Genomic DNA, 107,738 nt, shown 5'->3' on the forward strand with positions numbered 1-107,738 from the left:
GTTTTTTTAAAAAGAAGTAGGTAAAAACCTTGTTCTAGCACCTATGGAGAGTGATATAGTCTTCAAGCTCTCAATAGAGGTAGTTCTCAACTTATCATCACTTGCTTAGTGACCATTGAAAGATTTAATGGACCTATTTGGGGTGGGGCGAACTTATCCAGATTCAAAGTTCTGAAGATGTTCCCATGGTTATGACTACATTTTGAGAACTTGGCAACCAGGCCAGATTTATGGCCAAGCAGCATCCCATAGTCACATGACTGCATTTTTACAAAGTCTTTCCCCAAAAACAGCATTTATTTCTGAATTTTGGCAAAACCAAACCTATGGCAAACCATTGGCTCATTTAATGACCATGACATACACTGAATGACTGCTGCTACAAAAAAGATCCTCCTGAAATAGACAAGGGTTATTTAACACTTTATTGAAGAAGTTTTATTTAACACTCAGAAAGTAGTTTTAAAAAGTGTTTTACAAGTGTTTAAAATAAAAGAATTCTTCTAAGCGGGAGCTTCAACCCAATTTTACAGACAGGTTTCTGAAGAGAAAGAGGGAATGGCTTCTCCAGAGCTTTCCAGAGATGTTGCGGATTTCAAGAACAGATCCACTGGACCATGGCAGAGTGGTGCGGAGGCCTAGAGATGGAGTTCTCGCCTCAGAATCAGGACGTGGTGAGTTTGATCCTAGGTAGAAGTAGAAATTTCTCTCTCCGGGCACAATGAGGATATATCTGCAGAATATAACTGCATTGGTGACAGGAAAGGCATCCGGCCAATAAACACTCAGCTTCATTCAGTTGCCCAGATTCCACCCCGCAAGGGATTATTAAGATCATTAAAAGGAGATGATTGACTGGACCATGGCAATTGGAAAATATTCTGATTTCATAAGCTTATGTGGAACAATAAGGGTGAAACGCTGACAATTCTCCCTAAGGTCTTCTTCCTCAAATCTGGATCTCCAATTACCCTACTTTTGGAAGTGGCTTTTTGCCCAGGTGATCTTTGAAGTATGTGGGGGGGAAATGGCCATCAGCTTTAGCACCACTTTGATTTCAGATTTACTCTCCAGTTCCTCAACAAATCTGCCACAGTGCTTTAATCCCTCAGACAGAAATATGTGAGCCACAAAAGGGGAAAGTAGAAACTGTTTATTTCCATCATAAAGATGCCTTTTAATATTTCAACATAAATTAAGCTGTGGTTTATGATTATAATAAATTTACCAGGAAGAAAACCAACACTTCATTTGTTGCCCAAGACTGTGGAATGATTTGATTTGCTCCGTTTTTCAGTTTGAGAAAATGTAATTGAGATGGGTGAGGTACAGCTGTTTTAATTGAGTTTCCAGAGTACCTACTGCTGCTAGAAGCAGGAGGTTAATACAGAATAAGAAGGCACACATGCGTGCGTACACACACACACACACACACACACACACACACACACACACACACAAAACTCTCTATGAGCTGCTGCCATGAGGCTGCCCTTCTTTGCTTCTGGCAAGAGAAACCAATTCTAGATTTCCCCTGACCCCTGGAGGAAAAGGCCAGACATCACAGATGCATAACGTTTTGGGAAAATAATCACCCCCTAGGGACAAATCAAGGACACAGAAGAGCAAAGAGCCATAGGAGAGAACTTTTGCATTAGAACAATCAATTAAAAATATATCCCATGTTAAAAACAAGTGGAGATCTCAGCTGTTCATACTCATCCAAGGTATGCTCTGGATTTCCCTATCCTGTTCCCTGCAGTTCTTGATTATGGGGTCAATGAAGAATCAGCAAGAACAGAAATAATCCTATTTCACATTTCTACCTCTTCTTTTGAAACTTTTTAAATGCAACTTACAACTATTACTGGAACTGGGTCACTTGCTTATTGATGGCATTGGGACAGTGACTCCAGCCCTGAGAAGGAACTCTCCAAACTTAGGGACTAATGGAAGGCACTGTTATTAGATCCATGGAAAAATCTGGTTCCTATTCATGCAGAAAGCAAGCCACATTTATCTAGAGCAGGGATGGCTAGGAAATTCTGGGAATTGACACCCAAAGATCTTAAAGTTGCCAAGGTTGTATACCCCCCTGATCTAGAGACTTGTTCTGAAATCAGGAAACAACTACTACAATGTTGTGTTTTACAACTTTCTGAGCAGCTTTTGGGGTAGCTAATGTTGGTTGAAAATAACAGTTAATACAACATGGAATTGGGAAGGAGCTGCCTGGGGAAGTTCTGCAAAGCCTCCCAGGAGCTTTGAAGTTACCACTGACAGTGCATTTAAGTAAATGATAGGAAATGAGTGCACTTGAAGCCTGTGGTTTCCTCTTTTCAGGAAGGAAAAATGAGCTTCTGTTTAACAGAAGACAGTTGCAGGAATTCTGCTTTTCCTGAAATCCATCCCTTCTTGCCTGTGATGGCAAACCCTATTTTCAGAAGGTTCTTCTGAGCTGAATGTCAAGGATGAAGGTCAAAACAAATGGAGAAGAGAAGAAAACCCTGTGAAGATTTGAGAGGGATAGATGTATGAAATGAGTAACCCTTCTATCCAGAAGAAAAAAGAAATAAAATATATGGTGAATTTTTTTAGGTGAAATAAGGCACATTTTATCTTTCAAATCATGCAAGGCCTTAAGTAGTAATAGCCACAATGTGCATTGTGTATGGGTGATTCCTAAGGCACAAGAGATTTTGTTCTTAAAATATTAGCAGTCATCCCATCTTTGCTGGTATTTTGTTATGCCAAGGATAGATTGGAGCAGCATCTGACAGCTCTTAACATGACTCTCCGTGATCTCTCTTCTGCCGCTTAGGAAGGTTTATGGCAATTGCAGGCAAGAATGACAGAAATGAACAATGCTAAATCTATGTGCTTGTTGGGATAGTAGATTTCCTATTTCAACGGAGGGTGGATATGTTTTTTTTTTTAAACCAAACTATTTTCGTTGTCCCTGAATCAGGACACAAATCTGACTCTTTTGGGTTCAGTCATTAAGAGCTCCCCGCAATCTGGTGTCTGAAATCCAGCCTTATCCATTTGCAAGCTTTGCAGGTTGTGTACGTGACTCTCTGATGCACCAAAAGGGCTGCCAAGAACAGCCTGACATCGAGAGGGTGCTGTCATCAGGTCTTGATGTGCCTGCAGCAAATGTCCCTGGCTGCCAAGCCTAACCTTATGCAATCTAGCAAAGACACGGCCTTCTTCTGAAGAAAGCGGCGTTTCACTGAAGAAAACATTCTCTCTCTGTGTGTGTATGTATGTATGTATGTATGTATGTATATTTTCTTATATATATTTTCTTAAGTTTTCGCGGGTACTTACATGTATGGCATTCGGCTTTGTTCGGGTATTTTCCCACGTCATTATAGTTGTGCTTTTAAAGTTGTAGCAACGTTTTGGCAGAATCTCATCTGCCATCATCAGGCTTCTGTATTGGGTTCATCTGTGAGTCAAACTTTCAGTCGTTTCTGTTTTAAATTTGGTGCTAGCCTATGCTGTGCCAGAATGGTTTTTCCTTAATCCTGATTGGTTGGGAGTCTTGGTCTGTGTTTATTGGTCTTGGAGTTTGCTGTGTTCTGCTTGATTGGTGTTTCAAGTATCTTCTGTTTTGTGGCTTTTTTTGTCTTGATTGGCTGGCAACATTGCGTTTCCTGTATTGGAGGCTTTTAGTGCAGCTTGGCTCAGAGTAAACAGATGGCTATCATTTATTAGGAAGCTAGGCTTCATCTGGGTGCCTGGTTGGGGTGTGTTTGAGCTGGAGGTATCAGGGGGGATCTGTTTGTGCCCAGGTGTTTGCCTGGCTTGTGGTGTGGAGATTTTTTTGTTTGTGAGTGCAGGCTTCCAAATAATGGACAATCTGGTGGAATCATCTCTTCTATTCATGCTTTCAGGTCTTTTTTCAATCTCTATGGCTTCTCTAATAATTCTGTAGCTGGGGTTTTCTATAGTGGCTAGGGTTTTGGTGCCATTGAAATCGATGCTATGACCTGTGGTTTTCATGTGTTGGACTAGTGAGGAAGTGTGTTCCAGCTTTTTTACTGCATTTTTGTGTTCATCTAGGTGGGTACTTATTCCTCTATTGGTCTGTCCAATATATGTGGCAGGGCATGATTCACAGGGGACTTCATATATGCCTTGGTTTTCCAGGTCAATTTTATCTTTGGGGTTTCTTAGGATGGCTGCTATTTTTCTGTCTGTTTTGAAGGCAGTCTTGATGTGATGCCTGTGTAGTATCTTACTGATTTTTGTCTGTAGTACCTCTTATGTAGGGCAGGACAGCTGTTCCATAGGTCTGTTCATCTTCTAGGTCTCCATTATGTCTCAGTGTGTTTTTGTGGATCAAGCCAGTGATTTGGCTTTTGTGGAAGCCGTTAGCTGTCACTACTTTAGTCAGGGTGTATAGTTCAGTCTTTATGTGTGTCTTGTCTGCCAGGCGTTAAATAAACACAGACCAAGACTCCCAACCAATCAGGATGAAGAAAAAACCATTCTGGCACAGCAGTAGGCTAGCCCCAAATTTAAAACAGAAACGGCTGTGAAAGTCTGACTTACAGATGAATACAATACAGAAGCCTGATGATGGCAGATGATATTCTGCCGAAACGTTGCTACAACTTTAAAAGAACAACTATAATGACGTGGGAAAAGCTGAATACCATACACATAAATACCCGCGAAAACTTAACGTGTGTCTATGTGTGTGTGTATTTTAAAGCACAGCCGCTGCCAATCTCTGCAACAAAAGCAATTTGGGCTTTTAAAAAAATCATTCTACTTAATAATTCTTTTTAAAAAAAACCAAACACCGCCAAATTTATCGACTAACCTTGGTGAATATCAAATTTTATATAATGGGTGCAACCAGCCTGGAGAAGAGCATCATCACCCACCTGCTTGGAAGATGAAATTTAATAACAGAAAAAAGCACTTTCAACACCTCTATAGCCAAAGGAAAGAAAAAATAATACTTTCTTTATGCGGATAACTTTGTGATTTGTGACCCAAATGCCTCTTGTGACTTTGTATCAACAGCAGTTGGAGAAATATTGCTTCTCAGCAAAGCTTTATGGGCCCAACTAGAAGCAACTGAAATCCTGTATTTTGTCCATCATGTATTCAGTTGGATGTAGATATCAGATTTAAGATCCAAATATTGTAATAGGTGATGGAGGTTGGGAATTCTCTTTCAAACTCCCCTGTCCCATTTTTTCCCCAGAAGGCATAGTTATCATATAACAGCCTGATTCAAGAGAAAAAGAGAACAGCACTACACCTAGAATACTGCATCCAGTTCTGGGCATTGCATTTTAGTGATGACTTTGACAAACTGCTATTTACTCATTTAGTTTGGTTTACATAGCATCCCAAAACAGCAGCTAGGATGACAAGGAACCTGGAAGGAAAACGTTATGAGGAGATAGATAACCTGGAGAAGAGAAGACTGCAGGGAATTGTCTTTAAGTAGCGGAATGACTGTCGTGTAGAGAGGGAATTGTTTTTATTTATTTATGTATTTATTAATCAAATGTATATGGCCACCCACCTCACAGGAAGTGACTCTGGGTGGTATACAGCATTGTTCAAAGTTATTTCAGAAGACAGAATGGCAAACGATGGAAGGAATTAGTAATGGATCATCTGAATTTCCTTATAATAGGAACTGCTAAACAGATTCCTTCAGATGATGACCGACTTCACAAGAGGTGTTTGCACAGAGTGTGGATAGCTATAAGCTCTGAGGCTATATAGCTGAACCATACCCTGGGATGTCATTGGACTCAACAATCTCTAAAGTCTTTGACGTTTACATTTTATGATGTGATCATCAGTTTAAGGAGAGAGAGAAATGAGATTTCACTGCCTGGAGTTCATGATTTAGCAAGAGTTAGGAGGCATCGTTTGTAGTATTCTGACATTAAGTGGAATGGCTTTCAGAACAAGTCTCTTTCCACTTTCTATAGTTCCCCTCTCTCCCAATTTATAAAATTCTGTAGATAAATTTAATCATAACATATTGCATCAAGACAATATCAGCTGCTCTCCACATTTATCAAAGTAGTCCTTTAGTAAGTAATCAACATTTTCACACCCATAGAGAAAGCACAGGGCCTGCCCTGCTGCTGTGACACTAGCATGATTCTGTTAGCAGTATAGAGAGAAAATAAAGCATTATACTGGGAAACATTCCTTATTACTTATCAAGAGGTGGCTTTGTATCAACCAAGTGTATAGTTCATGATAGGACCTCCTGCTCAGACCCATGTTGTACATAGACAAATTGAGGAGGGAAATCTCTGAGCTAAAATAACCACAAAGCTTAAAGCTTGGCAAGTTTCAGTCACAGGACTGCTTTATATGAAAGAAGGCAACCTGGAAAAGTGTTGGGAAGGCTGAGAAACAAATGGGGGAAACAATCAAAGCAGGACTAGGGGAGAAGGGGAAGTGGTGGGGCTCCTCTACCCATTCCAGAGTGCTTAGGTTGCCACATACAGCATGCAATATTAACTGTTATGAAACCAAGTTCCATCAGTTGCTTTCATTTTGCTCCTAATATTCAATGAGTTGGTAGGAGAGAAAGTCACTTCAGAAAGAATATGAATGATTAGGGAAGCAGCTCTGAGTAAGTAATTTGCTTGAGTCATTGGCTATTGGCTTGACTACTAAAAGCAAAACTTTTAGTAAAACTGGTCTTTTCCATCATGTGAGGGATTAGATGCACATCCAACAGTCTCTGACATCTTCTAATAAGAGAGGAAAATACCCTGCTTAAAAAGTGGTCGTAGCAGCCTGATGTCCAATTGTTTTGTGCATGAAATGGAAAATCAGAATCTGAAAGGGAGCTGAACAAGTAGCAAGGTGCCTCAAATGAGCATCAAGCTCAATATTGTATTAGTAGTTTAAAAGTGTAATCTTAAATTAGCTTAAAAATATCCTTATGAGGTGCAATACCTGGAACTGAAGTCTTAGAGATCATCTTAACCAGCAATATTGCTCCATCAGTTTTTTGTTTCACTTAAAATGATATTTGCAGTCACAAACAAAAAACAAAAAAGTCCCCAGAGCAGCACAAACCCAATCCAGAAGGTGTGCCGGAAAGGGGACAAATGTTTATTGAGTGTGCTATTTCTAAAGGTCATTTGTGTTTCCTTCCGACTATAGTACGCTAAAAAAGCAGGAATGATGTACTGGATCCCATTTCCAGCATAGGCACCAGTGATTCCCACCAAGGATTCCAGATCATGAGTACAGAAAGCCACAATAATTGGAGGAATTAGTGTGATGACTGGGAAAAAAATCCTGTCCACTACCCATGGGTAGGTTCCCCCTTCTCGGTGGAAGAGAGTTTTCCAATTATTTCTTAAAGTCACAGCAATTATAGGAAAGTTTGTACTGATGGTGAAGACTGGGAAGAGTCCCAGGAAGTAGCGGATAAAAGCAATGCTGATGATGTCACAGTTTGTGAAGTTGAGTGTGTACATGTCCATTAGAGTCCCATTGCGGAAACAATAGATAGCAGTGAAAGACAGAAGGCTGTAGAAACCCAGGATCAAGGTGTAATCCAGCAGGACTAGCTTGTTAACATGCTTCTTCTTGGAGATGGGAGTGATGAGGGATGGCAGGGAGTGCTGACACATGAAGGAATAAACGCAGACTCCAAAGAGATTCCGTACTCCTGAGAGCTGAGCCAGAGGGGGGTGACCTTCCCCTTGACCCTTGGTGATTCGGAGGAGGGCCACAATGATCATGATGATGAATGCTGAAACAAAAAGAGGGAGGGGGAAGGGAAGAAGAGAGAAGGAACAGAGTTAAGTCAGAGAAGTAGACAGGATCCTAACTTTTGTAACTTTCCCCCCTCTAATCTTGGAGGTCTTCTAGTCCAACCCCCTACTCAGGCAGGAAACCCTATACTATTTCTCACAAATGGTTGTCCAATCTCTTCTTGAATACTTCCAATATTGGAGCATTCACAACTTCTGGAAGTAAGTCGTTCCACCGATGAATTGTCCCAACTGTCAGGAAATTTCTCCTTAGTTCTACGTTGCTTCTCTCCTTGACTAGTTTCCACCCATTGCTTCTCGTCCTACCCTCAGGTGCTTTGGAGAATAGCTTGACTCCCTCTTCTTTGTGGCAGCCCCTGAGACACTGAAACACTTAACGTGCCACCTCTAGTCCTTCCTTTCATCAAACTAGACATACCCAGTTCCTGCAACCGTTCTTTATATGTTTTAGCCTCCAGTCCCCTAATCATCTTTGTTGTTCTTCTATGCACTCTTTCTAGAGTCTCAATCTTTTTTATGAGTTACGAGTCATGAAGGTTTATCAGTACATGAACAATCCACCTGATTGTACTGAAGATTGAAAAGGGGTTATATAAGGCTCTGCTTAGGCTCTTCTAAATACCACTGTTTGTCCTCCGGAGCACCTATTTCACATTTGAATTGTACAAGAATGTACACACGGTCCCTTCATTTGAGGGTTCTTGTCTCGTTTGTGCTAATAAAGTTGCATGAAAAAAAACTTCTTAGCATAAACATATACCACTTCAGATGAAAAGTCATTTAAAAAATTGCCTCTGGCAGCGCAAGAGCACATGCCCTGTGGTTCAGGGCAGCATTTGTTAAATTTTTAAAAAACTGACAGGACAGGAAATCTTGCAAATGGTATAAAGAAATCACCAACATTGTTCTGAATCAACAACAATCAAATTTGCTGCCTGTGGCTAACTGCAATCACAACAAACTTAGGTAAGTTATCATTTATTGTGCTTTTTATTTTCTATTATTTTCCTCTTTCTTTTTTGCATAAAAATACATACACCTTAGAAGATGTACCATTGTAGTTTATTGTTTCATAATAAAATCTTTCGCTCTAAGGAACTAGCTCCCCTCAGCTCCCACCTGGATTCTTTCAGTACTGATTTTCATCATGTATGCCCAATGTGAGCAGACTTCTGTCTTACAGAATTTACTCTTTTTCTTCATGAGAATTTCAAGACCTACCAATTGTAGGGACAAGGTGGCTCAGCTCAAAATACCCCAAATGGAATTAAGGAGCAGTGAGTTACTGAACATAGACGTTAGGCTCTGGATTTGATTTCAATAATGTGTGAGCTTTCACAAAAATCCATTTCAGATTACTGCCTCCTCAAACTGGTCTACCTTCTGTTGGTCACCTGGTTTAGTTAATGTAGCAAATCTAAAGATCAAATAAGACTACAGTATTTTTAGTTTGCTCTCAATCATCTATACTTTGGAGGCAAGGTATTTACTCCACACTTCAAAGGGGCTCACTGTTTCAAGATCACAAAAGCATCCCACATAACCTAGGACAAATCCACCTGTATAAAAATGTTAACTGTAAACAAAACTTAAAGCTAATTTTCTTGGGATTCATAATGACATGTTTCCAATAACTGATAATAGTATTTACAGCCACTTTTAACCCCAAAGACTCATTTTCTTAAAAAACAAACAATCAAACTGTTGTAATATAAATAGGGCTGCTGCTGTGTTGTATCTGTTTTTAATCTTCAGATGCAATGTACTACAGGTCATAAATTACTTCAAAACATCAGAGAACCCAGTAAATAGCTAAAAACATGAAGGCTGAAATTAAAGATTGAATTCTATAACTTGTGCAAAAAAATTAATGAGACTCAACAACACAGAACACAGAAACAAAAAGACTAGCCGGCACAAATTCCTAGCTATACTTATCTACCTGTTTCTAAAAACAAAAACAACAAACAACAAAAGCTTCCTAAAGTAAATATTCTGCCACTTCAATTACTGCTTCAACTTCTGCAGCTTCTTGGAGAGGTTCCTGGGAGCATAAAAACTCTGTTAGTTATCCAACAACTTTGTTATTTAAAAAAAACAAAACTAAACATGTCTTTTTAAAAAAAAACCAAGTTTTATTAATTTTAAAAAACAATACACAAACAAACAAAATGTAGAATAACATAGAACATCTTTTCTAAAAAAACAACAACAAATAAAACATCTTATTTAAAGACAGGATAATTCCAAATTATCACATTTCCATACCAATACAGTTTAATATGTATATTCATCTTATCTGTTCAACTTCATATCTTTTCCCAACTTCTCTTTATTTCTCCCTTTCCTTCTATTCAATTATATTTCTTTTACTTAAAATTGTACATATTCATTATATCCATCTGTCTTATTTAAAATTTCATTGTTCTCTTCTAACGTCTCTTCTTCTAACGTTTTGGTAAACAAACAAAACACAAAACATAAATATATAAAACTTCTTTTTGGAAAGCGGCTTACCCCAGGTAACATCTTTTTGTACAGACATAAATCAAATTCATGCTCAGTAATATACTATTTCATATCTTATTTAATATTCTATATTTTCTATATATTTTCTCTCTTCATTCACTCTCTTAATTCTTTATTTATTTATTTCATCTCAGTTTAAATAATTATACTTGCATCTTTTGTCCGTTCTCTTTCAATTATCTATTTTTCTTTTCTTTCTAATACAATATTTCTCCTGTAATGACTGGTTGAAGTATGACAACTTTTTATCTTTCCCCTAAATTTAACACTTAAAATAATACATACTTTCCATACTGATTCTTCTTAGTACATTCTAAGTATCACATTTTAGAATAATAAAACAAAAAGAAAAAAAAGAGGATTAAGTTTATGAAATAGTAAAGACAATATTCCATAGGAAGTTAAACTCTATTGTTAAATCTTAAACATTTTTATACATTCCCTTTAATACATTATTAACTCATATTATATTTCAGTTTTCTAACTCAATTTCAAATACTAATATCTATAATACAATCTTATGTACTTTTGCAGAATCATTTTTTAAAGTTATAGTTTACCCTTTATCTCTGAAAAAACCTGTTTTTTAACATCTTGTTTTAAACCTTTATGACTTCTCTTTCCTTTTCCCCTTCCTTTCTTATCAATTCTAGCCTTTTTACCCCCACATCTCTCAAACTCCATTCTCTTAAATCTTTCCTCTCTGTTGTATTTCTCTTTTCTGTTGCTTTCTGACATTGTATTGATTTTTCATCTTATTTTTCCCTTCTTTGGTTGCTTTTTTAGGTTCTAAATTCTCCATTTTATTTCCCTCCTTCCTCTCTTCTTCCTTAACTAAGATTATCTGTCCATTAAAGATGGCTTCTTCTTCTCCATCCCAGCTTCCTTGTTGTTGTATTTCTTGGTAGGTAGAAATTGCCACTTCTAAAAAATGAAAAATAGATACAGAAGAGCCCTTGCCTTCTTGTTCCTCTTCTTTTAGCTTTTGAAATTCCATTTGTAATTCTTCCACTGATAATGACATTTTTTTTTCCTTAAAAACAACCTAAATGTTTTTAGTCTTTCAAGAAATAGTTCCCAAAAATCCCAAAGTCACAAAGCAATCCAAATCAGAACAAATTGTTTCATTTAGCACTTTCTTCTTTTTATATTTTTTCTTCTTGGGGTAGAATTCAGTTACACAGTTCCAAAGTAAATTTCTAGAAGTCTAATTGCCACTTATTTCTGATCTTATAAATTCCAAGCAGTCTCCTTCAATACAATCTTTAAAAAGTTCTTTACCTCTTCCCTCCCACTTATAGCAAAATTCCAATATTCAGAAATCTTTTATCCCCTTGGCTTTAAATTTCAGGTTTAGTTACCTTCTGTGCCCAAGCAGATTTTTCCAATTTCCATCAACTATTTCCATGGGGAGGGAGAGTGAGAAAAAATAACTTTCCCTTTTAAATCTTCTTCCGCCGCTTTCACACTCCTTGGGAAACAATGTGTCATTCAAACAATTAAATTTCCAGGGTGTGTCAAGGTTCCTTGCTGTCCTGGGTTCACCCAAAAAACTTTCACTTTCTCCAACTTCCTCCTGCACAATCTTACCCCGTTGCAGGCTTCTTTGTGGTGGCCATTACTGACCGCCACTCCACCGCCTTGGGAAAAAGGAGTTTTGCCAGCTGAGGAGGGGGTTTGCGATACTCCCAAGCCCCTGTCCAGATCTCCTCTCTCTTCAGCTGCCTCTCTGGGGCAACCATATCCTCCAGATCCAAATGGATCGGAGGCACTTCGGCGGCGAGCGCAGCAGGGACCGCACACAATCGCAGATTCCTGCCGCCACCGAAGCCTTGCAAACCGGAAGTCCGAAAACTAAACATGTCTTTATCCAACAGAGAAAGCAGTTGGGTATCTGGCACTGAATATTGTATTTGACAAAGGGCTATTTCACAGTTGTAGACTGTGAATCTTTAAGTCTGCATTCTGGCATGCAGACTATATTCACAATATTCTATTTTATTTTACTTCTACTACTTTTTTACTTTTGTTCTACAAGGAACAAAAAAGATGTCTGTTCCTGCAAGGGGAAAATGTCCAAATACCAGCTTCTGGATGCTGGTGCCTCATTAGGAACCACAGAATTGTGTCCTTAATTTGAAAATCATTCTGCAATATTTGTACAACCCTTTCTGAATTTCTGAATAGAAAAATCTGCCTGTCCAACCAGATCTGATAGGGTGCGCCCATTTCACATCTGTTCTTTTAAATGCTGTCACTTCATGGGATTTAAGTTGTGTACCTTCTCCACAGCAGCCCCTGTCCTGTGGAATACCCTTCCCATTCAAATCCAGCAGGCTCCTACACTCCTCACATTCTGGAAGTCTAAAAAGTTGGTTCTTCCCATGAGTATTAGGGTACTAGAGTCCATTGCATCTTTGATGGTCTGCTGCCTTTGGAGAGCCAGGATTCCTTCTCTTTTCTTAAAATGAGTTAGTATCTACTGTCTATTTCTTCCTTTGTTTTTTTAATTCACAAATTGTACTTTTTTTTTTTTTGCTGTTACTTCCACAAGGATCCCATGTTACACCACAGTCAGGTAGTTTTCCCAATGGTTCAGTAAAATAAAAAATAAAAAATAAATTAGAATTCTTTGAAAAATATGCAGCTAATTTTTAGGGTTAAAGGAATAGGTTTGTTAAGAAAGGAAAGGATTAGGTTGTGTAATCCTGATTAAGTTGCTTGTGCAAACAAGCTCAGAGAGCACCAAGGATCCCTCATGTCAACCCTGAGCTACAAATATCCTCCTTTCTTAGTTCTTAGAAACTGTTATGGCATCATTTCAATACAAAAGGAAGATTGAATCCTGGTTTTCATTTTCCAAATCCAACTGTCTATCCATGGGACCATAACATTTTTTTGGACTATATTATGTTAAGTTATTCTACATGGAGAAAAGCAGCTTTCTGTTTTGAAGATTTTTTTTTCCCTTCGTGGAAGAAAGCAACCTTAAAGCTCAACCTGTAACAGTTACAGGTCTTTTATTGCTTCTAAAAACAATTATGTACAAAAGCGCTAAATCACCACAGGAAAGGTACAAAGATCTTCAAATTATCTAGAACTCTCACAAAGACATAAAATATTATCAGCAAGGCAGCAAGAATTGCAAGCTCACATATCCTGACAGGAGTAGGACAACAGACGCAATACCAAATGGTAACTTCAAAGAAAGGTATATCAAGCAAGACAAGTTAGTCTTTTCAGAAAATGCAAGTGGAAAATATCTAACTCTCTATTTGGAGAAAAGAGTTCGATTTATGGTACATAGTCCCATAAACACTGCTGGAGCTTAATTATGTTTAACCATATGACCTCTGTACTTCTTCTCCTGCTGGAGAGTGAAACAATATATCTCTACTCTTTCTGTTCATTCAAGGGTGAAGATCTGACCCATATCCTCCCAAAGTTCCCTTTATCAGGTAGAGACTGCTCATTATTTCCCATAATAGTAGCATGGGAGTACCAGTGGTATGCCCCAGCAAACACAATCTTTCCGAACCCTTTGGTTTAATGTCACCTAGCAACTTTATACATAGCATTCTCAAGCTCACTTCCAGGAGGCAAGTCACCAATCACTCAGTTTGGGAATAATTCTGATGTTCACTTCGTAACATTTGAATTTCTTTTAAAAAAGAGTACGAATTATTTCTGTGCTGGAAGGTCAGGTCCAAACTTAGAGACCACAGGCAACAGTGAATTGATATTTTACAGAATCTATAGTGTTGGAAGAGGCAATTTACGCCATTAAGTCCAAATCTTTTCTATACGTGGAAAGCAATATAACGATATCTGTGGCTGTAGTTGTCCCATCTGGCCTCTACTGAACAAATTGATGGGGAAACCCACCAATTTCCTAAATTGGTTCCACTACTATCTAAATGCTTTTTCTGTTAAAAAAAAGTTCATACCATTTACAATACCTGGAATAATTTGTCTTCATATAATTAGACCCATTATTCTGCATTTGTCCCCTAGGATGAAAGAGAATATGTATTTTCTACTGCCATAAGAATAGAGCTGCTCTACTCAGAGAATATTTTACTCTTCTGTGAGCTATAAGGAATTTAAACTAGGCATTTTATATGAAGTAATCCAACTCTTAAAAAAAAAAAAAGCAAACCATTATGAAAGATTATAAAGTTTGTTGTTTGAATGATATGAATATATGCATAACTTTGCGTCTGTGCAGTTAAATGGTTTGTATCTGGTAACTGGTTTCCGACATTACCATACATTCAGATTTTTTTTAAAAAAATGAATTCATCAACTATTATGGAGCAGAAAACTCATGAATGAATGGACATACACAATTATTTTTATGTTAGAATTATTTGTAACATCTGACTCCATTTTTGTATAGCACATATGAACAAAATGCAAGCTACTTATAATGAACCTTGAAACTTTTCAAAACAAGTTATGACTGGTGCTCTCTGAGCTTGGTTATTTTCTTGCAGACATTTCATTATCCAAAGTAGGTAACATCATCAATGCTAGTTATTTTTAAAATACTCAGAAACATCATTAAAATGTTAGCTCTTTTTTTCCTCTCGGAGTGATCTGGTTTACCTTATATTTTATAAGCTGTAAACCAAAGGTTTTCCTGGAAATGTTTGGTTCCCCCGATCTACAATTCACAAAAGTCTGATGCAATTCAAGATATTTAGCAATTATCTTAGCAATTTCTTTCCTAGTGATAATGGGAACATTTTCTTGCTTGAGGTGCAGGCACTGCAAAGCTGAATATTCATACGATAAATGTATCTTTCTGTCCCTGAAAGGCAGCAAGATGAAGACAATGTTCTAAAACCCAGTTATGTCCAACAATAAATCAAAACAAAGAGGTTAATAACTCTTGATAACAAGTATTAAAGCTAGGACTTGGTGGCATATGGGACATGCCCTGTTCATCTAACTTCAGGATCCTCAAGTAATGAGAAAAAATACAAACATCCACTTTTATGAAAGTTAACTATGAAGTCAATGGGTATTATACTAGCTATTCCTCTTCAAATAAAAAATGTTAAAATATTTACCTGCATATATCTTTATTACAAAATTGATATAACTTTCAGTTTGTCAAAACGTAAGTTGTATCTGTTACTTAAATGCAGACCTGAATACATGCAATTTAAGAAAATAAATAGAATGATAGATATTTTGGGTGGTACAACACTGTACTTCTATCATTCTACTTCTAGAGTGTTACAACTGGATACAAATTTTATATGGGAGCCCTTAATTGTTGGACATAGGGCAACAAAAAACAATTACATGCATGCAGAAAGAAATAAACTTCTAAGAAATCCAGAGAAAATAAAAGAAATAAAGGTGAAAAATGAAAACAAAGAAAACAAGCAGGTTAAAAAGTAGCTCTACAAAGTATCATCAAGTAAAAAAAAAGTACACATATTTTCAAAAACAGGAAAAACAAATTTAGACAACTTCACTGTCCTGCCGCCCAGGTGGATGCTCCTTTTGATGCTTCTCCAAATGTACCTTTTTTCAATGTTCACTTAGTTTTCTTTCTCACTTTACTTTCACATGCCCCCTCAATATTATAATTAAAAATAAAATGGAGATGTGGCATCTGTGAAGCAAACATCTGCCTATAGCATCCCATTTATTTGCAGGGGTTGTTTTTGTCCTTTCTGGGATACCACAGAGCATTTTGGGAGAGAGGAATTGAGCAACATGTCTAACCTTCTCAAAAATGCCAATTAAGAATCCAGCAGGTGTTGTATTCTTCCTCAAGCACTAGACACAATATTTTCGCAATTCTAGAAACAACTCTAGAAGCTTATAGAACAACTGAGCCAATGTCAAAAGGACTGTTCTTAAACAGACTGAAAGGATGCTCCTGAGGTGATCTTATGTTATAACAAAGTAACAAACATGTAGAGGAGTAGATGAAAATTAAGATTTCCGTTTTCAAACCTTTTAGCAATTCTACCTTATTTTGTGTCACAAATTTCACAGCCTTAATATTAATCAACAGAATATATCTTATTCTAGTTGTCACTGCTTCAATCTACATTAGATAAGAGCATAAAATCATACCGTATCATCATGATATAAAGGGAGGGGCCTAAACCACATTGCTCTCTTGATCCAATTTAAAACCATTTGTTTAAGCAAACAACTATTAAACATTTTGACACATTTATGACAGAGCTATCTATCAGCAATAGCTCCTGGCATGACACATATTCCCTTCAAAGCTGAGAGTCAATATTCTAGAGCATAATGATAATGAATCACTCTCTTTAAATATGTGTTTCTTGCTTCATTCTTCATGAAAAAAAAGTAGCAGGATTTTAGTGGGAAGAAGAATCTTGAGGGAAAGAGAAGGCAAAGGAGACAAAATCATGATATCCCTGGGAAAATTCTCTTTCGAACATATTTTATGGAAAGAAAGGTTCTTTGGCTCACAACAGGCTCTCTCCTATAATAAAAGTCTTCAATATTGTAGTCGGACTTTAGAAACTACATCTTAAAATATGAAAAGAGGCCTGTTTGAAATTTGATAAGTTTAATTTTTTAAGCCTGATTATGCTATGTAGTACTGTACTTAACTAATCAAGTTAAAGATTGTAACACTGGAATTAAAAGTGATTTTTGAAATTATTTACAAATTTTCTCTTCAAAGTTTACAACATCTGAGAAAAAAGGATCTTAACCAAATTAATATTTCTGCTGCATTTTATTGGCACACTCATGGATGATATGCAACTTTACCACCAACAGATATAAAATTTTCATCTTTCTTTCATCTGGAATTGGATTCTGGATACTTTGTTTGTCAAAAACCTCCTTACACAAGCAAAGTCCAGTAGAATATCTTCTCCACTGTACAGAAAAATCACAGAGGTGTAAAGTACTTACTAGCTGACAGATCCCCTGTGGCTTTTGAAAAAAAACCTTAAAAGGCCTTTTTGGAATGCCCATTAGGTTCCTTCCAGGAAACAGCAGAGGTTGATTTTAAAAGCAGGCTAGGCTTTTTCATTTTTTAAGCTGCAAAATTTTTATACCTATCAGGAAAAAACCCTACTACATTTCCAGTCTTCAGGAAAATCCTACAGGTAGTCTTCGACTTACAACCACAACTGAGTCCAAAATGTCTGATATTCCACATGCTAAGCGGAGAGTTAAGTAAGTTTTGCCCCATCGTATAAAGGTCGTTATATGACCTTCCTTGTCACATTTGTTAAGGGAATCACTGCAGTTGTTAACGTAGTCACACAATTGTTAAGTGATTCTGGCTTCCCCACTGACTTTGCTTGCCAGAACACAAGCTCACAAAGGGGGATCACATGACCCTGGGGCAGATCAACCATCAAAATTCTGAGTCGGTTGCCAAATGTCTGAGTTTTGATCATGTGACCATGAAAACGCTGCAACGTTTGTGTGAAAAATGATCACAAGTCGCATTTTTAGTGCCATTGTAACTTTGAATGGTTCCTAAACAAACAGTTGTAAATCTATCTGTAAGAACAAGTACCCCAGACAAAACCTCCCTTGATGAACTTGTGCTGTCCCAGCCAGTCTATGGGAATTGGATAGTTACTTAGGAATTATGAGCTGTCCCCTTAAGGGAAGGCATCATGGCTCCCCACCATCCTTCCAGAACATCCTCCCATTGTAGCGGTGCATCTCAGGCCTCCAAAGCAGCAAGTTACGCCAAACAAGTTGTAGAAGCCCAAGTTGAAGCTGCAGCAGCAGAGGCAGATGTACGTGTTACGACAGAGGTGAAATGGCAGAAGGCTAAACTGTCCAAACAACAAGCCGAAATAGCCAAAGCTCAGGCCAATCAACAAGCTGAAATAGCCAAAGCTCAGGCCCAAGTGGAGTTACTCGAATGACAAAGAGAGACGGCAGGGAAAACAACATGGGCCGCAGCATGGCAGAAGGTGGCCAACGCTACCTCCCTCAACTTCGACCTCGACGAGTTGGGAGAAGAGAGCCCAGATACACGGGTCAAGGCCTATGTGGATGAGCAGCACTCGCTTCAAAACGAGCAGCTGGAACCACCTCAGTTGCCTAACAGTCTCCCACAACCAGAGAAGCACAGGGATGAACCTAACTACAGACTCTACACATTATTTACATAACTGATGTTGTATGACCTAAAGTACGAGATTCACTTTCCTCCAACAGCAAACCTTTCCCAACTGATGTTGTACATAATAAGGTCCGAGATTCTCTTTCCAACACTAGCATCCCTACTCCAACATCTCATGGCTTGCCAGATGAGCAAATTAGCCTTACAGTGCTCACAATGACTTCTCGACAAGTCGACATGCCATCAATGACAACTGCCACCCTCAATCCACAGGCAGCAGCATTCCTGCCACAATCTCAATACCAATCCGGCTCCCAGGCACCACAAGATAACTATGCCCAACCGACACAGCAGCATGACACTCGACCATCGTCCCCAGTATGGGAGGATGACATCCTCTGTAAGTACTGGGAAGAAGACTGCAACCCGTCATTGACTTACAACCCAAACCCACCCTATGAGAATCCAGGGGGAGAACCCTCTACGTCAATATCTCCCCCCAACTCAGCAAATGCTGAAGATTACTGGAGAAACTTGGCTGTACAGAGTGGAAAGCTAAATTTGCATGCCAACAGAGTTTGTAGATTCTCTGACAAGCCAGGCAGTGAATATCTAGTATGGAAGAAACTTTTCCTGCGCCCCGTTCAGATGGCACGCCTGAACCCTGATGAAATAATCAGACACTTGATAGCATGGCTAGGGCCACAGTCTACTGACATATCGAGGGCACTTTTGAAATCCCACTTAAGACGACCCGGCTGCTGCCCTATGGTTATCATGGAAAAGGTTGACAAACTGTATGGCACTTCCAAGGATGTAGAAGCAACACTCCTGGATAGCCTCAACAGTTTTCCTAAAATTCCTATCGACAAGCCTCGCCAAATCATAGATCTCGCTAACATACTTGTCCAGCTGAGAAAAGCACAACAGGATCCCAACTTACTGGGACTCGCCTGTCTCGAACACATTGACACACAGAACAAAATTGTTCGAAAACTTCCACAGGTGCTAATTGAAAAGTGGCTCCAGTTGACTGACACCTTCATGGCCAAGGGTCGCCACCATTTTATACCTTTCACACTTCTTGAAGAATTCGTGTCCCACCAGGCGACAGTGTGCAACACACACTGAGCCTGTGGACTCAGAGCTGTTAGTCCTCCTAATAACAGAAGATACAAGAGCAACCATATATCACCCTCAGGCCTTATACATACTACCAGAGAAAGACCCTTCATGGTTGTCCATGACACCAAGATCAACTCCTCATCCACACACAGTTGGGGAGAGAACTCCTCAGATACAACCCAATTTAGATCTCCGAACACAAGGAGAATACAGTTTTGTCCTATGTCCACAACACTCTTCACTTGCTGAACATCTGCACTGCAGCGAAATCACTGACCCAACGAAAAGAATTGCTAAGAGAGTACCCATACTGCTACAAGTGCTGCGAATCCAAACATTTGCCCAAATACTGCACAACCAAAGTGCAATGTCATGTCTGCAAAAGTGACCAGCACCCGACCGTGCTGCATCCAGACTCCAGGCCGCCACTGCAGATACCTCGTAACCTTCCTTCAGAAAAGGAGCCGCAACGTAACACAGAAGCATGCAGGGCTTCTCGGCAGACTGAGAAACTGCAACCAAAACCAAGCATGAGCATCAACTGCATAGCACTGTGCACCAACTCACCACACCCTCGTTCATGTCTTCCCATCTGCTTAGCCAAAGTGTATCCTGAAGGACGCCCTGAAGATGCCATGAAAATGTACGTGCGGAGAGACACTCAAAGAACCTGAACCCTGGCCAGATCTGCATTCTTCGACCTCTTTAAATTGCAACCAGAAAAACTTCCCTTCACTGTATCAACGTGCCATGGACCAAGAAGCATGGCGCAGAGGAGAGCTACTGGACTCTGCATAGAGTCATTGGATGGAAGTTCCCAGTTCCCACTACTGCTTGTATTTGAATGCGATGGGATACCGAACGTACCATGCCTCACCTACAGCACCTAGCTCATCACTTTCCTGCTCTAGATCCAGAGGCTGATATCCTACTCTTGCTGGGAAATAATGCCCCACACGCCTTTCTCTTCTCTGAGTCAGTCAGCGGCCCTGTAGACAGCCTAGTGGCCATCAAATCTCCACTGGGATGGGGGATAGTAGGAACTGTCAGTGACGCCCAGATGCAGGCTTCAACTCAGGCACATGCCTTAGCACCATCCATTCCAACCGCCGTCTGATGCCCTTTAGCACCATTGAAAACAAAAATGCCGTTCCAACGTAAAAGGCCGCTGGCGATCAGTACACTTTTGCTAGGACACCCTAAATGGTCGCCAACAACCACCAGACGTCCACTAAGACGCTCTACATGGGCATATGCCTCCGCAACACCCTTTCCAGCAGCTTCCCGATGTCCTTTGACACTGTGGAAGCAAGAGTACCGTTCCAACCCTAAAAGGCTGCCAAAAACGACCAGCAGACTTTCACCTTTGCCACCAAGAGTACCTGTACAACCTAAAAGGCCACCAGAGGTGACCAGCAGACTTTCACCTTTGCTATCGAGAGTACCTGTACACCCTAAAAGGCCACCAGAGGTGACCAGCAGACTTGCACCAAGAGGACGAACTTGAAGATTGAACCTCAAGCTTTGCATGCTTTGCTTTGTTTGATGTTTTATTAATAATGTTTACTGTTTTTCTTAGTTACATAGCTAACTGTTGATCTTAGCTATATAGTTATCTGCTATTCAGTTAGTATTACTGTTTACTGCTTATCTTAGTTTATAGTTAATTTTTTACTCTTCCTTTAATAGTGGAATTTACAATTCCAGGCGGTGAGTGTGCTGTCCCAGCCAGTCTATGGGAAATGGATAGTTACTTAGGAATTATGAGCTGTCCCCTTAAGGGAATGCAACATGGTAAATGTAGTTAAAGCTATCCTGGGAAATGTAGTTCATGTCACATGACCACATCTGTAATCCTGATTGGTCACTGGATTGACCCTTGGTGGATTGGGGGAGGTTTCCCTCATTCTTTGTCTGAACTCTCTATCTCATAGCACCTTCTTTCTATCGCTATGAGATAGGTTAGGAGATAACCATCTTTTACCTGCAAGGCTGATATACAAAGGATTGGTCATTAAAGAAGAACTTCGTCACAAATGTGAGTTATGAAATACTTGATGTACCAATAAATGTACTTTGTTATGGATGTTTTGTGGAATCTATCTATCTGCATCTGCACAGCTACAAATCCACCTCTGTGCAAGAGACAGAAAAGAACTTGAAGCTGACACTAGAAAAAAACAGAATTATTTTAGGTTTCACATCTCTATTATAGAATGGAAACCATTGATAAAACAATATCTCATTCCCTCAAATCCCCCATTTTCCTTTTGAAAGTTGAAAGGCCTGGGGTAAAGGAAGACTAGTACCTACCAATCATATTTATACTATAAAATGGAAAATATTTCAATTCTATATCTGTGAAAATATGTTCTTCTCTCATATTATTTATGAGAGCCACTCTTATCCTCTCTGAGAGAATCCAGAAAAATGGTTTTATGTGGGCACATATATAAACTTTATGAGCTACAGATACTAGTTAAATAAAATCCTAAACATACGTAAGATGGTTCAGGCTTCTCAAAAACCAACCCTGGCACATGTAAATTAAAATCTAAGGAGGAATAAATTATACAAGCTTTTCATGAGGACTCAGCTTTTTTTTTTCACTTCACCTGGATAAAATCTAATGATATAGACAGATTAATGTCATTAACTTAGTAACAGATTTTATATATTATTATATTAGCCACGGCTCTAAATATTGAGAACAGTTCTCCCCAGTCACAATTTGCATAATAGCAAAACTGATTTTGCTAGGTGGGTCTGCTAGATACTTTTTAATTTCAAAATACATGGCCACAGCTAAGAATTCAAAGTCTATACAACAACAACAACAAAAACAACAACAACAGTGATGCAAAAGTAATAATTTTTAACTGTCACCATGCGCAAAGTAAGCTTTTCAGAGGCAACGACAACTGTGAATCTCAATTACACCAAAACCAGATGTGATTACTAATAACAATAGGTTTACAAAACTCATTTCATTTTAATGAAATCCCAATTCAGATTCTTGCTGAAAGTGTCTGGAATATGTTGCATCCTCATGCCTGTCACTTAATCTGATGTGAATGTTTATTTATTGTGCACTTGGTTCTGAAACAGCTGCAATTCCCAAAGCTATTTCTAAAATGGTCAGTTTGCTGGAGAAACCAACCGGTCATTTGGATAAGTGTCAAAGTCTGGAGTCTTTTAAAAACATAAGAATAATGTATAGGTACGTCTTAAGTTTTTGACTTTGAAATTGTTTTCTGAACTTAAGTTTATTCTTACTTAAATCAAGAATGAGTTCACTCACTATGCTAAACCATGATTTATTGAAAACACCATAATGGTTAGGAATCTTAGGATCATATGGAATGTTAAAACATAAATTGTGATTCCTTAAATGAGTTCACACAACACAGTATGGCAAAATTAAGCAAATCTCTTTGTGCTCAACATGATGTGTGAAGCCAGCTTTCCCTCTTAATAATAAAATGAACTTTTTTCCTTAGGGCTCAGATTTATTTCTTCACTGCTTTTACATTCAATTATTTAAATGTACATTCTTCTGTTTAGAAAAAAGTAATAAAACTCTAATTTACCTTCTTACTTTCATGCTGTATAAAAAAAGTCAGAAGTAGACTGGTTTAATTTTGTAACATAAAAGACTTGTTGGAGTCTGAAATATAATTGACACAAAGGAGAGAAGTATGGGGAAGCTTTATTAATTAACTGGATCAAACACAATCAACTATTTTAGTTAATACATCTTTAGGACTGATTCTGTATAAGGATAACTTTTAGTTTATACTGTATGTATTAAACTACTGTCCACTGTATTTCTTCTGATGTAATCATAGAGAACTTTACACCATATCAGCTTATATCATTTCAGCAGTCCTTAAAATGCGGATTATTAAATCCTTCATGTTTTCTTGCATAAAACACTGAATTTTAGCTAATTCCTGCATCTACAACACAATGCATCTTTTTATATTGTTAAAAGATATCAGAGCAATTCTAATAAATCACTCCCATTGTTTTTGGAGACTTTCTATTTAAAAAACTTCTGCTGCCTGGAAGAGGAGATACTGATAGTGTGGCAACCATTTTGCTGCCAAACAGAATATCTAACACAAGGTACACAAACTCAAGTTAAGTTCTTGAGAGTCTTAGAGCAATCCCATTCTTCTTGAGCATATGGTTTATGTAACTTATACAGTCCAAATTGAGGAATCTTGTCTCTACACATCCAAGATTCATAATATGTAACTGTTTAACTTGCTTATCTACAAGTAAACTACAGATAAATATCACATTATGGATTAATTGCAGTTAAAACAGCAACACTGAGTGACAAGTAGAGTCACTGCATGATCCAGGAGGAGAGTAACCAAGGGCAGAATGGCTGAATAGAGAAGATGCCATTGGTGACAGCTAAGAGGTGGCACAGACTGTGGGAGCAGGCAACTCCAACACGTGTGGAGTAAGCTAATTGATCCATAAGAGTGTTTGGTTATATTAAAAAGAAATTACCACCCCAGGTTTATACGACAGTACTGAGAAATGGCAGGAATTTGGGGAGAAATTTAACCCTTAAGATAAAAAAAGTCTAACTTATGTTCCTTTCATATTCTTTCTGCCCATATTTGCTACTCCTCAGATATCTTTCTATTATTTTTTTTTCCATACAAGGTACCAGAGTTCATTAGGAAGTTCTGTTCATTGTTCAGTTTGATTATAAACACTGAAAGATAGTGGCAACCTGAGAACAATTTGAAGCATATTTGAGACTGGCATTTCTTATACGGTATTATGGCACTGAAATAAAGTCTCGGGCTGAGTTTAGCCACACTTTGCCTACTCATATCTCAGCAGCTCTGAGGAAGGGCATCCTTTTTTTCTATTCCAAGCATCTCCACTAAAAGGAATGAAAGAGCCATTTCCTTGAGACCCTAAATAACTTCGAGTTACAGGAACACACAATGTAGCATCCCTGGATGGGAATCACCAGGGGAATTTTTTTATTTTAAACTAGCAAGTTCTGCAGCCTGAAAAAAAAAAAAGATTCAAAACCCTGATCTAGAAAAATCAATATATAGAGAGAAACAGATTTATGGAAATCAAAGATATGTTATTAGCATGCTCTTTGCGAGTTAACACAAAGTAAGTCTGGCAAAGAACAGATTCTTTATGATCAGTCACACCCAACAAATGTCAATTTTGTAATACAAAAGCAATTACCTAAGATATTTTTTCAATTATATCAAATTTAATATAACATTTGGTTTAATTGCAAACAGCTGTTGATCTTTCTATAGTGCTCCATTAAAGAGTTACATATGTGTTCAGATGAAACATTCAGACTGCATTTATGTATTTCATGACAAATTTTAAGAAGCATACAAAAAATAAACCCCAAAAGTGATGAACACACTAGCACAGTCTCTTTTATTATGATGGTAATATATTCAAATAATGAGTTAACCATAGATAATTGGGATATTATTAGCACCTTGATCTCTTTGATTCTGGGTTTAATAATGCCCATTAAAATCTCTCTTTGGGGTGGGGTGGGGGGTGGAAGTAACTATTTAAAATTTGATTATATCCCAAGGGAGAGAAGGAGGGCATGCCTGACTGAATAAGTGGTTTTTGCACTACATCGTTGCTTAAAAGTCTCAGTCGGAAAGTCCATTGTGCATGCATACATATACAGGCGGGAGTGGGGGAGTAAAAAAGGACACAAAATATCTGTGACTTGTAGACTTACCTAACCACCTCATTAGCGATGTCATGATCTGAAGATATTTAGTTTTCTGCACATTAAAAAAGGTGAAAGGACCCAAAAGAAGAGTAAATACTGCCTGAAAGAAAAACAATTGAGAAAAATAATTAAGATTAAGAAAAACAATTGAGAAAACAATGCAGATTAAGGAAACTGGTAGAAGTATAAAGAATTCATTGAAATAGTGTTTTACCAATTATTATTCACTTAAAAAAGAATAAATTTGCTTATTAAACAATTTACTTATTATTTTGATTAAGGTACGAGGCATAATACTAATAGGCTTCATCACATTCAGCTGGTAGACAGTGCTATACAAGTTTCTCTACCTCAGATTATACCTACCATCCATTATTAATGTTTTTTGCAAATTTCTCCAAAGAAGAAACAAATTTTGATATTTTTAGTAAGACTCAAATTTGTTCCAAACTGGCTTATTAAACGTATATCATTAATACTAAAATATGTCATATAGAATGCATCATCAGAGAAAGTGAAAAATAGCAAACAAAAATTCAGAATACACATTTATGTAGGTGCAAAAGCAGCCAATATTTCTTGCACGTTTCACTACTGACTTGATTAATCATCCATTATGTCTTTTTTTTAATTGACAGAAAGGTGGACAAATCCAGTTGGGACTGAAGTCTAAAACAGACTTTCTTTTCACTCTGCTTGACTCGATGAAAATCACCCTTAACTTGTTATTTGTCCTACTGAATATTCATGTTTTGTCACGTAAGATAGAAGAAAGTGAATGTGTTCATGAGCATGCATTTCATTTTTATTTGGACATATATCCCAGGTGCAATCATGTCTCTCCTTGTTAACCAAGGTGTTGAAAAAAATGATGGGAGATTCAAAGTTAACTTTTTTAAAATATTTGGTTCAGGAACTCATCTCACGGCCATATTTTCAAAAACCAACAGTAGTGGTGCATAAACCATATTGTCAGAATTAATCCAGTTTTATGGGATTATCAATAACCTGTTTCCACATTTCCTTTCAAGGGATTTCCAAAATGTTCAGAAGTATCTCTTAAAGCATATCATAAACATTTTACAAGTTCTCTAGATTATTATTATTATATACACAATATGAAATTACAGCTACCAGTTCTTTAACATGTGTTAGCCTTCATAAGCATGGAGTTATTTCCAAGAACCTAGCATATTGTAATGTATCAGAGTGGTAGATATGCAGATCCAAGTCATGTGGCCTTTGTAATTAATAGATGGAAATTTTGTCAATGTGCAGTTTATCAAGTGTCATCCGAGGCTTTTTCATATACCACCCAATGTACCAATAACCACTGTGACCACAGTCAGTTTATGCCATAATCTTTCAACTTTGTGATATTTGTGATGCTTGGTGATCTCCAATTCTTTGTCTTCTATTCTACTACCCCTGAAATTGTCACATCAATTATCCACATAATAATTATCCATTCTTCTTTTCAACCACACTTAAATCTGTTGTATTATGCAAGACTTTATCAGGTTGTATTTGGAAATCCCACAATATTTTAACCTGCTCATTTTTCAATTATTTTTTCCCAACTATATTCTCCCACTAATTTACATTACTGGGTCATGATAATTTATCATAATCGGTTTGTGAATCTTCTTGCACGAGCTGTAAAATCTACTATTTCTTCTTCTTTGCACAATCTGCACCTTGAATCATTTGATTATTTTTTTTTCCAGTTCTGGCCTTGATTGTATTAGTTTAAATAGTTTGCTCTTAAGCAGCCAAAATCAAGCCTCCAGTTTCTTTCTTTTTTTAATTCTTCCAATTGTAAGCTATTGCCAAATTTTATCTTTTCCACTTTCCCTGCCGTCTGTCATCCCCCTGTTAGAATCTGACTCTGAGGGAAAGGAGGAACAACCGACAGGGAGAGGGAATGTGGCTCCGGAGATTGTGGAAGAAACTGGGGAAGGGTACAGGCCAGCTGGGCATTCAGAGGAAGACCCAGGCCCATCCCCCCTGTTAGGAATATAAGTCACCTAACAGGTATTTGGGTTAGAAATATATAAACCAGGACAAACATTTTAGTACTATGTCTTTAAGAGATTGCAAAAACTGCAATTGGATGTTTAAGATGGATAACAATAAGATGGAGTCAGAAACCGGGATTGTTTTAGTCTTAGTCTTAGTCTCAGAAGAGAGTGTGTCTGAGTGAGTATCTCTGTTTCCTTCTGTTGGAAAGTATTGCCGTTCCATTTTTCCTAATTGACTGATATTACTGGATTTGATGTAAGTCTGATACTGAACTGTTTTTGACACTGGAATTTGATATTTCTATTATCCCTGGATTGAAAAACTGACTGATTTTACCTGTGAATGACTTTGGACTGCTTATTTTGGACTTTGCTTAAACCTTTCTTGAAGTAAAAACCTACATTTACTGTACAGTGTATCTGTGTACTGTGTGTGTATTATTCAAACACTTCTCTCAAATACGTCTCCCTGTATGTGCTCATTCTCCTAACGGGGAATTACCTCAACACCCACCTTCATCCTAAGGGACGCAGGGAGGAGCAGATAAGGGAGAAAAGTGAATGGCGTGGTCTATGGGGAGGAAAGGGCCTTGATCCCCTTCAGGGGCTGCAGCTGTGAGGACTGTTTAAAAGGACAAACTGCGCATGGGCCAGTGCTGGAAGCAAAGTGTGAAAATATTTCTAGTCTGTCAGTTCTTATCTGAGTTCTGGCGTCTTTCCCAGTGTGTGTATTTCAATATCTGTGGACGTCTTCAAGCCCTTATCCTGCCTTGTTTCATTAATCCTTCAGTGTGTTTTGTGTTGTTTTTTTTCTATTTATATATGTTTTGAGTTTGAATGGAAGTTCTTCCTTTTCGCAACTGTTTGTGGGGAGTTTTTTCTCCAGTCAATGATAATTGGACCTTTAAAGCCAAGTTGAAGGAATTAAAGGGACTTCACCTGTTTTTGTGACATTGTTGCTTTTGTATCCCACCCTGGGTCATCACACCATCTTTTAAAGAAATTGACCATGTAATGCTTTTCTTGCCGGTATTTTGTTCATGTATTATTTTAATATTCAAATTTTTTTTTTCTGTACATTGAGTAAGTTCCAATTTTTATCTTGCATCAGTCCCCCTTTTTACTGACTTTTACATAACCGAATGCATGCTTCACAGTTTATTTGACCTAAAGTAAACCTCTGCTTCTATTTTTGCAGAGCAGGTATAATCTATCATTATCACTTCAGGGACATAATGTATAACAAATAGTCATCAATTTTCTTGTTTTCAGTCCAAACTGTCCTGTTCAGCTTGTGTCCAGTTAATAATTCCAAGTGTGTATCATGTCACAGGTTTGGCCCAGGTATTTATAGCTTTGATGGTGTTTCCATCATTCAGTTTTGTCTTTAGTGTTTTCCTCATTCTTTGGATGTATTCTTTATTAATCACTTTCTTAATTTATCCATGCTTGATGTTAAACATGTGCAAAATGTTCAAACAGGTACAATTCATTTTAAAACTAAACTTGAAAATTTCTGAAGTACCAATAAAATATTGAGTACTGATTAATTCTGTATCTATTTTCTATTTAATTAATACAGTCAAATAGTTGGGAAAAGAATATTCTGCTGCATATAGTCTATTCTATTGCAAGCCTGTTCAGCAAATAAAAAATACGATGCAATTTATATTCCGTATAGGGAATAAGACAAGTGAATTATCCTGGCAGTTTAGTATATTTATCCATAAATGTGAACGCACCGGTTGTGGTATGCTCATTGATTACATGTATGAGTACTTCTGTATCCAGAGTATACTATGCTGCTGGCTGAAAAGGAATAGTCTGGTGTATGGGTACATTTTATTCAGCAAATAATAATAAAAGACCCCTAATATTGTTTAATATCACACATTGGGTTGCTATTATTCATAATTCAAAAGGTGAATTCTCCAGAAATATTGAACCACTTTTCCTGGATTTAAGATTATAAGAGTCCTTGTGCAACTCTGACAAAACCATTTAAATCAATTCTGCTTGGAATGAAGGGGAAAAGGTGAATTCCGATTCCCTAAGGTAAGGCAACAGAGGAAAACAATATTTAGTGTTGGCAGGATACGCCTGAAGTTTAGTAAGGTGAACAACAGCTTCTTAGTCTCCAGCAACCCTAGAGCATCCTATGAGCAATAATGCAGTCTACATTCTGAGTGACAGGATGTGTGCTTAGTGAATCAGTGGCTGCAAGAATCATGTATGTACTTCACATAAATCATCTTTGCTACCTTTCTTCAAAAATTTCAGGATATGGTTTAAGATTAAAAACAAATGTAATATTACGAACTCATTTCTGAACTCATTATAAAGAAATGTAGGAATTAAAAAGTACAGAATATTAAGCAAAGGTTACAATAGCATTTTATTGTGTTTTTCACTGATCTTTGTCTTTCAGCTGGACCCTCAACAAACCATAATAAACATTTCAACATAACAAATCTATAAACAACACAGGTAGCTAATGTGACAGGCATTTCCCAAATACAAAGAAATATAAAATTCATGAATTCTGATATCCTTTTGCTGCATATAAGATCTGCTCTCCTGCTTTACCAAATCTGAAGATGCATCCAATGTCTTAAAACTCTTAAACATACAGAAAAAGGCCTCCTATGATCTTCTTTCTTACCCAACCTATTCCTTTCCTTTCTTAAACCTATTCCTTTAACCCTCAAAATTAGCTGCATATTTTTCAAGGGATTGCATTACTGATCTCACAGACCACAAAGTAATCTAATCTTACGTCTGATAGGAAAATTCTCCTTTTGTTGCCAGAGAAACATTCTTTTCCTTCTATGTCATTCCTATTTCTGCAGAACCAAGAATGAAGTTACAATGCAATTGTTAAAAACACTTGTCCAATGGCTATATAGAAACTTAGTGACTAAGTTTCACTAAGTTTCACTTAGTGATTAACCCAGGGGTGTCAAACTGGCAGCCCATGGGCCGGATGTGTCACACACAGGCCAGGCCCACCCCAGCTCCATGAAGGGAAAAAATGTCACTATACATCACCTGAGAGCAACGTGACACCGTGAGTTTGACGCCCATGGCTTAAGAACCGAAGTGAAAATGCTGTCATATGTTGAACATGGTCATTTGATATTTTTCTTAAGGACCATGCTGTTTAGCAACAGAGTTGCCAGTCCCAACTGAAGTATCAACCTCTCAGGTAACTTCTAGACAGGACACATAATCAGAAGGACTAATTCTACTTCATTGTAAGGCTACATTAAATGAATTGGCAAGTGTGAAACTACACATTTCCCACCACCACTTTTAACTGTTTGATCCATTTGGACAAGTCTGCATCAGGGTTGTGTTTGACCTTGGGAGGCTGGAGTGGGCGTGGCCAGCTCCATGTTGGGGGTGTCTGCGGTGGCCCGAGTGTTCTGCCAGCGAAAACAGGCTCCAGAGCTCCATTTTCGGCTGTGACGGCTTCCTCCAACCCTCTGCCAGTGAAAACAGAGCTTGGGAGAGCTGCATGCAGCCCTCCTAAGCTCCATTTTTGCTGGCAGAGACACCGCAGGCTGGTCCTTCGCTGTTTCCAGCACAGCCCTAGAGGCCAGATCTAAACACACCACAGGCTGGATCCGGGCTCCAGGCCTTGAGTTTGACACCCCTGTTTTAAGCCATAATATGAGCAGCTATGCAGCCTGTAAAATTTTAGAATGTTTTAAATGATTGATCTACAAAAATTATCTGAAGGGTCCAGGAACTTCATATTACAATGAAGATAAAAAAGGATCATGATTCATAGTCACACTAAGTAAGTATAAAGCTTGTATCAGTGCCAAAAGGAGAATAGCTATCTTCTGTGTCTAGAAATTATAATTCAGATCCCTATTCAATTTTCTTAGGAAAACATGATTGGATTGCTAATACAATCCCCACTGGAGGAAAAAAGATTAGCCCATAGATCAAAAAGAGGTGAAACAAAGAGACAGACAAGGGATGTGGATAATTAAAGAACAGGTGTTCTCAGCAAATTGGAACACACCAAAATCAACCAGCAAAATCTGCAACTTGCTTCGGCTCCTGAAAGGACAGAAAATTTGAAAAAGTTGAAGTACTGGAAACCTACCATTGACCTCATGAACTGTTATTTAAAGGCACAATGGTCTTCCTCACTGGAGGAAAAAAAGTGCTGTTTGATTTATTGCTATAAGATTTTTTTTGAAGTAAACCTTTTCTCAGATTGGAAATCTAGCTTACTTTTTTCATGGTTATTAATTCTGAAGCAAACTTCACCATTAATTTCCATAAGATCGTGTCTTCACATACTTCTTTCTCCTAAAGGGTTCCACCATTAAGTTCATTTCCCGAATGAATAGTCACAAATCATTGCACCTGAATTATGAATTTTGTTTTCCAATCTCCTGTATTCAGAAAGAATATTTTGTTCTTCATGCATTTTAAAGGAACAAAATTTTTGATGAATGCAAGTACAAATAACAAATGCTTACTGGCAGGGGTGGGATTCTACCAGTTCGCACCTATTTGCTAGAACAGGTTGTTAAGGCAGGAAGGAAACATTCTGCTGTTGCTTATAGAAACTGCCTCTCTTATTACATGCTTGACAGGACTAGACTTCCTGACTCAGGAACTTCTCTGGAGTTTTTTTCCCCTCCTTTGTTGGTACTTTGCTTGTGTGGAGTGACCATTCAAAGTTACAATGGCACTGAAAAAAGTGACATGACCATTTTTCACTTACGACTGTTGCAGCATCCCCACAGTCATGAGAGGCCAGGCGAGGAGATGCGTGCCTTGATGTGAGTGATATTGAGTTGGCCACGCCCAGCCAATAACATGACCACCAAGCCACGTCCACCCAGTCACGACCACCAAGCCACGCCCACCAACTAAGCCATGCCCACAGAACTGGTTGTTAAAAAATTTGAATCCCACCCCTGCTTATTGGTGTATCACTTCGGTAAGCATGAATGAATAAGCCTTATCTGAGAGAAGAAAGAGAATGTACTTGATGCTGGAAAAATAATGCCTAACCTTTTTATTCAGAAGGGCTTCATATAGGCACTATTAAAAAGCCCGAAGGGGTTTATGTCTAATAGTCAGCAGCCAACAAAACAAAACAAAACAAAACAACCCATGCAAGGAAGTAAACAACATACCACACTCTTCAACCCCTGGCATTTAAGAATAAATCCTTAGTAATTAATCAAAATATTTCTAGCGGATATAACTATTAATTGTGCAATAAGTATACTATCTCCCAAACAGAAAAATCAGTATAAAGGAATTAGAAATAGATTTGTAACATATTTTGTATCATATTTCATTTCTATTCTGTGTTCTCTCTCTCCCCCCCTTCCTTTTCCTCTCATTCCCTCCCTCCCTGCCTCTTTAAAACAGACCCACTGCCCAACTTCCCTTTACAATTAATCTAAAGCTGTCAACACCAGCAGAAACCAATCCAGGATATTCCCACCTTCTCTAAAAATGTGTGACATATGATACTTGTACGTGCATGTACACTGTATATTTGCAAGGAACTATAGTCCAAAAAAGAACAGAGTAGTGAGCAAACCCACCCCAATCACTAATAATTAAAGTTAATTGCCTGTAAAATAAGAGTACCCCATTTAGAAAATTAATTCCTTCCTCTCCCACTCTCTCACATACATAAGCCAGCCTCTAAGGAACAAACATACAGATAATCCTCAACTCACAAACCACAATTGGGACCAGAATTACCATCACTAAGCAATGCGGTTATAAAGTGTGACTGCTTTGTTAGAGACAGCAATTCAGATATTCCTGTTTGCCATCATTAAGCGAATGGCCTGGTTGTTAGGCGAGGAAACTGACAGGAAGTTGCAATTCCCAGGCAGGGCAGATGAAGGAGGGGGTGAGATTTTCAGCCCTAGGAATAGAGAAGCATCTGAAGCCTCCCCACTCTGGGGCTGAAAATTCTCGATATTGAAATCCAAGCAGGATTATCTAGGCTTGTGTTTGGTAGATTCCTGGCTCAAGAGACCATCATCCGATTTATTCTGTGCCTGGATCGTATGCAGAAAATGCAGCCTGATTTTCAGTACTATCGCAAATCTTAATTTCACAGAAACAGTTAACTCTTGGTGGTATTATGCATAAATATATTCTTAGATTTCTTTGTCATACATAATCAAAGATGAAAGACACACAGGCAACATATATTTGGAGCCCTTCTTCTAATGAGGACCTCCCCACCCCAGAACAAAAGTGACAAACCTTCTGAAAATGCGAGTTTGGGCTTTCATCTCTTTCACCCTAAGAGTAACAAGCTTACGACCAGGACTCTTTAAAATTTATAGCATTCTGTAGATAAAAAAATAAGATTTTGTGGTATTCAAAGGAATACTTAAAAGAGCAATATCAGCAAGAAGAGGACAATAAATATATGTGTCAGAAGTATGAACATCTGATGCATGACATCAAGCCAATTATCTACACCCTATTACAAGGGTCCCGAACCCCTGGCCCACCACCAGGCCTTAAGCCTTTCGGAACCGGGCAACAGAAGTGGTGGGAGAGAGCAGGCATGTATGTGTGCATACCCACTTGTGTGAGCACGGGCACCACACGTGTGCAACCATCCCCTCTCCCCTGCCCCGCTGCTCTGAAAAACTGAAAATACTGGGGAACTCTGCCCTATTGGATGAGCCACGGGTCAAGTGCACAAAGGAACTGGAAAAATAATGTAAGCAACTAAATAAAAATAGAAATACAAACTAAATGAATAAAAATACAATCTTAAAACATGACTCTCATATGGGACAGAATATAGGAAATAAAAATGCAAATCAGGAGCCAGAGCACCTGAACTAAAGCGAGGAAATTAAAAATGGATTCTTTAGAAATTGTATCAATAGGCTGGATGCACAGCCAATGTCTGTTTCATAACCTCATAAGCTGAATCAATAAAAATGAAAGTGATTACCATGCTGAAAAGAAGCAATTAAATCTAACATTGCTAGATAAGATAGATACATAGACCAACAGGCAGACGAAGATGCAGCCATATAATGAGCCAGAACAGACAAATTTTCATAATTGGAATGCATTAATTTACTGATGGTTTACAACAACTGATTCAAAAGAGACATTCACATCAGACTAAACAAGACAAGCAACAACAAGGAATGAATTTTATTGTCCCCTAAGGAAAATATTTTAAAAGCAGATCAAGCCAGGCAGTTATTCTCATTTACTGCTAAGCTCCTCTGGTCAGTATAAACTGTTCTATTTCCTCTGTTATTTATTGATACTTTTAATCTTTTCCACCATCTATCTATCTATCTACCTTTTATTCTTTTATGCGGCTATTTATTCTGCTACTTTAAATATTTTAGGAAATTATAACTACCAAAAAATGAGGCGGGGGGGACTTTTCAGATGATGTTGAACTTCATCCCGCAAACCAACAAACAAACAGCCGTTTGAGTCAGTGTGGCCAATAATGAGGGATTCTAGGAGATATAATCCTGCAGCATAAGGAAGGCAGATTCCTGCGCCAGAAAGGCAGACCCTACTCAAAAGCTTCTGTAAGAATCAGCAAGATGATGGACACTCATTTGGGAAATCAGTTTGATCCAAAGTTCCTGACCTGTGCATTTCTGGACACAGATTTGTAAGCAGCTTGGTAAGGAGACTGTGAGTTATAGTTTTGGTTTAGGCCCCAAATCAGCTGGGTGACCTTGGGCCAAACTCTTTCTCTCACCAGTAGGAAGGAGATAATGGTAAACCACTTCTGACAAACCTTGCTAAGAAAAGTGCAGGGTCTTTTTCCAGGCAATCTCCAAGAATTGGACTTGACTGAAGGGAGAAAAAAAGAGAAGGGAAAGGAAAGGAAAGGGGAAAGGGAAAGATCCTGTCAGGCTTCTTATAAGCCTATTTTATAGCAGCCTGGTTGTTTTACAACCAATAAGAACTGCTTTCCTTGCTCAAAGTTAAGGGACAGGCATGCCAATACACAATAAAAGAAGGCATGAATTACTAATATATGTGAATCTATTCCTTAGGTTGAAAAAAGCGGGTTTCAAATAGGTGTTCCTGTTCCTAGTAAACAGAAAAGATGCTATTTTTCAGAAAGTTAATGCAAGGACACAGGATCCTACCACATATAGGACAAAAAATGGTAATGAACAGCAAGCTTGCAGTTTGGAACGTTGTATATGTTTCCACTGTTAACTTTCCACAATCAAATTAGGGGAGGGGGAAGAGACTGCCAATTTCCTAAGATGACCGCTACTTAATTTTTTATTACCAGACTGTTTATGGTGCTGTATCAGGAATCACTCTAGCATCATTTTGCTTATATTTTTACTATTCTAAATGTAAATATATCATGATAGAGAAGGGAAAAAATCAAGCAAAAGTAAGAACAGGATAAGAATGTGGCAATAATACAGGTAGATCTTGACTTACAACATGTCACCTAGGACACCTGACCTAACTTAGGAATACTTATGATCTGGATTCAAGGTTCTAATAGTTGCACACACACTCACTCAGTTACATTACCACACTTCAGATGCTCAGCAGTGGAGACACATTTACTGTTTGCAACTGTTTGCAGTGTCCTGTGGTCACTTGATTGAGTTTTGTGATGATTTTGACAAAAACCAGTGTTTATTCCTGGTTTTCAGCAAAACTGCACCCAGAGCAAGCCACTGGTTTGCTTAATAACTACAACTTTCACTTAATTACAGTGGCATTTGCTTTACAACTGCCACAAAAAAAGATAATAAAATCAGGTTAGCTACATAACCGACCCATATTATGTCTGCCACAAGTTAGAACATGATGGGCAGGCTTCATTAGGATCATACTCTGATGTCTATTTGTATTATATACGATGGAATTGCTCTGGAATAAAGCGGCCAAAATAATGAACAAAAGTATGTAACAATTAATTAAATGTAGAAATTCAATAATTTGTTTCTATCAGTTATATAATTACCTAGGAACATTTTGGGGTAGGTTTTGAAGCATAAACAATTCAATGAAGGAGTATAATAAAATATTACTATTAAATAATACAACAACAAAAAATATCCCTGAGAAATGGAGACTACAATCAATTAGCAAAAAGTTCAAGCACATTTAAAAGGAGCAACATAGACAGATGGAAATCATATCCAAAATTAGCCATATCCAAAATTAGCTCATGTAATTACTAGATCTAAGTATTCTTTCTTGAAACAAAATATATGGTTTTAGCCTTTTACATTCCAATTGCTAAAATGATTTCAGTTGCTTGGGAATGAAAATAAATACTTTCATTATAGTTTATTAAGTGAACTGAAAATGATAAAAATTTATCAGCAACTAAGGTAAATTTGAATAAGATAGAAAGAATTTTGATAGATCCTTTCTCCATGGATACATACTTGCACTTTTGTTGTTCTTAAGATATTATTCAACTGTGAATTTTCTTCTTACATACAATTGCAGTACCTCTACTATAGCTCTATTCCCCCTAGTCCTAAATTACCAAAAAAGGTACACAAAAATGCCTTTAGTTGAAGCTTTAACAGTATCCATACAGAAATCTGCTACCAAGCATGCAGAATATATACAGCCCCAATCAAGACTTTTATATTTCTTCCAAAGGACATGCTCTAGAAAACTTAATACTAATATAAAAAAACGATAGTTTCTTCTGACAAATCCTAAAATATTCTTAAACTGCCAAATTCTAAAAAGAATAAATCTCTCAATCTAATACACTATGGTTTTGCATCAGTAAGCTTTCAATTGATATGTTGCCATAGTTTGGCTGTATTCCTACAGATTTCATGGCCCATAAGAAATCAAACTATGTAGTTTTGAACTGCTATGCATAATATTTTTTCCCTTGCATAAATGTTCTGGCTATGGGATTGGAAAGGGGAAACCTATAAAAATTTCCTTATAAGACTATTCCAAAACAGTCTGATCTATAATGACATGCTTTAAATGAAAATAAGCCACAAACCAAAATCCTACCCATGCAGAGCAATATAAATTGAGCAAGCAACCAAGAAAACAAACTAATAATTACAATCGGGCCTCTTGTGAAGTGCAAAGACAACTCTGCAAAGAATATTCTCAAGCCCTCTTTGTTACTATTTATCTGTAAATTGAGACAAACCAATAAGCCAGTTTTTGTCCTAAAGCCTTCCTCCCAACCATCTCAAGTTTTACAGTACATAGCAAGATCAGTATCCACTTCAGAGCCGTATCACCAAAGTCTATTTTTCTCATTCTAATCCAACCAAATTCCACCTGAAGCAGCAGGAAAGAAAATATGCTTTGGCTGTATCAAATGAATAGAATACAGAATACAGAGTACAAAAGAGTAGAATAGAGTTGAATTTAGAAATGGAACAGTGAAGGAGAAGGAGAGAGAAAAATGAAGCGGAGAGGAGAATGCAGTTGGGTGGGGTGGGGTCGGGTAGGGTAGGGTAGGGTAGAGAATAGGATAGGATTAGGATTACATATACTGTACAAAAAGTCTTTAAGAGAATATATATTTGTATTTGTAAAACAGGATATCGTCAGAATAAATTTACTAAGATAATGAAAAAGTAATAGTCATGACAAGAACAAAATCAAATACTTTATCTAAAATCTTTAAAAGGCTTCAGGTAAATCAGCTTGGACTATTTTTATGTCTTGAATCTATTTTGATGTTTCATCAAAAAGTTAAAAACAAAATAATTCATAAATGATATCACATCCTTTAAAAAGTACATTAATCAAGCTTTTTCTAGATCATGTTGGAATCAGTTGATATATAGTACCATAACCTCTGGTAATTAATCCCAAAATAGTACAATGTAAGAACGGGTGGTTGGTTTTTTTTTGGTTTTTTGGCTTGTTGTGCCAATACATTTTAAAGTATGAGAAGCTAAAAGCTAACTTGCTAAATGCTAATATAGCAAAAGTGCTTGAATATTCCTTAAGATAAGAACTGTTTGTGTATAAGAACTTATTTATGTGTTTCCATTTTTTAGATATATTAACAAAATTCTCCCAAAACATATTACCTCTGCCAATATAAATGTTTTTGGACAAAAATATTGAAAATGTATATATAAATGTAATATCTCTCCATAGTATTGTGCATATTCTACAAAATGCTGTTTCTTAGTATGCTTTTTTGACTTTTCATTTTTATTGTGTTGTTTAAATAAGAAGTCAAAAAGACCCTAATACCAGCAGGAAGGGTGCAAGAATAAGTCCAGAAATAGCATATTCCAAAGCATGGGAGTTGCTATGGAGAAGAACTGTATTTGGACTCACATAGCTCGGGTGGGAGTATAAACAAGACTTCCTTCCATACAAGCAGGCCCACACCAAACTGATTCTACTTGAAGGAATTTGGAGCCAAATCATTTAGTATAATTATATGTGGTTGTGATGCTTATGTGCTCTGAGGAAGATGAGACTTATGCCACAGATTCAAACATACTGGACAGGTCCCACTAGAGGAGTCAAACAAAGACTGTCTCTCCCATTAAAAATATGGTGAGACATAAATTGCAGAAAGCCATACAGACTCGGACATCGCCTGGGTTAACAAGGTCTGTGCTGGATGTCAGAGTTCCTGGGTATCTGTTGAAAAATGTATTCAGGACTATTGGCTAAGCAACCAGAGCCAGCAGCTGCAGAACTACTGGAAGAAAAGGTGTTTACCCATTGCAAATATACAGTGATATCTTGCAACAATATCTGTAGCACCATCAAACATCCAGATCTACCTATCTCAGGTCCTTGGAAAGGACTTGATAGTTAGACAAAAGTGCCAAACCCAGTCTGAATATCTGGCTGACTATGCAACAAACAACAAAACAACAACATGATGTGAAAATAGGTGTCATACAGTAAGCACAGTGCCAACATTTAGGATCATGTATTTTTATCAGTTTTTTTAAAAAGAACTTTCATGTAGATATCCTAATCCAAAGTTATTTAGGATCTAAATTTTGAATGCAATCCAGTAGCAAATTAATAGACACTAGAATTCTTTTAATGCCAATATTAGACAGCAAGCTCTGATATCTTGTTTTCCATTACCTGCAGTTTATGAATTCTTTATAAGGACAATAGCAAAGCTCACTTTCGCTACAGTTTCCCAAGTCCAGGAATGGGTAAACATGACACACCAACCATAAGCGCTAAAGGGGGTTGCTTCTTAATATTATCTTTGGGCTTCCAATGAATAGGATGGTTCTATGAATACTTTAAGCTACATAACCATTCTTTATCTCTCTCTTAATTCATAAATAACAGAGAAATACAGCTACCAATAATTAGCCTGCTAACATGTTCCTACCATCTACTGTCAAGCTTCATAACAATATTAAACTGCCACCTAAATCTTGAAGGCAATATAATAAAAGTACTGCATTAAAAATGTATTCCTGTCTCTCTGACAAAAACATTCCATCAGGACAACAAAACTAATTTGATCGCAAAATCAGATGATAACCTAGACAGAAGTATTTCAACAACTGCAAATCCTATAAAAATATATGGAGCTAGACCATGACCATTCTGTTAACTATTTCCTTTCCAAATCCCAAAAGATATGGCAAGGAAGCAGTATTTTAGACAGTAAGGATCTTTTATTACTTTATCCCAATCCACACAATTGTTCAACCACAATTGTTCTACTGTTAAACTATCTCATTCAATTGTCACAAGCTTATAGTTGAGTGCAGGAACAATATACACCCAGAACATGAAAAAGTTGCTTGGTTAGGAATTAATTTTTAAAGTATTCAGGAAATGTTAGCCTACAAAAAAAATCAGACCATTTATTTGTTATTGGATCAAATGTAAAAAAACATCCTTTGCATTCTTTAATCATAATTTTTCAGTGCATAATGCCAGACCATACTAAGAAAATTGAAATGGTGTGTACTCATGTGGGGAAAATTCCATAACAAGTCTGTTTAGAGCCAGTATCTAAATACTGGAAATTATTTTTGGAGCTTGAACAACAACATCTAAGTAAAATAACTATGATTAGGCAAAATTTTCCAGATATTTTGCAAAGACTAAGATGGGAACTTTTTCCAGAAACAAGAGACCTGATAAAATTTTCATGGATGTTACTTAATTCATAATATATGCTAAATTAGGTGAGCTTTCCACTGCAAAGCACCTAGATTTTTTTAGGCTTGTTCTGCATGTGACAAATATCAAGTGTTATTCACAATCCATGGACAGGAGAGGAGACATCTCCAGTGACTGGAATGGGAAGTGAAAAAAACAGAGAAAATAATAAGAATACATTATAGTACATGGGTTCATTTCTCTTAAGTAAGGTTCTGGAAGTAACATCAACATGAAGGAAAATAAGAAGTGAAGCTTTAGTATTTCTTTATCTGGCGTATCTCAAACCAGAATCACCATTCTATCAAACCAGAAGAGGTATACCTGTTTGTGATTCTAATCAGTGTCAGGCTGGGGTGGCATTGCCTCTTCCTAAAGAAAATTTAAGTACTCGCAACCCTAATTTTACTCACTGCACTAGTATGCTTCCAACTGGGATAATGTCCATCAAACCATCTGCATGTCTCTCTTTGCTCAGCCTGCACCTGCTGGGCTCCATATAACACTGCAGCATCTCTGAAACTTTATGCTTGAATACAGCCCTCATCCTAATTAACTCAAAAATTCCATCCCAAGCTCTGACAGAACAGATGTAATAAAATGTCTCAAACAGACCAAACCAGATTGGTGATAACATATTCTGCAACACTCTATATCAAACCAATTATTTTGTTCTCCTTTCAGGAAAGGATTAAATATTTCCCTGTGCTTGAAAAACAATTGAACAGTAGAGTGAAAACTTAAAGCAATTTGGACAGACAGATATCAAAAGAATTGTTTGCAATTCTTCTGTTGTATCCTGTTGCTAATTGTTTCAGTTTAAATTCTAACATAACAGCCAAGAAAAAGATCTATGCCACAAAGATAACGGCAGAGCTGTAATTTGTGAGGGTTGATACTACTTTGATAAATATTTAGGAGGCCATTATGTAAAAGTCAGAGGCAACCCTCTCCATTATCAGTGAAGAAACCTGCCTTCTCAACTATTCCACAACACCTGTTAGAAAACATAAGGAGAATGTCTTGTTCCTAATATGCACATGGACATATTGCATTTAAATAAATAATAGGTTTAGTTGCTACAGTTCTTTTAACCACATCCCATTCATTTCAGTACATCTTGCTAATGAGAATTATGCAAAAATATTCCTTGGGAAAAAAACCACTTTCACTTTTAGCCCCTGCCAAAGAGCCTGATATAATAAGATTAAGAATAAATAGGCTGAATGGGATGCTAATTCATTAATTCATAATCCACGTGTAGAATTGATGCAGAAGAAAGCAAAGGAGCTTATTCAAGAATGTATAGCGAAGAGAACTATCCATTCTTAAATAATGTATGCTGCATAATTGCCTCATCACTCTGCAATAAGAAAAAATATTTATGACAGCTTATAAATAATACTGAGATTTTCAGGCATAATGTCAAGCTATGGTTTGTTATTATTCAAGAAAGCTATAAACTCCCTCAACCTTTCTCTTGACTTTATATCAATTAATTGCTCCTTCTATATAACAAACTGTTTATATCCAAACTAGGAAAATATATGCCCTTCAAACCAGTATTGCAAGTTAATTTCTAATATGGCCTCAAACTATTAACTGAGCTAAAATGGGAAAAAATAACTCAACCGGAGGTTGCAAGTGACTCCAAAACCACTTAGAATCTGAATGTTGTATTGCCAATAAACAATAAATAAGAACCAGAAAACTTTATTATTTGCTTTAACCAATAAATCTGCATTGCCATGGGTTCACGCCACCAAATATGCCGGTTATTAGGGAAAAAAAGTATTGATAACACTCCATGAGTGAACCCAGATTCCAATGTCATCTGTAAAAAAACCTACAAAATGTTATTTGAGAGTGAGGGAATCAGTTTAATCATTTATCAACTAAACAACATTTATTTAATTACTTGTTTATTTATCAAGATTATACTTTGGAATGGTAGTTTCCAGGAAGAAGTTTACAAGAGAATCAAGTCTGAAATTTGTGAAAGACAAAGATTAAATGTAAGCCTACCAGACAGTGGAGATATGTTCAGGTTGCTGGAGCCTGCAGAGTAATATTAAGATGCTGCACAGGAAGGAAACTCATCAGAGAGCAGCTTAATCTGTCTAAATATTTTCACTACGTGCACGGCACTCAGCCTTCATTCAAGGCATAGGAATGCAGACTATTTCTGGAGACGTTTTTCCACATTAAACTACAAAATAATATTTTTATGACCATCATTCTCTCTTCTTCTTTTGTGGCTTCAGGATACAGTTAATGTATAATGAAAAAGTTAATACTGCAAGAGGAGAGGGGGAAGAGTACAAAGAAACAGAAATCTTAGACGAGAGTATATATGTGCTTGTGAGTACACATGTGTATAGATAGATAGATAGATAGATAGATAGATAGATAGATAGATAGATAGATAGATAGATATAGATATAGATATAGATATACACATACATATACATATACATACACATACATACACATCAGGCCTGATGATGGCAGATGAGATTCTGCAGAAACGTTGCTACAACTTTAAAAGCACAACTATAATGACGTGGGAAAATACCCGAACAAAGCTGAATAACTAACATACATACATACATACACACACACACACACACACACACACACACATTTGTTTTCTGAGGTTTTTGCGGGTATTTGTATGTGGATCTTTGGTTATTCGGGTTTTCTCCCGCGTAAAATTGGAAGTATCTAGGCAACGTTTCGATGAAGTCTCATTCATCATCTTCAGGCTTGTGTCTTCGGCTTTGTGCTTCTCGGAGTAATGTGAGCTTGCAGCTGCTTCTTTCTTTTAACTGCTAGTGGGGGTATGACTTGATTGGGTGAGGACTTGGCTGTGTTCTGATTGGCTGGGGATGTGTTCTCATTGGTTGGGGGTTTGGCTGTGTTCTGATTGGTTGGGGGTTTGGCTGTGTTCTGATTGGTTGGGGGTGTGTTCTGTTTAGGTGGGGACTTGGTTGTGCTCAGGTTAGTCTTAGTTGCTGGGGGATTTGAGCTGGTGAGCTGTGATCCTGCTGTTTGGCTTTGCGTTCGTGGTCGTGCCACATCTTCATGGTGGGCGTCAGTTCGCTTCATGTATGGGTCGGAGGGGTTTGAAGTGGGTAGTGATGCAGCTGTGGTACGGCTTCTGGTCCGTGATCGTGTCTCATCTTCTGTGTGGGTATGAGTCTGCTTTCTATGTGGAAGTGTGGTGAAGCATCTTGTGTGGCCCTCGTGCATGTGGATCTGGTGTCATTCTTCATGTTGGGTACTCATTTGTTCATGAGGGCGGGTTTCCAAATGGCTGGTAGGCGGGAGGTATCATCTCGTTTATTCATGTTATGTGGGCGTTTTTCTATCTCTATGGCTTCTCTGATTATTCTGTTGTTGAAGTGTTCAGTTTTGGCGATAGTTCTGGTATTTTTAAAGTCAATCTCATGTCCTGTGGCTTTGAGGTGTTGGACCAGGGAAGAGGTTGGTTCTTCTTTTTTGATATATATATGTATGTATGTATGTATGTATGTATGTTGGACCAGGGAAGAGGTTGGTTCTTCTTTTTTGATTGATATATATATATATATATATATATAAAATATATATACCATATATATATAGCAATAATGAATATATATATATATATATATACTATCAAAATATAGTACACTATAGGAAGCCAGAATGCAAACTTTAACTTTCTGGTGGGCAAAAGTGGACAGCTTGACAACAAAGTCACATACACTGAAATCTTTACCACATTTAGTGAAAATGATAGTGGACTCAATTTGAAGCCTTATTTTCTCCTTCCCAATTATCCTATTAGGGAAACTGTTTTTGCAACAGTGCATTCAACTGTCAACAAGAAAACTGAAAAATGAGGAAAATATTTAGTGATCTAGATCAGGGAAGGACATCTTTGAGGGGTGGCCTATTTCACCATTACTGCTACTGTTATTGCTTCTTCTCCCCTTCCTTCTTTTTCTTTTTTAATAGAGCAAAAGCCACAGTATATAGGATAATGAAGTAAATTTTTAAAAACCATGGAAAAGCTGTAACACATGGGAGCAAATCTATGCTACTTTTTTAAACCTGTGTTTGGGTGAGGTTTGGAAGGTTTTTAAAATATGAGATCAACTTTATATTATAATGTATATGTTTTCTACTTTAGAACAGCAGTAAATAATATTGCTGGTTTACTGCTGCAGTGGTCATATGAAGCTCTGAAGCCCATAAAGGAAAGAGATCACATGCAACTTTGGGAATCAGGTTGTTTAATTTTAAACACTTCATCTCAAAGTATGAATGCACCGCAGGTCACGAGCAATGATTCTGAAAGACTCAATCCAATCATTCTTCCTAATAGTTTAGAGCCAGTCAGCAATTAAGCACAGAAGTTTCATTGATTCCACTACCAATTTTTACATACTGTTAAAGCTGCAACATTAAAGATGCCAAATGCATCACAAAGCCAAGGAAAGACATCATTACAGAACTGTATTATTATAGGCTATTATTGCTTTCACAGAATACTTAACCTACTGTTTCCGTAAAGACACATTTTCTTCCATCCCTGCTTTAAAATATTACCTTATGAATTATAGGTGTAATATTCAGAGATACAGGCCATAATTAATGTCTGCATGCCTTGACTTCTGCTGGATCAAACTATTACTGAAACTCAGTATAAAAGAAACCTTCAGTGGTATAAAAATTCTGGAGAAACAGGCCTAGACACAATTTAATAAAATAATACTTTCTTTAAATAATTAACCAGACTATGGCATTTCTTTAATATTACCAAGGCTTTCTTCCTTTTTCAGCATTATTACTGTGTGTCACCCATCCTCCAGAAGCGTGCTGTTCATAGTAATAATCTAGTCAGGAGTGCAGGAACAAAGTTTAAGATGCACAGAGTACCCTGAAGGAAAACTGTATTTATTGCTTCAGGTTTGTTTCTTCTTTGCCATCTGCATGATTTACTTACCATCTGTGGCTGCCATGATTTTAGCAATAAAATCAGATACACTTTTAAAAAAAGAATTTTGTTTTATCACTCTTTTCCTTAATTATTATGTTTAAGGCTTGATTGTTACCAACTAACAGCCAAATGTCAAAAGTAAATTCATGACAAACATTACAATAGAAGTATGAAGTGGGTAATTTCTGGATAAACTGCAGTAGACAAGCAAACTCCTCAGTCTGTCACCCGATTAACTACAACAGCAATAAAATATCTCTTTTAACATCTTAAATTATACTTCTGAAATCAAGATAGATAGTTGACTTCTCCATAGAAAGAATGAAATTAGTTCAAATACTGAAACACATTCTTGGGGTCAGTTTTTTTTTTTAAAGCATGCAGTGTATTTTTCACATGCAGCTTCAACTGGTATATCACAATTTTGGAATAAAATGAAATGGATCCCAAGCTGAAAATGTACACATGCCTGCTTTAGTAAAATCTTTTAATATATACTGAAATACTGGTAAAACAGGACCAGTGAACATATTTACTAAAAATCACCCTTGTTTATAAAATGCCAACATACAACAAGCAATCCTACTTTAATGCTGAAGTATATGAAGCATCTAATATTTCTTGGTAGCATTATTAATACAATTCAGTTGCTTTTCCAGTATTAAGTTGCTTCTCCAAGGTAGTCTGACAACCCCTTTCAAGCTTTCATCACTTCATTAGTATTGTAAATATTTCTGGCCTGGAAAAGTAGAGCTATTTGAGTTATTGCCTTACACAAGAAAAGGGGAAAATTAGGAAGAAAGCACTACCGTTAGCCAAAGCTAACACTCAACAGGATATCATGCCTAAAGTACAGTGTGTAGACAGCCTGATAAATATGAGTTGAGGCTGAGGTAATTTCCATTGAAAAGTATCATTAATTTTCCACCACCTATGTGTATCTCAAGGGACTACTACAATTACAAGGCTGACCTACTGAAAGGTATAAGGTTAACAAACTTCCAGGAGAAAAAAAGGAAGAGAAAGAGGCTGAAAACAGCATCAGATTATACCTTTAAAATTTAAACCATTCTTTCACAGTGGTATGTTGTTTAAAAACAAAGCAAAATTCATACTGTGCCTTTGGTTAGTGACACCTACCAGATAAATTCTGTAAGCATCAATCCTCCTGATTTGCCCCCAGCACTTGTCTGTGTCATTATACTTTGTCTCATCTTCCACACTGCATGAATGATTGCTAGTCACAGTACTGACAAAAAGAAGCAAAACAGAATATTAATATTCATCTGAATATGTGAAGACCCTTATTCATAAATATACATAAAACTATGTCCATAAAACAGTTACAGATCAAGTAATAACAGTTTTTTAAGCAGCAGATGATGTAGCTAGTATGACAATTGCAACTATTCCTTAGCTAGTTGGTTATGGCAATGGTTTTCCATTCTGCAGTTACTTCTTATCATTGTAATACATTCTTTGTGGGCTGCCCTAGACAGCATTCAGCATTCATGCCACAGTTGGATTATTAACAGGTACATTTAGCTTGCCTTGAATATTTGCATACATTGACAAATATTTTTCAGGAATTCAAGTGCTGGTTTTCACTTTCAAAGTCCTAAATAGCTTGGGGCCTATCTGAGAAACAATTTGAGCTGCAAACAAATATTAAAATTTGCCATTAGTTTGATTTGTGTGTTATCAACTCTTAGCGACCACATGGATAGATCTTCTCCAAGATGATCTGTCCTCAACCTTCAAATTTCTCAATGGCATACCCATTGCCATTCTTAATAGAGTCCTTCTCCTTTCCTGCTGATTATCATTGTGAGCTGGATTCATGATTATTTCTAACAATGGTTTTTAAGTATAATCTGGCTCTTTTAAGTTTTTCGGTATAGTCTGAATTTCAGTTTAAATTTCAGTATAGTCTGAAATTGACTTGAAAACTGGGATAGAAATAGAAGCAAGCACATCAGTACAAAGTCAAAACCATCAATATGAAATAACATCATATTTTAGCTTTTTTAGTAAATGAATACATCCACAATATTGTTACCAAATGCATACCTACCAAGTCACTTGCATGAGAGAAACTGGGACAGCAGCTGCATAGATTGCTAGATCACCATATAAATAGATGATTATACAGAAGTAAAACAAATTCACTCCCACTACAAAGAAAAATGAAAAAAATAAAATAAACTATTGCAATTCACAAAATTTTATCACATTACTTTTAAAAAAAAAGCTTAATATTTTAGTCATGTCTTGTTGAAAATTACTTTTTTAGAACCCATGGATGCTGAAACGAAATGGACTCAAAACACTGCTTGAAAAAAAGAATCTAATCAATGCTTAGTGGAATTAAATCTTGCAGGCAAAAATATGGTATATATCTAGTATCTTTAAATCTGTAACATTGTTTTCTATAATTATTTCAAAATGTTACATTAAACACACACACACACACACACACACACACACACACAGAGTACTTTTACACTGCCCTATAATATATTATTATTATTAATAATAATAATGACAACAACAACAACAATCCTATTAGCAGATTTCTACAACCTAGAGTAGAATACCTGCTACCTAGACTGCAATTTGCATCTGTTATTTCACTCAAGAGTATATAAAAATTATGGTAGGTGCTGTATGATCATATTGAAATTTCATTTTATCAAAGCATACAGTAACCCTCTTTGTCAAGGTAGTCCTTGATTCCAGACTGGCTCCAAGTTCCAAAGTTCTACCTGGGGAGTACTTACAACCTGGATTCGAAATTCTGACGGTTGCTCCCCCCCCCCCCCGCAGTCATGTGATTTCACTTTGGGCACCTGGCAACTGGGCCACATTTACAAAATGTTGGCAGACTTTCATGATGTGTTTTGCAACCAATTTGCTGAAAACCAGCATTTAGTTCCAGGTTCCAAAATTGGATATGATTCTAATCTTGCTAAATTATCATATGATTTACAAAAGGCTATGATGCAATACTTTTTCTTTACAATTTGGGGACAAAATTATTGATATGAAAAGAAGCTTTTATGATCAGACATCAAGAAAGATAAAGAAATTCCCAAACACATCAGCTTGTTTTTCAAAAAGGAACTGAAATAACTCAATCTAAACATATTTCATTTTCAAAGTAATCAGGCCAAGGACAGAAGGTATTAATTCAAAGACAGAAAGAAAAAAGGAACATAAGAAATAAAAAATGGAGAATATTCAGCTGAACACTAGGAATGGTCTTCCCCAATCTATTTGTGAGGACGGAATATATGTGCTAACCGTTATATAAATATGCACAGACTGTATACATAGGCACAATTCTATTAAAACAAAGTATTTTTCAGTCCAGTTTAATGCTTGATGATTTCATAAACATGTCTATATGTTTTGGGCAACAATACATTTGCAAACCACCTATATCTCACCAGTGTTGATATTAACTCCATGCCTGCTCAAATAAATAAATAAACAATTTAAATAAATAGTAAATAAATTGTCAACTTTTTCTTCTGAGTTTTGGCTTCCAATCTAGCCTATTAATTATACTTATTTTTCTTGACAGTCTCCCTTTCTAGTATAAAACACATCTGACTCTACTCAAGTTTTGAGATCAGCCAAGGTCACCGCTAGCAAAATACAAGTACTACAACAAATGGCAACCCTCTTTTCTTGGCCAAAATAATGCCTTTTACATTAAAAAAAAAATCTCCCCAAACAGCAACATGATGTCTTTTAAATGGGGTCAAGGAAAAAGTCTTGCATGTCTTCAGAACACTTTGCTCAAAAGATAAATGGAAATGAGCACTATTCACCTACGCCATTGTTCAGCAGTATTAATTCTGTAACTGTTTAGCATATATTTTCCCCATCATAATTTGTGTCTCACTTCCTGAAAGAGTATGTTGAAGCCTGACCTGATGCAAAGCTTGGACAGGCAGTCATTTATTTGAAGCATCCGGCTCACCAGTAGTGACAAGCTTTCTAGTTTCCTCTATACTGAAACATGACCAATGTCAATTATATGTATTTTTTTAAACAAATAATTATCTATGAGCTCCAGTAATCACCAATATATTTTTGCCTGCTGAGGTCTGTGGCCAGGCTGGGTTTTCACTTACCTTACAACATGTTCCTCTCTAGATACTTATTTGAGGGTTCTTTATGACCACCCAGACTTCAACATCCAACTAAAACCAATAATGCTAGGCGTGAAGAGTCTGTTGCATATGCAAGTTCAAATTGTAACACTAGAGGAAATTCACTTTCTACTTTCCAGGGAAGTGTTCTGTCAAAGCCCACTAAAATGTGTATCATCATGAATTAATGCATCACACAATATGCAAAAAGCACAGTGCATGCCAGTTTCAATTGCTAATTGTATAAGTGGGCAGTGCAGTAGAATCACCATCCCATTTATAAAACCTCCATGTCAGGATTCCGGCAGTTGCCCCACTCCATTCATTATATAACTTCAATAGAAAGAGCCATCCATTAATTTATTCCTAGTATATCTGTGCCACTGTATAGCCCAGAAATGGTTCTAAGCAATGATATTCTAAGCAATGATATTAAGTCAAATCATTTTAGAGCATGCTAACAGATGGAAACCAGAAAAAAATCTTGTTTATGCCTACAACATATTCTTCTCCTAAAAATATTTTTGTTCTTAAAAATTATTAAAACTCTTAGTGTATCTTAAGAGGAAGGCATAAAAACAATTTTAAAAACACAATATACTAGCTGTCTATTAATACTGATATGTCTATCAGTAGAATAGAATAAAAACAAAAATATTTCTCTGCAGTAGTAATCAGTAATTATGTCCCCACATTTAGATATTCATAATATTAAAATGAGACAAAAGCAGCATGGAAAAGCATACTTGTTCCCAGCTTGGGCTTTACTATTTTTAAAATAGTAAATAGATTAAAATATTCATTAATTCTTTAACACCCATTGCAGCTTTTCCCCCAACTAAATGTACAAACAACTGCAGCTATAAATGCTTATTAAAATCTTATTCAAAGAAAAAAATCAAATTCAAATTAATCTAAAACCAAATAAAACTTGAACATTAGAGACATTATTCATGTATATTATTTATTAAACTATAATGGATTTTTGTCAGCCCTTTTGTAAATGCTAAATTGAATATATAGTCCCATTAGAGAAAAAAATACTCTTAATTAGGAGAAAGAGAAATTATTCTCATGAAACTCTGACATGAAAATGAGTTTGGAATAACATTCAAGTTTAAAGTCACTCATCTAGCAAGTTCAAGATAGCATTTTCAACTTTCTAGAACAGTTAGGTACTATCAGGTTGATCCAACCAGGGTTGGTCACTGGGACCAGAGGTTTACTCTTCTGACTTTCAGACTTGTGGTGGAGCCAATCATCAGGGAACTTCTCTCTACCAGAATGTGTGCTTTGGGTTATTCTATGCATAGTATTTATGCGGTGCCTGGTTGTGTGTGGCTTTTTAGTTGTTAATTAGGATGCTGATGGCCAACTATTAAATCGCTGCCTGTTTTTTCCTTGTGCTGCCAAGTTCTCGGTTCCTAATACCTGATAAGCTGGTGGTAAATCAGCACTCCTGTTGACTGTCAAGGGGCCCATTTTCCAGGTTTCAATCATTTGCCTGGCTATTTTTATACCCACTCGGGCAACAATCTTAGTAGTTGTGAAATTAAACATATGTCCTTGTTCATTGCAATGTGAAACGACTAATGAGTTCAGGCCTCGTCACCCGATTGCTCGCTTATGTTTTTGCAATCTGGTGGTTAGATTCCTCCCTGTCTGTCCTATACTGTCTATCAGGTTGAATCTCAACTCCGATGAATTTGGGTCACAGATTCACTATTTTACCATTAGGCCCCTACTAATAAATAAGCTCTTCAAAGGACATCCCAATGATCACCTTGACCTTGTCCTTCCACATTACTTTCTGTCTCCTTTTGTTTTTATTTTTCTCATGCACCCCAAATGTAATTTTTTTTGCTAGTCTTTTATAACCGGGTGAACAAGTATACCCATGTAAAACCCTTTCCCCCTTTTTTCAGCCAATGTAGGCACATAAATATAAAGATATAACTGAACAAAAACCTACAGTATAAAAAAATTGTCTATTCAACATAAAATTAACAGATATGCCATTGCCTTCCATAGAAAAAATAAGTCCACCTTTAATATTAGATTATTACTCCCTCTGGCAGAAACAACTTCAAGTAGACATTTCTTATAACTGTCTGCCAGTTTCTGACATTGAACAGGAGTAATTTTTAATTCACTCCTTCATGCAGATTGTTTTCATCTGTGCAATATTGGGAGGGATTTCTTGCATGTACAAGTTGTTTCAAATCACTCCATAGAATCTTGATGGGATTTAGACCTAGGCTTTGACTTAACCATTCCAAAAACTTCTATTTCCCTTTTCTTTTCTTTTCTTTTTCAGCCATTCTTTGGTGAATTTACTAGAATGGTTATTGCCATTGTCATGTTGCAAGGTCCACTTTTAGTTAAGCTTTTGACAGATGATCTCACGTTATCCTCTGAAACACCAGAGCCAGCTTTGGCACAATCGGGGATCACAATAGATCCTCATGATGGAACATGAGGGATGATCCTGGGGACTCATACTCATAACCTCGCACACGGCCATGCTTTAGACCTTTGGTTGGAATCGGTTTCACCTTCTGGTAAAATGATGGCCTTGGGTTTTTGCATGTCTTCTGATATTGTAACCAAATATCTCAATTCTTTATCATGCATGTTCACAGTACACTGTTACAGAAGCCCCAGTCTTTGTCTAGGTGTTCATGGGCAAACTTTACTTTGTCCTTAAATTTTTTCAGTAAGCAATTGTTTTCTCCTGACACACTTCTCATATAGATCTAATTTGTGCAGCTAATGGAAGTCTCATGCACTTTGATACCAATAATAGTGAGAGCTATCTACAGGTTACATATGGTAAAATTCTGGGGGTTTTAGGGATCTTTTAGGCATCTTGTGAACTTGCTGGGATGGCCTGACCTCAGCAAGTTGGCACTTGTTTGAAATCTTTTCCATCTCTTAATCATCTTCTTGACAGTGGAATGATTGATGTACAATTGTTTGCAATCGTTTAAAATCCCTTTCCCAGGTCATAGATGTCTATAATCTTCTCTTTGAAAATTATGAGAGCTCTTTTAATCTAGACACAGTGACACCTCACAATTCAACAACAAAGAGCAAATCAAACTAAATTTCTGAAGTTTCAATAAAGCAGGTTCATTCAAGATGCTCTCTAATAATGTTCTAATCATTTGTACCTGATCTGGTGCATCGAATTTTAGGTATTTGAGATACTGGTAAATCTAAAAATGTGCTTACTTTTCCCAAATGTGAAATGTTCATTTATGTTTATTTCAACCACAGAATGCACTACAAAATATAAGTACTGCATAAAATCTGGTATATCAATATTGTTGAAATGAAACTCATATCTCTGTGTTAAAATACATTGAAAAATTCATTTTTTACAAGATTGTATTTATTCAAATTACATGCTTGAAATTTGTGTATTTTTGCTTGTCAATCATCACCTCAAGGGAATAGCGAGTGTTTATTTGGTCCATAATAATCTTTAAAATCATTTTTAAATCCTTAACTCAAAAACATTTCTTGCTCTCTCTTTCAGTGCCCAGTATACAGAAATATGTTTCCAGTGAAAAAACTATTGTTTTAATTATTATTTTTTGTTTTATTGTAATGTTTTTATCCCTCGTGATGTTTTCTAGGTGTACATTGCCTTCTTTCTTAATAACCCTTTAATTTCTCCAGTTTTCTATATGTCTTCATTTCGGCATCTAAGAAAACAAACTATTTACTACCTTCATTTCTTCACTACCAACAGTAAGTTCAGGCCTGCTGGTTTGTTTTAATTTTCTTTAAAAGTTAATATTAAACTCAATTTTTCACTTTTATCATCAGCTCATTATTTTCTACTTTCAATAAAGTGATATCATATTTATATCTAAGATAGTTTAAGCTTGTATTTGATTTAATGAATCCTGCCATTTTAAAATATATCAACTGATATAATATTGATATTCAATGAATAATAACTAATGCCACAAGATAGGATTACAAAATTTACTCAGTTACAGCCACACCCACATATTTAAGGACACCTTTTTAAAAAATATTATTGCCACTCCCTTCGTTCATATAGCTGTATTGCTTATTCCTAAAATGTCATATTTAATGCCTTTCAACTTTGTCCATTTTAAACTTGTTGGTTGTCCAGGCTTCTTACATGTCATAATCCATTACATAATTTCTTGACTTGCATTCCTTTTGAAAGGTGGCTTAGTTTATTTCACACCCAGACAGCCACCTCTGCATTTGCCAGTTACTGAGCCTAAGGAGCCCTTAGCTTCATTCCCCCTCTCCCCCACACACCTTTGAACTTTCCTGGCAAAGCTTATCTTTAAGGAACTCCTGGGTACTATCCTCACTTTCAAGGTTATTTGAAGTCACTGGGCCTTTCTACCATATCAAGGTGATAATCTCCTGGAGGGGTATTTTGAATATATTTCAGTCAATGTAAGAACAAGATAGCAGCTATTTTAAAAGCTAATACTTGGATTCTTGAGGAAAACCTGAATTAGGAACAGCTGTAATATAATCAGAGATATACAGTAAAATTAGACTATCATTCTTCAAGCAGTCCATTTTTCAGATTGACATTTCTTATGCATTATCATTAACTAAAGCAAGAGATCTTCTCTTTTGATAAAATGAGTTAAGATGTATTCTTTATCATTACCTTGAGATTTATTAGCCAAAAAACTTTCTTAGTAAGCATATTAAGAATTATTTTTTTACAAAAAAAAAATCACCACTCAAAAGCTTAATTTCTACAAAAAAAAAAAATCAACATATAGACAGTACCTCTTAGAAGGTTGACATGTAAGAAAGAAGGATTATGAAATGGCTGCTATTAGTTCATTGTTAAATTAAACCAACTAAATATATTGCTCACTGTTCAGATCATTTGATTCCAGACTTGAATATATATTTACTAATGCTTCTGATAGGGATTTTAGTTGAATAGATTATAATCTAGATACTTAAATAAAAAATAGAATACAAAGATGCTCACATGACTCATTCTTTGGGCTACAAAAATGGTTATGCCTTCACTCCTGCTTATGATTTAAAGTAATTCTAAGAACGTGTTTCTGTTTTAATATTCTGTATTCATTTGACAGACAGAACTTTATTTCTGTCATTAACTAATAAAAATACAATCAATAAAATGAAAACTATCTTCTAACAAGAAGAATTACTATAACCATTTGTACGGGAAGCTTACACATAATATAGCAAACTTTTGCTACTTTTAGATAAATACACTTATATTTATTGTTTTATAAATAGTGCAGATAAAAGGTATATTCATAATTATATATTCATATTCATAAGGGGTTTCATATGGGGTTTCCTGTATTTCCCTTTCAGGACAGCTGTGAGAAGAACATGAAATAGGACTAAAAATAAAGCTCTCCTAAATTTGGGAACTGTGATAAGATGTAAATATGTGGCAGGTTCAGGTACTAACATTTGGTTATTTACAGTTACAATATAATTGAGAAGATTATGGAAAAAAGCAGCAATTTCTGTTTGTTCTTCTACATCTACAAGATCCTTTGCCATAATATTGATCTAGCGCAGGGGTGTCAAACTCATGGCCCCTGGGCCAGATGCGTCATGTGCTGGCCTCACCTGCATCTGGTCTAGTGAAGGGGTGGAAAGTCCCGATATGTCACACGACAATGCCGTGATGATGCAAGTTTAGCACAGATCTAGAGCGATCTAACTGTAAGATTAAGTTGGCATCATTGGAGAAACTATACAGACTCAAGTTTCTTTTGGATCACAGTTTCCTAGGAAGATTTGTAATCGTCTGCAAATATTAGATGGGTCAGTTTACTAGGGTTAGGGGTTGAAATCATTGTTCTTTAGCCAATCTTGTGGTTCCCCTGAAGAACAATGGCTTTCCTTTCTTAATTCTTCAACAAAAGTACTGTATCATATAATTTTTTACAATAAAGTTATGATTTTGGTAAACATTGTGCCAGTGTTGTTTTATAAACAGTCATGGAACGTCATTGATTGATTCTTTCATTACTGGACACAAAAAAGGAAGATCAATGGATTTCTCCAGGAGTGGTATATGACTAGAATCCATTATTACAATAAATGACTCCAGAATCCCTGTTAGAGCAGGCCAAATTATCCTTCAGAATTAGACACCTTTTATGGAAATTGTCAGAAGACTCTTTCTCTTTAAGACTACATACCAATTCCCTACAAAGTACAACCTGAAGTCTTATATATCTTAGCTTAAATTGGTAAGATAATAATTGACAAGTATTGATTCTTATACGATTATTCCTATTATAAGGAAATGTGCAGAATATGCAGCAAATACAAAGACTTCCTTTTTTAACAAACCTATAACTTGTCTGTGTATAACAGCAATTATAATAGAACATGATATTCTGAAAATCTTATTCTTTGCCTGCACTATATCTTTTTATCCTGGTAGCAAATCTTGCCAGGTTTTAATTGGGCATTATATTCAATATATTCAGCGTGATTGCATAAATTTGTTTTAGCCTGTTCTAAAACTATATCACATAGAAAGGAAGGTCAGAAGTTAGCTCTTAAAAGCAAGTAATTGATGTAGTGCTGATTTCATTTACTGAAAAGGTATACAGAATTTCCTCAGTTGCAGGAAGCCTGGCAAATGCCAAAGTGAGGCAAGGAAAAAGCAAATTGGAGTTTCTGACACCCAATAACCTCCAAGGAAAACTGAGTGAAATCAGAAGGGAACAGCAGGGAGGACAATTGCAAAACTATGTACTTTGAGAAATTTGATTTTTCAGCAGTACAGGTACTCTTCAATATACAATTATTCGCTTAGCAACCATTCAAACTTACAACAGCATTGAAAAAGGTGACTTATGACAGTGCTTGCGCTTACAACTGTTGCAACATCCCTACAGTCACGTGGTCAAAATTCAGATGCTTGGCAACCAGCATGTATAGACAATGGCTGCAGTGTACTAGGGTCATGTAATCACTATTTGTGACTTTCCCAGCCGGCTTCCAACAAGCAAGGTCAATGGGGGAAGGTAGATTTGCTTAATGACTAAACAATTCATTTAACAACTGCAATGATTCAGTTAACAACAGTGGTTAAAAAGGTTAAAAAAAAGCAGACATGACTCACTTAACAAACACTTGGCTTAGCAATGGAAATTCTTGTCCCAATTGTTCTCCTATGTCGAGGACTACCTGCACATATTTCTGTTTGTAAAAAGATGCAATTGCATCTAATCCAGAAAAAAGATACGAATCAACAAAAGAAGCAGTCAATTTTTAGTCTAACTGAATCAGGAAACTAGAGTATTTAGTAAGAGGCAATCATTCAAATCTTTATATTAAATAAATGAATAAGTGTAAGAGTGTGTGTGTGTGTGTGTGTGTGTGTGTGTGTGTGTGTGTGTATCTTGTTATCTAGATATGTTTGAACCAGAGACCTCCCATAGGATTTCCACATTCCTATAGAAAGCAATGCTGCACAGGGTGATAAATAGGTACAAATGTCATGGTTCTATCTTCAGTTTCAGTATGTACATTTTTGCTTTATATCACTATACTATTAGACTGTGATGTGTTTCTAACCAAACACTATTTAGAGACCATTTAAAACACTACACTGTGTGCACCCTAATATATTTTGCCAATACTGACATCCATAATGTAAAACCTCTATAGACAAGAAGCCAAAAGAAGGAATGGCAGGATGAGAATTTATTATTCTCCTAGCTAAATTCGTTGCTTGATAATGTATGCCTGGATTTGGAAATCTCTATGATCTTTCCAAAGCATTCTAATGCATCCAGGTATCTTTCTACAGATCAAAAGAACAGAAAAATCATACGACGCATCCCTATCTTTTATTTTGCTATAACTGTTCATTATTAGCTTTTTAAAACTTTTCCTTCTGAGAAAGAAAGCTAGTATCACAACCTGCCTATAATAAGTGAAAAAGAGCAGAATAAATTTTGTTTGAACTGTCAACGAAAGAAAGCATTTGCTTAAAAAAATTAACTATGTTTAACCTGCATTCACATATGTGATCTGAGCACCCTCTACTGTGTAAAATTACTCATAGCAGAAATAGAGAGTTAATGCTACCATATTATTCCAGAGCTGTATTTCTCCAACATAAACATCCCTCCAGCCACCCTTTTAAAAAAAATGGTCCTATTCATGATAAAACCAAAATCTCTTTTTTTTCTTCCCAAGGAAGACATTTATTCAATGCTAAGGTATACAGTAAGAAAATGTTCTAATGCTGAAAAGGTAATCTTACTTCAAAGGAAAGCAAAAATATAGACATGGTGGAATAAAAGTACTCCTGCATACAAATAGCATAAACATAACGTAGCTTTGCATCCCATTTATCATCATTATCTCACTCCCCTTCATTGCATACAACTTCCTTTCATTAACTATTACTTCTTACCAGATAATTAGATACGGTGTAAAGTCAGAAAGACCCTCCTTTGGAAGGGTGGGAAGATAAAGTTAGCCAACACATCTCAACCCTTACTAACTCACTTCAGATGACACTGACCGGAATACTTCAGCCCTTGCTATGAATACAAAGCTTAATGAAGAAGAGACCAAAGGCCCCTGATTCCATACACTGGCTTATTCAGTCCCAGACCTTGGGAACTATCACTTACATATGTTTGATCTATTTTCCTTAACAGCCATAGATGCGGATAATGTAGATGTTCTCAGCCAGGCCATCACCAATAAAGCTTATACTTAGGGGGAAATTGAGGGGGGAAGAGGAAAGAGGGGAAGGAGGGGTAGAGGGAAATTGAGAGCTTTTTGACAATAATTTAGCAGTATTCCACCCTCTGTATTAATGTGCAGGCATTTCCTAGTTTGTGTTTACTTGAAAGTATTCCACAAATAAAAACTGTAAGCATGTTTTAGGAAATGAACCAGGTAAGGTTTAAATAAAAAGCCAACAAAACATATCCGAAATATACAACAGGGCCTTAATATCTTAAAAGTAGTTACCTTTATTGAAGAACATGGAGGCCATCTGACCCATTTCTACCCTTTCGGTGATTTCAAAAATATTAGGTGCTCCTCGTCTCTCTGAAAATTAGAAGGAACATTTTAGACCCATGATAAGTCCAAGCTATTTATATTATAAACCGATTCTTTCATAGCTAGTCCTCAATTTACAACCATTTGTTTACAACTGTTAAAAGTTACAATCCCACTGAAAAAAATGACATGGCCGATCCTCACACTTATAATCATCAAAGCCTCCCCACAACCACCTGATCAAAATTCAGCCACCTGGCAACTAGCATGTATTTACAACGGTTGCAATGTCCTGGGTTCACATGATCACCACCTGTGATTCTTCCAGCCAGCTTCCCACAAGCAAAGTCAATGGGAGAAGCTAGGTTTGCTTAACAATAACCCTTATCAACTACAGGGATTCACTTATCAATTGCCTTGCTTAGCCATGGAAATTCTGATCCCAATTTTGGTCATCTGTTGAGGATTATGAAGTACCAATATGCATACATACATGAAATTTAAAAAAAAAAAGAAATATTGCAATAGATACATATTTTTAAACTCATTTTAAGCCATTTTATAGTTAAATTGCTCAAAGTTCTTTTGTTTTTCATCCTTTAAATGACTCCTTTGGTTGTACTACTGAGTAATGTAATTATGGGCCAGAATTAAGAGGGGGAAAAGTCTCTCCTTCTCCCCTCTCTGAAGGAGAACAGCTGCTTAAATAGGCTGAAGAATGGCTGAAAGATTTGGCTGATTACTCAAAAGAGTAAGTAACTGGGGAGGGAGCTATGTTCACCATTTTAAAGACTTTCCCCACATAATTTCCAAATTTTAATTTTTTTGATTAATGAAGGTAAATGTGCAAAACATGAAATAGAATGCTTTGGAGCTCAGGCACAGTGTTGATGTTCTAATTCAAAACGTAAATCCTTCATAATTAATCCACACGATACAATTATCTGTTTGAAAAATTTAACAAACAACATGCCACAGATGTGAAGCACAGTAAATAATTTCAGGATGACATAAAGCCATTAGGAGGACTACACTGTAGAAATAATCCACTATTTCTATATAGTTCTTATAATATTCAACAAGATCGGTCCACAGCAGTCTTATGGAGAAACGTACGCATGAGATTCCCACCCACCCACCCCCACTATTGCTAGAATACAAGCTTAAAATTGAAACTGCCTATCTTACACAAAGAAACCTATTGTTATAATGCACAGTACAAAACCATATCTTGAATTTATCAAAGCAGGCAGAATATTTGGAGTAAAACATTTTCACAAACAATTCAAAAGAAGTTATTCAATAAAATTTATTTAGCAACAATATTTTCTTCCCTTTTGATATGATATTAATCCAGGACATGAAGGAAGAAGGAAACTCGAAGGAAGGAAACACTTAAACTCTGTAACTTCTAAGAAGGAAAGAAAGCAACATGGTGCAGATACTATCTTCAACTGTTTTGTACAAGGCTGAAAATTATTCTATAAATGTCTCAAGCATATATGTTAGTTGGGAGAGGACCTGTCGTGAGGAGCTTGAAAGATTATAATGTGGAGAATATGGAAGATTATAATATTGATACAAAGCAATTCAACATTGAGCTTGTTTGATATAAGAGCCTGAAAAGATTTAAATTCATAGTTCCCATTTGCTTGCAGAGACTTTGTAATATACAAGGCATAGATCCAGCTTTTGGCAAGTCCCTGTTTACTTGGAATCTAACAATGAGATATAACAAAGTCAAGAGAAAAGGGAAAAGAAGAAAATCAAGCAACACTCCTATGCCCCAAACAAAATAAACTAGAACAAAACACCATTTGTTCTAGGTGATTAAAAATAATCCTATAGCTGCTGCAAGAATAAAAGTAAATTCAAACAGATTTTAAGACTAATGAGTTTCCATCAAAGTTACTAAAGATTGATGGAGGATAGTAACAAGAAAACAAAACTTAAAGGAAATAAATGATTTTATAGTTTTGTCTGAAGGTAAAAATATTTTATGTATTGATAGCAAGAACTGCAGCAACAGTAAAAAGTAGTTGTAAAATCTTCAGTAATTGAAGTCAAGAAGAAAAGTCACGCACATAGACCAAAGAAATTGGCTTCTAAACTATTTGAAAGATGATTTTATTCTAATAAAAAGGTGATGATGTATATTTCTGATTGTTGTTATTCACTGCAATTACATAAAATGAGCTATTAATAAGCCCATCAAATTTTAAAAAGTAGAATATGATAAATTTGGGAGCCTATTAAATAAGATACTGTGCCTAAGCTTGATAAGAAATGGAGTGGAAAGTTCATATCCTGATTTTAAATAGTGAACTGACCAATCATTGATACTGATGCAACACAGCAGTTACTTTCTAATACCGTACATACATCATTATTAGAATACGTTTATCTGGGTCACTTATATAGAAGTAGTATCAATAAAAGGAAAACTAAAACCAGGGAGAGCCAAGCTAGCCACTCAAGGGAAGAGAGACTGCCAATCTTGATGTGATCTTCTGTTCCAACGCTTTTGAAGGGCTTGGTAATCAGATTATCAGGGAACCTGGCCTCATAATATTGTGGATTAATACTAATCTTCTGCAATAAGACCACATTCAATCATTATTTAGTGATGGACAAGCAGGGAGAGCTGGCATATATTACTACAAGCATTGAGGATGGGGATGTTGTTTGTTCTGAGAGTTATCCAACTATGTATCCAACATTGCAAAGAAGGACAACATATGCATATTACAAAGGACACCATTGTTGCAAACAATGTGGCCTGGAATCAAGAAAAATATTTTTTTAAATATGCATTTTGGTCATCTGTAAAAGAAGAACAAGCTTTCTACTTAAATAAACTATTTTTTTCAATTAAAATATGGTTTGCAAAGTACCATGTTACTAATGTCCAATTTCATGGTGCACTTGTATTGTTTACAGAAAGTTTAAATAAAGAATAAGGATCTTTTTTCACTTGCCTTTGGCATTAGCAAAGAACTGTAGAGAAAGATTGACTCTTACATATTATCAAGATGAAAATAGAATCAGATGGATACTTACGCACAGATAGAATAGGCCGTGTTTCTGATCGTTCATAAACATCTGGGAGAACTTCATTATCAGAAACTTCAGGTGAAGAATTTTCTTCATCATTATTATCTTCCTAGAAGAGTAAGACATTAATCTAGATCTCAAAAATGAAGTATTGTATAATTCTGATAAGTAAAAGAAAATTAAGCACTAAATTAAAAGCACATTTACTAGCTGGGGAAAACAAAGCAAAACTCTTTAGCTGTGGGCCTTTAAGACACTTAAAATTCCAGTTCCTCCATCATACTGAATATCCAATCTAGCGACAAAAAAGAATGCTGTTTCAAAAAAAAATGCAGAATGGTAGGGAATTTATTGTTTTATTTTAAGGGCAAGTACAAGAGCAATATTAAAACTTTCCTACCATGTAACAGTATGATTGAAGAGATATCAGATTAAGACATGCCATACAAACCTTGTGCTTTTCCATTCTCTTTAAGTGAAGCTGAGCATTTGCTGCGGCCATGGCCTCCATTACAAAAGTTGTGGTCATGTAGCTATAAGAGAATGAGAAAATATCAGTTATTTAAAAATAAAAATGATTCACAATATCCCATTTATATTAGCAAAGTTGAAAGCAAAGTTAGATATAATGTGGGCAGCCAACTTTTTTCCAAATATGCTTTGTATAAAGCAAGGGTGGGGCTTTCATTTTTACACTTGGTATCGGTGGAGATTTGCGGAACTCAAGTTAGTTTATCTTCCAATTCTTAGCTTTGCTTGACACTTTACTTCTCTCCCAGACAACTTCAATGGTAGGAGTCAAATGGCAAAGTTTAACACAATTAACCTGACTAAAATAATACAGATGGATGGAAAAGACACATTTGGAAAATGCAATGTTACGTATTTGTGACAGATTTTATTCCAACATTTTTAAAGAACAAAACTGAAGATAGGAAAGGTATGTTTCATTTTTTTTTCCTTCTGTTCAATTTTGTCCAATAGCCTGGATAAGTCCTTGAAGTTTTCTTGGCAAGGTTTTTCAGAAGTGGTTTGCCATTGCCTATTTCCTAGGGCTGGAAGAAAGTGACTGGGCCAAAGTCACCCAGCTGGCTTTATATTAAGACAGGACTAAAACTCATGGTCTCATGATGTGTAGCCTGATACCTTAACCACTATGCCAAATTGGCTCTTTCATACATTTTTATTACATCACTGATTTCATTATTTAGTCAGATAGCAATTGTATTACAGAGATAGTAGATAATAATCATGGGGACAATTCATGTATTTATGCCATTCTTTACAAAAAAAGGTTAGAACATCAATAGTTAGATTATATGGATATACCAGGGCTGGTTTCACACATCATATTAAGTCATAAATGTGGCAGGTTTGAGCTATCAAGTACACCTTAGTATATATAAATCAGGTTATATTTATTTTACAAACCATGGTTTAAAAATCCTAACTTACCATAGTATATGGAAATAGGTCAGTGGTTCCTTGCTATGTATTATGGATTGAAAATACTTTTTAAGATCTACTAAGACAATAACTGGGAGTAAGCTATCCCTTAATAAGAGATCAACATTACAGTTTGATTTGTTGAGCTTTCACCCACTTAAGTGGTTATTTTGTTTCTTATTTTTAACAAAGGATAGAATAATGTAATCCTCAAAAATAATATTCTGCTACTTTTATAATTCGAACTAATTTTTGAAAATTGAGTGAGAAATCATTTCTGCTATGATTAAAATATAGTAACTATTCCCTGGGGCCTAGAAAATGATTCCCTCTAAGGGCTTCTTACTATATCAAACATACTGCAGGGATATCACAGATTCAGAAGTGCTTATAGAGAAATGAAAGTATCAGGGTAATACTTCAGGAAACATTTCCAACTTGACAGCAGTAAGAAAAATTTCAAAGACAATACAACACAAATAGAACAAATAATTACAAATTGGAACAGAACCTGTCAATACAAAGAAATGAACGGGAAGAGAAATCAAAGCACAAGGTAGGAAATTATAGATAAGCCTTAAGGTTTTAAAATAATCTCTTTTACAAAGCTCAGAAGCAATCTATAAAGATTTATGTTTTTCATCCAAAGAAACCAACACTTTTTCAATGCCTTCAGTAGTAATTTATAAGATTAATTTGCAAACAACACGGTCTCAACTGAGGGAGAAAGGATACAAGAAAATCTGTTTAAGGAAATACTTTTACAATGGAAAGTAATGGTGCTCACAGTAGAACCATTAAATGTAGGCATAAATTGTCAATAATTAGTTGCACTCATCTAACAAGTCCACAAATTTAAACTGACCATTAATGACCACATACATCTATGACCTGTATAGAAAGCATTTAAGAGGGGAACTATGTCTTTTTTAAAAAATTTACATCTTTTTTTTATAGTACAGAACAAATTCTTGCATGTTCTGTGCATTTTTAAAGCTCATTCAGAGGTATAAAACTGATCCATTACCATGAATTCTCTATATTTAAGGCAAACATTCATGGGAGAGGTTAAATCTATTTTTTTATTCTGCACAACATGCAATCTTTGCCTCCCTACTCCGCTCAAGGGGGCATTATTGGTGGGAGTAGGGGGAAGAACTATATCATCTAGATTGAGTCCTGGACAGCTAATAATGAGGCCTCACAAGGTAATAAAAATATTGAAAAATAAAGGAAAAGTATTATTTATGTATATTAACTATGTTATATATTTTACACTCAGTCCATACAATTCTTCTTCACTCAATACAGCCCATGTCAACCAAAAGGTTGGACAACCATGATCCTAGAGCAGGGGCATCAAACTCAAGTCCCTCGGGCCAGATTTAACCCATGATGTGGTTAGATCTGGCTCGCAGAGTTGCCCTGGAAACAGCAAAGAACAAGCCTGCGGCGCCTCAGCCCGGTCCAGGTCGACCGAGTGCTGATCCAAACCCGGTGGCAGCCATCCAGGCCAGAAAATGGTCAGCCTTAGATCCGCCAGAGCACCTCCACCCCCTGGGCACGCAGACAGGAGGCAGCAAGAGTGCATGGGGCCTGGTACCCCTAAGGACCGTTTTCTCCTGCAGGCTGACTGCATTCCGAGCACCTCCCTTTTACCCAGGAAGCCAGCCCCTGCCTACTCACCGCTTCCTATGTGTATGTCACCACTTGAGTGGGGAGGAGGAGGGGAAGGATGAGGATTTATGCCACCCAGTCAGCCAGACAAGAAGGCAGGGCTGGCTGGCTGGGAAGGGGATCATGGCTGCTCAGATGTAATGTGAACTTCTTATGTCTCTCTTTTTCCAAGATTTCATCCCATTCCAACTCCCTCTTCTCCTTACCCATTCACTTTTCCTTCATGTTTTGGTTTTCATGATTTAATTCTCGTTCATTCTCTCTATGGGACTAAACTATCTGAATGGACTTCTTTTGTACCGGGCAGTCATTTTTCTACATTCAGACATCACTATACATTTTTGAGTTTATCTCTTCCTCTTTCCATTCCAACTCAATGTTTACTTGTTTTACCATAGATACTTTTAAGTAATGCATTTGCGCTGCATTTAGTTTTCACAATGAGATCTGCAACCTCTATGCTTTGCAAGAGTTGTTTTAAATAGCAATAGCTTTTTCTGCATGTATTAGATCATGGGTGTCAAACTCGATTTGTGTCACATGATGTATTGTGACGTATCACAACTTTGTCTTTGCAGAGACAGGGTAGGCCTGGCCTGCACGTGATGCATCCGCCCCCTAGACCACCAGTTTGATAGACCTATGTTACACTATTCAGAAAACACTTCTTCTGTGATATTCAGTATATAACAGTTTAATTCACCAAGAAATCCCAAAACTATCTTCATGTGTTGGTTGCCTAACAAACTGAAAACATTCAACTTCCATTAACTTTAATAAAAGCAACTAAGTAAACAACCCTATAAAGCATTAGAAGTGTGTAACTATGTAACAGTATAGAAAAAAATGACATTAAAAATAGGACACATTTGTTCAAAAAGTGTTGTTCATAAAATTTAGGAATGGCATAAAAAAAATTTGGGGGGAGGGGGGAGAAACAGGTCAAATTTAGTAGTACTCGGACAGGAGAACACCAGGAAATTTCATGGATATGGATTAAACTGGATTTTTTTAAAAACAAAAAAGGCAGCAATAACAAGGTAAAGAACATAGATATATCTATGTAAATTACTAAGAATAAAATCTGACATAGGAAAGAATTTATTTTGATTAAATTGTATCATTATAAATAAGTGTATATTGAGTGTGTGTGAGCAATGGTAGTGCCGTGGTTAAAGTGCAGTACTGCAGGCTACTTCTGCTGACTGCCGGCTGCCTGCAATTTGGCAGTTTGAATCTCACCAGGCTCAGGGTTGACTCAGCCTTCCATCCTTCCGAGGTGGGTAAAATGAGGATCCAAAGGCAATATGCTGACTCTGTAAACCACTTAGAGAGGACTGTAAAGCACTGTAAAGCAATATGTACGTCTAAGTGCTATTGTTCTTTACTGTGCTATTTCAATTTGCCAAAAATCAATTAAAACAAGAATTCATTCTGCTGGCAGCAACAGTAGGTCAAACAATAGATCTGTCGTTATTAAAAGACCGGTTTCTTATTTCTTTCACTATCATCCCCATTTAATTCTGTGGATCATGTCACTTGTTGCTCAGGTCTTTTACCAGCTCTACCTTTTTAATCTTAGTTCTATGATTCCACTGGGTCCAAAGATGCTGCTGAATTTGATTTACAGAGCTACATAAAGTTAAAGCTGCATTTCTGATGCTTACCCTACTTGCTGGTGACCATACTGAAAATATACAACAACGAAACTTGGTGTCCACTGAGCTGCAGCTAATCCCAGGTATTACATAACTACATAACTGATGTTTTAGCCAAATTAACAGAAGTAACATGTAGCAAAATCTTACCTCATAAATCCCAAGAACATTAGTAGAATAAGGCTGACAAGCCAACCAGCAGTAGCAAAGGCCTTTGGCATTGTTAGAGCTCCTGTGCCAACTATGAGGTTGAACATATAAATCAAGCCAACCTACAATGAAAGAATAGAAACATTCAATAGAAACTAGTTAGTTCCATCTTTGGACATATTGGGTATACAATATGCAGTACCAATCTCCACATGAGAAATTCAAACTCAGATATTATGACTATGTGATTTCAGAAGTCTAATAGCCCAATGAAAATAATATTTGTTAGTTCATATTAACTATTCCAGTAATAATATTGCTTTATGATATGAAGGTTTTTTTTTCTCAACTCATGCAGGTGGTTCATTTGGCATAGTATAAGCCTGCAAAGAAATGTCTCAGTCAGTGACTTTGCCAAATGCATCTGATGTGCTTAATGGGGCCTGTAGAGCAGTGGGTGGAACTAAATAAGGTCACCATAGACAAAGCAATCTAAATCTGGCTTGCTACCATCTGTTCCTACCTATCCAGAACTTCCTACTTGCATTAATTCTCATCATGTTTCCTGCAAGACATAAAAAAATCCTTAAAATTAACCAAGGACTTCCTATAAAATTTATCTAGCAATATATTACTTTTCATTTATATTACTTATCACTATCTTTTCCTTCCATAATTCTGTGCAAGGAAGATTTATTTCTTGAAGGCTGGTCCACCTACATCTTTGGTAATCTTGTGTCCCATCTATTCTAGAACCTACACTTCTTCAGCAGCCAACAAACTGCTTAAATTCCACTTGGTTTACCAACCATCTTTGCTCCTATTTCCAAGTACGGTAATTTCCTTCCAGGCAGCTTCCTAGCTTATTTCACCTTCCTCCCCCTCTTTATATATGTGAAAACCTTAAATTTGTTTTGCTATCAGCATTTCCCAAATAGAGTTTAACAGTTTGAAGTACAGTTCATGTACTGGAAGACAATTGACAGGATGGCAAAGAATGCTTGGTTACTCCATTTTGTTACACTCCTATAAAAACTCTTTTGCAAATTATAAGGAAGCATTCCTCCTTAGGTCTGAAATAGATCAATAAATTCTCAAGTGAGCTACCTAACCCGACAGTGCTGGTTTTGGAAAGCATTGCACACAAGGCACTCAAAAGCACAGTGTACTCGGTATGAAGAGAATTAGACTGGCTGAAAGCCAATTCTGAGCAAGAAATTCATACAGTATAATTAAACATAGAACTCTTCCTAAAAGCACAAGATAATGGCAGAAAAAAGCCAAATTCTGTAAAATTTACCATATCTATCAGAATTGTAGGAAACACAAAAAAGAGGAAAAGAAGGGGAAAATAAAAGAAAATATCACTGTTGCCTTCAACTGCTTTATTAGAGATTCTGTACATAAAACAGCTCTCTCTATAGAACTCCATCTTCACTGTCAAAATATATTTATTTCTTGTACTACAATATATGGTGAATAAAATGAACCAAGAGCACAATATAGCATCAGATTTCTGGCAAAAGTTTAAACTATAGCCTTTAAAGACTGTATAATAATATATAGACATCATGTTCTTTCTGGGAGAACAAGATCCTTGTGTTCTCATCAGCGTCTGATCAGCAAATGCATCTTTTAACTGGATCACAACATGTAATGCAATTTGTAATTTAACGTTATAATGGTCTGGTTTTATTTGGAAAACTCAACTCTCCTATAAACTAGGTAATCTAGAACAGAGGTCGCCAACCTTTTGGACCTCAGAGACCACCAAACTCATAGTTTTAAATCCCGAGGACCATTAATACAATTTTTTAAAAAGATAATATATTTAATATAAGAATTTTATTTAATATATAAATTTAATAGTAAAAATAATTTATGTGTGTGTGTGTGTGTGTGTATTTAATTATAACAAAATTGTAAATGCTTAATCATAACTAGGGCAGAGTGAAAGGAAGGGAGGGGGCTCCCTCATCCTTTGGGGGGAAAGAGGGAGGATTTAATACTGCTGGGATTCAAAAGAAGCCACATGGTGCCTGGAGGCTCGGAAGTTCTGGATGGGTAGGAACCGGCTCCCACTCAAACAGAAGAAAAGCAGAGCCCCCTCCCAAAAAACCTGGTCTCCTGTCATTTCATATCTCCCCCAAGCCAGAGGAAACCTCTCCCTCCTTTGCCAGGTTGGCTGCCTGGAGTGGGAGAGGGAAGGAGTGCTGGGCTGGAAGCCTCCCCCCTCACCTGCACCTTCCAAACTAAGAGACAGAAGAGTGGGCGGTGTGTGTGTGTGTGTGTGTGTGTGTGTGTGTGTGTGTGTCTGAGCTGAAGGGCCTTAGGGCAACTACTGCTGGGAGAAGCAGAGACAGAAAGGGGCAACAACAGTCCCCTCTCCCAGCGCCCACTGTCAGCTCTCCCCATTAATTCTCCAGCTTTGGATTGCTCCTGCCTCTCTTTCTTTCCCTCCCTCCCCAATGCCCACCTGCAGGCAGGCAAAGAAATGGAGACGGAGCCATGCACAACTCTCAGCTCCTCCAGCCCTCGCTGTCTCTCCCAACATCAAAGACTTGTAGACGCAGGCAAAGCTGCCGCAGCTGTAGCACCTCTCGGCACCGGCAGCGATGGGTACTTGCTGCAGCCATCCAGTAGAAGCATGAGCAACAGCTGCTGCCTGTCTTCCCAGTCTTTTAATGCCTGGCTTGCTTCTCCATTACTGCTGCCTCCTCTTCCAGCACCTCCTTCTCCGGGTAGGGCGATTATGAACTAACCAAGGATGCTAAGGCAATTCGAGCGCTACTGCTGCGACGGCTTTGCCTGTGTCTCTGAGGCTTTGATGTTGGGAGAGGCAGCGAGGGCTGAAGGAAATGAGATGGTGGGTGTGGGTGGGGGGAGAAGGAAAGAGAGAGAGAGGTGGGAGCAATCCAAAGCTGGAGAATTAATGGGGAGAGCTGACAGTGGGCGCCGGGGGAGGGGACTATTGTTGCTGCCGCCACTGTGTGTGGGAGCTGGTTGGCATGTGCATTTCAGAGACCTGACTCTGGGGTCCCTCAAAGAGCCGGCAGTCGCAAGAATTGTGCGGCCCAGATTAATTGCTTTCGGGGGCCATTTCTTCTGCAGCCCACCAAAAATTTCTCCATGGCCCACCACTGGTGACCACTGATCTAGAAAGTGCTGTAATCACTTCTTCTGATGGACAGTTGGAAAAAAAGCAAAAGAATTTTGTTTCTGTATATAACTTTGGTGAGATTCATGATGGAATCTCAACAAAGATGAAAAACTTTGGCAATATCTATAATGGATTAATAGTTGGTGAAGATAACAAAACTTGCTTAGATGACCAAACTAATTTGTTTGATCAGAGAAAATGCAATACATCTGTTTATTACTGGAAACCTTTTATCAACATTTTTGTATAAAACAGAAAAAATAATTTTTGAGTTATGATTTTAATGGTTAGATAGAATACATCAGATTACAGACAGGGCAGAACCAGGATGTAATTTAAGACAAAGATATTGGAATAACCCATGATGACTCTTGGATGACTGTGTACTTGCCCGGGAAGAGAGTCCACTGGATTGTGATTCTCAGTAGGAGCACCAGAGGGTTGGTTCACCATCTTTTCTTATCACTGTTTGGGGGTTTTTTGGCACGTCTTTGTTTTAACATCATGTTTTGAAGTTTCCCTTTGTTTTAGCTTACATTTTAATTGTTAAATTGAAAGCAGATGGAAATTGCGGAATAGGCTTATTATATGTAACCAGAAGACAACTGTTGGGGGATGTTGTATTTTGATTTGTGGGAAAATTTATTGAACATGTGCTACAGATATAATATATGACTTTGAGAAGTGAGATGCAACTATTTGGAAAGATCCCAAATAATTCAAGGAAAAGTTTTATTACCAAGAATCAATCGAAGATACATGATCCTGGATGGATCAGAGATAATGATTGCAATGGGTTTATGATAGATTAGAAGCCATTTGTGAACTTTCTATGAGTTAAATACAGGGCATTGAAGTTTAGCTTGTTGGTGGGATAACTTGTTTTTTTACAGTAGATAGTTTGGTAGGTTCAAATTGGTTGATTGATAAAAAATTAATATTTTTAATGTGATATAGTAATTTAGTAAATAGAGATTTAGAAATTTATAAATTGAGGATCTATTTTGCAAAAGGGGAAAAATTTTACAGTTGAAATATATTTTATCAGTATTTACCCAGGGGGACAATCTTTGTATATCTTTGTTACTTCATCTTTTATGCACATTTTTTGGTTTGGTTTTGTTCTCTTTCTATCCTGTTTCTCTTTTTTCTTTTTTGGATTTGGATTTGGATTCCACTTCTATTAAAACATATTGTAAGAGTGCCTTTGTACCTAAATACCCTGACATATTTTTGAATAAAAAATAAAAAAGCTTAATATTGCTATTAGTATTTCTATTTTGGAAATCATGAGTCATGAAGATCTCAATTTAAGTTGTCTGAAGTTAAGACACCACCATCAACATTAAGCAAAGATATAACAATGGAAAACAACATGAAACAAAACATTCTAATAATATTTAAATAATTAACTATTTTCTCGGCATTTTATTATTATGTAATACAGCTAGTCAGCAAGAAACATTCTTAAGTTTATTTAAAAACTTGTTGCCTGTATTGTGCTTGTTTATTTATAAATTTGCTTCTGTACCCTTTGGCACTGAAAAAAATTTATTTTAAAAATGTGTTATACACTAATATTTTCTTTAAATTTGTATTTATATGAAGTATAGATATAATCATTTACCAGTCTTTTCAAATCCTTTTCTAGGTCGATTACAATGCAGTTGTAAAATGATCAAAACAATATTCAGTATCAAAACCCAATTTAGAAAGAGGCTGTAATATGTTCCATAATTTGGAGAAAAGAAAAAAACAAGCACAAGAATACAAATGCCCTACATAAAATGACAATTTTGCATACTAATGCTGAACTAAACATAAAACATGCATTAAGTGACTGTACCAATGCTAAGCACTCACATAGGGAGAGTAGAGCTCCCCTGTATCAGTAATGCTTCCAGCCATATTGAAAAGAATTTAAGGACTTGAGGCAGATAAGTTGTCAGTCGTTCTTGTTCCAGTTAACCTGAAAAACACAAAAGTTAACTTTTTTTTTACAAAGTTATCTACAATCATTAATAATTTAATCCACCGCATAAATTTGTTTACTGAGATAAAGTATCAGAGACTTTAGAATTAACCATCATGGCTTTAACCAATTAAAAAAATCACTGGTTTCCATGCCATTAACTAAGATTTTTTTTCTGCTTGAAATTGATTTGCTGTAAGAAAAAAGGCACTCTTCCCCTTAATTGTTAGCTCCTAATTGGGTCTGCATCCTAGGACAACACATTATTTCAAGAGAAAGCTAATTATGAGATCCTATTAACGTATGAAATTACTTCATATTAGAAAATTAAAATAAAGTGAGCTTCTGGTTGCTCTTCCATTGGAGTGGAATCTGCGATTGTGCGCGGTTTCGCTCCGGGCGCGCTTGTTGGAGGGTCCTGATTGAGACCAGAACCACCATGGAGAGGTGCTGAAGAAAGGGGGAACTGCTTGGAGGGTAGAGGGGAGCCGTATCTCCCCTCCCTGACAAGATAAATCCCCTCCGAAGACATGTTGCAGCAGTGGTCAAAATGGCCACTATGAAGATGGGAAGCAGTCCGGGAAACTAAGACTGTGCTGGAGCGGTGAAGTTGCGAGCAGAGTGTACATACATACACACCCACACACACATATATATGATTAGTAGACTTCTATGCTGTTCTTTCTCTCATTGTTTCTTAGGGTTGAGGACCACCCCAAGTATAGCAGCTTGAAAGAGAGCTTTTGTCAATCAGGAAATAAGTCAGGAAGAGTGAATGAAGACTTAGGCTATTAGGAAGTAAAGCCTTCTTTGAGCTCCCTTCCTAATGACTTTTTATGCACTTCTCCACAGCAAGCAAATCCCTCATACAAGTTTAAAATGCTACCTTTAAAGCTAATAGGAAGAGAGGGCAGAATTTATAACCACTCTGGGAAAAGTACAGTAACAGGGAGGAAAGACTTGCTCTTGAGAGCAAGCTTCTTAGCAGATTCTTACTGCATCAATTGTTCAATCAGGAAATTAGGCACACAAAATCTTGCATGGAACAGAGGCTGGACTAGACCTCTGAGCTTCCTACTATCACTTATGATTCTATTTAAAACCTTTCATTTAAGCTACTCATGATACAATTTGGTATGGGAGAATGGTTTTTGTGTGACATAGGCTAGCCTCAAGGGTGCTTTTATTTTTCATTTGGCGAAGTCCATATTGTTTTGCTAGAATAATACAAAGTGTTTTGCCATCAGATTCTTCCAAGAGATTTCTTCAACTTTGCAATCTAATCTATTTTCCCATACAAGTACTAAACCAAACTCATACAATTATTAGGCAAAAAGCTTGCCTTTCAATCTAGAAATCTTGTGGAAATGGGAATGTCCTATAACTGCTAGAGATATTTTTCAAAAAGCAGAAGCTTACTCCTCATATTTATACACAGCTTATATATACATAACTTATATATACACTAATTCCAATTTAAATACAAGGATGTTCATGATAAACACCAATACTTTCTTCTTTTTGAGTACTTCGTTTTTTCGAAAATCCTCCTCAAATTGCAGGAATTTTTCTTCTATCAACAAAAATATTAAATGAAGAGTGCTGCCCAAAATAATCCTCTTTTTTATCAACATCTCTGAACTTTACAGGATAACCTTTTCTTTTCACTAAGCAGAAATAAACTACTTGTCTTGCATCTACAATAGGTTTTATCTTTAAAAGACAAAACATTCATTTACCTCTTCTCTACTGACATCATCCATTCCATACAGGCTTTCTATAGGATTTAAAAGTCAGCTTTCAAAAAGTATGGTGGCACAGGTCACCTGACTCCCATGTGAAACTACATAATTTCAATTGAGCACAACTTGTCTTTTTAAAAACTGCTTCAACAACACACATACACAATGAATAAAAAGTACAAGGTAGGAGACTTACAACCACAACTGAGCCCAAAATTTCTGTTCCTAAGTGAGAGAGTTCTTAAAAGTGAATTTGCTCTGTTTTATGATCTTTTTTTGCTGTAGTTAAGTAGTTCATTTAACAATTGTTAAGTGAATCTGGCTTGCCAGTTGACTTTGCTTGTTAGAAGATTGCAAAAACTGATCACATGACTCCCAGACACTGTGACTATCATAAATATGAGTCAGTTGCCAAGCATCTGAATTTTGATCATGTGACCATGGGGAATGTTGCAACAATCATAAGTATGAAAAACAGCCACAAGTCACTTTTTAAGTGCCACTGTAATCTTGGAGTCACTAAGTGAACTGTTTGTTGTAAATCAAGAATTGCCTGTAGGGTACGTACAAACCATCAGCTCCTATTTTAAACACATTACCCTTTGACCATATGGAATAAAGTTGGACAATCTTTCTATAACATTGACATAGAGCCAATTCATAAATTAGTAATGAATGTATCTTGAATCCAGGACTAACTACAAGGTGGGACTCACTCCAATATTTTTTCCACTTCACCCCGTGCTCACTAAATCCATAATTATATATAACTATATATATTTAAAAAAAATTAATATAAGGAATGCAATTCAGATTACAGAATATGGATTTGGAGAAGCCAACAGGCATAAAGATGTGACTAAGCAGCACCTTAGTCTCTTTTCTTACTGCTTGCATATACAGTATTGAACATCTTTTTCTACATTACATCCTTCGGAGGCTGGCGATCAAGTACGCCTTTCAAACCGAGGCGGACCTTTTCCCCAACTATAAACACAGACCCGCCCGTGCACACGCGTGTCAGCCCCTGAAACGATGCTGACGACCGTCCTAACCCGAAGTAAGCCCCTAGGTTTAGCAAAGCCACGGAAACGCCCAGCTGAATTCGGGGTATTTTAGGCATCATCCTACACGGGCTCTTTCGGAAAGCATTTCGGGGCTGTAGTCCCTTGCTGTTAGAAAGCCAAACGTCTGCCGGAGCTGCTTCGGGCATGCCACGTCCCTTAAGCTCGCCCAACCGTAGCTTCCTCTTCCCATTCTGCCTGCTTCACCGTGCCGCTTCCCGCCGTCCCCCAAACCATCACGAAACGACCCTCCTTATCGCTAAAAAAACAAAAATACCGGTAACAACCACAAGCCCAGAGAAACCCCAAGGCAGAGACTTCACCCGCAACTCCAAGCCGGCTCCCTTCATGCTTCGCCCGGGGAAGCGAAGCCACGGATAACGCATGCGCCACCCCGGCCAAAAGGGGCCCGCTTCAACGATTACGGAAAGCAACAACCGCGACTGTACAGCTGTCCGAACCGCTTCCTACGTCGATCGAGGAGGAGATTCGCGAGGCGGATTGAGGCTGTACGGCTACCGTAGCGTTCCGTGAAGATAGGAGGGCCTTATGACTGCGCAAGCGTGGAGATAGAGGAATTATGCGATTGTGGGGGATGCGCGCTTGTCGCCTGTTGCTTTAAATGTGGCGGCAGTTGGTGCTGGTGTTGGCGACGGAGTGGGTGGGTTTTGTATGTTTTGGTGAGTTTTGCTGGCTTTTTGCTCTCTTTCCTTCAGGAGCGTAGATATTAAAAGCCTAGCTCGAAACACGCTTAAGGAGGGGACGGTCGTTGGATCTCAGTGGGGCGATTTCTTTCTCTGAGTAAACAGTCAGAGGTACGGTCGTCAACACGCAAGTCTAACATACACTTGGCCAGTTTATGACTCAGATGATTGATTATGTGCCATCAAGTCAGGGTTGACTCTTAGTTTGTCTGAATTGGTCTCCTGCTTGAGCAGGGGATTGGACTAGATGATCTCCAAGGTCCCTTCCAACTGTATTCCGATTGAAACATCAAACACATAGACACTAATTTTCTCCGTGAGGATGCGTTGGATAATCTGAGCCTCTCTACCTAACAAAATCAGAAGAGTGCAAGCCCTGGCTACACTACATGAAAACAAAAGCTGGAAGAAGGGAAAAGTATTGATGCCTTTAAACTTTGATGGAAAATACGCCTGTGAATACTGTGGATAGTCAAGAAAATAAACCAGTGGGTCATTGAGCAAATAATTCAATCAGGTGTAAATGACAAGGCTCAAATTATCCCACTTAGACACATGTAAAGACCCAGAACTTTGGAAAAAAGCTCTATTGTTGGGAAAGGTGGGGGGAAAAAAGGAGAGTGGACCAGCATTTCTGTGGCAATGAGGGACTCATTGAGAAACTTTAAAGAACCGGTGAGGGATCGTGGAGAAAATCATGTGGTCACTAGGAGTCAAATGATTTGGTGGCACATAATCATTTGTGCCTCCAGTGAGAAATCTGGTTTGATGATCCATTAATTTGTTTACTTGGCTACCTATGAAATGTTATCCAACACAAATGGCTCAAAAACTCTTCCTAATATTGCTTCAATATTCAAAATCAGAAACTGGAGGAGCTTATTTAATCAGCAGCTACAATGTGCTATGCAAACCTAAGCTTAGAGTTTAGCTTAATCTTTTTTTCCTTCTGACCTATTTTTTTTCTACATCTAAAACCCTTCATAGTGGGTTTTAATGAGCCCCCAGCCTTTCAGTGGTTCTCCACATTATCTTCATACCCTACCCATTCCTGATTTAACTCATGACTCATCAGTGCTACATAAGCATTGGCATTTTCCATCCTAGAAAATACCAGCAATCTTCTATACTATTGTCCCTCTCATTTAGTCAACACGCTGTCTCTAAGGACGTAGATATGTGTTGTGTAAGGAAAAAGTGACGGCTTAAAAAAAAACATTGTTATATCTATATCTTGACATCCCATATAGGGTTCAAAAAGGATTATGATCTTGGTTTATCAGAGGACAAATCTACTGAGGCTTTAAAAACAGCCTGATCTGTTCATCAAACACTGGACTAGTGCATATGTGGTGGGGTAGAAGAAAATTAGTTTAGTCTTTATCAGTTTGCTTTTTAGCTTTCAAAGCTAAGTGGGGGAAGTCCCTAAATAGGAAAAAGCAATATAAAACAAGGATGGAAATATGTGGCACTTCAAAGAATTTTGGGACAGAAAATTTCATATTCCATATCCATGATCAATATGTGATGATACATTCATTCTTTTATGTGTTATATCTGGGTATTGTATGTAAGTTTTAAAACTGTTTTCCAAAGAATGCTGTGGACACTGCCCTATCCAGATATTAGTTCATGGTTCCAGATCTTTATTTTGTTTAACTTTAAGATAACTAGATTTTTCAAAGTTGAAAATAGTTGAAAAAAATCAAAATGGAAATGAAATATAAATTGCCTTTTGTAGCAGCCATAGAGAATACAATAAATAAAATATAACCCTTGGATTGGTTATTATAGCATACTTTTGTCTCATGACTCATATATGCAGATACCTTTATATTTCATATATTTTAATTAAACATACAGTAATAAGAATAAAATAAAATGTTCAGTAAATGTCTTGAGTTAATTCTAATACTATTTCTACTCAGATTTATTTCTCACTTATTATTGTTTCAGGATTCAGATTATGAAGATTAATCAAAACACTGTACTGGAGGGGAAGAAGGTAGTCCTAGTACCATACACGTCTGCTCATGTACCTAGGTATGCAAAGATAACTTAGTTTGGGGTGGTGTGGAGAGATGTTGAATATATTCGGTCTCTCTCCTCTCATGATAGCTAGTCATAGTAGTAGTCCTTGACTTACAAGCACAACTGAGCCCAAAATTTATGTCATTAAGTGAGATAGTTGTTAAGTGAATTTTGCCTCATTTTATGACCTTGTCACAGTTGTTAAGTAAAGCATTGCAGTTATTTTAAGTGAACCTGGCTTCTCCATTGACTTTGTGGCAGCGTTGAATAAGGTTTCCAAAGCATGGAAGATTTCACAAGTGTGCCAGGTGCTATTCTAATAAAGGTACTTTTGGGGTGATGCCTGTCTCGGAGTTACTGATTAGAATGGAGGTTCCCTGGACCGCTGACACTTCGCTTATCAGAAGGTTGCAAAAGGGGATCACATGACCCCGGGACACTGCAACCGTCATAAAATATGAGTCAGTTGCCAAGCATCTGAATTTTGATCACGTGACCATGGGGATACCACAACAGTTGTAATTGTGAAAAGCTATCATAAGTCACCTTTTCAGTGCCATTGCAACTTTGAACGGTCACTAAAAGAACTTTTGTAAATTGAGGACTACCTGTAAGTTCAACCTCGAACTGGAGGAAAGGGCTAGTGCAGAATTTGAGATGGCAGCTCTTAATCTGAATGGGGCCTATTAAAATGCCTATATGAGTTTCATTGTATCACTAACACAACTTCATCAACAGGTGTACTTGACACCACACCAACTTATAGTGGATAATATTCTAAAGAAGCCAACGTACTTTTTCTCGATTTTCTGATTAGATACCATGATTGGATGAAGTCTGAGGAACTACAGCGTCTGACTGCATCTGAACCACTTAGCCTTGAACAGGAATATGAGATGCAGTGCAGCTGGCGGGAAGATGCAGACAGTGAGATTTCTGAATATTTGGGAAGACCTTGAAATGGGTAGTCTGCACATATGTTGGGTGGTTCATTTCACAAATGTTATTTATCTATGAAACTTAAATGCAACCCATCTTGCCTAGGCAGCTTATAACTGATAAAAGCAACAAGATAAAATATTAAAGCAATAAATATTGACACTAAAATTGACTTGAAAATTAAAGATTAACAAAGGAAGAGAACAAAATGTACATGGGGAGAAGGTGGAGTCTGTTAATCTCCTCAGTATGACACACACCCATGACAAGCCCCACAGATAATTCCAAGTGGCATTTTTTGACCATTACTACTCCATGTTACAGTTTAAAATTTGCAATTTCATAATTGTCAATTCTGGAAATGCTTTTTATTGTAACTCAGTTCAATCATGATCAAATACAAAGGGATACCGTAACATAATAGAAAATCTGATTTCAAATGTTTATGTATATTATGGGATATTTTACTGCATTATACTCAGTGGAAGGTTTCTGAAGGAATACAAATTAATTGATGGTTCTAGTCTTTTTAGCTTTTTTTTAATCCTTCTACATCATTTGTTTGGATTAATGTTAGGAGACATGACATTAATATTGATTCTAGCTCTTCCTGGAAGAGTAGTCTCCAAATGAGATGCTAGGACACTTCTATTTTACCACAGCATTGTTAGCCCAAGGACAATATTAATCTGTGAACAGGCTTTTATCTTCCATGTTTTAACATTTCCCTGAATTTTTTCAAGGAAGTAATCCTGAAGTTCCATGAAGTCATTATGAAAATCTGTTTACTTACCATTCTTAAATGAGGTTATACTCCTGTCAAAAACCTAAATGTGCAACCTGATGGCATTCAGGCTAAATGTTTAAAACACAGTCTATATGTGTTACATATGTAGAAAGAGATCTCTACTGCTCAGACATGAAAAAAATCTCTTTCAAACTTTTGTGGTCAGTGAAATTGGAATCTGCAGGCTGGAAATGTTTTCTGTAATATTCTTTCAAAAACTTGTACAGATCAACTGTTTTCTTTGGCTTTTTAACATTAGTTTTATTAAGCTACAATACGGTCTTAAATTTTATTGTAAAGACCAGATATTTATTTTTTATCTGATGCCAATTGATTGCAGTATTTGAGAAAAATACTATAAATTGCCTTTAGAAGATATTTATGTAAAATGAGAAATCTTTAATTCAATTTTCTATGCCTACAGAATGTGAAGTGGACTGCTGGTAAGAGAGTAGAATAGTGACCAAAGCTAGGTAATATTGCTTCTAATAATCATATATATTTACCCTGATTTTATACATGCTTCTTCCAGAGATTTATAATCATCTTTTTTGATTCTGCTGCTTTTTTTTTACATTTCCCAGAATGCACATTTATAATACTTGATGCTGAAAAGTGGTCTAGCCAGAAAGCCTCAGAAGAAGACTGTATGGTGGGAGATGTGAACTTGTTCCTTACCAATTCTGAAGATCCAACAGTGGGAGAGATAGAAATCATGATTGCAGGTCATCTAATTTATTTCATGTCTTCCAGTATTTATTTTGTTACTATATCATTTTTCTTTCAAGCAGAGCCAAAGAGATCAAAGGCAACAGTGCTTAATAACACTAAAAAGTTAAACTCATCGTTCATTTTTAAAAAATCAAAATAGTTAAATAAATCACAGAGATATGTTAAAAGCTAGTGTATTTTCATAAATACCTCAGCATACAAGGATATCTTCCAACTATTTTATTGACTCAAATTCCGTTCAGAAGATAATTTCATTATTTCACAACTTCCAATGAGAAAGCTGTACTCCTGGCATCATTGGGGCTTCCCAAATAAAACTTAATGCAGAAGTTGGATCATATTGGTGGAAAAAATCTTTCAAATACTCTTTTACATCTTGGAATAATCTTTAAGTTTATAGCAACATGCCTTTACATCTGAAACCTACCAGAATCAAATCAAGCATATTTAGTATTTTAGATGAGAGAGAGAGAGAAAAGTTTGAAAGAACGGCCTTCAAATATTTTTAGCAGGCGAGTTGGTGAAGGATGTCCAGGCAGTATTGTTAATGTTTTGAACCTTTAGCATACATCTTGATGAACAGGGTTAGATCTAGAGCAAGAAACCCCCCTCCTACTTTTTCCTTTGCCAATCTCATGCTTTCTAAAAATAAGTCTTGTGCAATGCCAAATCTTGTAAAATGTGGGAAGAATTATATAAGTTTCCTAAAAAGGGACTTTGGCACCTGTTCCCTCTTTCAGAGCCCAGCTGCCGTGGCAGAGGTTTTGGGAAGGAGGCCACTCTCATCATGATGTTTTATGGTAAGCATGCCTAATAAAATATGCAAAATATGATTTTTGATTGTTACAATGTGCGAGGAACAGCATGAGCAAATAAATTTCAAAATTTGTATGGTTAAAAAGAGTACCCAATAGAACAGATTTTCTGACAGCATATTAACAGTTGAGCAAAAGATTTAATGTTGGGATAATGGAAAATTGTTTCCATATCACTTTTACTTCAGACCTGTGTGTGAGTTCTGTTTAAAACACAAAAGATTACTTCTTTGTGTCTTAAAAATGCCAAAGTGCAATTCTCTTGTTTTGAATTAGTGTGGTATATTTACATTCCAGTAGATGTTGAATTATAGCTTCAAAAATGTAAAGTACTTTATGAATGAGTATCATTTATTTAGACTTAGAGTTCAAATAACTTTATTGTCACTTTAAATGTACATAAATGACATACATTAAAATGAAATTTCATTGCATACACCTCTCAAAGGGTCACCACCTCCAATATACACTACATAAACATAACAATAAATAAATAAATATGCATATATATGACACAGGGAAACAACACAGTCTAGTTCAAATGTATTCAGGTACATGGCATACTTCACAAATACGATTCGTAGAAGATTTGGCACAGCAATCGTGGGTCATCAAGATGAGCAGTAGCAGACTCAAGACACAGCCCTTTGGGGAACCTGTACTCAAGGAGATGGAGTTGGAAACTTTTCTTCCAACTCACATGAAATATTTATACTAAAAACAATAAAAATTTCCATTTGTCTTTAACAGTAGGAAAATTGTAAGTTAGTTAGCATACCCAAATCCAGTTACTTACCTGTGTTAGATGGTATTGTTTCTAAGGAGTCAGAGGACCCAGTTGGAGATGCCACAAATTCAGTATAGAAAAGTTTACATGAAAAGTTTGTGTTCTACCATTAGTCTATGGTCATTCCTTTTCCAAATACAGTTATTCCTTGTTTATTGGTCTGTAGGAATTACGCATCTTGGACTCACCACTTTTGAGGCAAAAATTAAATTGGAAAATGAAACCAGTATTGGCATGTTCAAAAAAATTCATTTTAAAGAGGTATAGTAACTAGAAGCTCTCCTACTGTATGTTGAGTTAATATTAAATTGTGTTTGTTTCAGTGTTTAAAAATAACTTTATCTTCCATATTATCTAGGTGGGAGTAAATAATATCTTCCAAGAAATGACACTGAAACTGATTATGGACGAACAGGAGAAACAGTGGCTTATTGAGCAAACTAATGGAGTGATTGAAACAAAGTACAATGCCATGAAACTACATCACAATTGTGACAGCTGAGAAGCTATGCTCAATTTGTCTCAAATTTAGAAAAAAATGGCTTTTTATTGTCCAAAATTGGAATCGTGTCCCAAATCCATAACACTAGTTCTTGCTAAGAAGAAAATGAGGTGTGACCTCTGCCTTGTTATTGCCTTAGGTATTTTTTTTCTAAGGATATAAACGTCTAGGATATGAGAATGAACTGCCTCATCTTAGTGAGAAAAAAGAATTTTCAGCTGAAAACTCATTCAGCTTGAACTGAGTTTGATCAACAGCTGCTGTCAAAATGATGCTATGGACTTGTTTACTGTTTAACTCAGTACAAATAACAAAGTATGGCTGAGCTGCATTTTGAGGCAAAGAACTCAAGGATGGTGTTACAAATAGGTTGAGAGTGTCCTCAATATAATGGCTCCATTTTACCAAAAACCTTAACTTACCTTCTGGGACATTTTCCAACTTCCCGATCTAGACTCTAGAACACAGTGTTGGGATTTCCTACTGGCATCCCAACCCAGTATTAACCTGGTCCAGCACTGCAGGTTTTTTTTTTTTAAGTGAGATAAAACAGCTAATGCTAATGAAGACAGCTGACTCTACCCACCTGTATATAAATGTTTTATGGGTATTGAACATTACTGATGGTTCCATATCTGTACATCTCCTTTAGGAAATCAATCATCCCTCAGTTCCATTTGTGTTACATTTAAGTCCCCTTCAGAGTGATTTCTCAAACATCCAATGGAACTTGGATGTGCTTTTTCTATGAGTCCAATACTACATAGTTTGTCCATTTTTTTCATTAAGTTCATCCATTTTGTGAAGAAGCTTGTTTTAAAAAATGCAATGATTGGTGTCTGCTCCATTTTTTTATCCTCTAGCTCCTCCTACTGCCCAATTTTCAAGGTCTTATAAAAATACAAAGGGATCATCATTTTCCCATAAGAAATTTTTTTAAATGAATTCAAGGCTATAATTCCAAATCCCTCTGGCTGCTTAATCTATTGCTAACTTTTTCTAATTTATATACTGAACACCCTTTTGCAAATAATCTAAAAATATATTTGCAATATTTTTAAAATCAAACATGCTATCTTCAAAGGAGGAGAGAACTCTCTGAAGAATATAGTAAAACCATGGTTGTAAGCGCCATTTTGTATAAGAGATTGATCAGCATTCATTATTTGGGTTGAGGGGGAAACTGCATTTGGCACCACTGTTGCATAAAGATGAACCTTCAACCTGTTTAATATTCTAATTGTTTTGTCTTTTTACTTTGTTATTAACGATAAGCACAGTGACAGGTATGATCCCTTTAAAAGGCATAGGCAATTCAGTACATCTGGGTATATGGTATATGGTTTTTAGTCCCGATTCCAAGTATCTCAACATAAGTTGCTCAGCTGCTGCCTTGAAATATAAACTACAAAATAAGAAATACATTTAAAAATAGCAGAGATTAGTTTAGGCAGAGTGTTCATATATGTCTGTTGGCCTGGAATGTGCTTCTGTGGTACTGTTGTTCTCGCCTCAGGGCAGTGACAATCAGCACCAAGCTTCTGAACTAGAGGCTTGTCTCTGTAGAAGCTGGTGACTGCAGTACAATCCTTCCGATAACGAATGAATAACACATTTGGCAAAGTGATGTCAGCAGTTCTATTATTCTGTTGTTTATATATTTAACATTATTTTATTGGTATTTATGTAACAGAATCTTTCAGAACCAAGGCAGTAGATAAAGCTTATATTAATGAGGAAATGCAGCAATAAAGGGGTTTGGGTCCCATGATATGCTTATTGTTTTGTTTAGACTGGTTGGTTCCTCATCAGTTACGTGTATTTTATTCTTTTCTGGTTTTGCATTGTTTTTATCTGCTATAAGTCACAGCAACTCAGTATTTGGAATTGGGCAACCATACACATCCAAGAAATAAATATTTTTAAAGGTTATCTAATGAGTTTATTATATTGCATGTTATGTGTCCTTAAACTTCATTCTATTGTAATGATAGTTGAATTAAGAGAGACAGAATAAATGAAACTTGAATTGAAAAATCACCTGCACTCATTAAAGATCTGGCAAATAGCGATATGGCATAGTTTGTGGCAAGCTATGCTCACTTACGACTGGACAAATCCATTTGCCACGGCTGCTACTTTAAGAATTGGATGACATATTTTCAAAATATAGAGGTTATGGTCACCTCCCAAAAGGTTTAAGGATTCCCAAGTTTGATTTTCTATAGTGAACCTGTGGATCAGTTGTAGGAGATAAATTGTCCTTGTTTTAAAATCTGTCAAATTGTGCCTTCATTATTTACAGAGAACCACAAGAAAATGGCTTATTAAAGGCCATGGGAAACAGTTTTAGATTAAGGATAGATATCTACTTATCATCAGATTTCTACATGTCCTTTTTGTATAATTAACAAATCAATCACTAGAGAGTAACAAAATATAAGATATTTATGTATAGCTTGGCAGACCAAGTGAACAAGGGAAAACTTATTTTGGAAAAAAAATGATTCTTTTCCTTCCACTGTAAAAGCAAAAAAATCCCAGTCTGCATTGATTTTAGTTTCTCCTTGAAGGCTGAGTTTAAAATAAAAGCAGTTTATTTTTTGCAGGTCCAGCTCCTTGCTTGTAGGTCATGCAACAACCTCTGGATTGTTGCAGAGTTGTTTGTAAATCCCTGGAGCAGCCAGTATTCAACTACTAGAGAATTCCAGCTGGATCCTCCAAATTCAAATGCTAGCAATAAAACCACATTCTGGGGCCATAGAAATAAAATACTATTAGATAGTATTTTATATTGCTCTCGTGAGCAATATAAATCATTATTAAAACAGACATTTCCTTTTCTTTCACTGAAGATAAAGAGCCTCTGTTAAGAATCCCTTTGGATTATCCTCAAGACTTCTAAGAATTTTCCATTGCATCTTTGCACTTTGAACTGACCACCCAAGCTGTTCCAGAATTACATTGTCACATACTGAAACAGTCATGAATGCAGTTTACATAGGGTAGCACAAACTTGCAAGTACAACTATATGAATAGTTGCAAATATATGCCACAAGCTAGACTTGGTAACTTTAGCATGGGATGCCAGCATTCATATAATTGGCTCGCCAAATGGAAAAATATCAAGATTTTAACACAGATGCACTGACAGCTGCCACTTTGTTCATTTAAAACATTTATGTAGTCACCCAACTTATAACAAATCCTTGGTCTTCCAATATAACTAAAAAAATCAAGCTGAGCTTGGCTACTATAGTGGCTTTACTAGCTACTTTGAGAAGCCTCTGGTCTAGACTCTAGACCATAACCACAGAAATCAGGGTCTGCTGACAATCCAAAATGCAAATCTAGGCTGAGGAAGATCTAGGCATGGTAGAAATTGGGGAAAGAGTGGACAGAAATGTATTTTTTCATTTGTCAAAATCAGGTGCTACTTTCTATGTTGCATATTTAAGATTTTGTACATACAGAGCACAGAGTATTTTGCTGTTTCCCATGTTCTTTTATTCTCCTTTGAGGCCACCAAGACATCTTTAACAGCACAGGAGATTCTATCTCCTGTTGACTCGACCCATTATAGATCCATCTCTGGACTTTTTCTGTTGGAATGGAGGCACTGTCATCAGAGTTATCAAGGGTTGCTGAAAAGGCATTTGAAAAGACTAGCCAATATGGATTTGTTCTAATAGAGCAGTTAGACAATATTGCAGAAGCAAAAGGGCTAGGACAGATCATTAACCCTGTGACCATAAATGTCCATTCTTAATCAAGATAATGTGAAATGATGGACATTGTGACACCAGAGCAGTCTTTCGTTTGTTGTCTTGCATGTGAAGGACAGAATTTGCGTCAGCACATCATCATGCAAGTTTCACCACTTGCCCTCTTTGGCCCTGCCCAGACACCTATGTGTGTGATTAGGTATTAAAAAAACTCAGTAAAAGAGCTCCCCTGTCTTACTAGTTGATGTTGCCTGTTTCCAAGAAGGACCTTTCTTGTGGCTCATAATTACAGTAATTTCATGGAGCATCTCTTTAATGTTAGCACATATTAGTCAGCAGTGTCATCTCCTATCACCTCATTTTTCTATTAAGAAGGATAATCTCTGGCAGCAACAATACATACTCAATCACCAAAGATATGGAGGTTCCACATCACCATGATTCAATCATTCTTGTGCTGGGGGAGGCTTACAAATCAAAGCAATTTAAAACCATTCTTAGGAGCATTAGGTCGGAGACACTACAATAATAATGCATTGTTAATAAAACTATGCAATAATAATGCATACATTATTAATAAAATTAAAAGTTGGTTGTAAAATGCAATAAGAATACATAACAATAAAATTAATACAGCAACTGTAATACAGACAACAGTGGCAATCATCAAAATTTATGCTAACTTTCAATTGTTGGTAGGACAATTGTTTACTTGTGTAATAGCATAAAACCAGGCTAATTTGGAAAAGTTCTGTCAGGTCAAATAGAAGTAACCAATAAGCCTTGTGCTCTACCAGGGCAGCTGTTTAAAATAAAATAGATGTACGATTCCTGAGATGCCCTGTAAAGAGTACAATGATGGAGTAGATCTCAGGCTTAGAGACCTGCAGGATCATAATGAAGCCACAGAAGCTTCAATATCATACTGGCATATCAGCCCAGAACTGCTGTGAGAATGAACCCAGGCATTTCTGACATCTTGCACCCAGATTTCTTTTACTGCTTTTAAAAAATATCCTGCAAGATGCCAAAACACTATTTAAAGCAGGCTTGTCCAGCCCACGGGCCGCATGCGGCCCAGGTCAGCTCGTAATGCGGCCCAGTGCCCACCCCAACCTTCGTGCAAGAGGACGAGCCAGCGAGGAGGAGGAGGAGAGGCGGGGCGAGGTGAGCGCCACGCCAAGCAGCAACAGAAAAGGCGGGCGCCGTCAGAGCGCTCCTCGTGCCGAGGCAGCTGCAGCCCAAGAGTCCCGCTCCGCCATCTCCTGATGTTGCCGCCGCCACTGCTACCGCCGCTGCTGCTGCCGGAGCTGTTGTAGCGGCTTCTGCCCCCGCTGCCGCCGCCGCCGCTGGAGCTGTTATAGCAGCTTCTGCCCCCGCCGCTGCCGCTGGAGCTGTTGTAGCGGCTTCTGCCCCCGCCGCCACTGCCGCCTCTATTGCTGCTGCACCGAGCCTCCCGGTCCTCGCCTTCCAGTCCTGCCGCATCCACCCGGGCCATTTGTAGGAGGAGAGGTAGGCACGAGCTTTCTCCCTCCCCCACCCCCCCCGCGTTCCTTTCTCCCTGGTTGACTATTTTTTATGATATCTTATGAAAAAAAAATGGCTGGAAAATTTGGCTGTGATAAAAAATAATTTGGCCGTATTTTGGCTTGAGTTTGGCTGCAGAGCCAAACTGTGATCTGGCAATCCTGCGCACCATCCATTATATTAGCTCCACCATCTTATATTAGCTCCGCCATCTTGCGGCCTGTGCCACTTTCTGGTAGTCAGGAGACTAAGGCTGGGTTCACACAATGGATTTTGACACAAAATTGGCTGTGGAATTCTGCATCAAAATCCAATTGCATTCCACTTCCCGTTAATTTTAAAGGGAAATCTGTAGCATAATGCACATAAGTAATCACACTGATTATTAAACCAAGCTTTCTAAAAGTCCTTTTTTTTTACATTCCAGCATGGCTTCTGAAATGTCAAAAAATAAAAACAAACACACAAAAAAGAAAAATTATAGATGAAGGAAGAGTGTTCCAAGAAAAGCGGACAGACGAATACTTTTTTGTTGAGTCCAATAGTAAGGCAATCTGCTTAATTTGCAAAGAATTAGTGCCAGTTTTCAAAGACTACAATTTGAAAAGGCATTACATGACAAGACATGCTGAGAAATTTGCTGTTTATGAAGGAATGTATCATAAAGGCAAAATCGCTGAACTGAAAAAAAAAAAAAATCATCTCAACAAAATTATTTTAAAAAAGTGTTGATTCAATCAGATTCTATTGTCAAAGCCAGTTATGTGGTTGCAAACCTGATCGCCAAAAAATCAAAACCGTATTGCGATGGTGAGTTTATTAAGGAATGCATGGAAACCATGGCTGATATAATTTGCCCGGATAAAAAAGGGGACTTTTCAAAAATCAGTTTGTCTCACCAGACTGTAGCCAGGCGAATTGAAGATATAGGAAAATCCATCGAAAAAGTTGTGAAGAGTAGAGCTGCTCATTTTAAATTTTATGCTATGGCGATAGACGAAAGTACAGATGCTACGGATACAGCTCAATTGGCAATTTTTATTAAAGACATTGATGACAAATATAATATCACTGAAGAAATGGCTGCTTTAGTTCCAATGAAAAACACAACTAAAGCAAGAGATTTATATGAAGCTGTGAAAAATACATCACAGCGATTTTCTTTGTCATTTGCTAACATATCTGGCATAACTACTGATGGTGCCCCTGCAATGATAGGTAACAGAGATGGACTTATAAAATTGATAGAAGATGATTCAATTGCCTCCCAAAATTTCAGTATGATTAAATATCACTGCATAATACACCAAGAAAATTTATGTGCAAAAGCTTTAAAGATGGCTAATGTCATGCAGATTGTCATCAAGGCTGTAAATTTCATAAGGTCCAAGGGATTGAATCATCACCAATTCCAGGAATTCCTTAAATTTATGGATGCTGAGTATGGGGACATCATTTACTTTTCTGAAGTAAGATGGTTAAGTCGAGGGAAAATGCTGGCAAGATTTTATGATCTGAGAAATGAAATCAAGTCATTTATGGAATCTAAAGCAAAATGTGTGCCAGAACTTGAAGATGAAAACTGGCTCACAGATTTGGCATTTTTAGTCGACTTGACCACTCATTTAAATGAGTTAAACATGCATCTTCAAGGTGAAAACCAATTGATCAGCACAATGTTTCAAACTATAACAGCGTTCGAAATGAAACTGAAACTATGGCATTCTCAAATGAAGGCAAAAAATTTGATGCATTTTAGCACATTGGCTAAACACGCCTCTGTGAACACGGAAAAATATGCAGCCTTGCTTTTCAATTTGGTACAGGAATTTCAGAACGGGTTTCAAGATTTTAGAAAAAATCAGCCATCTTTTCTGATATTTGCAACTCCATTTTCAGTGGACATTAATATATTACCTGCCAATTTGCAAATGGAATGCATAGAGCTCCAATCTGACATTCAACTGAAAGAAAAATTTGACCGTGTCTCCTTAATGGACTTCTATAAGATATATCTTCCCAGAGAAAAATATCCTTCACTTCACAATCATGCCTTATTCATGTCATCGCTATTTGGAAGTACCTACATTTGTGAGCAGCTATTTTCAAGGATGAAGCACACAAAGAATAAAACTAGAACCAAAATATCTGATGACCTTGAGCACTCACTGAGAATTGCAACAAGTTCCATCGAAGCAAATATGGATGCATTGGTGGCTGAGAAACAATGTCAAACGTCTCACTAACTTCATTTCCAAATAAATTTAATATGTTAACTATGTTTTTTATGTTTTTTGTTGGATGATCAGGTATCGTTACTGTTATTTTATTGTATGTGCTGCCCAAACCAAATTTTCATCTTCTAATGTGGCCCAGGGAAGGTGAAAGGTTGGACAAGCCTGATTTTAAGCCTAGGAAAGAACTAGTGAGCAGGACAGAAACTGGAATTTTAGTACCACTTTGGGGAACCTGAGCCAGTTTGGCCTAGAAACCAGATTTTTAATTCTATCATAGTTCTAGTCTCACCATAGACATGAAAGCTGTCTGGGTGACCTTGGGCCAATCATTCTGTCTCATCCCTGTTAACAGCCTTGAGTTCTTTATAAAAAATAATAATAATAATAAGGGTAAGATATAAATAAATAATTAATACAAATGAAACAGGCAAACAAACTACTTCTGAAAAACCTTGCCAGGAAAACTGGGGGACTTATCCAGGCATTTTCCAGGATTCAATGACATTGAAGAACGAAACAAAACAAAAAAAACTTATACCCCTTTCCCCACCCTTTTGTTTTTATTTGTTTTTAGACTTTTCCTCCTTTTCATCTTTTAGGAGAGCGGAAGCAGCATTTCCCCTTGCCCCCCCCCCACCCCCCACCCGCCTCCATAATTTCATGCAGCTGCAGGCTAATTTTAGATGCTCTCAGCCTAATTATGAACATGTTTTTAGAAGCAATCAATTTGTGTTCTTTGGAAGGGGGGAAATGGAAAAAGATCTCCAAAAGACCAAAAAAAAAAAATTGGATTATTTCAGAGAGAAAGAGAAGTGTCAACAAGAGGAAAGGAAGGGAGAGAATGCTTGGCTCCCTGCTGTGCTTGGCCTCTCCCAGCACCGCCATGTGGCCTTTCTCCTCAGGAGCCATCCCCAAGGAAATCATGGGGGAGGGGGGAAATGCTCACCTGTTTTATGAGAACACTGATTATGAGGAAGAAAAACAGATTTACTAATCAACAAACTTCTCTCAGGCATTATCAAACTACTGCTCTCTCTTAAAGCAATACCTTTTCACATTAATCTGCCTTAGGGGACTTCCAATTTTTATTATTGAAAGCTTAATAAGAGTTCGATTATTTATGGAGTTATATCCCTTCTCAGGTCTAAATATTAATGCTATCTGCTGATATGTGGGCTTCCTTCATTATTACAGCACAAGACATTTGATTAATAATCAGAACGGTGCTCCAAATCAGGCTGATATTCAACAGAACTATTTTAGCCAGAGTGATACAGTATGACTTCAATGCTAGCTGGAGAATTTTGGATATTGAAATACAATACGTCTTAATAATACATATCTTAAAGTTGCCAACTTTGGAAAATATCGGTTTAATAGGTCACCAACCAATAGCCTGACTACAGGTTTCTGACAGGCTAAAGATTCTGAAAAAGCCTCAAAACAACCATCAATCCAGTTATTTAAGAATGAAAAGCAGAATAACTTCTTATCTCTGAACTTGCCTAACAGCCTTGCAATTAACAGTGCAAACATTTGAATCATTTGGGGGTGGATCATTGCTCAACTATAGTTTTCTGGTAAAACTATAAATGATTTGAGACCGTGTTTTTCAAGTCTGGTAATACTACTAAAGCAGCAACACTGTTAATTACTGAAGCTTATGGGTTCTTTCTTAAAAATTTAATTAATTAAAGTGCTTAAACACTTTAATTGTCTCACTAAACACTGGATACTGTGCTGATATTTGGCTCCATTTAATTAAAATTTCTACCCTTTAATTAAGATTAAAATATTATATTTACTCAAGTGCTAGATAGTTTACTGCAAAGCTGTAGTGGAGAAGCTGACAAAATAGAATATCCTCTTCCCTAAAGCTAGTCTATTTAGAACTTCAGAAAGATGAAACTTGGGTTAGTTAAGAGCTGTGGTGGCGCAATGGTTAGAATGCATAGTTGCAGGCTAATTCTGCCCACTGTTCAATCCGGACTGGCTCAAGGTTGACTTAGCCTTCCAAGGTCATAAAATAAGGACCCAGATGGTTGGGGGCAATATGCTGATTCTGTAAACTGCTTAGAAAGGGCTCTGAAGCACTATGGAGCAGTATATAAGTCTAAGTGCTATTGCTTTACAGCTAAAGAATGTGCAAATATTTAGCTAAACCTAGAAAAAACCCACCTAGTCAAAATCACTTAATCTCTTGCTGGAAGCAGCAGCTGAAAGTGGGAGATTAAAATTATGTTAACATGGTTAAAGAAATAATTGCGTGTTTATAAAACCATTTCCAGTAAATAGTTTTTACAGGATTTTGAAGTTTGCAAACGTGTTTAAAGGGACCTGATAGAATTCTTTAACTTCTTGGTACCTCTATTAATTAAATGCAATCTAAATCTATTCTGACACCTAGTGGACATAAAAAATAGATTAAAATGGAGACGTGAATTAAGCGGTTGAAAGGCTGGAAAATGCCTTTCTTCTGAGGATTCGGTTTTCCTGCTGGGAGGGCTCCGGTGCAAGGACACAGACAACTGCTTGGAAGCGGGTTTATTTTTCAGGAAGGCAAGAGATAGCAAGAAGTCTGCGTTCCTGGGGCTAGCCATCTTTGTATAATAAACCCCTGATTTTTATACCTTTTCTCCTTTTGTGTGTGAGTGCTTGTGTTTGTATTTCTTAATGTTTTAAATCCTGTCAGGGGTTGTCTTCCTAATGTTTTCTTATATTTGTTTGGTGGCAATCTCCTGTCTGCTATGGAATTTATTTCGTGTCTTTTGTCTATTTGTTTTGCTGATTTGGCATGACCTTTTGTTTGTAAGGGATTTCTTTTTCTTGTTTCCCTAGCTTTCTTAATTACTTGGCTTTTGTCTAGGGGGCTTCTTTCAATACCTTTTATTAAATCTCTTTTCCTATGCAAGTTTGTTTTATGGCTGGCCTGATGTTCCCTTTGGGCTTTTCCTGCTTGGGTGTCACCACTATCCTCATGAAGTTCCCTTTCCACAAAGCACACCGCTATGCTTTTCTTATTCTCGTCCTCTGTAACTACAGAGAACAGATAAGAGCCAGGCTAATGTTAACTAAAGCAAAACAAGCAGGACAGTCATAGAATCATAGGGTTGGAAGAGACTTGGAGATCTTCTAATCCAACTCCTTGCCCAAGGCAGGAATCTTTATACAAGTGGACCTCAACTTATGACTCCAATGGATCCCAAAATTTCTGTTGTTAAATGAGACATTTGTTAAGTGACCTTTGCCCCATTTTATGACCTTTCTTGCCAGAGTTGTTAAGTGAATCACTGCAGTTGATGTTAATTACCCAGTTGGTAAGTGAATCTGGCTTCCCCATTGATTTTGCTTGTCAGAAGCAGGGGTGGGATGCTATCAGTTCTGCCCGGCTCAAAAGAACCGGTAGCTCTGAAGAGCAGCAGACATAGAATTGGTTCTGTGTCTGCTGCTGTTTGGCCCACCCACCCACCTGGGCTCTTACCTGTCCCTTATTTCCTGCTTTTTCAACCTCAGCTGCTTTGCGCAGTTGGAAAAGCAGGAAAAAAGTGGCTTTTCAAATGCTGCGCACCTGCGTGCAGTGCTTTTCAGCTGTCCAGACAGCACAGCTTAAGTTTTTTTACACGCACGCGCAGCAAAATGTAGTCACCAAACCGGTAATAACACCGGTTGAGTCCCACTCCTGGTCAGAAGGTCACAAAAGGGCATCACATAACCTCGGGACACAGCAATGGTCATAAGTATGAAGCAGTCTCCCAGCCCAGAGATAAGTTATGAACTGTCATGAGATACCTTTTAAAAAAATAAGAGAATCCTCATCAATTGGGACCTTAAAACCCAACTTTGCTGCAGAGCCTATTTGTTCTTACAAAATTACAGTACAACAAATGTAGAACACTTTATGGCTAGAAAAATGGCATCTTATTTTACAACTATTTTATGTGATCTACTACTGTTTCTTCAACATTATTTCCATTTTTGTTAATGGAAATAATGTCAAAGAAACAGTGGTAGTAACATATACTGAGACAACTTTATCCTAGAATACTTTATTGGCCAAGTGTGATTAGACACACAAGGAATTTGTCTTGGTGTAAATAGTCTCAGTATACATAAAGAAAAGGTACATTAGTTAAGAATCAAGAATCATAATGTACAACACTTAATGATAGTCATAGGGTACAATCAACAATCAAATCATACTAGGAAACAATCAATATAAACTGTAAGGATACAAGCGACAAAGTTACAGTCCTACAATCACAAGTGGGAGAGGGTGGGTGATAAGGAGTGGTGAGAAGATTAACAGTAATAGTAGTGCAGACTTTGTAATAGCTGAACAGTGTTGAGGGAATTATTTGTTTAGCAGAGTGATGGCTTCCGGGAAAAAACTGTTCTTGTGTCTAGTTGTTCTGGTGTGCAGTGCTCTATAGTGTCATTTTGAGGGAAGGAGTTGAAACAGTTTATGTTCGGGATGTGATCCCATGTGGAATTGTCTGCGGTGAGTTGTCCCACTTGAAGTTGGCCACATAGATGGCCACAGTGAGATGGCCCTGGTGAGTTGGCAGTGGTGAAATGGCCATGACAAGTTGTCCCATTCCACTCCAAATTCATCAGCTTTTTTGACTGCTGCGCCAAAGTGATTGGCTAGGCATTACCCAGCTTAGTTTAGATAGGCTCTTTCTCAGGACACAGACTGCTGGGACTTGGCCTGATGGATAAAGGAACCCTTCCTGTAAGAGGTCCTGTTTGGGAGTCGTGCTTGATGTTCAGCACAGGGCAAACTTAATCAAAGAGGTGTAGAAAAGGAGCTCCTGTGTTTTTCTCCATTGCTTACTTTGTCACACTTGCTTTCTAGCAGAGTGAGTTGGACATAGATTCAAGTCTCTGGAATATTGCTTTTTCCAGGATCTGGTCTCTGAGGCAGATGATTGATTCCACCTAATAATAGGGCTAGCCATGATTTTAGTTTCATGCTCCATATCTATTCTCATTTAATGCAGTTATTTCTGCTAAATGATCCACAAACACACCAGCTGACTGGGTGGTTCTATTCTCTAACATGTCTGCCAAGAATAAGTTTTGATTTATAATCTGGGCGTAAGATTACATGTAAAGAAAAGGCCAACTTTCCTCAATCCATTTCTAGAAATCTATGTGCTTCTGTAGTAAGAGCACTGCTTGACATTTGTGCATTGTCCATCGTTGCTATGCAATGTGATAACGCAGCTCAGCTATGTGTCTTTTTGGAATCAATCCTTGCAGCTGCTAATGATAAGAGTCATTGATTCTCTTGCTTTTAGTTGCACAAATGGAAAGGGAAAATAGAGGAAGAAACAGTTGCAGACATTCCTTACTAAAATTTATTGGAAAAATATACTCTTTTCCTCTTAAATCTCTTGGATGATACAGTATATATTATACATGTCATTTTGGGGCTCTTCTGAGAGAAATAAATTGCGCCAGGACATTTTTTTCTCACCAAGATTTCAAAATACTGGTTTCAAATAAATAAGCCTCTTTTTTAGATCAGTTTTTATGACAACCTCCCACAGAGTTGCACATGATTCAGACCTCTCTGCATATTGAGTGATAAAATAGCTGCCCCTCAGCTATTTTGTGAGCACCAGTGTATATATTTTATTTGTCTCTTGTGTATCATTGTTTTATTCCACAACCTGAAAACTTCCAGCAAGCATAGTGTAGTAAAAATTGCATTGTAATTTGAGCGTATGTAAAAGGCACCAGGCTAGAAACTGGGAAACCAGGAGTTTTAGCCCTGTCTTAGATTTAAAGCCAGCTAGGTGACCTCTCTCTCTCTCTCTCTCTCCCTCTCTCTCTCCCTCTCCCTCTCCCTCTCCCTCTTGAAGAAGGGAAAGACAAACTGCTTTTGGAAATCTTGCCAAGAAGGCTGGAGAAACTTGTGCAAGTAGTCACCAGGAATCAAAACCAACTCAAGGACACTTTATTTATTTGCCAGGTTAGATACTTGACTGACTTAATGGTTTAAAGATCAGGGAATGGGAAAAAGTAGAGTGATATATTACTTGGCTAAAAATATACAGAGAGAATGGAGGATGATTATGTCAGTCATTCAGCATGGTGATTTGTTGGAATCATACCTTCTGAATCTTCTTCAGATATATTCTGATAAAGTGACAGTGCAATCCATACATACTTACTTAGAAGTGGTCTCACTGAAATCAGTGAAGGCTTGTTCTCTGATACGGGTTTTGTTTATACTCCTAATGTATTTGTATTGGCTATCTGCCACCTTCAATAGCAAGCAAGCTATTGCCTGAGGAAAGTTACTATAGGTTAGGTAGAAAAACTGATGAAAAGCAAGCAAGGAGAGAGGTGAACCCACTCCTGTCCCTTCCCTCCCAGTTTTTTCCCAGTTTTTCTCTCTTTGATCTAGAAAACATGGTTCTATATATTCAAAGTCACTGAATTAACTAAGGTCCTCCCCTCCCTTGTCCTCCCCCATGAGAAATTTTCATCCATAAAACATAATTGTATAGCTCATTTTCTATTAAGGAGAAATCATTTATTAGTCGCTTAAGTCCTTGTATTATTATAAGTCAGCCAAAACTTCACATTTTTCATGCTCTGCTGGAAAGGTCAAAAGTCCCAGACCCCTGTCTGAGGCTGGGCACTGCCTGTTCAGTAAAGCCCAATCCCTTCCCGATATGCTCTGGACTTTGCTCCCATCTTTACCTGGAAAGCAAGAAAAATATGAGGTACTAGCTTAGTTATATATAAAAACATAAATAGCAATTCTCACAGATAAATTTAAATCAGGTAGAAAACACCCTGAAATAATGGGTGCTAGGCTAGAAAGCAGACTATTTCTTCAGCTTTCTCCCAGCAGTTCTAAGAAGAGAAAGGAGATAGAGAAATACCTGAAAGATATGCATCAGGTGTTCCAGCTTATCAGGTATATTGATGGGAATTTTTTTGCCCACATGATTGACCAAAGATTGCCAAGGTGCTGTTTCCAGCAGAAATTGACTTGTTCACTTGATCTGTTTCTCTATTAATGACTTAGATTGTTACCTTGGCAACACCCCAAAGATCCAAAATCAAGGCCTTCTCTCTTTTTTGTGATTTATTCTTTTTTTTTTTTTTTGCTTTTAAAGTAATGACAGAGAATGGGAAAAAAACACAATGATAAAAATCCACACATTGTCAAAGAAAATATTTTTAAGTGAAAAATTGCAACAAAAGAAAAAAGGTATATCTTAGTTACAATTCTATGTATAATTATCTAACACAATTATTTTTTGTGTGTGTATGTATATATATGTATATGTATCTGTCTGTTTTTAAACTTACTAATTTTTTTATGAGTCTCAAATTTCATTTTATTTGACCTTACAAAGTCTACATCCATAGGCAACCTGCTCATAGGTGACACCTAAGGCCAAGCTCTTGTTTGATGTTGGAGAATATCATTTTTTCCAAAATAAAATTAATGATCTTTGCCTCTTGGAAAGAATTTATAAAGTAAACCTTCTAGTAAGAACCTGGCCATCCCACTAACCAGTGTATGGAGTTTCCTCACCAATGTCTTATTTAATGCTGCCAATAGACTTAACTACAGCAAGAACAGATGGGTTTTCTCCCCTGCCATATGGAGATCATCACAGTCAATGATACTTAAACTTAAATCCAGACTGATGATTGGAAAGCCCCTTAAGCAGCAGGTGTTTTTTTAATGTACCTAAAACCAATAGGCTAGAGACTGGATGGTAATCATTTGAGGAAACAGATGACTTAAGAGAAAATTTCTTGAGCAGGTGTTGCACGCTAACTTTTTTTAAAAATGAAGTAGTGGTGGTGGTAGTGTATGTCTGTTTTCTGTGTTCCTTAAAGGAAAGGTTCACTATAGTCCTCAGGAGTGGACAATTTATCTTCCAGGCAGGTTGAAATAGTCACGATGGCCAAGGATCTAATCCACAAGGGGTCAATCTCAGAATATTCTTCTAGTTTTGCAGTGAGATTTACTAAAAACAATAATTTACCCCTTTACTGAAGACCTCCTAGACAAAATCTGTAAACAAAACTGGCTGCAAATGTTGCGTTCTGAATAAACGAGTTCACTTGGGTGCACAGCAGTCAATCTGAATTAGCGCAGCAGTGCAAAACTTCAAGGAGCCTGAGCAGTTCTTTACCATATCTGATGTCTGTACACAAAGAAAAGAAAACCTTCTTTGTTCTCACAATAATCCTATGATATTTTATTTTAATTAACTTAAATCTATTTTAGTTTCTCTATTGGACTCACCTATTTTCTTTGGAGCACAACCCATTTGATGTCTGTATGTTGCTTTCAACCCAATCCCATCCAAACCTCCTCCCCCCACCCCTCACACACACACACACATGCACAATCACAGACCCTGTGGCGTGAAAGTAGGCAGGTTGGCTACAGCTTATTCAGGTCATCAAAGTGATTTTATTCAAAGTAGTGCTTGGTGAGTTACTCCATTTGACACAGATTGATTGTCTCCAACTAGCTACTCTGCTCTTGAGTAGCTCTCATCTAAACAAAATAGTATGGCCATGCCAAACTGGTGCTTTGATTTTAGATTTCATCAAGATGTTTTGGCATTTCATTGAATCAAAGTACCCCCTTCAAGTTCTGCAAAAGGGCCCCTGCTATAGCGGAACACAACAAAGTTAAACAGTCCATATTAAACTAGCAATATCCCACGTCTATGAGCCCACTGGCAGAGCCTAGAGCTTAAAGAAACTCATCCATGCTCCCGTTTGCATTAGATACAAGCACAGTGCGTATTAGAACTGAAAACTAGAGGTTGTATAAGGAAAGCAAAACAGACTATTAATTACTGTGTTGCCATTTGTCCTTTAGAAAGAGAAGAAACCTCTGCCTAACATTCCCAGTGATCCCCAGCAACAATGGGAAGCTGTTCCATAAGCAGCTAAAAAAAGTTGCCATGACAACTCCAAACCAGGTTTTATCTACTTATTTCTATAGCCCAATAAATCCTTACACTAATGTAAATGACTTCAGGTCCCAACTCCTATCATCTCTAATAGCTGGCATTAGAACACTAGGTGTTCTTATAAGGCCTTTGCTTAGGCCACCCAAACATTGCTTAATAAAGTTTGCTATTGTTCCCATGGAGTCTGACTTTCCACTGCTATTGTTCTTTTCCAAGAAAGGAGGCGAAAACCAGCCAGAGTGATTTATGAGGAGATTCATCTCTGTGTGGCTGAGAGAATAAACATTAAGAGAACATCTTTCTAAAAGACCTCTGGCAAAAATGGACTCTCAGTTTTATCTGCATAAAGTGATGCCTAATTTTACTCAGACTGATATCAATATAGAACATTTAGGAAGTAACAAAGTTTTAAAACAAAATATTTTCTCTTGTACCATGAGAAGAATAGAGGTTATTTGCATCAGAGCATGTGCAGAAGATAGAAGTTCTGTAGAAACATTTTGCTTTCAAACATTTGTCCTTCTAATATTAGTAAATTAAAAAAATGTGGGGTTTTAGTAATTAATCACAAATGTCTTCAATAAAATCAAACATATTGGAAAGATTGCCTGCAGACTCTCACACTCTGTGCCTGAATATAAACAGGTTCACTGATGGATAGAGAGATAGAAGCGCACACACCATTTGGAGAACTGTTCCAGATTTATGTCATCCTACCCTCATGAATGGAAATCCATCATACTACTCAGAAGTTATTCTTGATTAACTTGCAGGCTATAAGACCCACAGCAGCAATAGGACCCACTGCCTCATGCATGTCAAAGGATACCATATGCCACACCCACCAAGTTATTTGTGCCTTGGCCCCTCTCTTTTCCTAAACCCCTGAGTAAACTTGCAATCATAAGCTAACCTAGTTCATCAATTTGCTATTTTTCCATGTTAGCCAACAACAGTGTCCTGTGGCAGCCACTTCACTCTTCTAATGGTAGGGCTGGCCAGTCTCAGTGATGAGCAGATCCTAGCACTGTTTGATTAATCTTGATTCAATGTGGTAGCTAAAGGTCACCGCAAGAGCAATTAGGTATTAAATCTTTTGAAGGTTATAAGATAGTCATTCTTTTATATGATATGGTGCGCCCCGTGGCCATATACGGCGCAGAGTGCTGGCCGAAGACCAAAGAAGTCGAAAGCAGACTCCAGATAATGGAGATGCGAATGCTCCGATGGTCGGTAGGCCTCACCCTACTCGATCGCGTCAGGAACGAAGAAGTACGTAGACGGTTCAACGTCGTGCCCATCCCCACGGTCATGAGGCAGTCCCGGCTACGATGGTTCGGCCACGTGAGCCGCGCCAAGGAAGAATCCATCATCAAATCTGTAATGAAGGTGACTGTCGGAGGAGCGAGACCGCGTGGTAGACCTAAACAACGCTGGATGGACACGATCAAGGCCGATCTAGAGATCGCGAAGGCAGACCCGACACACGTGGCAGACAGAGAGGTGTGGAAGCAGTACTCAAGGACATTAGCGGACCTCGCCCGAGCGCGAGACAAACGCTGAAGAAAAAGAAGAAGAAGAAGAAGATAGGCATATTTCTGTTACAGGTGCTTGGGCTGTTGGGCTTAAACAGCAGTCTTAAACTGAATTGGGAAGGCACAACTTATTCTTCATTGAATTAATTTCCAAGAAATAGAGTCAATGTTTTAGGTATGATGATGATGATTGGTTGCATAGTAAGCCAGAATGCATTTTTATCCATGCATTGAGCCCCTCCCAAGGAAGACTCAGTGCATGGATAGGCAGATGTTGTGGTTTCATAGTGTTAAAGATATCATCACAGCAGTAATGGGATTCAATTTTTTTTACTACCGGTTCTGTGGGCGTGGCTTGGTGCGTGTGGTGTGGCTTGGTGGACGTGGCAGGGGAAGGATACTGCAAAATCCCCATTCCCACTCCACCCCACTAGCCTGCTTTCCAGCTCCGTTCTCCTTTGCAGGGTAACCAAAGAAGACCCAGCCAATCAGCTGGGATTTGGGAGGTAGAGAAGAGATGGGGTTGGTGGGGCCAGTCAGAGGTGGGATTTGCCGGTTCTCTGCTCTAAATTTTTCAGCTGAACCAGTTCTCCAACTGGTCAGAACTGGCTGAATCCCACCTCTGCATCACAGGATGTAAGCTATTCCCAACAAGACTTGCTACTGTGCTTTGCTTTCTTCCTTTGCACCCTGGGCAGAGGCAGAAACACCCTATTACTTATGCCACTGGAGATATATGGTGTGTAACTTTTTTAAAAAAATACATTTTTCCTTCCTCTGTCTATCTAAATATTCACTGGGGTTTTTATTATTTTCATTTTTAATAATAAATATTTTTATTATATTTAATAATAAGTCCAGCAGTGACTGAGGTGGGGTGAAACCCTTCTACCTCAGCTGACTGGGAATATTATGATTCTAGAATTTCGCTCTTCCTGATCTTCTTGAATTAGCATTTCACTTTTCTCCCAGCATCCATGAAAAGATAGGAAATAGGAAAATGACTAAGCAAAAAGAATGACAAATAAATTTGGGTAGTCACTGTAGAAATGCAGCATATGATATTTATGTCCAACTCCTTGCACCTTACACAGGTTCATGCTCTATACCTTCTTCTTCAAAGGTATTTTCAAAGCTGAGAGTGTGATTCTTATTGATTATGCATATTTGTACAGTGGCAAAACCAATTGGCTAATTTTTGTAAATAAGGATGTAGCAAAGTGTATTTAAACCCAGGGACAAGGAAGCTCTTCCGCTATTGCAAATCTAAAGAGGTTCCCCACAGACATTTCTAAGAAAACAGAGGAAAGCTATATATTATTTGCTTTGCCACACTGCTTGTTTAATCACCAGCACACAACTCTACCCTTCCTGAGAAAAGGACAGAAAATTTGCAAAATCACTGATCAATGAGAGCAGTCTTTGGTTGCTATTCTGACACCACTATAACCATAAAGGGGCCTAGGATATTATTTTTCCTTCCTTCCTTCCTTCCTTCCTTCCTTCCTTCCTTCCTTCCTTCCTTCCTTCCTTCCTTCCTTCCTTCCTTCCTTCCTTCCTTCCTTCACAAAGGAGTAGTTACTGGCAATCTGTTTATTCAATACTTCTTCTCTCATCCATGCGACTTAATCATAGGCAAAAATGTAATATCTATCAAGTCAGCAAAATTAGTTACACACGAAGAAACAATTTTGCATAATACGTTTCCGAGCTCTTGGAGTTTAACACTCATATATACTGAGCATAATTGCTTTAGTGCTAAAGCTAAAGATGGATAGAAGGAGAAGGGCTTAAGAGAGCCCAGAGGATGCTTTGGAGGTTAGCAGGAATGAAGGCAATAGCTTTAAAGTGCTTTAGAAGGATCGTGGAGCAGACAACTCCATTTCAATTAGAATTGCCCATTAAATTGTCCTGGAAAATTACATTAAAATATGTCTTCTTCCAGGGTATCTTTTTTAAAAAATAATTCTCCAATCTAATGTTGGAAGAAATAGCCTTCTGGGTTCAGTTCCAAGTGGGGAAGAAAGACCCTGGAAACATGGTGACTGCTTGGAAAGTTTGGTTTAATGGTGGACAGGATCACATGCTTTAGGTGAAGAAAAAAAAGGCAGAGATGCTGAGAGTCCTTTGGTTTTATACCCTCTGTTGCTATCTGAATTTGAGCTTGTATTCTGATTGGTTGTCAGACTCCAGTGGGGCCATGCAGGGGCAACTCTGTAGGCTGTCCTGAGTCCCAGGCTTGGTTGAGCCTTGCTGGATGATGATGTAATTAAAGAGCTTCGGGCAATTCCTATTATAGCTCTACCTGGACTAGATCTTTGTAAGGTAAAATAGACTGGCCTAGGCCAGAGTAGTGGCCCATTAGCAAAGGTTGGGGGGTGAATTTCTGCCTCTCTGAGTTTCTACTTTTCTTTTAAGGGGAAATATTTTGCCTTTTTAGTATATATCAAAATATTTCATTTTCCTACAAGAGGGGTGGGTTTTAACTTCCAACACTAGCTACACTTTGGATATTTTCGTAGGGTATCTAAATACTAATCAGATGGAAATCAGCCAGGGTTGGCTAGTTGCTGCCATCTAGCTGAGCAAAGGCCTCTCCCTTCTTTATTCTCCTTTTGCTCAGTTGTGTCAGATTCTCCAAAACTGCCTGGACAAATCCCTGCAATTTTCTTGCCCAGGTTTGTCATAAGTGGTTTGCCATTGCCTCCTCCTTAGGGTTGATATAAAGTGACAGGCCCAACGTCACCCTGCCAGCTTTGTTCCTAAGGCTGAAAATATTTGGCCACTTTCTTTCCAACGACTTCGCTACATTCACCAAAAGGTCTCGTGCAGTTCTCCAGAAGACCAGAAGGCTATTTTCATCTGACCCTCAGCAATATTTTAGCCTCTCCAGCTGAGACCTCACTTTGAAGTAACCTCACCTTCTTAGCAGAATGAGGCTTCCAGTGTACCATTCAAAGGGCAGGAAAATGGCACCTTGCCCTATTCTGTTTGAACAGCTGCCTGAGCCAGGTCCAGTTAAAACATAAAGGGCAAGAAGGAAAGACACAGGTGCTGATGTTGCCTGGCAACATTTAGCATCTGGACCTGGACCAGAACATCTGGATAAGTTGACATACAGGACATCTGATCTCATCCTTCCCAGAGAGAGATATGTTGCTATTTTAATATTAGTGTTTCTAAATGTCCCTTTAAGCAGATTGATTTCCGTTTGCAAAACATATACAAATTTTGGTTCCCCTTTGTTTTCTTTTTGTTTTCTGCTACTCTGGAGTGTTACCAAGGTAACACACATAAAATGTACTATTGGGTAATGATAATACAGATAGTCCTCAACTTAAGGCTGTGAATGAGCCTGGAATTACGGTCATAAGCCATTGCAGTCATAAGTCAAGATATCCCAAGACCAGACCCAATTTTTTAAACAGTTTTTAACAGTAAGAGAATGCCATTGTCATTAAGTGAATGCCTGCAGTTGTTAAGTGAACCCATTTCTCCCAATAGGTGCTTTTTAAATCAAAAAGTGTAAATAAATGCTGGAAACCAGCAAAAAAGTCACAAATAATGGTCACGTGATCAGAGGATGCTGCAAATGGCTATAAAAGTGAAGTGGTTGCCAACTTTCAAGAGGTGACTTCTTTCATCCCAGGATTTGATGAAGGGGTATTGTCTTTTCTCAGCTGAATCAATTGCACATTGCACATCAGCAGCAAATCTCTGCCTGTTCTTCCCAGATGAGAAGATGAGAAGAGCTGCTTTTTAAGTCTCATAAAGTAGTTTTTCACAGAGATGAAATGTCCAGCAGCTACAGAGGTAACTAGCTAATTGGATAAAAGTATACATTGCTAAGAATCTATTCCCTAAAAAGCAGGGGTGTCAAACTCAAGTCCCTAAGGATGCTTAGGACTCGAAGGATGCTTAAATCTCAGTGAAGGACTGGCCCGGGGTGCCTCTGCCAGCGAAAATGAAGCTTGGGAGGGTCCTTCCTGTGCTCCGTTTATGCTGCAGGTGGCTGTTGCAATTGAAAATGGAGCTCATAAGGGCTGCAGGTTGCCCTCCCAAGCTCCCTTTTTGCCGGCAGAGGGTTGCAGGAGACCGTTGCAGCCGAACATGGAGCTGAGGAGCCCGTTTCGCTGGAATGGCACTTGGGCTGCCTCAGGCGCCCCTGACATGAGTGACGTCAAGCTGACCATGCCCCGCCCCCAGCCATGCCCCCCACCCCTGAGGTCAAGCTCAACCCTGATGTAGCCCTTAATGAAATCGAATTTGACACTCCTGTTATAAAGCAAGGGTGACATACTTAAGCGGGAGAACTGTTAAGATTCTGGTTAAGTGTTGGCTTCCTTTCCCTGCAGCCTGGCAAATAGGCAGGAAAAAAAATGGAATAAATTGCTTTTGTAATTGAGCCTGTCCCTCCTCTTGTCTGTGATTCAGAAGGGGGGGGGGGAGTTTAACATCTACCTTTTTTTGCTAGACTCATTAAGAGTTATGTGGGTTTTTTTTAAAGCTTTTCATTTCACTTCTGCTTTCAGTCATTTTAAAATGGCTTTAAAATAATCCACCTAGAGCCATTGCAAGGAATGGCATATAAATTTAGTACTCAATAAAATCCGTTAATCAAAATAAGAATAATTACTTGCACCTATTCTTGGCTCTGGGTAACTCCTTTTGCTTTAGCTTTACCTCCTGCGTAGTCCCCAAGAGATTTTCCTGAATAATACTATCTTGCAGGGAAAAAAATGCAATGCTAGCTTGCTTCTCATCAACCTACTTAGACTTTCTATCATTTCCACAATTCAGGAGGAGACTGGCTACACTTTTTCCAATTAAATTTTGTTAAAATGATAATTTTGTGCTCATTGCATCAGATGCATAGAACTTCCATAATCTGTACTGGTGAACTGTCAATCTCCCAGTGATTTTGCAATGTGTAGTTTCGAATCCATACTTGACAGCAAGGGTGAGGAAAACCATCACCCAAATCTTCCAAATTGAAGGATCTTTCTGATTCAGCAATCTGTACATCTGCTGGGACGGCAAAGCCATTTGTGTCTTAGAGAGCATGCAATCAAGAAAGAATGAATTTGCAAGTTAAGTTTGCTGTGTGTTACTGAGGTTCCACCTGCGATTCCCAATAGCATGCTTTTTAGGATCTAGCTGGTGACCCCTGCTTTAAGCCCAGTACAGCATCAAATTATATCCACTGACCCCTGTGCCAAGGACTGACCGCAAGAGGGCAGCCATGGAGTGAGATGTAATTCCTGTCTGTAGAATATTTGAAAACTTTGCTAAAGTTGTTAACTCTCTCTCCTCACTTGAAGGATGATTTGCAGTTAACAAAAATGTTCTGTTATAACACTAACCAAGGGAAAGTAATAAAATTAAACAGTTTGAACAGCAGACCCTAGTCTAGATAAACATCCTCATTGTGAAATGAATGAAAAACTGCACTGTGGAAAAGGATATGCAAGTAGAGAAATATTGATGCACAAAGCCAAAGCAGGGTTATTTGTAAAAGATGGTCAGAAGTTATTTTGGTTAAGAAGCATGGGGCATAGAGAGGAACTATCCAACTGGACATGAATGAATATTTTAAAATTAAATTCATTTCTAGTGCCCAGATGCAAATAATCAAAGGATGTTTCATTCCTGTGCAGAAATTGTGAACGTAAAAGCTTGTTTGAGTGAAGTCTAATTACATGGCTGTATCATTATAAGTTTATTGGCAACAGTGCAGAAATGGTTTGTCATTGCTTTCCTTTGGAGGATAATCTGTCAGCTTCCTAGTGTAGCCTATAGCTCTGGCATTTCCTGAGTTTCTCACATCCAAACGGCAACTATGCCAAAATTTGCTTAGGTTCTGAGCTCCAACAAGGTCTGTTAGACACTGTCATGTGTCAAAGGCAAGACATATAATCAAAAGATGGAAGGAACATAGAAATAAAGGACTTTGGCAGTAATGAAAACCCTTCAGCGCATTTGAGGAAAGAAAGCACATGTGATTTTCTAACACAATCTACTTCCTTTGAAATTATACTCCTGAGCTTCACATGAGGTCATGCTGATAAACCAGGAAGTGCAGCAAAAGTTCACTGAACCCATGGCTACATTTAAGATCTCTTTATAGAACCAGCCTTAGTCTTGTGATGGAAACTCTGTAACTTATGCTGGGGACACAAAAACACTTTCCTTCATCAAATCAACATTTTAGGTGCTGGTGGGTTCAGGACCTACACTTGCTGAAGAGGCAAATGAGGAAGGGAAAAACAACACTGTGAAAATAGCTTCAAACTTCTCACCCATCCATTGTGTAATTTAGTCCAATTTGAGGGGATGCCATGAAGAGGGGGGTCAATCTGTTTTCCAAAGCACCAGAAAGCAAAACAAGTAAGGATCGGTGGAGAAAAGCAAACCTAGAACTAAGGAGAAATTTCCTGACAGAAAAATTAGCCAGTGGAACAGCTTGCTTTCAGAAGTTCTGGGTGATTCATCACTGGAGGCTTTTAAGAAAAGACTGGACAGCCACTTGTCTGAAATCATATATGGTCTCCTGCTTGAGCAGGGATTAGAAGACTTCCAAGGTCTCTTCCAACTCTGTTATTCTGTAAATAAATATCAAGTTCTCAGAAAAGATTTGATTATATACTAGAAAATCAAATCAGCTGTACTTAACTATAAGGCTTGACCTTTAGTTAAGTTTGTGCGTGCAAAAGTCTTGCTACATTTACCATATACATAAATCATTTTTTAACCAGCTATCCATAAGTATCAACAAAAAAAGTTCCAATTAATATTAATCTTTAACATTCTATCATTGCGTGTTTGTATCCAGTAATTTGTTTCTTGCACACTATGCACGGTTTAAATGATCCTTCATGTTTTCCATATTTCCAGCAATGGACCCACTAATCAAATTTAGAGAATGTAACCTCCATATCAACCCCAGCCCACCATAAGTACAGCCATTTACATTTCAAAACAATAGTGTTTCCTTCTTCTCCCCATGCAACTCTCAGTGCACAAATGATGTGTGACTTCTCAATCATAATCTTGGTGATGACATAATCAGAGATTGGATTGTGTGAACTCCTATTCGTTGGTTGAGATTGCTGCATGCATAACCCTGACTCTCCAATGAATATGATTCACCACGATCATTTTAGCTTCAGTTGTAAGAGAAATTTGATTTCTATTGAGAAACCTGCCTTCTTTCTTCCTTGTTTTGCTGCCTTGGAGCATGTATCATTTTTGAATGTTTGGAAGCTAGGATAAAATTGACTAAGATATTCCAGCTCCAGTGATAGAAAGAACGAACCTGTCTGTAGAGGACTGGTAAAACTTTGCCCAACTGACAGAACAAATTGAGAAGGGGAATGTGAGATGCCCTCTCATTTCATCCTTCACCCACCTCCAACCTATCAGCTGGACTACATTTAGACAGAGATTTACCATCTTTCAGAAGACCAATAGACTTATTTATGCTTCTTTCCAGAAGATCAACAGATCTGCCTTCATAAAAAAACTAAGTGAAAACGTACAGGGCTAAAGCACCTCAGAAATGAATGCTTCCTTCTCATGGACACCTGTTCCTCACCCCCACCCTCCAACACACAGGATAGGAGTGCTGCCTTTAGAAATGGCCACATAATTAAGTTATGCAGACAGGAGTACTTGCTTTTTTACTGAGATAAGCATAAAACACACTGACATATTCTTATGCTGACAGAAAGGAGGAGGAATAAACATTGATGTGTTTAAGCTGACAATAACAGCTTAATGCAACCTACCATGATGGAATGAGGACTTTTCTGAGAGAAACAACCCAACGTCAACGTGCTGGCTTTGAGTGAAAAGCCAAAACCTGTTTTTTTTTC

At 37.3% G+C, this 107,738-nt stretch overlaps 2 protein-coding genes and 1 pseudogene across 10 annotated transcripts; 2 read left to right on the forward strand and 1 right to left on the reverse strand.

The window, feature by feature from the left end:
• Positions 1-5,500: 5,500 nt before the first annotated feature.
• SLC38A12 (solute carrier family 38 member 12) lies at positions 5,501-74,972 on the reverse strand. Of its 3 annotated transcripts, none has more exons than XM_087924898.1 (10): positions 74,900-74,972; positions 71,662-71,767; positions 66,639-66,760; positions 62,159-62,240; positions 61,714-61,816; positions 58,621-58,701; positions 47,520-47,619; positions 46,586-46,694; positions 25,304-25,397; positions 5,501-7,765 (listed from the first exon to the last, which is right to left on the reverse strand). In XM_087924898.1, the coding sequence occupies exons 2-10, from the start codon at positions 71,704-71,706 to the stop codon at positions 7,005-7,007; spliced, it is 1,497 nt and encodes a 498-aa protein (XP_087781024.1). In that variant the 5' UTR covers positions 71,707-71,767; positions 74,900-74,972; the 3' UTR covers positions 5,501-7,004. The 3 variants fall into 3 exon arrangements, with proteins under 3 accessions (XP_087781024.1, XP_026557727.1, XP_087781025.1); XM_026701942.2 differs by having other exon boundaries at positions 74,854-74,972; XM_087924899.1 differs by lacking the exon at positions 74,900-74,972 and adding an exon at positions 73,510-73,534.
• A 167-nt stretch (positions 74,973-75,139) lies between these two features.
• On the forward strand, positions 75,140-83,805 carry NAT9 (N-acetyltransferase 9). 7 transcript variants are annotated; one of them, XM_087924902.1, is made up of 7 exons: positions 75,140-75,955; positions 77,237-77,323; positions 78,129-78,238; positions 79,622-79,762; positions 80,510-80,569; positions 81,538-81,632; positions 81,730-83,805. In XM_087924902.1, exons 2-7 carry the CDS (start codon positions 77,247-77,249, stop codon positions 81,871-81,873), a joined length of 627 nt encoding a protein of 208 aa, XP_087781028.1. In that variant the 5' UTR covers positions 75,140-75,955; positions 77,237-77,246; the 3' UTR covers positions 81,874-83,805. The 7 variants fall into 7 exon arrangements, with proteins under 7 accessions (XP_087781028.1, XP_087781027.1, XP_026557728.2 ...); XM_087924901.1 differs by having other exon boundaries at positions 75,140-75,391; XM_026701943.2 differs by having other exon boundaries at positions 75,140-75,256.
• Positions 83,806-87,965: 4,160 nt separating this feature from the next.
• On the forward strand, positions 87,966-89,372 carry LOC148127008 (general transcription factor II-I repeat domain-containing protein 2 pseudogene; annotated as a pseudogene).
• The last annotated feature ends 18,366 nt before the right edge of the window (positions 89,373-107,738 follow it).

This window comes from Pseudonaja textilis, chromosome 2 (assembly GCF_049901715.1).
Source record: "Pseudonaja textilis isolate UNSWEBS1 chromosome 2, rPseTex1.2, whole genome shotgun sequence".
Lineage (NCBI taxonomy): Eukaryota > Metazoa > Chordata > Lepidosauria > Squamata > Elapidae > Pseudonaja > Pseudonaja textilis.

Coding starts and splice junctions, on each gene's coding strand:
- NAT9 (XM_026701943.2), top strand. Junction 77,324..78,128: donor ACGTCTGCTCATGTACCTAG/GTATGCAAAGAT, acceptor TTTTCTGATTAG/ATACCATGATTGGATGAAGT. Junction 80,570..81,537: donor TCTCATCATGATGTTTTATG/GTAAGCATGCCT, acceptor ATTGGTCTGTAG/GAATTACGCATCTTGGACTC.
- SLC38A12 (XM_087924898.1), bottom strand. CDS start 71,706: ATGGCTGGAAGCATTACTGATACAGGGGAGCTCTACTCTCCCTAT. Junction 46,695..47,519: donor TCTCTCATGCAAGTGACTTG/GTAGGTATGCAT, acceptor TCTTTTTGTCAG/TACTGTGACTAGCAATCATT. Junction 7,766..25,303: donor ATCGCTAATGAGGTGGTTAG/GTAAGTCTACAA, acceptor TTTTTGTTTCAG/CATTCATCATCATGATCATT.